Genomic DNA, 144179 nt, shown 5'->3' on the forward strand with positions numbered 1-144179 from the left:
GTCATTTACATAAATGATTTGGATGCGAGCATAAGAGGTACAGTTAGTAAGTTTGCAGATGACACCAAAATTGGAGGTGTAGTGGACAGCGAAGAGGGTTACCTCAGATTACATGAGGATCTGGACCAGATGGGCCAATGGGCTGAGAAGTGGCAGGTGGAGTTTAATTCAGATAAATGCGAGGTGCTGCATTTTGGGAAAGCAAATCTTAGCAGGACTTATACACTTAATGGTCAGGTGCTAGGGAGTGTTACTTAACAAAGAGACCTTGGAGTGCAGGTTCATAGCTCCTTGAAAGTGGAGTTGCAGGTAGATAGGATAGTGAAGAAGGCGTTTGGTATGCTTTCCTCTATTGGTCAGAGTATTGAGTACAGGAGTTGGGAGGTCATGTTGCGGACGTACAGGACATTGGTTAGGCCACTATTGGAATATTGCGTGCAATTCTGGTCTCCTTCCTATCAGAAAGATGTTGTGAAACTTGAAAGGGTTCAGAAAAGACTTACAAGGATGTTGCCAGGGTTAGAGGATATGAGCTACAGGGAGATGCTGAACAGGCGGGGGCTGTTTTCCCTGGAGCGTCGGAGGCTGAGGAGTGACCTTATAGAGGTTTACAAAATTATGAGGGGCATAGATTGGATAAATAGACAAAGTCTTTTCCCTGGGGTTGGGGAGTCCAGAACTAGAGGGCATAGGTTTAGGGTGAGAGGGGAAAGATATAAAAGAGACCTAAGGGGCAACTTTTTCACGCAGAGCATGGTACGTGTATGGAATGAGCTGCCAGAGGTTATGGTGGAGGCTGGTACAATTGCAACATAAATGAGGCATTTGGATGGGTATATGAATAGGAAGGGTTTGGAGGGATATGGGCCGGGTGCTGGCAGGTGGGACTAGATTGGGTTAGGATATCTGGTCGGCATGGACGGGTTGGACCAAAGGGTCTGATTCCATGCCAAACATCTCTATGACTGAGGTTGAGCTAATTGGATTGTAATTTTCCATCTTCTGCCCTACTGCCTTTTTAAACAGGGTGTTATATTAGCGATTTCCCAGTCCTCTGGGATCCTCCCTGATTGTAGAGATTCCTGAAAGATTACCACTAACGCTTCTACTATCTCTTCAGCTATCTCCCTTAGGACTCTGGGTTGTAGTCTATCAGATCCAGGTGATTCATTCACCTTCAGGCCATCCAGTTTTTCTAGCACCTTCTCCTTGGTGATGCCACCATACTCAGCTCTGCCCCCTCACTCACTTGAATTTTTAGGAAGTTACTCGTGTCTTCCACTGTGAAGACTGACACAAAGTAATTTTTAAGTTCCTTACACATTTCTTTGTTCCCTCCTATTATCTCTCTTGCGTCATTTTCCAGTGGCCCAATATCCATTTTTGCCTCTCTTTTGCCCTTTATATATCTAAAGAAACTCTTACAATCTTCCTTTATATTACTGACTAGCTTACTCTCATATTTAATCTTCTATCTCCTTATTTCTTTCTTTGTTGCCCTCTGTTGGCCTTTGTAAGCTTCCAAATTCTCTGATTTCCCACTATTCTTCACCACTTTAAATGCTTTCTCTTTTGCTTTAATGATTTCCCTGACTTCCTAGTCAGCCATGGTTGCCTCATCCTCCCTAGATCATGCTTCTTTTTCCTTGGGCTGAATCTCCTAAATTAATCTCAGAAATTCCTGCCATTGCTGTTTCACTATCTTTCCTGCTAGGCTCCTCTCCCAGTCAATTCTATCCAGTTCTTCCCTCATGCCTCTGTAGTTGCTTTCATTCAACTGAAATACAATTACCTCTGATTTTATCTTCTCCCTGTCAAATTGAAGCGTAAATTCAATCATGTTATGATCACTACTTTCTAAGGGTTCCTTCACCTTAAGCTTCCTTATCAAGTTTACTTCATTGCATAACACTAAATCCAGTATTTCCTGTTCACAGTATTCCCATCACAAGCTGCTCCAAATAGCAGCTCATAGTCATTCCACAATTCATTTTCTTGTAATGCATTACCAAACTGATTTCCCCAGTCCACCTGCATATTGAAATCCCCCATGATCAAGGTAACTTTGCCTTTCCTGCATATCTATTTTTCTCTCTTGGTGTATCTTGCACGCTAGCTCCTGACTACTGTTTGGAGGCCTATACATGACTCGACCTATGGTTCCTCAATTCTACCGACATAGATTCCACACTATCTGACCCTACTTTGTTTCTTACTATTGATTTAATTTCATTTCTCACTCCTCGGGCAACCCCATCTCCTCTGTCCACCTGCCTGACTTTTTGATAGAATGTATATCCTTGAATATTTTCACCTCCCAATCCTAATCCACGCAGCCACGCCTCCGTGATGCCCACCATGTTATACCTGACAATTTCGATCTGCGCCACAAACTCATTTGCCTTAGTCCTTATACTGTGTGCATTCAGATGTAACAAATTGAGTCCTGTATTAACTATCACTCTTCTCAAGGTTATTGATTTATCCAGTGTACTTGAAGTTTGATTGCTAACCCTTTCCAGATACTCTGTCCTATTTGTGTCTGGAGATTTTTATAACCTCTCCTCAGTTCTGCACTATTACCTCCTCTTTAAATTTGTGTTTTCTAATTTCCCCTACAACTAACCCTCCAGCACCACCACCATTTAGTTTAAAGCTCTGTCTACAGCCAGAGTTATGCGATTTGCTAGGACTTTGGTCCCAGTACAGATCAGATGAAGACTGTCTCATTGGAACAGGTCCCCAGTACTGGTGTCAATGTCCCATGAATTCGAACCTATTTTTCCCACATCAATCACTGAGCCACGCATTTATCTGCTTAATCTTATTGACCCTGTGCCAATTAGCTCATGGCTCAGGTCGTAATCCAGAAATTACCCTTTTGATTCTGCTTTTTAATTTAGCACTTAGCTGTTCATAATCCCTTAGCAGAACCGTGTCCTAGTTTTATCTACATCATTGATACCTACGTGGAGCACAACTACTGGATCTTTATCCTCCCACTCCAGGTTCCTCTGCAGCCCAGAGGTGATATCCCGAAGCCGAGCTCCAGACAGGTAACTCAACCTCGATCCTGGCCACAGAGTACAGTGTCTATGCCCCTAACTATACTATCCCCAATTACAAAGTTAAAAATCACACAGCACCAGGTTATAGTCCAACAGGTTTAACTGGAAGCACACTAGCTTTTGGAGCGTCGCTCCTTCATCAGGTGATAGTGGAGGGCTCAATCCTAACACACAGAATTTATAGAAAAAATTTACAGTGTGATGTAACTGAAATTATACATTGAAAAATTGATTGTTAAGCCTTTCATCTGTTAGAATACAGTGATAGTTTCACTTCTTTCATGTGTAAATCACAATTTTTTTTAAAAATTGCATTCTCGGGTTAGCTGTTAACAGCTAGATGTTAGCTAGGTGATAGCTAGACAATATGTTGAAGGTGTTAGCCCCCTGTATTCTCTGGCTATGCCATGATGTTTAGATTGATCCTAATCTAAAAAGTGAGATAACTGAGTTTTACATGAATTCATGCAGTTTTTGAGCTCAGAGTTCCGAAACTAGCTCCGAAAGCTAGTGTGCCTCCAATTAAACCTGTTGGACTATAACCTGGTGTTGTGTGATTTTTAACTTTGTACACCCCAGTCCAACACCAGCATCTCCAAATCATGACTACTATCGACACCACTAACCGCCGGCTTAAAGTGGAGAAGATCTCCAAGAAGATCACACATATCAACACAGACATCAAGTTTCTACAGGAATGCAGGCAACAGGAAAGATCCCAAAAGGATGACGGATCACGAACCCACTTAGGTCGACCTACAACACAGACTACGCAGAGAGACTTTGCCACCGCACCTCTCATAAACTCCTCAATCATCTCATGCACCAACTCTACAGCAGACGCCACAACCTTGATATTCAGATGGAGTCCACACTCTCAGCCTGCGCTCAAGGTATATCAGTACAATTACGTGACATTGCCAAACAGACAAGGAACAAAAAATTGGAGAAACTTGATATTCTCACCAGTCATAGCAAAGTTCACCATGGAACCACAGTAGACAACGTTATCACTGCAGGGAAGTCTATTATCAAGTTATCGGACCACACCCTTCGACCGGAAGAGATTGAAGTCCTGAGTAGGGTTCTTAGCTTCTGCCCCACCACCAAAATGGACCTTGGTTCTGGCAGCAAACACGGAGGAGTTCATCAGACGAATGAGACTCCGGGAATTCTTTCAAGGTGCCAGCAGTGACCCCAATGAGCCCACTGATGAACTGGAACAGTCATCACAGGGATCTGTAGAGGAGCGACCAAAGAAGGTGTCAACATGGACCCCACCGGAGGGCCACTGCCCTGGGCTTGACATGTATGCTCAAACCGTCAGGAAATATATCAATGCCAGATTCATCAGCCATACCCACAAGGTAGAGCAAAACATCACCCATTCACAGCGCAATGCCATCCAGGCTCTCAAAACCAATCACAACATTGTCATCAAACCAGCAGATAAAGGGGGAGCCATTGTCATTCAGAATAGAACAGATTACTGCAAGGAAGTGTACCAACAACTGAACAACCAGGAACACTACAGGCAACTACCAACTGATCCGACCAAAGAGCACACCAGTGAAATAAACACACTGATCAGAACTTTGGATCCAGTCCTTCAGAGTTCTCTATGTGCCCTCATCCCATGTGCTTCTCGTGTAGGCGACTTCTACTGCCTTCCAAAGGTACACAAAGCCAACACACCGGGGCATCCCATCGTGTCAGGCAATGGGACCCTGTGTGAGAATCTCTCCGACTATGTGGAAGGCATCTTGAAACCTATAGTACAGGGGATCTCCAGCTTCTGTCGCAACACTACGGGTTTCTTACAGAAACTCAGCACCGACGGACCAGTCAAACCGGGAACATTCCTCGTCACAATGGACGTTTCTGCACTCTCCACCAGCATCCCCCACAATGATGGCATCGCAGCAACAGCCTCAGTGCTCAACACCAACAACTGCCAATCTCCACACACCATCCTACAGCTCATCCGCTTTATCCTCGATCACAATGTCTTCACCTTTGACAACAAGTTCTTCATCCAAACACATGGAACGTGCCACAGCAAGGAACTGTAATGACCTCCTCAGGAGACAGACATGTCCTGCAAACAACAAGGTACCCTTTGTTGTTCAGTATTTCCCAGGAGCTGAAAAACCACTTTGCGACCTGCAACACATTTCACTGAGGGACCCCCCCATCCCATGTCTATTTACCCTATCCATGCCCCTCATGATTTTATAAACCTCCAATGCTCCAGGAAAAATAGCCCCAGTCTTTTCAGCCTCAGCCTACATCTCAAATCCTCTAATCCTGGCAACATCCTTGTAAATCTTTTATGAACCCTTTTAAGTTTCACAACAACTTTCCTATAGTAGGGAGACCAGAATTGCACGTGGTAACCTAAAAGTGGCCTAACCAATGTCCTGTATAGCCACAACATGCCTCCCACTTCCATGCTCAATGCTGTGCCCAATAAAGGGAAAGCATACCAAATGCCTTCTTCACTATCCTGTCTATCTGCAATTCCACTTTCAAGGAACTGTAAACCTGCGCTGAGAGATCTTTTTTGTTCAGCAACACTCCCCAGGGCCTTACCACTAAGTCTATAAATCCTGCCCTGATTTGCCTTTCCAAAATGTAGCACCTCACATTTATGTAAATTCAACTTCACCTGCTGCTCTTCAGTCCATTGACCCATCTGATCCACGTCCTGCCTGTGGAGAGAATATAGAGTTAATGTTTCTGGCTCAGCAACCCTGCCTTAGAACTGAATAATAGGCAGCCAGTGAGAGCAATGTGGCTGGGGTGGGAGAGTCCTTGGTTAGGGTGAAAAGAGGGACATGTCAGAGGCACTTGGTAGAAGTTGGCACATTAAGGTGAGAATGGAATGAAGTCCTTTCAGGAAGCAGGGTGGCACAGTGGTTAGCACTGCTGCCTCACAGCGCCAGAGACCCGGGTTGATTTCCTGCCTCAGGCGACTGACTGTGTGGAGTTTGCACATTCTCCCCATATCTGCGTGGGTTTCCTCTGGGTGCTCCGGTTTCCTCCCACAAGCCAAAAATGTGCAGGTTAGGTGAATTGGCCAGGCTAAATTTTCCCATAGCGTTAGGTGAAGGGGTAAATGTAGGGGAATGAGTCTGAGTGGGTTGCGCTTTGGCGGGTCGGTGTGGACTTGTTGGGCCGAAGGGCCTGTTTCCACACTGTGTAATCTAATCTACTCAAGGGTATGAGTCTTGCATGCTAAGTAAATGTGAGTCTCGGTAGATTTGTTATTGGACAGTGCTCTCTAGAATTAGAAACACTGCTGAAAATAGGTGCTCAGTGACTGGCACAGGCACAATGAAGTCTCCTTTTCCACGTTCAGACTGGAGGCCTGTGACCAGTGGAGTGCCACAAGGATCGGTGCTGGGTTCACTACTTTCCGTCATTTATATATAAATGATTTGGATGCGAGCTTGAGGTGTAGTTAGTAAGTTTGCTGATGATACCAAAATTGGAGGTGTAGTGGACAGCGAAGGTTACCTCAGATTACAACAGGATCTGGACCAGATGGGCCAATGGGCTGAGAAGTGGCAGATGGAGTTTAGAAAAATGCGAGGTGCTGCATTTTTGGAAAGCAAATCTTAGCAAGACTTATACACTTAATGGTAAGGTCCTAGGGAGTGTTGCTGGACAAAGAGACTTTGGAGTGCAGGTTCATAGCTCCTTGAAAGTGGAGTCGCAGGTAGATAGGATAGTGAAGAAGGCGTTTGGTATGCTTTCCTTTATTGGTCAGAGTATTGAGTACAGGAGTTGGGAGGTCATGTTGCGGCTGTACAGGACATTGGTTAGGCCACTGTTGGAATATTGTGTGCAATTCTGGTCTCCTTCCTATCAGAAAGATGTTGTGAAACTTGAAAGGGTTCAGAAAAGATTTACAAGGATGTTGCCAGGCTTGGGGGATTTGAGCTATAGAGAGAGGCTGAACTGGCTGGGGCTGTTTTCTCTGGAGCGTTGGAAGCTGAGGGGTGATCTTATAGAGGTTTATAAAATCATGAGGGGCATGGATAGGATAAAGAGTCGAAGTCTTTTCCCTGCGGTGGGGAGTCCAGAACTAGAGGGCATAGGTTTAGGGTGAGAGGAGAAAGATATAAGAGACCTAAGGGGCAACCTTTTCACGCAGAGGATGGTACGTCTATGGAAATGAGCTGCCAGAGGAAGTGGTGGAGGCTGATACAATCATAACATTTAAAAGGCATCTGGATGGGTATATGAATAGGAAGGGTTTGGAGGGATATTGACCGGGTGCTGGCAGGTGGGACTAGATTGGGTTGGGATATCTGGTCGGCATGGGCCAGTTGGACCGAAGGGTCTGTTTCCATGCAGTACATCTCTATGACTCTATGTTGTAGAACCTACAAGTAGAAGAGATAAGGTTATAGGCTACTGATGTAGTGAGTGGGAGGAAGACATTTTATTGACATAGCGAGTGGTAACAACATAGAACCTGTTGCCTGTAAGTGTGGCAGAAGCAGAATCAGTGACGTCAAAAGTGAATTAGATACACACTAAGAAAATAAAGTTATGAGGCCACTTTGATCAAATCAAAGCATTAATTAATTGGATTGCTGAAGAGATTCAACATGGAGTTTGTGAACCAAAGTTAACAGGACTCGAACAAAGGAATTAGTGCTCAAAGTGTGTTAATATGGACTTTGTAAGTTGAATTGTCCTCTTCAGTACTTTAAAAACTATCGAAGGGTTGGTTACCTTAGTTGGCCAGATAGAAAGTTTGTAATGCAGAGTGACACCAACAGCGCAGGTTCATTTCTCATGGTGACTGAGGCTACTACACAGGTCCCACTTTCTCAGGTTCACCTGTCTAATGAGACAGCAGCTTATGGTCCACTAGGATTATGGCAACTTTACCTTTTACCAAACTCTATGACCTAAATGCCTATGCGTTATAACTTTTAGATTTTAGCCTGTCTAAAGCTACAATATCTATCATGTCTTCTTGACTCCGTTACTTAATGCATTGCATTTGAAAACAATGGATGTATTTTGCTCGCTGAGCTGGAAGCTGATTGAATGAAAAAGCAGGAATTATCAGCAGTGCTTCACCCGGAGGCCCACTGAAGATGTTACCTAGTAGGGTGACGAAACATCTGGAAATTAACCTTCCAGCTCAGTGAGCAAACCTACATCCAGAACCTCAACCTGAGCTACAAATCTTCTCAAAACTCACTATTTGAAAACAATGTTCTGACATTATGTGGCTTTTCCCTCTTGATCACAATCAACACCGCCTGCCCAGTCATCCAGAAATCTCTACCTCATTATCCATTTTAATGTTGCAGCACATCTAGTTTGTTGCACCTTCTGTCCCACTTCACATATATCATACATATATCATCCTGTGACAAATACATTAAGCTGGTTTAATTTGAAGTGACATAACAAGTGAACTTAGTCACTCCTCCACAACACCGTGTAATACAATGGGACACTTGGAGAGATTTCATTGGCAGGATTGAAAGGTCATTCAGAGTTGATTTAGTATCCTTGCTCCTTTAGACTAAATTCAGACTATTTGTGGGAAGACAAAGTGGATCAATATTTGCCAGTGACGACATATGTTGTTAGAGTTTAACACAGTATTTATTTCAAATAAAATATTACAGGTTTGTAACTCCAATGAAACGTTTAGGGAGCAATCTGGAAGATCTTAGAAAAAAACAAAAGGGAACCGGCAGCAACTGGATTTATTTACGTGGCAAATTTCCTCTGTCGGACTGGTGCAGGTAATTGCATATTGATCTCCATAACAGGACGTTCCACCACCACAAGGCAACCATCAAACAGAAGTTCAACGTGCATTAGAGGCTGCAAAAAGAGAAGATAACGTTCAGGGGATCTGACCATATACAGAACACATCTAGAGTTGAATGCAAAACAATATACCCCAGAACAAAAAAAAACAAGATACAGGACAAATACCAATTCTTTGGCTTGTGTCTGTCTCAGAACAAACCTGTGTCTGGACCACGATTGTGTCTTAGTTTCAGAATAACCCTGGATGGTGTCTAGAATAGACCAAAGTTCCCAACACTCTCTTCCCTTTGTTCAGTGTGGAACATTGAGTCAGCAGGTGGTAAAGGGAAGACAAATGAAGACACTGTTCTCTAATTCCCCAACCTAAGTTATACTAAACTCCAGCTAATTAGAGGAGTAAATTACTAAAGATGCTGGAAATCACAGCAGATCACACAACATCCATGGAGAGAGCAAGCTAATGTTTCAAATCCAGATGACTCTTCATCAGAGTTCATCAACAGAAAGATTTAGTTTTGTGAAACCTCCAAAACAGGAAAGTTTGGTTAGAAATTTGAAAGTTATTATAACTGAGAAAGCTTGGACTTTCAGAATTTTTGTTTTGCACGGTCCATTAGTTGCATCAGACAGTCCCTTAAAGACTGATGTGCAACTGTGCAGTGAGTGGACAGGGAGCATGAGATATATAGTTGTCTTTCACAGAGGTTCGTACTTAAGGACTATTTCAACTTTTGATTTGCACTAATGATCTAAGCATATATATGGCATAAGTTCAAGATTTACAAAATAATACATTTCTCGGTCTTATGTCATGAACAACAGACTTTAGGAAGATTGCAGCTCAACACTATTTTATCAAAGGCAAGATTGGATGGACAATAAATACTGGCCCGGAAAGTAATACCATATACTCTGAAATTTTTTTTAAAATGACCCACGAAAGTTAAGAGTTGAGAAGTGATTTATTTTTAACAGGAATTAGAAGTTGCAATAGAAAATAAATGAAAATATAAACTCCAATTATGCTGTATGAGTCTCTCTCTATCCGGTGTCTTTCACAACCTCAGATCATCCTAGAATTCTTTGTAACTAATGAAATACTTTGAATTGTGATTTTGGAATCATGGCAGCCAATTTGGGCATAGCAAAAAATCCCACAAACTGTAATGTGATAATGACCAGATAATTTATTTTTATTGCATTGATTGAGAGATAATTATTGGCCAAGACGAGAGATAACTTAGGAGATGTACAGCACGGAAACAGACTTTGGTCCAAACTCGTCCATGCCGACCAGATATCCTAAACCTCATCTAGTCCCATTTGCCAGCACTTGGCCCGTATCCCTTTAAACCCTTCCTATTCATATACCCATCTAGATGCCTTTTAAATGTTGTAATTGTACAAGCCTCCACTACTTCGTCTGGTGGCTCATTCCCCACCCTCTGCGTGACAACATTGCCTCTTAGGTCTTTTTAAGTTTTCCCCCCTCTCACCCTAAACCTATGCCTACCAGTTTTGGATGCCCCCACCTCAGGAAAAATACTTCCTCTATTTATCCTATCCATGCCCCTCGTGATTTTATAAACCTCTATAAGGTCACCCCTCAGCTTCCAACGCTCCAGGGAAAACAGCTCCAGCCTGTTCAGCCTCTCCTTGTAGCTCAAATCCTCCAACCTTGGCAACATTCTTGAAAGGATTCAGAAAAGATTTACAAGTTTCATATAGGAGGGAGACCAGAATTGCATGCAGTATTCCAAAAGTAGCCTAACCAGTGTCCTGTACAGCTGCAACATGACTTCCCAACCCCAATACTCAATGCTCTGACCATTAAAGGAAAGCATACCGAACACCTTCTTCACTATCCTATCTACCTGTGACTCCACTTTCCAGGAACTATGAACCTCCACTCCAAGGTCTCTTTGTTCAGCAACACTCTCTAGGACCTTACCATTAAGTGTATTAGTCCTGCTAAAATTTGCTTTCCCAAAATGCAGCACCTCATATTTATGTGAATTAAATCCCACCTGCCACTTCTCAGCCCATTGGCCTTTCTGATCAAGATCGTGTTGTAATCTGAAGTAACCTTCTTCACTGTCCACTACAACTCTAATTTTGGTGTCATCTGCAAACTGACTGACTAAACCTCTTATGTTCACATCCAAATCATTTATATAAATGATGAAAAGCAGTGGCACTCCACTGGTCACAGGCCTCCAGTCTGAAAGGCAGCCCTCCACCATCACCCTCTGTCTTCTTCTTTCGAGTCAGTTCTCCCTGTATTCCATGAGATCTGACCTTGCTAACCAGTGTACCATAAGGAACCTTGATGAACGCCTTACTGATGTCCATATAGATTACATCCACCACTCTTGCCCTCGTCAATGTCTTTGTTACTTTTTCAAAACACTCAATCAAGTTTGTGAGACATGATTTCCCACGCACAAAGCCATGCTGACTATTTCTAATCAGTCCTTGCCTTTCCAAATATGTAAACCCTCAGGACTCCCTCCAACAACTTGCCCACCATGCACATCAGGTACACTCATCTATAGTTCACTGGCTTTTCCTTACCATCTTTCTTAAATAGTGGCACCAAGTTAGCCTACCTCCAGTCTTCCAGCACTTCACCTGTGACTATCAATGATACAAATACCTCAGCAAGGGACCCAATCACCTCTCTAGCTTCCCACAGAGTTCTAGGGGACACCTAATCAGACTCTGGGGATTTATTCGCTTTTATGCATTTATGACATCCAACACTTCCTCCTCTGTCATATGGACATTTTTCAAGACGTCGCCATCTATTTCTCTATTCTCATTCAAAATACTGACATTCATGTACTCATAAGAGGGTAGAGGAGACCTCTCCTTAACATGTCATTCAAAAGACAGCAGCACCCTGAGAACTCTACTGAAAAGTCAGCCGAGTCCTTTGTGCTTAAGTTCAGAAGAAAAAAATTGAACCCTTCAAAGGGGAGAGTGCTACTAATGTTTCAATTTTGAAAGGTATGAAAGAATTGAAAGACCTGAGGGTGAACACAAATATTTGAAGTTGGCAAGACAAGTTGATTTAAGAAAAAACGCATTCAGGATATTTACCAATGACTGACAAAGCAAGAAAATATTGTTTAAGTAAATGATGATAGAACTTTAACAATCAATAGCTAGTCCTCATCTGAAGTATTGTTCAGTTTTGGGCATCACATTCTGGGAAGAAAATCAAGACCATTGGCTGGATGCAAAGCGCCAGCAATGAGAGACTGCAGAATCTGGGATTGTTGTCCACAGATTAAAGGGTCTCAATGGCACAGACAGAGAACAAGAGCAGCTCACATCTGAAACATCAAATGGCTAGTTTCTGTGCAGGAATGTTGCCACGTCCCTTAGATTTTACCTTGAATTTCTTACAAATTTTGAATGCATGTTCCTCAGCTTTGCGGGCTTTTTCAGAGAGACGTTTCAGGATCGATTGGTTATGAAGATTTGATTGTTCATTTGGAAGACGCTGGCGGCGGGGGGGAAGAAAAAGATCACCAGAAGTTAATCTCAGAGAATCTCAAAGTATAACAGTAAATAAGCAAGGTGAGGAGAAGGGGGAAAGTGTGGGCAGGGAATGGGTGGTCAGGAGATTATATCCATGTATTCAAGAGCTGCAATCTGCTGGTTTGGACTGGGTAGGGCATTACTAGTAAGACTGGAGGCAGCGTATTCTGGCTAGGACACTTACCAACAACTGGTCAATGATACAGAACATGTATGTATCATGAAGGATAATCTGTGTGGTCAGTTTAGGGTTAAAGGTCACGTGTGTGACAGGCGTATCCCGTTCAAGCCAGTGTTGGTGCAATCCCTGTTGCTGCAATGCACGACTCCACTCAGTGTACTTTTTCTCACTGATGCTGAATTCAAAAATCTGAGAAAATAAAAATGTGGATCATCATAAATGGTAATTCAGACTCTTGGTCTATTGGCCCTTTGGTAGATCTATTCAATTATCATCAACACCTCTCAACTCTCTTTTCTGAGCTGTGTGAATCATTTCACTTAAATTATAATCTAGTTCCCTTCTGAAAGTCCTCACTGAATTTGCTTCTGCCACCTTTTCCATTTTAGGTAAGATAATGTTTCCTTAAGTCAACTCTGATTCTTTTGTGAATAATCTTAAACATGCACCCTCTGGATCCTTCTGCCACAAGTAAATTTCTCCTTATTCATGTTATTCAAAATGTTGGCTACTCCAAACGCATTTCCTCTTAGGACAATGACCCTGAAGAGTCTGTTTCTGTGCTGTACATTTTTATGACTCTATGACTAGTAAAAAGTGAGGTCTGCGGATGCTGGAGATCAGAGCTGAAAATGTGTTGCTGGTTAAAGCACAGCAGGTCAGGCAGCATCCAAGGAACAGGAAATTCGACATTTCGGGCCAGAGCCCTTCATCAGGGCTCTGGCTCGAAACGTCGAATTTCCTGTTCCTTGGTTGCTGCCTGACCTGCTGTGCTTTAACCAGCAACACATTTTCAGCTATGACTCTATGACCCCAGCTTTTCCAGTCTCTTCACATTAGCTTCCTCTAGCTCTGGTGTCATTCTGGAACTCCTTCCCTGGCACAGCATTCTGGGTTTACCTACACCATGTGGACTACAGCAGTTCCAGAAGGCAGTTCGTCATTACTTTTTCTGGAGCAACTAGGGATGGGCAAAAAGTATTGGCTCAACCAGTGACATTCTCATCTCATCAATTAATTTTTAAAAATTCAAATACATCTTCTCTGCATCCTCTCCAAAGATTTGACAACCTTCCTGATGTATAGTGTCCAATTTTGGGCACTATACTTCAGTTGAGGCTAAATGTTTTAAAGAACTTCATCAAATCTCCTTACACTTTTATTCAGAAAATCCAGGATTCCCATGTCTTTACCTTCAAACGTTCATGGCATTCTTCCAAAAGGTGGATGTCCAGAATTAGAACAATACATACAGTTAAGGTCTAATAAGCATTTTGAAAAGATTTAGCTAAACCCTTTACTTCTGTATCATGCCATTATTACTGGAGCTAATAATCCCATTGGCTTCTTTTAACCAGCCTTCCCAGCTTGTTCTACCACCTTAAGAGGCTGCTGTCCATCCACCAAGTCTTTTAAAGTTGCACATTATTGTATCACCACTCCTCATCCTTCTGCCCAAAATGCATCACTATAGTTTCCTGCAACCAATTTCATCTGCCACACATTTCCTGTCTTGACTGTCCACATCCTCCTGAAGTCTGTTACTTTACTCTTTTACTGTTTAAAACATTTCCGAGCTCAGAGTTGGAAATATTTTAAATTATACCCTTATAATCATGTCCTGGTCATTAATAGATATTAAGTGGAGCAATATCCTAATACTGAACCCTGAGGAACACTTTTCTTTCTGTTCCTTACCAAATGTTGCATCTACATAGTGCAGTTCCCCATCATCCTTTTAATTTGTGGACAGAATTTCCACAGAAATCAGAGTACAAAACATGATATCAAGGTCCACAGTTTGGATTATTTCACAGTGCTGACAATAAGGTGCAATGTTAAATACACTTGACTCCATTGGGTCATACCTGGTGATCTGTGTGGACAATGATCAGATTGTTGGTATGTGGATTAATGGCAATAGCAGTAGGGAGATGATTATAGACTGGAACTGTGCAGTGATTCTGGAAGGAAGAAGAATTCATCAGTGCAAAGAACCAAAGGCCTGACCAACAGACACCCCACTGTCCTCCCAGGCCAACATCAACTCTTCCTCCCCTTCCTGCTCCCATTTGATGCCACACCCTTTCCTCCCTCCAGACATAACTTCTTTTCAAATCCCATGTCAACAACTGATAGCCCTTGCCTGAATACCTCTGTATGCTAGCACCAACCTCAGCTTTAATCTCACTCAATCCAGACCCAGCATTACCCCAATACACTCACACCTCCAGACCCAGCAATGCTCTCACTCACCCAGAGTGGCATCACCCTTTATCACTAGCTCATAGCTTTTCTATCTATATCCCTTGATTTTCCATTGGTATCATCCCATTCCCATTGATAGCAGATGTCACCATCTGGGCCTTGACCTGTCTGACCTTTGTGGCTGGATTTCATCTCTATCATCTCAATAACTGAGCATGGATCACTGCCTGCCCCAGGCACTTACATTTATCTGAGGCCGCTGGTTCCTACCTTTAGTTGCTTCAAATTATAGATATTGATTTCACAGTCATAATTTGCAGCTGCCAGCCAGTTGCCATCAGCACTTGCTGCCAACAGGTAGACAGGTTCGAGGGAATCTACAATAAGCAAAAGAGATTCAAGAGCTGTTCAAGATAAAAAGCCCAATGATAGGTATAAATAATTAAAACACAAGTAAACCAAGAAGTCAGTTGAAGAAAGACAGGATCTCTTTAATGAACACAGTGATTCAGTGCACTGCACCACAATGAGTATTAGCACCCTCAGGAATTGCGTCCTAGTTACAGTCAGCAGCCTCAGGAACTACGTCCTAGTTAGTTAGCACCTTCAGGAAGTGAATCTCACCGAGATTCAGCAGCATCAAGAACTGTCTCCCACAGAGAGCCAGCATCTTGAGGAATCATATACCAGTCAGTCAGAGTCAGCACCTTTCAGGCCCCACTTGCTTCAAGAAGACCACCATGATCCCAGTACCATAGAAACCTCACGCAACGTGCCTCTAACCTCCATAATTATGAAGCACTTCGAGAAGTTAGTCATGGCTCATATCAACTCTAGTCTCCCAGCATGCCTTGATCCCTTGCAATTGGCCTACTGCACAACAGGTCCATGGCAGAAGCCATCTCCCTGGCCCTATACTCATCCCTGGAACATCTAGATAACAAGGACACAAATATCAGGTTTATACTTGTTGACTACAACTATCTTCAACATGTAATTCCAATCAAACTAATCTTCAAACTCTGAGGCCCAGGGCTCTACTCCTCCCTCTGCAATTGTATCCTTCAACAGACTGCAATCAGTGAGAATAGGCAATACTGCCTCCTCCACGACAATGCTTAACACCAGTGCCCCGCAAGGCTACTTACTCAGTCCCCTTACTACATTCCCTGCACATGTCTGAGTGTGGTCAATGTACAAGTTTGCCGTTGATACCACCGTTCTCAAACATGATGGGACAGAATACAGGAAAGAGACGGTGTGGTTGGTTGTGTGATGCAAAGATAATCTTTCTTTCAATATCAGCAAACTAAAGAGCTGGTCGTTGACTTCAGGAAATTGGAGGGCATGCCCATATCGATTTCAATGGGACTGAGCTGGAGACAGTCGCAAGCATTAAGCTCCTAAGAGTGACTAACTGTGTGTCCTCATCCACCAATGTTGATGCGATGATCAAGAAAGCACAACAGCACCTCTACCTTCCCAGGTGGATAAGGAAGTTTGGCATTTCATGAAGTCTCTTACCAACTTTAATCGACGCACCATAGGAAGCATGCTATCCAGGTGCCTCACAGCTTGGTAGGACAACTCCTCTGCCCAAGACAGTAGAAACTACAAAGCGTTGAGAACAGAGCCCAGTCCATCATACAAGCCAGTCTCCCATCCAATCGCTCCTTGGGAAGGCAGCCAACATAATCAAAGACCCCTCCCACCTTAGTTACAATCTCTTCCATTGGGTAAAAGATAAAAAAGCTTAAACACATGTACCGACAGATTCAAGAGCAGCTTCTTTCCCACGGTTATTAGACTTCTGAATGAACTGCTCAAATTTCAAATTTAATGTCGACCTCACACTTTCACCCATAACATTGAATTCCTCACTCTGTTCTATTACCATTATGCGTTCTGTATGGTATGATCTGTCTATACTACATGCAAAACAAAACTTTTCATGGTACCTAGGTACATGTGACAATAATAAATCAAATCAAATCTATTTCCCAGTGAATGTCAGCACCTTCAGGAATTCTCTGTCAATGGAAGTTGGGAACAATGCAGGAAAACCCTGACATTATTCTGTCCATTGGATGTAGAATCCTAATTACCATGGAATTACACACTAATTAATTGTACAGAAGGAACTATCTTGACATTGTGGTGAATGACTTAACAAAAAGTGGACAAGTTCCTATGACCAAGTTTAGAGATCACTATCTTTACATCTGAACACCAAGTTATTGACTGATTGCAATGATTGGTGGCATTTTGCAGAGGAAAACTCACCAGACTTAGGCGTAAGAATGTGTCCATGCTTGGAATTAAGCATCACCAGATCCACAACCTGGATATGACTATGATCTAAGGCAACAAACAGTTTGGTGGAATCGGCAGAGAACAGCAACTGATGAGCTGGCTGCTGCACCTTCAGAAATTGTGAAGCCTGCAGGAAGGGAAAGAGACAAAATGTGTTTAAAAAACATGTTAGCAACTGAAAATCATTCGTACACAGGCCAGCTGGATCACCCCATTTCACTCCTTCATCCTGATCTTGCTTTCACTTACACACATGCATGCACATATCATAAACACCCCAACCCCCATAACTAAAATCACAGGATGAAAACACACCTTCCACTACTAATCTCCAGTTTACAAACCCCTGGATAGCTGACCTACCGCATGAATTGTGACACTGTCATTTTCATACTGTACTTGATAGAGACGGACTCTGCAAATGTTTGAGAAAGCAATCCAGGTTCCACATGGAGACAGTGCACAGCACCGAATGTGATCACAACCCTATAAAAGAAAAATAACAAAACAAAATCACTCATTGGAGTAGAAATTCATTGGAGAATGAGTGACGATTATAGTGGCACATGGAAGATCCCGAGGAGAGTTGTGAGGGCAGATGCTGAAACGATGTTTTCCCCATGAAGGAATCTCGAGCTTGAGATACAGTTTCAAAAGATGGGGGTATCCCATTTAAGATGGAGATGATGTGGAATTTCTTCTGAGAAGGTCTTTAGTTTTGGAATGTTTTTTCAAAGAGCTGATGAGGTTGGTCATTGAATATATACAAGGCTGAATTAGATTTTTGATCTGCAAGAAAGTGGAGTTCAGGCAATAGGAGATCAGCCATGATCTTATTGAATGGTGAAGCAGATTTGTGGGGTTAAATGGCGAACTCTTGCTCCTAATTCACATGATCATCTGAACCCAGTGTATCGTGGCTGACTCACATAGTAGGCCCGGCGTACATAAATCACTTGTACAGTGAGGTCTTCTAGCTTCAATTTTAGGGGAGAAATCAGTCTCTTGTAATGTGAGCATGCTGTTTATTAAACAGGAACACAAAGGTGTACAGCCTTGAGGCTCATTCGACTGGACAAAGTTTAAAACTTCCACCGCTAATATCAACATCAAAAACCTTCAGTTCCTCCCACACACCTTGTTCTTTAATTGCAATAGTTTCTCTGGCTTTTTGCTGATTGGAAGGCTATCTCCAGGAATTCCTGCATACAGTGAGAAACAAAAAAAATCACATGAGATGAAATGAAAACAAGTTCACATCGACTGAAAATAAATATTTGCACCCAAGTCTGTACTAAAATCACATCTCATTTAGACAGATCCATGGGCGGCACGGTGGCACAGTGGTTAGCACTGCTGCCTCACAGCACCAGAGACCCGGGTTCAATTCCCACCTCAGGCAACTGTCTGTGTGGAGTTTGCACATTCTCCCCGTGTCTGCTCCGATTTCCTTCGGGTGCTCCAGTTTCCTCCCACAGTCCAAATATGTGCAGGTTAGGTGAATTGGCCTAGTGGTAGGTGAAGGGGTTAATGTAAGGGAATAGGTCTGGGTGGGTTGCTCTTTGGAGGGTCGGTGTAGACTTGTTGGGACGAAGGGCCTGTTTCCGCACTAAGTAATCTAAATCTAATCAGAACAGATAAACTAGTATCAAAATGGGCCAAGAGGCAAATGTATTTTTAATGGTGACATAAGCAAACTTCATGGCTTTAAGTGTATCGAAACTGCAAATTGTATGGGATATGTACTCTATTAATATTCATTTCTTTTTGTATCCAATTATAATTGTAGAAGCCATCAATAAAATAGTGCTCACAACACAATTGCGTTCAATGCAGAATTTGGAAGCAAAAAACATGAATCTACTAAAGTTTTAGACTTGGATAAGGCTGATTTTAATACACAGATTATTCACATCATTTACTTGGATAATGGCATTGTATCTCAGAGAACCAGGTATATAATGGTTGCTGGGTGGTTATTTTCAAAGTTGTCTTGGAATAAGAGTAGGTTTGATTCAGGGCTTTAAATACTGACTCAAAAACAGTTCAGTAGTTACAGCTAGAGTCAGACACAGGAAGACAGTGAAACAGTGAGTCAGAATCAGGCTCAATACAAGGTAAGTTCTGTTAGTGGTATGCTGAGAAGGCTATTTATTTGATGTACATGTGCTGAGAGAGATTTCCCAACAGCAACTGGCTGTATCTGTGAAGTGAGAATCCAAAAAAGTCCTGGGGGTCGGCGGTTGGTGCCACTGAGCAAGATCAGAGCTCAGGAAAAGAAAATAATCCAGGGACAGGACTAGCTTGGTGAAGCTAACTGTATGTGAAAAGCTGGAGTTGTGTCTGTCAATAAATGCCAGATTCTGCAGTTTTCAGAATTTAGGAAAGTACAGTCCAATAATTAAGACTAAGACTATTCTCTATAGAAAAGAATTGGTGACCATCATGGTTTTGACAAATGGAGAAGACAGGAGGGTCAACTGTTAGAGAACACAAGTATAAAGCAGTTGGTAAAAGAATGAGAACTGAAATGAAAAAAAAACTTGCGATTTTGTTTATGCTACCTTTAAGTGTGATGAAACCAGACTCAAAAGAAGTTTGAAAGGGAAGTGGATAGATTCTTGAAGGGACAAATTTATACGTTTATGGTTTTCTGGATATCATTTTGTTTAAAAAACTGACAACAACATGATTGGGTCAATGGACTCTTGTTTTATATATTCTACAATTCCAGTCATGCAAAAACTTTTCATAATTTTTTAAAGTAACTTAGATCCTCCCTCCGTAATACTGCACCAAGAGCAACACCCAGGGCATCAACAGAGCAATGCTGCACCCAAGGCATCCGCATGGTAACATTGTACTCAGGACATCAGTTAACATTATGCCAACTGTACCAGTGGCATTCAGCACTATTGCTGTTTTACTTCAGTTTACTATTGTGCAGTGTTGCATTTCCAATTCGTCAGTACACTGTTCTTTGTTAAGTGTCTGGACAGCAGGTAAAATTTGCATTGTTCCTGAAAGCTGTTTATTCACAGCACACTTTATAAAATATAATGGTTTACCTGAACTCCCTGGACTGCCCAATCGCCACAACTCGAGCTGGTCTGGGAACTGAAACAGGAGTAGATTTGCCTTCCGGCTGCAATAAACGAGGTTTCGCTGTGAAGAGATCAAAGGATTGATTTAAAGAGTTATTAAGACCATAAGAAATAGGAATGGAAGGCCATTTGGCCCATCGAATCCATTCTGCCATTCAATCATGGCTGATGGGCATTTCAACGCCACTTACCCGCACTCTCCCCATAATCTCTCAAGGAATTAAGGGATAAGAATTTATCAATCTCTGCCTTGAAGAAATTTAACGTCCCAGCCTCTGCTGTGCTCCAGGGCAAAGGATTCCACAGGCCCACCACTCTCTGGCTGAAGAAATGTCTCCTCATTTCCATTCTAAATTGACCCTCTCTAATTCTAAGGCTGTGCCCATGAGTCCTAGTCTTCCCGCCTGACGGAAACAACTTCCCAGCATCCACCCTTTCTAAGCCATGCATTATCTCGAAAATTTCTATTAGATCTTCCCTCAACATTCTAAACTCTTATGAATACAATCCCAGGATCCTCAGCCATTCATTGTATGTTAGGCCTAGTATTCCAGGGATCATCCGTGTGAATCTCCGCTGGACACGCTCCAGCGCCAGTATGTCCTTCCTGAGGTGTTGGGCCCAAAACTGGACACAGTATTCTAAATGGGGCCTAACTAGAGTTTTATGAAGTTTTAGTAGCACATCACTGCTTTTACATTCCAACCTTCTTGAGATAAATGACAACATTACATTTGCTTTCTTAACCACAGACTCAACCTGCAAGGCAAACTTTATAGAATCCTGTACTAGCACTCTCAGATCGCTTTGTACTTTGGTTTTATGAATTTTCTCACTGTTTATAAAATAGTCCATGCCTGTGTTCTTTTTCCCCAAAGTGCAAGACCTCACATTTGCTAATGTTGAATTTCATCAGCCATTTCTTGGACCATTCTCCTAAACCGTCTAAATCTTTCTGCAGCCTCTCCACCTCCTCAGAACTACCTGTGTGTCCGCCTAACTTCGTATCATCGGCAAACTTCACCAGAATGCCCCCAGTCCCTTTGTCCATATATAAAGTGAACAGCTGCGGCCAAAGCACTGAACCCTGCAGGACACCACTTATCACCACCTGCCATTCCGAAAAAGAACCTTTTATCCCAACTCTCTGCCTTCTATCAAACAGCCAATCCTCAATCCAAGCCAGTAGCTCACTTCAAACATCATGGTCCCTCACCTTACTCAGTAGCCTCCCATGAGGCACCTTGTCAAAGGCCTTTTGGAAATCTAGGTAGATAACATCCATTGGGTTTCCCTGGTCTAACCTCCTTGTTACCTCTTCAAAGAATTCTAACAGGTTTATCAGGCACAACCTCCCCTTACTAAATCCATGTTGACTTGTTCTAATTTGGCCCTGCACTTCCAAGAATTTAGAAACCTCATCCATAATGATGGATTCTAAAATTTTACCTAAAACCAAGGTTAGGCTAATCGGCCTATAATTTTCCATCTTTTGTCTTCATCCTTTCTTGAACAAGGGGGTTACAACAGCAATTTTGCTATCATCTGGGACTTTTCCCTGACCCCAGTGATTTTTGAAAGATTACAACCAATGACTCCGCTATTTCTTCAGCCACCTCCCTCAGAACTCTAAGATGTAGCCCAATTGGGCCACAGATTTATCAAATTTTCGACCTTTTAGCTTTTCAAGTACTTTCTCTTTTGTAATGGCTGCCATTACCCAACTCTACCCCTTGACTCTCCTTAATTATTGGGATATTACTCATGTCTTTCACTGTGAAGACTGACCTAAATAAGTTCTTCAGCTATTTCCTGATCTCCCATCACTAGCCTTCCTGCATCAATTTGGAGCGGCCCAATCTCTACTTTTGCCTCTTATGTTTCGTACGTATTGAAAGAAATTTTGCTTTGACTGATTTTACAAAGCACTGTCCACAAAATATCAGGTAACACTCACGCTATTATGGGGAGGTGACAGCCTAGTGGTATTTGTTGGAGTATTAGTCCACAGATCCTGATGATGATCTGGGGATCAGGGTTTGAATTCTGCCATGGCAGATGGTGGAATCTGAATTCATTAAAAGTCTGGAATTAGGATCTAATAATGACAATGACACCATTGTCAATTGTTGGAAAACCCGATCACTAATGTCCTTTAGACAAGGAAACTGCCATGCTTACCGACTGTGACTCCAGACTGACAGCAATGTGGGATTGAGACTTAATTGTCCTGGATAATTGGGGATGGGTAATAAATGGTGGTCTGGCCAGTTATACCAACATCCTTTGAAGGAATAAAAGAAAAAAAATTCTGCTTTTTGTTCCCCAATTCTTCTGAAGGTTGTATTCTAACTGGAGTTGTGGCTGACCTCCTACAATCTTAAACTCAAGTTGAGTGATAATGGCACAGTTGGAGACATTAAATTCATCAACTCAATATCAGCTTTGCACAGCAAGCCAGTCTCATTCTCCCACTCAATCCCTGCAGTCTCACAGATTTATTTCCTTTAAGTGCCCATCCAGCTTCCTTTCGATATCATTGAACCTCTCCCCATCCACCAATTCCATAGGCAGTGCCTAATAAGCAGCAAGTTCCAGTAAGTTACTGGTTGCTGCTTAAAGAAGGTAATTTTTCAATTGTCCCTTCATCTCTTGTTCAAGACCGTAAATCTGTGTTCCCTGATTCTTGCACCCTCAGCCAACAGGAAAGTTCAACTTCTTTCTACCTTTTCCAAGCCTGTCATAATCTTGTACAATTTCAGTAAATCCACTTTCGATGCCCTATGCTCCAAAACAAATACAAATATAGATCTATTAGCAATAGGCAGCATGATTTTGTGCAGGGAAGGTTGTATCTCACAAATTTAATTGAGTTTTTTGAGGAAGTAACAAAGATGACTGGTGAGGGCATGGTGGTTAATGTCTATAAGAATTTTAGCAAGGCCTTTAACATAGCAGACTGATACAAAACGTGAACTCACATGGAATCTGCAGCTAACTGGCTTATCATAGAAGACAGAGTGTAGTGGTAACGGTATGGTTTTAATAACTGGAGATCTGTGACCAATGGTGCTCTTCAGGGATTAATGCTGCTGTAATATGTATATATGACCTAGGGGAGAGTGTGGGAGGCCTAATCAGTAAGTGCAGATGACAAAGATTGGGAAGCTGTGGACAGTGAGGAGGATAGCCAGAGGATACAGCAGAATATGGATAGGCAGGAGGCTTGGGCAGAAAATAGGAGATGGTGTTTAATTTGGACAAATGAGAGGTGATGCATTTTGGAAAATCTAATGCTGGTGGGAAGTATACAGGAAATGGCTGAACTCTTAGAAGCATCAATTTACAGAGAGGCCTAGGTGTGCAGGTCCACAATTCCCCGAGATATGAAAAGCAAGTTTTTCTATACAGAGGGTAGTAAGAGTCTAGAATGCACTGCCAGAGGAGTTAATGTAGGCAGATATGGTAATTACGTTTAAGAGGCATTTTGACAGGCAGGAATGAATAGGCAGGAAAGAATAGGCAGGAAATAGAAGGATACAGACTGTGTAGAGTCAAAACGTTTTTAGTTTAGAAAGGTATGCTATTAGCTTTCTTCACTGCCTGCTGTACCTGCATGCTTGCTTTCATTGACTGATGTACAAGAACACCCAAATCTCATTGAACTGCCCCTTTACCCGACTTGATTCCATTTAGGTAGTAATCTGCCTTCCTGTTCTTGCCACCAAAGTGGATAATCACACATTTATCCACATGAAACTGCATCTGCCATGCATCTGTCCATTCACCTAGCCTGTCCAGGTCACCCTGTATTCTCCTAACATCCTCCTCATATTTCGCCCTGCCATCCAGCTTTGTGTCAACAGCAAATTTGCTAATATTACTTTTAATACCTTCATCTATATAATTAATGTACATTGTAAAAAGCAGCAATCCCTGCGGCACACCACTGGTCACCGCCTGCCATTCCAAGAGGGAGCCATTTATCACTACTCTTTGTTTCCTGTCAGCCAACTAATCTTCAATCCATGTCAGTACTTTTGCCCCTAATACCATGTGCCCTAATTTTGCTCATTAACCTCCTATGTGGGACTTTATCAAAGGCTTTCTGAAAGTCCAGGTATTCTACATCCACTGGATCTCCCTTGTCCATCTTCAGAGTTACATCCTCAAAAAAATTCCAGAAGATTAGTCAAGCATGATTTCCCCTTCGTAAATCCATGCTGACTCTGACTCTGTTACTGCTATCCAGATGTGTCGTAATTTTGTCCTTTATAATTGACTCCAGCATTTTTCCTACCACTGAGTTCAGACTAACTGGTCTATAATTCTCTGTTTTTTCTCTCCCTCCTTTCTTAAAATGTGGGACAACATTAGCCACCCTCCAATCCGCTGGAACTGATCCTGAATCTATCGAACATTGGAAAATGATCACCAATATATCCATGATTTCTAGAGCCACCTCCTTCAGTACCCTGGGATGTAGACCATCAGGCCCTGGGGACTTATCAGCCTTCAGGCTTAACAGTCTCTCCAACACCATTTCCTGCCTAATATAAATTCCCCTCAGTTCAGGTCCTTCAGCCACTATTACATCAGGGAGATTGCTTGTGTCTTCCCCAGTGAACACAGATCTAAAGTACCAATTCAACTCTTCTGCCATTTCTTTGCTCCCCGTAATAAATTCACCCGTTTCTGTCTTCAAGGGCCCAATTTTAGTCTTAACCATCTTTTTTCTTTACACATACCTAAAAAGCCTTTACTATCCTCCTTTATATTTTTGGCCAGTTTACCTTCGTACCTTATTTTTTTCTTTGCGTATTTCCTTTTTAGTTACCCTCTGTTGTTCTTTAAAAGCTTCCCAGTACTCTGATTTCCCACTCATCTTTGCTATATTATACTTTTTCCCTTTTGTCTTTATACGGTCCTCAACTTCCCTCATCAGCCATGGCCACTCCTGCCTCCCTTAGGATCTTTCTTCCTTTTTGGAATGAACTGATCCTGCATCTTCTGCATTATACCCAGAAATACCTGCCATTGTTCCTTCACTGCCATCCCTGCTAGGGTATTGCACCATTGAACTTTGGCTCCCTCATAGCTCCATAAGTTCCCCTTATTCAACTGAAATATTGTCACTTCTGATTCTACCCTCTCCATTTCAAACTGCAGATTAAAGCTTATTGTATTGTGGTCACTACCTCCTAATGGCTCCTTTACTTCGAGGTCCCTGATCAAATCCGGTTCATTGCACAACATCAGATCCAGAATTGCCTTCTCCCTGGTAGGCTTCAGTACAAGCTGTTCTAAGAATCCATCTCGGAGGCACTCCACAAACTCCCTTTCTTGGGGTCCAGTACATCCTGATTCTCCCAGTCTACCTGCATGTTGAAATCCCCCATAACAACTGTAGTAATATCTTTGCAACAGGCCAATTTCAGCTCCTTATTCAGCTTACATACTACATCCAGGCTACTGTTTGGGGGCCTGTAGATAACTCCCATTAGGGTCTCTCTACCCTTAGAATTTCTCAGCTCTATCCAAACTGACTCTACATTCCCCAATTCTAGGTTCCCCCGTGCAAGGGACTGAATATCATCCCTTACCAACAGGGCCACCCCACCCCCTCTGCCAGTCAGTGTGTCCTTACGATAGCACGTATAGCCTTGATTATTCATTTCCCAAGCCCTGTCCACCTGAAGCCACGTCTCAATTATCTCCACAACATTGTAACTGCCAATTTCTAAATGAGCCTCAAGCTCATCCACCTTATTTCTAATGCTTCGTGCATTTATACATAATATTTTAAATTTGTTACTCTCCTCACCCTTCCTATCAATTCCTATTTCACCTGACCTTACAGCATGATCCTTCTTTGAGTTTTCTGCTCCATTGATTCCGTTGTCTTTCTTGACTTCTCTTGTTCTAACTTTCCCTTTAACTTCCTTCTTAAACTTCCAGTCTGTCTCCCCCCCCCCGCTATTTAGTTTAAACGCAGCTGTGTTGCAGTGGCAAACCTACCTGCCAGAATGCTGGTCCCTAACCTATTAAGGTGCAAACCGTCCCTCTCATATAATTTATCCTTCCCGCAAAACATACCCCCGTGATCCAAGAATTTAAATCCTTGCTTCCTGCACCAGTTCCCCAGCTACACATTCAAGTCCATTATCTCCCTGTTCCTGTCCTCTCCAGCCCGAGGAACTGGAAGCAAACCGGCGATAACCACCTTGAATGTTCTGCTTTTCAGCCTTCTTCAGAGTTCTCCGAAGTCCCGCTGTAGAATGTCCCTCCTCTTCTTCCCGACAGTATTTGTGCCGACATGCACCACATCATCTAGCTCTTCACTTTCGCCCTTGAAGATTTCCTGCACTCTGTCTGCGATGTCCTTAATCCTGGCACCAGGAAGGCAACACACCATCCTCAAATCCCACCTGTTGCCACAGAAACCCGGTTCAGTCCCTCTCACTATGGAGCCCCCTATTATCACAGCTCTGTGTGATGTCTGACTCCTCGGCTCTGCCTCCACGCCAATTTCTGATTGGCAGACCTGACCGCCTCTCAGACTGGCAGTGACGTCTCTCTTTACAGTTTCCAAGAGATTAAACCTGTTCCTGACAGGTACTTCTCTCGGGGTCTCTTGCATTTGTCTCATCTCTGCCTTCCTCATCGTCTTCTCCCTTCTACTCTCTTCTGGTATGGTTGGTGTAATAACCTCGCTGAAGGTCCTGTCCAGAAAGATCTCGTTTGCTCGGATGAGCCTGAGGTCATCTAGTTCTTTCTTCAGTGCTGTAATATGCTCTGTCAGAAGCTGAACGTGTACCCCCTTTCCACAGTTATACGAGCCAGCTACACCAGAGTCCCTAACCTCTCACTTCATGCACGCAGTACACTGAATCAGCTTGGCAGTCATGTCTTCACCCTCTTCAATTGTGGCGTAATCACTTCTCTCAACTTCTTCCTATCGCTTTATCAAAATATATCACTTTACACTTAAGAGTCCTAGAGATGTACAGCATGGAAAAAGACCCAATAGTCCAATGCATCCATGCTGACCGGATATCCCAACCCAATCTAGTCCCACCTGCCCAGCACCCGGCCCATATCCCTCCAAACCCTTCCTATTCATATACCCATCCAGATGCCTCTTAAATGATGCAATTGTACCAGCCTCCACCATTTCCTCTGGCAGCTCATCCCATAAACATACCACCCTCTGTGTGAAAAGGTTGCCCCTTATGCCTCTTTTATATCTTTCCCCTCTCATCCTAAACCTATGCCCTCTAGTTCTGGATTCCCTGAACCCAGGGAAAGGACTTTGTCTACTTACCCTAAATTCCAAATGATACTTGTCTGTCTATTCTAATGCTAAGTCCAATTGCAATCAATTGCTATTATCCTCACTGTCAGCCATATTTCCAAGTTTATCATCAAATTTTGAAATTTTACCTTGTTTTAAAAAATTGCTGGAAAAGCTCAGCAGGTCAAGGGAGGTTAGTCAAGCATCTGTGGAGAGAAATCAGAGTTAACATTTCAGGTTGAGTGTCCCTTTCTCAGAACCTCATTTGACCTGTTGAGCATTTCCAACAATTTCTATTTTTATCTCTGATTTACAGTTTTCTTGGTTTTTAGTTCGGGTTGTCATTGGGCACACAATGACTCATTTGTGCATACTGGAAGCTACACATGTTCACTCATTCTTTGTAGGAGACAAGAATTTATTCATATCTTGCTGCTTTTTGCCCTTCTGCAATGGTTACAGTGATGTCAATCCCTGTTGCATTTTGCATACCAATACTCTATAATCAGAGGAAACCTACCTGTTTAAGTTTAATCATTGTGGGGTGGCACAGTGGCACCGTGGTTAGCACTGCTGCCTCACAGCACCCAGGTTCGATTCCAGCCTCAGGCAAGTGTGTGTGTGAAGTTTGCACATTTTCCTCGTGTCTGTGTGGGTTTCCTCTGGGTGCTCCAGTTTCCTCCCACAATCCAAAGATGTGCAGGTTAGGTGAAATGGCTATGCTAAATTGCCCATTGTATTCAGGGATGTGTCGGTTAGGTGCATGAGTCAGGGGTAAATGTAGGAGAATGGGTCTGGGTGGGATATTCTTCGGAGGGCCGGTGTGGACTTACCCGGCCAAAGAGCCTGTTTACACACAGTAGGGACTCTAATTAATCAGCGAACCAAGATTGACAGTTAACAGTTCTCACTAATTTGCCATGATAATCAACAGTCTTCTTGTGTATATAAATTCCTTTCCTAAATCTGGTTATCGCATATCAGTCCTGATTAGTGCAAGATGAAAACATACATATCAAAAAGCAGTGAAATCCAGCAGTGATCCTTGAGAACATACTGTTTCCCATCCTCCAGTCTGACAAACAATCCTTTACCACAGTTCACTGTTTAGTTTGAAGCCAATTTTGTATCTAAGTGGATATTGACTCTCCTCAATTTTGTTAAATGTTACTTTTACAAAGACTTTCTAAAACTTAATTTAGACAACATTCACTGCACTACCTTCATCAACCTGTTACTTCAAGAAAAATAAATTAAGGTTAGTCAAGCATAGTCCAGCTTTTACAAATCTATACTGCTTAAAGTAACTCAAACTACTCCAAGCACCTGTTCTTCTACCCTCTGAATGTTTATAAAACCTTATGCACCATTTATGCACTGCTAATTATAAACTGACCAGCCTGTATCTGTTAGCAATAATAAAGGCTCATAACTACAGTTTCCCAATCCCCACCTGCAAACATTTGCAGACTATGACTGCCTTTATTCATGAGCTCCACAGTCCAGAGTACAAATCGGTTTTCCATTTCTTAGTCAATGGGATGGAGTAATTGGGTGCAGATAGAAACAGCCCACAGCACCTGCAGTAAACACTTACATGTGGGAAGAGGATTTTGCGGAGAGCAGCTTCATATGACTTGGTTTCCACACGGTCCATCAGGGGACGAATGACAAGCTGGGCATCCAAACCTTACCCAGAAAAGGAGGAAAGGAGTTGAGATAAAAATTCCACTGCGTAGCTCATCTAACAGACAAGATTTTATCCACTCACCACCCGAGATAAGCGCAGACTTGGTATGAATGACAGCCCTCACATCATGGGAATGATGTTTAAAAGTCTTCGTACGAACCCATTGAGTATCAACAGCTCCTGACTTTACTGCAATCAGCTGAAATTGGACAACAGTTCCCTCAGAGGTTCCAGCAACAATGCTGTCTTCAGTCTGCAGAAAGCAAAATCTCCATCAGTAGAGTGTAGAACACAGCTTGCCTTTGATAAAGTCCCACATAGGAGGTTAGTGAGCAAAGTTAGGGCGCATGGTATTGGGGGCAAAGTACTGACTTGGATTGAAAATTGGTTGGCTGATAGGAAACAAAGATTTGTCAGAATCATTGGTGACCTTTAAGCGGCAATTGGATAGGTACATGGATAGGTGCTTAAGCTAGGACAAATGTTTGGCACAACATCGTGGGCCGAAGGGCCTGTTCTGTGCTGTATTGGTCTATGTTCTAAAGAGTAGTGAAAAATGGCTCCCTTTCGGAATGGCAGGCGGCGACCAGTGGGGTACTGCAGGGTTCGGTGCCGGGACCGCAGCTTTTTACCATATATATTAATGATATGGAAAATGGTATTAATAATAACATTAGAAAATTTGCTGATGATACTAAGCTGGGTGGCAGGGTGAAATGTGAGGAGGATGTTAGGAGATTACAGGATGACCTGGACAGGTTAGGAGAGTGGACAGATGCATGGCAGATGCAGTTTAATGTGGATAAATGTATGGTTATCCACTTTGGTGGCAAGAACAGTAAGGCAGATTACTACCTAAATGGAATCAATTTAGATAAAGGGGCAGTACAAAGAGATCTGGGTGTTCTTGTACACCAGTCAATGAAGGCAAGCATGCAGGTACAGCAGGTAGTGAAGAAGGCTAATAGCATGCTGGCCTTCATAACAAGAGGGATTGAGTATAGAAGCAAAGAAGTTCTTCTGCAGCTGTACAGGGCCCTGGTGAGACCACACCTGGAGTACTGTGTGCAGTTCTGGTCTCCAAATTTGAGGAAAGACATTCTGGCTATTGAGGGAGTGCAGCATAGGTTCATGAGGTCAATTCCTGGAATGGTGGGACTATCGTATGTTGAAAGATTGGAGCAACTGGGCATGTATATCCTTGATATTAGAGAACTGAGAGGGGATCTGATTGAGACGTATAAGATTATTAAAGGACTGGACACTCTGGAGGCAGGAAACATGTTTCCGCTGATGGGTGAGTCCCGAACCAGAGGACACAGCTTAAAAATAAGGGGTAGGCCATTTAGAACAGAGATGAGGAGAAACTTCTTCACCCAGAGAGTGGTGGCTGTGTGGAATGCTCTGCCCCAGAAGGCAGTGGAGGCCCAGTCTCTGGATTCGTTTAAGAAAGAGTTGGATAGAGCTCTCGAGGATAGTGGAATCAAGGGTTATGGCGATAAGGCAGGAACCTAATACTGACTGAGGATGATCAGCCATGATCATAATGAATGGTGGTGCAGGTTCGAAGGGCAGAATGGCCTACTCCTGCACCTATTGTCTATTGTCTATAATGTGATGGTGAACAGATGTTAAAAATGAATCAGCTGCCACTCGAACAGCAACAGAGACTGACAATTCAAAGATCTACTCTCACCTGGTTCACTGAAAGTGTTAGCACGTCACATTTAGTGACCGGATGTGTTTTCAGCAGAGTTCCTGTCTGCCAGTCCCAGAACTGTACTTTCCCTGCTGAATCTGCACTCACGATGGAGTAATTGCTGAGAAAACAGAGACTCCATACCACACATTCTCGCCTGTGTGAAACTACTTCACCACGATCAACAAAAATATGACGTGTGCAGTGACCTGGAGAGATAAGGAATAATTAACTGGCATGAGTTGAGAAATCAGGAGGAAGCAAGATTCATGTAAATGCCATAGTCTGAAGCACAGGCCCGGGCAAAAAAAGTACCGCAGAAACACTGGGCAAACACAAAAACAGAGCGATCTAACACTTTAAAAAAAACTATTTAGCTTGGCTCTCAGTGAAGCAGAGTTGGTTTGAGTGTACCTCAACTTTTGAGTTTCAACAGGAGACAGGAGCCGCCAAAAAGAAGAAACAAAAGAGGAGGAGGGAAGGAAGAGGGAAGGAGGTAGCAATGTGATTCAGAGCCCTATCAATAAGATGCACTGCTGTAATTCACCCAGCATTTCTTAAACCTATGACCATTACAGCTGAGAAGGAGATGTACAGCAGCATAGAGTCAGATGTACAGCACGGAAACAGACCTTTCGGTTCAACCTGTCCATGCTGACGAGATATCCCAACCTAATCCAGTCCTATTTACCAGCACCCAGACCATATCCCTCCAAACCCTTCCTATTCATATACTCATCCAGATGCCTTCTAAATGTTTCAATCGTACCAGCCTCCACACTTCCTCTAGCAGCTCATTCCATACACATATCACTCTCTGCATGACAACGTTGGCCTAGGTTCTCTTTTATATCTTTCTCCTCTCACCCTAAACCTATGCCCTCTAAGTTTTGGACTCCCCCAGCCCAGAGAAAAGACTTCCTCTATTTATCCTATCCCTGCTCCTCATGATTTTATAAACCTCTAGAAGGTCACCCCTCAACCTTTGAGGCTACAGACAAAACCGGCCCAGCCTATTCAGCCTCTCCCTATAGCTCAAATGTTCCAACCCTGATAACATCCTTGTAAATCTTTTCTGAGCTCTTTCAAGTTTCACAACATCTTTCCAATAGGAGACCAGAATTGCACACAATATTCCAAAAGTGTAGATTACAGTAGTGCTGGAAAAGCACAGTAGGTCAGGCAGCATTCGAGGAGCAGGGAAAATCGACATTTTGGGCAAAAGCCCTTCATCAGGAATTCCTGATGAAGGGCTTTTGCTTTGCCCGAAGTGTCGATGTTCCTGCTCCTCGGATGCTGCCTGACCTGCTGTGCTTTTCCAGCACCACTCTCATCTAGACTCTGGTTTCCAGCATCTGCAGTAGTCACTTTTGCCTATATTCCAACAGTGGCCTAACCTGCGTCCTTTATAGCCACAACATGACCTCCCGACTCCTATACTCAATGCTCTGACCAATAAAGAAGAACATATCAAATGCCTTCTTCACTATCCTATCTACCTATGACTCCACTTTCAAGGAGCTATGAACCCGCACTCCAAGGTCTCTTTGTTCAACACTCCCCAGGACCTTACCATTAAGTATATAGCTCCTGTTCTGATTTGCTTTCCCAAAATGCAGCACCTCACATTTATCTAAATTAAACTCCACCTGCCACACCTCAGCCCATTTGATCAAGATCCCATTATAATCTGAGGTAACCTTTTTCGATATCCACTACACCTCCAATTTTGGTGTCATCTGCAAACTTACTAACTATACCTCTTATGTTCACATCCAAATCATTTATATAAATGACGAAAATAGTAGGACCCAGCACCGATCCTTGTGGCACTCCACTAGTCACAGGCCTCCAGTCTGAAAAACAACCCTTCACCACCACCCTCTGTCTTCTACCTCTGAGCCAGTTCTGTATCCAAATGGCTAGTTCTCCCTGTATTCCATGAGATCTAACCTTGCTAACCAGTCTCCCATGGGGAACGTTGTCGAACGCATTATTAAGTCCGTATAGATCACATCCACTGCTCTACCCTCATCAATCCTCTTTGTTACTTTTTCAAAAAATTTAATCATGTTCGTGAGACATGATTTCCCACGCACAAAGCCATGTTGACTATCCCTAATCAGTCCTTGCCTTTCTAAATGCATATATGTCTTGTCCTTCAGGATTACCACCAACAACTTTCCCACCACTTTTCCTTACCACCTTTTTTAAATAATGGTACCATGTTAGCCAAGCTCTAGTCTTCTCGCACCTCATCTGTGACTATTGATGATACAAGTATCTCAGGAAAAGGCTCAGCAATCACTTCCCTAGCTTCCCACAGAGGTCTAGGGTACACCTGATCAGGTCCTAGGGATTTATCCACCGTTAAGCATTTCAAGACATCCAGCACTTCCTCCTCTGTAATATGGACATTTTTCAAGATGTCACCATTTATTTCCCCACATTCTATATCTTCCATGTCCTTCTCCACAGTAAATACTGATGCAAAATACTCATTTAGTTTCTCCCCCATCTCCTCCGTCTCCACACAAAAGCTACCTTGCCGATCTTTGAGGGTCCCTATTTGCTCCCTACTTACCCTTTTGTCCTTAATGTATTTGTAAAAACCCTTTTTGCCCTCCTGATTTCCCTCCTAAGTAAACTCTTACTGCCTTATACTCTAAGGATTCTCTGAATCTCTCCTGTCTATACTGGACATACACTCTCTTCTTTTTCTTAACCAAACCCTCAATTTTTTTAGTCATCTAGCATTCCATATACCAGCCTTTCCTTTCACCCTAACAGGAATATATTGTCTCTGCACTCTCGTTATCTCATTTCTGAAGGCTTCCCATTTTCCAGCCATCTGCCCCCAATCAGCTTTTGAATGTTCTTGCCTAATACCGTCAAAATTAGCCATCCTCCAATTTAGAACTTCAACTGTTAGATCTGCTCCATCCGTTTCCATCGCTATTTTAAAACTAATTGAATTATGTTCACTGGCCCCACTGACTCCACCACTGACACCCCAGTCACCTGCCCTGCCTTATTTCCCAAGAGTAGGTCAAGTTTTGCACCTTCTCTAGTAGGTATGTACACATACTGACTCAATGTTTTCTTATATATGCTTAACAAATTCCTCTCCATCTAAACCTTTAACACTTTGGCAATCCCAGCCAACGTTTGGAAAGTTAAAATCCCCAACCATGACCACCCTATCCTTCTTACAGATAACCGAGATCTCCTTACAAATTTGTTTCTCAATTTCCTGCTGACTATTAAGGCATCTATAATACAATTCCAATAAAGTGATCTTTCCTTTCTTATTTCTCAGTTCCACCCAAATAATGTCCCAGGATGTACTTCCAGGAATATCCTCCCTGAGTACGGCTGTAATGCTATTACTTATCAAAAACACTACTCCCCCTCCTCTCTTGCCTCCCTTTCCATCCTTCCTATAGCATTTGTATCCTGGAACATTAAGCTGCCAGTCCTGTCCAACCCTGAGCCACATTTTGTAATTGCTATGATATTCCAGTCCAACGTTCCTAACCTTGCCCTGCGTTCATCTGCGTTCCCTGTTTGGCCTCTTGCATTGAATAAATGCAGTTTAATTTATCATCAGTCTTACCTTGTTCTCTACCTTGTCCCTGCCTGCCCTGACTGTTTGGCTCACTTCTTTTCTCAACTGTACCAGTCTTAGACTGATCTCTTTCCTCACTGTCTCCCTGGGTCTCGGTTCCCTCCCCCCGCCCCACCTTACTATTTTAAATACTCCCGAGCAGCTCTCACAAATCTGCCTGCCAGTACGTCAGCCCCCTTCCAATTTAGGTGCAAACTAACCCTATTGTGCATGCCACTTCTACCCAAGAAGAGATTCCAATGATCCAAAAATGTGAATCCTTCTCCAATAGACCAGCTCCTCAGCCACACATTCATCCACTCTATCTTTCCATTCCTACCCTCACTAGCTCGTAGCACCAGGAATAGTCCAGATATTACTACCCTTGAAGACCTCCTTTTTAAATTCCTGTCTGACATTCTATATTGTATCTTCAGAATCTCATCGCTTTCCCTTCCTAGGTCATTGGTACCAATGTGGACAATGACTTCCTGCTGGTCCTGTTCCCTTTTGAGAACATTCTGCACCCTCTGAGACATCCTTGATCCTGGCACCAGGGAAGCAACACACCATTCTGATTTTTCACTGCTAGCCACAGAAACATCTGTCTGTGTCTCCAACTAGAGAGTCCCCGAACACAATCGATCGTGTGGAATCCGATGTACCCCTCATTACATTAGAGCCTGTCTTGATACCAGAAACTTGGCTGATCGTGCTATATTTCCTTGAAAGTCCATCACCCGCTACATTTTCTAAAACAGCGTACTTGTTTGAAATGGGGATAGCCACAGAAGACTCCTGTACTGCCTACCTATCTCTCCTAGCTTTCTTGGAATTAGCCCATCTACCTAACTGTATGTGCAGCTTTTCTCCCTTTCTATAATTGCCATCCATCACACCTCTGGCTCATGTAAATTCCTCATTGCCTCTAATGTCTTTACAACCAATCCATTTGATCTGACATGATTCACAACCAATGACATTTATTGCAGATATAATCCTCAGTAACCCATACACTCCCTCAAAACTCCCACATCCGACAAGAAGACATATCACTCTACTCAAGGCCATTTTGCTCCTTCCAATCTACAGACCCAGAAAATAACACCGTCGTATTGCTCTACAAAACACTGCTCCAAGCTAACTTAGTACTTATGGCTTATATTGTTAAAATTTGATCAAGAGACAGATTCCAATAAAAACATATCAAGAAAGAACCCATTCTACTCACTATTGTGGATTTACAGCAAGCTTATACTTAAAACTGCTCACTTATCTATTTCTGTGCTGTGACCTCTCCCAAACAGGTTCCTCCAAGATCAGTTCTGAATTTCGCTGTTTGTGAATTTTTCCAAGACACACTACGATGTCCAGTGATACATGCATTCAAACAGCAAATGCAGCAACTGCACAGATTGACTGCTGTGTCAGTTAGCTGTGTAGGTTTCTTTCTCTCTCTCCTTTACAGACTATGTGCTCACTGCCCTTGTCTGTCTTTCTCCCTTTTAAAAGTGCCACTGTTTTGACTTTGGGAACACCACCACTGCCAAGTCACAAACAATCCCAATTTGGATATATACATTATCTTTTCACTCACCACTCATGGGAAAGCTTGAAAGGTTGTTCCAGCGGAAACAACATTTGGCTTTTAAATCATGCAGTGAGGTAAAGGGAAAGGGTAATATTTCTGACTGAGCAGCCCACAAGTGTCTGAAACTCAAGAATTTTCTTGCTTCTTCTACATAATAAGATATGCTGTGGGCAGCACGGTGGCGCAGTGGTTAGCACTGCTGCCTCACAGCGCCTGAGACCCAGGTTCAATTCCTGACTCAGGCGACTGACTGTGTGGAGTTTGCACGTTCTCCCCGTGTCTGAGTGGGTTTCCTCCGGGTGCTCCGGTTTCCTCCCACAGTCCAAAGATGTGCGGGTTAGGTGAATTGGCCATGCTAAATTGCCCGTAGTGTTAGGTAAGGGGTAAATGTAGGGGTATGGGTGGGTTGCGCTTCGGCGGGTCGGTGTGGACTTGTTGGGCTGAAGGGCCTGTTTCCACACTGTAAGTAATCTAAACTAATCTAATCTAATCTATTCTAATCTAATGTCACTGTCAACATTTTATACAAGTTTGAAAAGTCTCAAACCATTTTAGGATGCAGACAGTTACTTGCCTGGAACAAGGATCAGTTCCCCTGTGAGGATGTTAGATGTTGGATATTGGAAGGATCATTGTGGCTTTGGAAAAGTTGTCTATTCAAGTGATTTTGGACAATTTTAAGACAGCATTATGAGACACATTTGTGCGCATTTTAAAAAGTGGGACAAAAAAAAACTGCAGATGCTGAAATCCAAAGTCCTTCTTCAGGACTGAAGGGTTACACCCAAAATGTCGACTTCCCCACCTCCTGGTGCTGCTTGGCTTGCTGTGTTCTTCAGACTCCTGCCTGTCTACTTTTAAAAAGTGAGGGCATTTGTGGTAACTTGCTGACATTGCCAAAATTGACCTTCAACAACACTTGTATGTGTAATGACTAAACTAGGAACATAGAACATAGAACATAGAAGGATACAGCGCAGTACAGGCCCTTCGGCCCTCGATGTTGCGCCGACCGAATCCTACCTAATCTATACTAGCCCAATAACTTCCAAATGCCTATCCAATGCCCGCTTAAATGACCATAAAGAAGGAGAGTTCACCACTGATACGGGCAGGGCATTCCATGAACTCACAACCCGCTGTGTGAAGAATCTACCCCTAACATCTGTAAATCTACCCCTAACATCTGTGGAACATGATACTATTCCACACACATCATCATCTGTATAACTATGTAAAATTCCAATCAGACCAAAATGTCCAATTTGCATGACTGACTGCTATTCAGGACTAAAACAATTCAAACCATAACCGTGAGTAATAGTGAGTGTCAAGTGTTATATGCAAGAGATAACAACTCTCAGCTCTCGAACAAAACACCATCGAATTAATAAAGGTGCTGCTGCAGGACTCTTAGCTAATATTCCAGACAGCAAAATTCACAGAGAGAACATTCCTACATGAGAATCCGACAGAGACAGGTGTTCCTGATGCATGAATTCGAACGAGGCAGCATTCCTGAAAGAAGATCAGTGGAGAGGGCATGGAGTATTCCTGAAGACATATCCTAGTTGCAATTTTAAGAGACTAAATTCCACTTTTTTGTTATATAAGGACTTTATTTTATTGGAACAGCATACAATTAGGATTTTCTTTTATTGGGAACTAGTTAGGGAATTGTTCGCGATTCTGTTAATTTGTTCACTGTTGGAGTTTAGGTGTGCTTTAGATCTCTAAAAATTACCACCCAGGTTGATAGGGTTGAGGAAGTGGGAAGACTGCAGAAGGCCTTGGACATACTAGGTGAGTGGGCATAGTCGTGGCAGATAGAATACAGTTTGGCAGTATAAAGTTACATGTTTTGGTAGAAAGAATACAGGAGTAGACTATTTTCTAAATAGGGAAAACCTTCAGAATTCTGAAGCACAAAGAGACTTGGGAGGCCAAGTTCAGGACCTCCTTAAGATTAACATACAATTTCAGTTTGTGTGTGCATGTTAGCTTTTATTGGTAGAGGGACTGAGTTTCAGAGCCACGAGGTCATATTGCAGCTGTACAAAACTCTGGTGCAACCACACTTGGAGTATTGTGTACAGTTCTGGTCACCGCTTTATAGGAAGGATGTGGAAGTTTTGGAAAGGGTTCAGAGGAGATTTACTAGAATGTTGCCTGGCATTGGCCGGGGCTGGGGGAGGTCTTATGAGGAAAGGCTGAGGCACTTGAGGCTGTTTTCATTCAAGAGAAGAAAGTTGAGAGGTGACTTAATTGAGACATATAAGATAATCAGAGGGTTAGATAAGCTGGACAGTGAGAGCCTTTTTCCTCGGATGGTGATGGCTAGCACGAGTGGACATAGCTTTAAATTGAGGAGTGACAGATATAGGAGAGATGTTAGAGGTCGTTTCATTACTCAGAATGTAGTAGGTATGTGGAACACTCTGCCTGCAACAGTAGTAGACTCACCAACTTTAAGGGCATTTAAATTGTCATTGGATAACATATGGACGAACATGGAATAGTGCAGGATAGATGAGCTTCAAAGGTCCTGTACTATGCTGTAATTTTCAATGTTTTGGTTCATTAATATGTAAATTCCAGAACTTCTTTTAAGTCACATTCTCGAGATAATTTAAGGTTTTATATTTTTAAAAAAAAGTGGCATCTTTGCTCAGATAATGCATTAAAGGTGGGAGGTTAGAGTCTGTCTGTATCCCATGAGAACAGCCTAAACCAGGAACTTGGGTTCATGTCGCACGACAGGTGACCTCACTACACACTCTCACACACACACACACACACACACACACACACACACACACACACACACACACACACACACACACACACTCTCACAGCTTATACTCCATCACACACAAACTGAAATTGTATGTTAATCTTAAGGAAGTCCTGAACTTGGCCTCCCAAGTCTCTTTGTGCTTCAGAATTCTGAAGGTTTTCCCTATTTAGAAAATAGTCTACTCCTGTATTCTTTCTACCAAAACATGTAACTTTATACTTGCCAAACTGTATTCTATCTGCCACGACTTTGCCCACTCACCTAGTATGTCCAAGGCCTTCTGCAGTCTTCCCACTTCCTCAACAATACCTGCCCCTCCACCTTTAGGTCATCTGCAAACGTGGCAACAATGCTACATTCCTTCGTCCAGACCATGATTATAGAACGTGAATAGGTGTGGTATATTGTCAGGGGGCCAGATTTTTCTGAAATTAGATCTGACGAATGCCTATATGCAACCTGAATTAGCAGATAGGTCAACATCTTTTTGACTATTAATATCTACATGGATATTCAATTTCATAAGGTGCTTTCTGGTCCTTCTCCAACTCTTGGAATACTCCAATGGGTGATGAACTGAACGTTTTAAAGCAAGGAGTAGTGTATTATCTGGATTTCCTTTATTCCTACACAGAATGTAGTATCCCTGGCAAGGCTGGTTTGTTGTCCATCCCCAGTTGCCCTTGAATTGAGTGACTCTCTAGACCATTAGAGTGCAGTTAAGAGTCCACCAATTGCTATGGGTCTGGAGTCACATTTAGGCAGACCAGATAAGACTGGTAGATTTCTTTCTGTAAAAGAACATTTATGAACCAGAGAAATTTTCATGACAATCACGAGTAGACTAGCTTTCATAGAACCCCTACAGTGTGGAAACGAGCCCTTCGGCTCAACAAGTCCACACTGACCCTCCAAAGACCCATTCTCCATTACTCTACATTTACCCCTGACTAACATACCTAACCTACACATCCCTGAGCACTGTGGTCAATTTCCCATGGCTAATTCACCTAACATGCACACCTTTGGACTGTGGGAGGAACCAGAGCACCCAGACAAAATCCATGCAGACTTGGGGAGAATGTGCAAACTCCACACAGTCATCCGAGGCTGGAATCAAACACGGCGCTGTGAGGCAGCAGTGCTAACCACTGAGCCACCCAAAAACCGCTTTATTCATACAGATTTTATTGAATTTGAATTTCACAATCTGCCATGGTGAGATTCAGACCTATGTTCCCCAGAGTATTAGCCTCGGCCTCTATATAATTATTTCAGCTCCAAATAGAGACACAAATAGATGGACTGAAGAAGGTACTCCAGCATTTCGAAAAGTGTAGAGTTTGTGTGAAATAATTTAAATCTGCTGCCAGATCTGAGTTTTGCCAGTTATTTTGGTTTTTTAACACCTCTTTTGATCTAGACAGTAGTAATTAAAAAGAAAAAAGAAGAAAAATAAAGTAACCATTTTTGTGATTACATAAACATTTGCATTTGTATGTGCAGAAGTGGAGCTTGATTTTCTGGCCATCCTCACACCAGGGTGGTAACAGTTTAGATTAGATTAGATTAGATTCCCTACAGTGTGGAAACAGGCCCTTGGTCCATCAAGTCCACACCGACCCTCCGAACAGTAACTCACCCGAGTCATTTCCCTCTGACTAATGCACCTAACACGATGGGCAATTTAGCATGCCCAATTTATCTGTCCTGCAGGTTTTTGGACTATAGGAGGAAACCGGAGCACCTGGAGGAAACCCATGCAGATATGGGGAGAATGTGCAAACTCCACACAGACAGTCACCTGAGGCTGGAATCAAACCTGTGCACCGTGCCACCTACTTAGTCAATTAGCTAATAAATAAATGAAAAATAAGAAATGTATACTAGTTGCACGAATTTTGAATATTTGCGTAACATATTAGTTAAGAAGAAAGCAATAGCACCCTCTTGTTATTATTTGTATATTCAAAGTTTGTGAGAAGATTTGTAGCTCGGGTGCTCGTTGTTGTGGTTCTGTTCGCCGAGCTGGGAATTTGTGTTGCAAACGTTTCATCCCCTGTCTAGGTCACATTCTCAGTGCTTGGGAGCTTCCTGTGAAGCGCTTCTGTGATCTTTCCTCCGGCATTTGTAGTGGTTTGAATCTGCCGCTTCCAGTTGTCGATTCTAGCTGTCCGCTGCAGTGGCCAGATATTGGGTCCAGATCGATGTGCTCATTGATTGAATCTGGGGATGAGTGCCATGCTTCTAGGAATTCCCTGGTTGTTCTCTGTTTGGCTTGTCCTATAATAGTAGTGTTGTCCCAGTCGAATTCATGTTGCTTGACATCTGTGTGTGTGGCTACTAAGGATAGCTAGGCATGTCATTTCATGACTGGTTGGTGTTCATGGATGCGGATCGTTAGCGCTCTTCCTGTTTGTCCTATGTAGTGTTTTGTGCAGTCCTTGCATGGGATTTTGTACACTACATTGGTTTTGCTCATGCTGGGTATTGGGTAAGGGAAAGACAATGGAACGAGGACATGCCACAACCCAAAGGACCAGCCACACTACCATACATCAAGAGCATTTCCGAACTGACAGCCAGACTGCTGCGGCCACTAGGACTCATAACAGCACGCAAACCAACAGCCACTCTCAGACAACAATTCACTAGAACGAAGGACCCGATACCCAGCATGAGCAAAACCAATGTAGTGTACAAAATCCTATGCAAGGACTGCACAAAACACTACATAGGACAAACAGGAAGACAGCTAACGATCCGCATCCATGAACACCAACTAGCCATGAAACAACATGACCAGCTATCCTTAGTAGCCACATACGCAGATGACAAGCAACATGAATTCGACTGGGACAACACTACTATTATAGGACAAGCCAAACAGAGAACAGCCAGGGAATTCCTAGAAGTATGGCACTCATCCACAGATTCAATCAATAAGCACATCGACCTGGACCCAATATACCGGCCACTGCAACGGACAGCTGGAACTGACAACCGGAAGCGGCAGAGACAAACCACTATAAATGCCGGAGGAAACATCACAGAAGCGCTTCACAGGAGGCTCCCAAGCACTGAGGATGTCACCTAGGCAGGGGACGAAACATCTGCAACACAAATTCTCAGCTCGGCAAACAGAATCACAACATTATTGGTCTATATTGTGTAAGCTAGTTTGTTCTGTGTGACTTGGCATGTACTGCATTCCATATCTCAAAACTTACCAGACTTCACATCTAGAACTCGGATAACATCCAGTGACCCTGTTGCAATCATTGTACCTGACTTATGCCAAGCCAAAGAAAGTACACGACCTGCCAGACAGAGAAGGAAAGAGACGTCCATTAAACTTTATTACTGCTAACTCATCAAATCTTATGCTACATAGACAAACTGTTACACTCTGAAAAATGCCAGCTCTTTCAATAAATTACTTCCCTGTGCTTTCCCATAGCCCTGCAATGCTTAAGTAATAGAGGTCAAAAGCACTGATCAGCTCATCCAACTAGTGCACCTATATCCTACTCACCATTTACCAGCCCACCAACCTTTGCATTCAGCTCAAACTTACTGATCAATACTCCTACATTCAAGTCTAAATCATTTACATAAACCATAAACAAGGGCCTCACTGATTTCTGCAAAATCCCTCAGGGCACAGGCTGCCAGTCATAAACGCAGCTCTCAATCATCACTCTGTGCTTCCTGCCATTCAGCCAATTCTGGGTTCAATTTGCCAAAATTCCTTGGATCCCATGGACTCTTACCTTTGTTATTTGTCTCACAGTCAAGATCTTATCGAAAGCCTTGCCGAAACCTAAGTAGACTACATCAAAAGCATTGCCTGCATCTACACACCTGATTACCTCCTCAAAAAATTCAATCGTTGATCAAACATGACCTCCACATTACAAATCCTTGCTGATTGTTCTTAATTCATCCCTGCCTCTCAAAGAGCAGAATAATGCTGTCCCTCACAATTGCTTCCAATCGTTGACTCACCAATAAGTTTAGACTAATGGCCTACAGCTTTCTGATGGCCTCTAGTTTATCCCTTGCTCACTTCTTGAACATTGGCATCACATTGGCTTTCCTCCAAATCACCTGGCACCTCTCCTGTAGCCAGAGAGGGACTGAAAATTATTGCCAGGACACACTTTATTTTACTCAACAATCTGAGATACGCTTTCTCTAGCTCTGAAGATTGATCTACATTTAAGCCTGTCAGACTATCTTCTCTGGGGGAAAGTGAGGACTGAAGATGCTTGGGATCAGAGTTGAGAAGCTTGGTGCTGGAAAAACACAGCCAGTCAGGCAGCATCCAAGGGGCAGGAGAGTCAATGTTTCAAACATAAGCTCTTCATCAGGAAATATGAAGAGGTTATGTTCAAAATGTCGAATCTCCTGCCCCTCGGATGCTGCCTGACTGGCTGTGCTTTTCGAGCATCACACTCTTTGAGACTATCTTCCCTTTTGATGCTAATTTCTTTAAGTAGGAGAATGAGGTTAAGAAAGATACCAGGCATGATCGAATGGTGGAGCAGGCATAATGGGCCAAATGGTCTAATTATACTCCTATAATCTTATGGTCTTACTCTTTCTACCTGATTTCTATATGTATATTGTCCCTCTAATGAGTGAACACTGACACAATATATTCATTTGGAACCCCATCTGTGTCCTCTGGTTCCATGAGTAAATTACCACTGTGATCTTTAATGAGCCCTACTCTCTCCCTTATTATCCTTTTACTCAATTTTTTGCTTCTTTATCCATAGTACTTTACTTTCTCAGAAACCAATTAATTGCCTAAATACAATTTCCCTTTCACAAAACCATGTTGATCCTGTGTGGTTATCTTGAAATTTTTTGAAATACTTGCTATGTGATTTTTACTAATAATTTTTAACATTTTCATTGTGTTAAGCTAACTCCCCTATAGTTTCCTGCAATAGGGGTTACTGTTTTCCCCATTCTCCTGCTTTCTCTCCTTAACCTTTGATCCCGTTAGTAATCAAGAACCCAACTATCTCTATCTTAAAAACAGTGAATAAGTTGGCCCCCACGGCCTTCTGCAGTCACGAGCTCTGCAGATTCACCATCCTCTGTTGAAGAAATTCCTCCTTATTGCTTTTGAAAAGTTGAGTTACATTGGAATTTTTCAGTCTAAAAGAACCACCCCTATATCTAGGGATTTTTGGAAAGTTGAAAACAAAAGCATCAACTATCTCACTAGTAACTTCTTTTAAGAACCTAGGATGAAGTCCGTTAAAACACAGGAACTAGTTGGAGTTATGGGCTGACAATCTGATGATTGTAATTTTATTTGGTCCTCCCTCCTTCCATTTTCCAACCTACTGCTAATTGTGGGGTGCTACTTGTATCCTCTGTATCGAAAAAATTCTGATTTATTCATACCAAGGTTCTCTACTTCTGCAAGTACTATAAACTTACATTGTACAGGTGTCAGATCTCACGGTGGGAGAGCACTTTGGTGAAAGTGATCACAACTGCCTCACATTTAGCCTAGCCTTGGAGAGTGAAAGGAGCAGTTACCGAGGGAAGATATTTAATTGGGGAAAAGGAAATTATGACGCTATCAGACAGGAGTTGGGAAGTACAGACTGGGAGCAATTGTTCTACAGAAAGTCTCCACGTGTCTGCTGTGCCCTAGTTAAAGGAGCAGTTGTTGCAAGTGATGCACAAATTTGTTCCTCTGAGACAGGTAAGAAGGGGTAAGATTAAGGAACCGTGGATGACGAGAACAGAGGAGCTTCTCATCAAAAGGAAGAAGGCAGCTTATATAAGGTGGAGGACGCAATGATCAAGCACAGCTTTAGAGGATTACAGGCTTGCTAGAAAGGAGCTCAGAAATGGACTGAGAGGAGCCAGGAGGGGGCACGAAAAAAGGCTTGGCAAGAAGGACTAGGTAGAGCCCAAAGGCATTTTACTCATACGTGAGGAATAAGAGAATGATCAGCGAGAAGGTAGGGCCGATCAGGGATAGCGGAGTGAACTTGTGCGTGGAGAATGAGCAGATAGGGGAAGCACTAAATGAGTTTTTTGCTTCGGTTTTCCCCAAGGAAAGGGAATTTGCTGTAAAAAAAAACTTAGAGGAGCTGGGAAACAGTCTTGACCAAATCCAGATTGAGGAAGTTGATGTGCTAGAAATTTTGGAAAACATTAAGACTGATAAGTCCCCAGGGCCAGACCAGATTTATCCTAGGCTGCTACAGGGAGCGAGAAAGGGGGTTTCTAAGCCAATGACAAGGATATTTGCCTCCTCACTCTCCACAGGAGATGTACCGGAGGATTGGAAGGAGGCAAATGTTGTTCCTCTTTTCAAGAAGGGGAGTAGGGAAATCCCTGGCAATTACAGACCAGTCAGTCTCACGTCTGTGGTCAGCAAAGTTTTGGAAAGAATTCTGAGGGATAAGATTTATGACTATTTGGAAAAGCATAGCATGATTAAAGGCAGTCAGCATGGCTTTGTGAGGGGCAGATCATGCCTCACAAATCTTATCGAATTCTTTGAGGAGGTGACAAGACAGGTCGGCGACTGTCAAGCAGTGGATATGGTGTATATGGACTTCAGCAAGGCACTTGATAGGGTTCCCCATGGAAGGCTCATTCATAAAGTCAGGACGTATGGGATACAGGGAGATTTAGCTGTCTGGATTCAGAATTGGCTGGCTGACAGAAGGCAGACAGTGCTTGTAGATGGAAAGTATTCTGCCTGGAGGACAGTGTTGAGTGGGTCCCGCAAGGCTCTGTTCTTGGGCCTCTGCTCTTTGTAGTTTTTATAAATGACCTGGATGAGGAGGTTGAGGGGTGGGTTAGTAAATTTGCAGGTGACACAAAGGTTGGAGGTGTCGTCGATAGTATAGAGGGCTACTGCAGGCTGCAGTGCGACATAGACAGGATGCAGAGCTGGGCTGAGAAGTGGCAGATGGAATTCAACCTGGATAAATGCGAAGTGATGCATTTTGGAAGGTCTAACTCGAATGCTGAATATAGGATTAAAGACAGGATTCTTGGCAGTGTGCAGGAAGAGGGATCTGGGTGTACATCGATCCCTCAAAGTTCCCACCCCAGTGGATAGGGTTGTTATGAAAGCATATGGTGTTTTGGCTTTCATTAACAGGGGAATCGAGTTTAAGAGCCACGAGGTTTTGCTACAGCTCTACAAGTCCCTGGTGAGACCACACTTGGAATATTGTGTCCAGTTCTGGTCGCCCTACTATAGGAAAGATACAGAGGCTTTGGAGAGGGTGCAAAGGTTTACCAGGATGCTGCCTGGACTGGAGGGCTTGCCTTATGAAGAGAGGTTGAATAAGCTCGGACTTTTCTCTCTGGAAAGAAGGAGGAAGAGAGGAGACCTGATCGAGGTATCCAAGGTAATGAGAGGCATAGATAGAGTCAATAGCCAGAGGCTTTTCCCCAGGGCAGGACTGACTGGTATGAGAAGTCATAGTTTGAAGATATTAGAAGGAAGGTATAAAGAGACGTCAGAGGTAGGTTCTTTATGCAGAGAGTTGTGAATACATGGAATGTGTTGCCAGCGGTGGTGGTGGAAGCGAAGTCATTGGGGACATTTAAGCGACTGCTGGACATGCACATGGACAGCAGTGAATTGAGGGGTGCGTAGGTTAAGTTACTATATTTTACATTAGGATTAAACCTCGGCACAACATCGTGGGCCAAAGGGCCTGTTCTGTGCTGTACTTTTCTATGTTCTATATTATCTTGCATCCAAAATGCATTAATTGGGTCCTCCCTACATTAAAATTAATTTGCAATGTGACTACTCTTTTCATTAGTCTGTTCATGGTTATTCTTTTGATTCATTCACAGCATGAAACTTAGCGAACTTGATGTGTTGTTATAATAATCTAGTTGTTTCACCATTGTTATTATTGATAGAAGCTTTCTATTCCAGATTCCTGACTTTAAATTTCACAGCTGCCCTAGTGGGTTTCAAACTTCTGTCTCCAGGTGATGAGATCAGGATTCTGGATTAATAACATAACTGCAAGATATTGTTGGAAGAGAGACATGCTGATGAAGCTTTTTGTCTTGCATTTATTCAGGACGGTATCACAAGCACCAAATCTCAAATGTACTAAAATATCTACTGATCATTCAGAGTTGACTTGCTTATTTGTAACTTAACCAAAAGGTTTGGCTAACTGTTTCCTGGTGCATTCTCCATAGCAACAACTTGACCAGAGTCCACTTACCAACCAATTAGCACCTACATTTGTCATGCAGTTTAATTTGTTTTTCTCCTTGAGATTTGGTATTTTTGTCGTTCTGTCCTGTTAAATGCTAGACAAAAGCCTTTGACAGTATGTCTTTTTTTCAACCATATACAACTTCTGTACTACTAAATACGTATACTCCAAAATTCATGTACTTTTCTCAGGCGTGTGACTTACTGCTATTGACTATTGTTGCAAAGTTGGGTAGAGTAATTGTAGCTTGGAAGACAGCAAGTTCAAATTTGTTTTTTGTAAAATTGTGAAGTTGTGAAAATATTGTGTGATTCCTTTAAACACTGGTGTTTTATCAGTGCTTAAAATGGATGTCTGTGCACAGCAGCTCAAGTTTGCCGGTGGACAGAGAGCCCGAAATTAAACTTTTATATCGCAAGGCCAAGCAGTTTTTAGTCAAGGCAACAAGTTTTCGGTTTAGCCAATCAATTTGAATCAGGCCCTTAGATATCAAAAACCTACCAACTTTAAATCTGATGATTTTGGCAACCTAGGACCACTCCGATTGTAAAAATATGAATAGGTCATCAAGGGTACAAAAGAAGGGGGCAGTTGAAAAATTGGCAGAGCTAACTGCCATCCTGCCAGAGTTAACAGCTCTCAAGAGAGAACTTATCCCTCATAGTCATTTACCTATTACAGAAAGTACCATCCAAATAAGAATGGTACCAATGACGAAGAAACAGTAGAGAAGATATTCCTGACAGAAGAGACAGAAGGCAGCACAGAAAAATTCATAAGACATATTACCTGGCTGTAATTTCCAAAAACTAAATTCTATTTTTTTGGTATATGAGTGGGATTTATATTTATTGGAACAACATGTTTTATTCGGGAATAGGTAATAGTAAGAAGGGATTTATTTGGTTTGTTAATAGTTTAGTTAATTTGCTCACTGTTAGAGAGTTAGATAAATACGTTGTCACTTGTGTCAAGGATTTAGATTAGATTAGATTACTTACAGTTATTTTGTTTAACCACTAAAAGTTGCTGAACAGTGGGTTACACTGCTTTTCACACATTATAGGGAGAGGTGTTCCTCTCTGGATGTTTTGGTTTTAGTTCTCAGATGGGTGGATGAGGGGTCAATCTCCATTTTATAACATATGAATACTAACATGTGACATTGAGACAGGGTGGTTAGCACCTGACCCTCTGGCCAATTGTGCTATTAGGTTTAGGATCACTGATATCACAAAAGAGGAGACTCATTGCTTCAAACCTTTTTGACGATCTAGATTTCTCTCAAACTGAAGTTTTTCTGGAAGAATTTCAAATAATTTGACTGAGCCATCTTCACATCCAACCTACAGGTAACAGAGACATGTAGCCATTAATGATCTATGTACATACTACTGGAGCAGAATCACATTTAGATTTGGCAATTAAATAAAAATAAAACCTTTCAGTTCATAAATTCACAGTGGATAAAAGCTTTGAAGTGAAAGAAAAAAAGATATTTTGCAGACAGTCGCTTGAAATCAGATTTTCAAAGAAACACTCTTGGAAATGAAATAAATTTTCCTCATATTCTTTGAATCCGGCCTTCTCACCATCATAAAGTCAGGTGTGGGAATATTCGTTCATGATTGTACAATGTTCAACATCAACACCTCCGGCATTGAAGCAGTTCATGGCCATACCCAGTAAAGCCTGAGCTTGGGCTCACAAGTGGGAAATAACATTAGTACCACATAACAATGACCACATCTAAAAAGAGAAGATCTAACTAATGCCCTTGATATTAAATGGCATTTCCATCACTGAATCCCCCACCATTAATATCCTGAGGACTACCACTGATCTGAACCTGAACTGGACCAGCCATGTAAATCATCTCCTGATTCCATAAATTCTGCCTTACAGAGCTGAAAGTAACACCAGTGGAACACAGTCCACTTGTCTCGATGAGTGCAACAATACTCTAAGAAACTCAACATGAACCAGTACAAAGTAGCCTGCTTGACTGGCATCTCATCTAAAATGTTCAACATATTCCTCCACCATCACGTATCGTAGTAGTTGTGAATACGATCTACAAACTGCACTGCAACTACTCACCAAAACTCTTAAGACAGCAACTTCCAAACCCACAACCAAGAACAGACCTTTCTAGAAAGGCTCAGCAGGGCTAGCAGCATTGAAACCAGAGTTAAAAAATGTGATGCTTGAAAAACACAGCAGGCCAGGCAGCATCCGAGGAGCAGGAGAATCAACGTTTCGGGCATAAGCCCTTCTTCAGGAATGAGGAATGTGTCCCAGCATCTGCAGTCCTCACTTTCTCCTAGCATCGAAACCAGAGTTAACGTTTTGGATCTGGTGACCCTTTCTCAGAACTGCTGAGCTTTTCCCGAAATTTCTGTTCTGATTGACAGCACCCACAGTTCTTTCGGTTTTTATTCTTCCAAATTCACAACTTCTACCAGTTAGAAGAACAAGAGAACACTTAAACACACAAGTTTTATATGACCAGAATCGGCCCCAGCTGGACTTTATGAAACATGAGAAAAAACTTCAAAAACCATGGACACAAGAACTGCGACAAAAAGCCTATTCTCAGTACATATATAGGGTGGTCCCTAGTTTGTCAACATGTTCTGTTCTTGAGTCTGTCATAGAGATGTTCAGCATGGAAACAGACCTTTCTGGTCCAACTTGTCCATGCCGACCAGATATCCCAACCCAATCTAGTTCTATCTGCTAGCACCCAGCGCATATCCCTCCAAACCCCTCCTATTCATATACCCATCCAGATGCCTCCTAATGTTGCAATTGTACTAGCCTCCATCATTTCCTCTGGCAGCTCATTCCACACACACACCACCCTCTACATGGAAAAAGTTGCCCTTTAGGTCCCTTTTATCTTTTTCCCCTCACTCTAAACCTATGCCCTCTGGTTCTGGACACTGCCACCCCAGGGAAAATACCTTGTTTATTTACCCTATCCATGTCCCTCATGATTTTATAAACCTCTATAAGGTCACCCCTCAGCTTCTGACGCTACAGGGAAAACAGTCCCGGCTTGTTCAGCTTCTCCCTATATCTCAAATCTTCCAACCCTGGCAACATACTTGTAAATCTTTCTAAACATACTTGAACTCTTTCAAGTTTCACGACATCTTTCCAATAGGAAGGAGACCAGAATTGCACGCAATATTCCAATAATGGCCTAACCAATGTCCTGTAAAGTTGCAACATGACCTCCCAACTCCTGTACTCAATATTCTGACCAATAAAGGAAAGCACACCAAACGCCTTCTTCACTATCCTATCTACTCCACTTTTAAGGAACTATGAACATGCACTCCAAGGTCTCTTTGTTCAGCAACACTCCCCAGGACCTTACCATTAAATGTACAAGTCCTGCTAAGATTTGTTTTCCCAAAGTGCACCACTTTGCATTTATCGGAATTAAACTCCATCTGCCACTCTTCAGCCCACTGGCTTATTTGGTCAACCTGAGGTAACCTCCTTTGCTGTCCACTACACTTCCAATTTTGGTGTCATCTGAGATCCAACCTTGCTAACCAGTCTCCCGTGGGGAACCTTGTGGAATGCCTTACTGGAGTCCATATAGATCACATCTACCGCTCTGCCCTCATCAATCCTCTTTGTTACTTGCTTAAAAAACTCAATCAAGCTTGAGAGACATGATTTTCCCATGCACAGAGCAATGTTGACTATCCCTAATCAGTCCCTGCCTTTCCAAATACATGTACATCCTGTCCCTCAGGATTCCCTCCAACAACTTGCCCACCACTGACATCAGGCTCACTGGTCTCTAGTTCTTTGGCTTGTCCTTACCAACATTCTTAAATCGTGGCACCATGTTAGTCAACCTCCAGTCTCCGGTACCTCAGCTGAAACTACTGATGATACAAATATCTCAGCAAGAGGTCCAGCAATCTCTTCCCTAGCTTCCCATAGAGTTCTAGGTTACACTCGATATGGTCCTGGGGATTTATCCACTTTTATGCGCTTCAAGACATCCAGCACTTCCTCCTCTGTAATATGGACATTTTTCAAGATGTCACCATCTATTTCCCCACACTCTATATCTTCCATGTCCTTTTCCACAGTAAATACTGATGCAAAATACTTGTTTAGTATCTCCCCCACTTCATGCGGCTCCACAAAAAAAATGCTTTGCTGATCTCTGAAGGGCCCTATTCTCTCCCTAGTTACCCTTCTGTCTTCAATGTATTTGTAAAAACCCTTTAGATTCTCCTTAATTCTATTTACCAAAGCTATCTCATGTCCCCTTTTTGCCCTCCTGATTTCCCTCTTAAGTATACTCTTAATGCCTTTATACACTTGATCAATCCTGTCTATACCTGAAATATACTTCCTTCTTTTTCTTAACCAAACCCTCAATTTCTTTCGTCATCCAGCATTCCTCACACTTACCAGCCTTTCCTTTCAGCCTAACAGGAATATACTGTCTCTGGATTCTCGTTATCTCATTTCTGAAGGCATCCCATTTTCCAGCCGTCCCTTTACCTGCGAACATCTGCCCCCAATCGGCTTTTGAAAGTTCTTTCCTAATACCGTCAAAATTAGCCTTTCTGCAATTTAGAACTTCAACCTTTAGATTGGGTCTGGCTTTTTCCATCACTAGTAGATACATCCACGTACTGAATCAGAAAGCTTTCTTGTACATGCTTAGCAACTTCCTCTCCATCTAAACCTTTAACACGATGGCAGTCCCACTCTACATTTGGAAATTTAAAATTCCCAACCATAATTACCCTATTATTCTTACAGATAACACATCTCCTTACAAATTTGTTTCTCAATTTCCACTAACTATTAGGGGGTTTATAATACAATCCCAATAAGGTGATCATCCCTTTCTTATTTCTCAGTTCTACCCAAATAATTTCCCTGGATGCATTTCCAGGAATATCCTCCCTGAGTACAACTGTAATGCATCTCTTATCAAAAACACTACTCTCCTTCCTCTCTTGCCTCCCTTTCTGTTGTTCCTGTAGCATATGTATCCTGGAACATTAAGCTGCCAGTCCTGTCCATCCCTGAGCCACATTTTTGTAATTGCTATGGTATCCCAGTCCAACTTGGGATATCAGAGCAATTGCCCTGAGTTCATCTGCCTTCCCTGTTAGACCTCTTGCATTGAAATAAACACAGTTTAATTTATCAGTGTTACCTTGTTCTCTGCTTTGTCCGTGCCTACCCGGACGGTATGGCTCACTTCTTTTCTCAACTGTACCAGTCTCAGATTGACCTCTTTCCTCACTATCTCCCTGGGTCCCACCACCTTACTATTTTAAATCCTCCCGAGCAGCTCTCACAAATCTCACTGCCAGTATATCAGCCTCCTTCCAATTTAGGTGCAATCCAACCTTCTTGTACAGGTCACTTCTACCCCAAATGAGATTCCAATGATCCAAAAATGTGAATTCTTCTCCCATACACCAGTTCCTCAAGGCATGCATTAATCTGCTCTATCATAAGACCATAAGACACAGGAGTGGAAGTAAGGCCAATATCCTCCTATTCCTACCCTCAAATGGCTCATAGCACTGGGAATAATCCAGATATTACTACTCTCGAGGACCTCCTTTTTTAAATTCCAGCCTCTCTGTATTCTCCCTTCAGAATCTGAACCTTTTCCCTTCCTATCTCGTTGGTTCCAATGTGTACAATGATCTCTTGATGGGCCCTCTCCTCCTTGAGAACATTTTACACCCTGTCTGAGGCATCTTTAATCCTGGCACCAGGGTAGCAACACACTATTCTGATTTTTCACTCCTGGCCACAGAAACATCTGTCTGTGCCTCGGAAATCTGATGTACCCCTCATTGCATTAGAGCCAGTCTCAATACCAGAAACTTGGCTGTTCGTGCTACATTTCCCTGAGAATCCATCACTCCCTACACTTTCCAAAACAGCATACTTGTTTGAAATGGGGATAGCCAGATCCAAGATGGCGGCAACCCAGCAAGTCTGAGTCTACAGTGCTCCTCCCAAGACTTGGGCAAAGTGGGTCACCCACCCCCACCACACTCACCAAATCATCTAAAATAGCTTTTATTTAATGTAATTAGTTGTTTAGTATTAAATTTAAATAATCTAATCTTTAGGAAAAATGTCTAAAGGGAAGAGAGCCCACAGCTCTCAGCAAGCAGGAACCCCTCCCCCACCCTCTCCAGCTGCAGCTGAGGCGTCCACAGCTGCCCCGGGGGACTTACCTACAGTAACAAGCCTTGGAGAAATGATCTCCAAACTGGATGTGAAAATCGACGCCTTTATCGAAGAATCCTGAAATCGATGGGACTCACTCTCGGCCGCACTGCAGAAGCACGACCGAGACATCAAGGAAATCGAGCGCCGAGTCGGAGGGGCGGAGCTAAAGGCCGCAACCTCCGAAAATACAGCGCAATCGGCCGCGGATCAGGTCCGGACTCTCGAACAGCGAGTCCAGACCTTGGAGAATCATATTGATGACCTCGATAATCGAGGTCGCCAAAAAAATATTCGTTTGCTGGGCCTTCCAGAATGGGAAGAGAAAGGCCAGCTTACAGCATTCCTCGAACAGTGGCTGCCACAATGTTTAAATCTGGAGGCTGGATCAGGCCAGGTATGGGTAGAATGGGCCTACTGGGTCACAATATGCGGGTCCAGCTCGAACCAGCGCCCCCGCCCTGGTCCTGTTCCGGCTGCAGAGCTATAGGGAAAGGCAGATACTCCTAGATGCCTCTAGAAATCTTGGAAAAGATCCCCAAGCCATGATCTATAAAAGTTCCAAGATCATGTTATTCCAGGACTTTTCCCTGGCTCTGGTTCGAAAGAGGAAGGTGTTCAATGAGGCGAAGAAGTGTTTAAGGGACTTAAATATTCAGTACTCCTTACGCTACCCAGCGACGCTATGTTTTAACCATGAAGGATCCGTGTATAATTTCGGATCTCTAGAAAAGGCTAAGGAATGTTTGGACTCTCTTAGATAAATCGTAAGAGACAATGGATGTTGGTTTGCCTTTCCCCCACTCCGGTTTATATCCCCCCCTTTTTTCTTTCTTTTTCTTACCTTACTGTTTAATATTATCTTGGGGGCGGGGGGGAAGAGGGAATTATTTATTTGCTCTCTATTTAACGATTTTCTCCCACCCTTAGGGTTGTTTTATTTTATTATTATATGTATGTACGTGTGTATGTATATATATGTGTGTATGCATGTATACTTTTGTCTCTAGGAGCGGGGTTATTTTCCCTTGCTATTTTATATTATTATATTTAATTATTATTTGTTGAAGTTGTAATTTTATAGTTATATATGTTTATACATGGTATTAATATTACCAAATATACCCAGGTGTGGGTGGGTGGGGGGGGGGGGTAGGGTGCTCTCTGTTAACTCTAGCTCTGTATTATATCTGAATTCTCCTCATCCTATTAAGGAGCGCCTGGGTCAAGGGTGGGGCACTGGTTGGGAGAGGATACGATGGACCGTTGGAAAAGAAGTGATACTCCCTGGGAACAAGGGGGATAATCTCCATTTAAATTTTTTTTTATTATTTAGAAATAATTTTGTTTTATTATACTGTTGTGAGAGTATTAGAGAACCTTTATTTTTGTGAATTTTATATGCCCTATGCTCGGGATGTTTTGGATAGGGTTTCCCCTTCCAAGGGGTCTCGGATTTACCCGGATGATTATGGTTGATCAGTCGGTTAAGTGGTGCACCTGGAATGTCAAATAGGAAGAGACTATTTTCTGTTCTCTCCTTCTGTACAAGGAAAAATATTTTGGTGAACTGGGTGGCTGAAGGCCCCCCTGGATATTCAAATTGGCACAGATTAATGATGGAATGTACTCCCCTTGACTTCCTTATAAATATGGTGCACCGAAAGACCAAATTATTTTATAAAATATGGCAGCCCTTTTATACAGATATTTTGGCTATCCTAACAAGGGCTTTTATTTAATTGAGATTATGAACATGGCTGGTCCGGGGCCCCTTGGGAGGGGAATCCCGCACGAATACGGGTTTTGTTATATATGATGTTAACACATTCCAAGCATGTATTTCACTATCCAACTTCTATGTTAACTGTTGGGGTTTTTTTCTCTCTCCCCCACATTTTTTTTCTCTCACTTTCTCTTATTTGAAAAATGTAAGTGACTCAATTATACACTCTGGCTAATTGTAGGTTAGATTAGTAGTGAATTGAGTTTTGTTTTTTTTTCCTCTCAGTATTTTTCTTTTGTTAAATTTTGGTTATTGTATATTTAAGATTTATTTGTATATCAATGTTTGTACTTGAGAGTTATATTTATTTTTGTAAATTTGTTAAAACTTGTTAAATTTCTAATAAAAATATCTATATAAAGAAAAAGAAATGGGGATAACCACAGAAGACTCCTGCACTACCTGCCTACCACTCTTACAGTCACATAGATGGGTTAAATCTAGGAAAGGTATCTGCAACTATTCTCCCTTCGTATAACTACCATCAATCACACTCTCTTGTAAATTCCTCATTGCCTCTAATTGTCTCTCCAATCATTCCATTCGAGCTGACAGGATTTGCAACCAATGATATTTATTGCAGATACAATCCTCAGTAACACGTAAACTCTGCCTAAACTCCCACATCCGACAAGAAGAACATAGCACTCTCCTACAGGTTATTTTTGCTTCTTCCAATCTGCAGACCCAGAAAATAGCCCCGTCTTATTCCTCTGCAAAACACTGTTCCAGGCTAATTTAACACTTACTTTAATATCTCTATCTTTCTCTCTCTCACTGACCTTACCATGTGCTGCCTTTGTCTGTTCCTCTCCCTGTTGAGAATGCCATTGTTTTGACTTTTGTTTTCTCCAAAGTTCCAAAACAATGCAACAGCGTATACAACAGTAATTGCTGCTCCTGGAATTTGAGGAAATCACCTTCAACACCAAAGATACCTCAAACAAAGGACCAGAAATTTTTCCCATCCTCCATCTCTGTATTTACTGTGTAGCATGTGATTTCATTTAAGAGTTATTACAATAGTAATTAACTTTCCAAATTGTCAGCAAATGAAATTTTTCAAAAAAATTCATTTATGGGGTGTGGGCTTCTCTGTACAGGCTAGCATTACTATCCATACTTAAGAGAGAGATAGGACAACAAGGGAGGGGTGAGGGGAGAAAAGAGAGAGGGGTTGTGGAGAAGGGTAGACAGAGGGGCAGGGAGGAGAGAAGCTAGCTCTGGTGGAGGAGAGAAGAGAAAGAGGAGGGCTGAGGGGATGGAGGGAGAGAAAAGAGAGAGAGGTGGGGGGGAAGAGTTGGGAGAAGACGAGTCAGAGAGACAGCGGTGGGGGAAGAGAGAAAGAGGGGCAAGGATGGGGGTGGGGAGAGATTGGGGGTGGGAAGTAGAGAGGGAGGCTTGGTGAGGGGTGAGAAGGCGGCTGGGTGGGGTGAGAAGACACAGAGGGGCCGGGTTGAGGACATGAGAGAACGGGGCTGGGGGAAAGAAAGAGAGAGGGGCTGATGGAGGGAGCCCGGGGAAGGAGAGTGACAGAGATGATCCAGGTAATTGTAGACCAGTGAGCCTTACATCTGTTGTAGGAAATGTTTTGGAAAGGATTATAAGTGGTAAGATTTATAATCATCTCGCAAGCAACCATGTGATTACAGATAGTCAACATGGTTTCATCAAGGGCAGGTCATCTTTCACAAGCCTCATTCAGTTTTTTGAGAAGGTGACTAAGCATGTGGATAAGGGTAGGGCAGTTGGCGTGGTGTATATGGACTTCAGTAAAGACTTTGATAAGGCTTCACATGGTAGGCTGTTTGGAGAAAACGGTGATTTAGCAGTTTGGATTAGAAATTGGTGATCTGTATGAAGGCAGCAATTGGTGGTTGATGGAAAATATTCAACCTGGAGTCCAGTTACTTGTGGTGTGACACAAGGATCTGTTTTGGGACCACTGCTATTTGTCATTTTTATAAATGATTTGGACACAGGCATAGGTGGATGCGTTTGTAAGTTTGCAGATGACGCGAAAGTCGGTGGAGTAGTGCACAGAGTGGAAGAATGTTGCAGGTAGCAGGGGGACTTGGATAAACTGCAGAATTGGGCTGAGAGGTGGTAAATGGAGTTCAATGCAGATAAATGAGAGGTGAGTAACAGGAAGGCAGAGTACTGGGTCAATGGAAAGATTCTTGATAGTGTGAATGTGCAGAGGGATCTTGGAGTCCACATACATAGATCCCTGAAAGTTACCACCCAGGTTGATAGTGCTGTTAAGGCGGCATATGGTGTGTAAGTTTTATTGGTAGAGGGATTGAGTTCTGGAGCTGTAATGTCATGCTGCAAATATACAAAACGCTAGTGCGGGCGCACTTGGAATATTGTGTATAGTTCTGGTCGGCCCATTACAGGAAGGATGTGGAAACATTGGAAAAGGTGCAGAGGAGATTTACCAGGATGTTGCCTGATCTGGAGGGAAGGTCTTATGGGAAAAGGCTGAGAGAGTTGAACCTGTTCTCATTGGAGAGAAGGCAGCTAAGAGGGGATTTGATAGAGACATACAAGGTGATCAGAGGATTAGATAGGGTAGACAGTGAGAGTTGTTTTCTTAGGATGATGAGGGGGAATAGCTACAAATTGAAGGGTGATAGATTTAAGACAGATATTGGGGGTGGGGTGGGGTGGGGTGGAGAAGGGCCAGGAGTGGCAGGACAAAGAGAATGGCCTTGGGGAGCGGGGGTGGGGTGGCCCAATGGAAGACAGGAGTCAGGGGCAGAGAGGGAGGGGCTGGGGAGAATGTGGGAACAAGCCAAGGGGGACTTGGTGGGCGGAGACAAGAGAGAAGTGGGGTGGGGGGAACAGAGAGGCCAGGGTTGTGGGCAGGACATACAAGAGAAAGAGAGGGGCTGGGAGGTGGAGAGGAAAGAAGAGAAGAGAGAGAGCAGAGCTGAGGGGAGGGGGCAGGGAGAAGAGAAAAGGACTGTGTGTGCGTGGGGGGAAGCAGAGAGACAGACAGGCAGACAGACAGAAGAGATGGGGGGGTGGGAGGATAGGGAGAGAGGAGAGAGAGATGGAAAGTGGGTGGGGGGGAGCTTGGTGAGTGGAGAGAAGAGAGAAGTGGGGGTGGAAAAGAGAGAGGGGCCATGGTGGGGGGGTGGGGGTAAAAAGAGAGAAAGGGGCTGGGTGGGGTTGGGGACAAGAGAGTTTGTGGCCAGGTTTTGCCAGGGGAAGATGGGAGACAGACAGAGGGATGAAGGACAGAGAGCGTGTGGCAGGGGCTAGGAGTGGGAATACAAAAAAGACGTTGGGGTGGGAGACAAAGTGTGACAGAGAGAAAGAAAGAAAGAAAGAGAGACACAGAGAGAGAGAGAGAGAGACAGACAGACAGACAGAGAGTCAAAGAGAGAGACCGAGAGAGATAGAAGAGAAGAGAGAGACATAGAGAGAGATCCACACAGAGACACACACACACAAAGAGAGAGACAGAGAGGGAAAGAAAGAAGGGAAGAAAGGAAAGAAAGGAAAGAAAGGAAAGAAAGGAGAGAAAGGAGAGAAAGGAGACACAGAGAGAGAGACAGACAGACAGACAGAGAGTCAAAGAGAGAGAGATACACAGAGAGAGATCCACACAGAGACACACACACACACAAAGAGAGAGAGAGAGAGAGACCCACACATAGAGAGAGAGAGAGAGAGAGAGAGAGAGAGAGACCAGAGAGAGAGAGAGAGAGAGAGAGAGAGAGAGAGAGAGAGAGAAAGAAAGAGAGAGAGAGAGAGAGAGAGAGAGAGAGAGAGAGAGAGGGGGGACTGGCAGGGGTGGAGGGTGCGGAAGCAGTGAGAGACAGAGATGAAAATGTGGACTGCAGATACTAGAGATTAGAGTCGAGAGTGTGGTGCTGGAAAAGCACAGCAGGTCAGGCCACATCCAAGGTGCAGGAAAATCAATGTTTTGGGAAAAAGCCCTTTGTCAGGAATGAGGCTTTTGGGTCAGGGGGCTGGGGATAAGGTAGCTAAGAATGTAATAGGTAGATGAATATGGGAGAGAAGGTGATAGGTTGGAGAGGAGGATGGAGCGGATAGACGGGAAAGATGATGGACAGGGCAAGAGGGTGGTGCCGAGCTGGAGGCTTGGGACTGGGATAAGGTGGGGGAGGGGTATTCCACATTAATTCCATGTAGTTTTGCACTTCCTGCGATGGCAGGGGAAGGTGCCAGGAGTGGGGCAAGGGCTGGTGGGGAAGCGTGGATCTGACAAGTGAGCCATGGAGGGAATGGTCTCTCTGAAATGCTGATAGGGGTGGGGAGGGAAATATATCCCTAGTGGTGCAGTCTGTTTGTAGATGACAGACGTGGAGGAGAGTGAGGCAATGTGTACGGAGGTTGCGTGGCATAAGTTGAGGATGGAAGTGGGGTGGGATTCTGTCCTTCTTATATTGGGAGGGGTGGGGTTCAAGGGCAGAGGTGCAGGAAGTGGAGGAGATGTGCTGGAGGGCCTTGTCGACTACGTGAGGGGGGAAATTGCCATCTTGGAAGGAGGCAGCTATCTGGCCTGTTACCTGCCCTTCACCTCTTCATTTCTAACTGTCGCCATGATGTATACTGCCTCAACCTGTCCACTACCGCAACGCCCCACCCCCACTCAAACCTCCCACCCTCGCAACGTTCAGCCCTGGGGATTGTTGTTGGACAGACAAACATGAAGATTCAGGTTCATCGTTCCTTCAAAGTGGCGTGGCAGGTGGAAAGGGTAGTAAAGGAAGCATTTGGTAGGCTGCCTTCATTGGCCAGAGCGTTGACTACTGAAGTTGAGACATCATTTTGCAGCTGTACAAGACATTGGTGAGGCCACTTTTAGAGTATTACACACAATCCTGATCTCCCTGCTATATGAAAAATGTTATTAAACCAGGAAGGGGAGAGACAAAAATTACAAGGACATTTCTGGGACTGGAGGGTTTGAGTTATAAGGATGCTGGAACTTTCTTCCCTGGCACTCCAGAGGCTAAGTGGTGACTTTACAGAGGTTTATAAAATTTTGAGGGACATAGATAAGCTGAATAGTCAGTGTCTTTTTTCCAGGGGTAGGAGAGTCCAAAACCAGAGGGCAGAGGTTTAAGGTGAGAGGGAAAAGATTTACAAGGGACCTGAGGTGCAACTTTTTCACAGAGGATGGTGTATGTATTGAACAAGCTGCCAGAGGAAGTGGGGGAAGCGGGTACAATTACAACATTTAAATGACATTTGAACATAAATAGGAAAGACTCAGAGGGACATAAGCCAAATTCGGGCAAATGGAACTAGTTCAATTTAGGATACCTGGTTGGCATGGATGAATTGGACCGGAGGATCGGTTCCTATGACTCTAGGTGGCGCACAGAAGGCTTTGAAGTAAAAACCCACAGAGTTAAGGTACTGGCACAGATAGAGCATTGGCTGACTGGCAGGAGACAGAGTAGGGATAAAGGGATCTTTCTCAGAATAGCAGCTGGTGACTAGTGGAGTTCTACAGAGATCAATATTGGGACCACAACCGTTCACATTATACATTAGTAATGTGGACAGAGGAACTCAGGCTATTGTTGGTAATTTGCAGATAACATAAAGATAGGTGGAGGGACACAGGTAGTGTTGAGGAAGCAGGGTGTTTGCAGAATAACTTGGCAAGTGGGCAAAGAAGTGACAGATTGAATACAGTGGTAAAGCGTGAGGTAATACATTCTGGTACGAAGAATAGAGACACAGACTATTTTCTAAATGGGAAGAGGCTGTGGAAATCTGAAGCATAAAGGGGCGTGGGAGTCCTTATCCAGAATTCTCAAAGTTAAAATGCAGTTTCGGTTAGCCATTAGGAAGGCAAATGTAATGTTGGCATTCATTTCAAAAGGGCTGGAAAACAGGAACAGAAACGTACAGCTAAGACTACAAAAGGCTTTGGTCAGACCACATTTAGAATATTGTGATCAGTTTTGGGCCCAGTATCTAAGGAAAGATGAGCTGGTGGTGGAGGGGGCCAGGAAAATGTTTATAAGAATGATCCTAGGAATGAAGAGCTTGTCATTTCAGGAGCGATTCAGGATTCTGGGTCTGTACTCAGAGTCACAGATGTACAGAACAGAAACAGACCTTTCGGTCCAACTCATCCACGTACTTCAGCTATCCTCAAGTAACCTGCGGGTAGTTCTCCTATAACGCCATAGTTGTGCACCCACAAGACATGTTATAGAAAATCATGCAATAGAAAAAATGGGGCCTATGGGAAAAACAGGGTTAGAACCTCCAATAACACGAGTATGGTACTGTATAGTGCAACGCATCAGATTTTCATCTGATAACTTCCGATTGGCATCTACACCTGCTGGCTACATTATATTCCAGCCAGTCTTCGAATCCCATCGAATGGTAACACCGCACAAGTCAGATCCCAGAGTGAAACCTGCCTAGATTGATCATGGACTGAATCTTAATTTCTTTTGCTATATGTCAGTTTTGTCAAGTTTTCAGAGGGTTTCACAGCATGATGCGCGGGGACAGCTATCATCTTATTTTACAAATCCACCTGATTTATTACCCAGCCCATCCTTTGGTGCCCCTCTCACATATTCTAGCACCATCATACATAGAACATAGAACATAGAAAAGTACAGCACAGAACAGTCCCTTCAGCCCACGATGTTGTGCCAAGGATTATTCCTAATCTAAAATAAAATAACCTAACCTATGCACCCCTCAATTCACTGCTGTCCATGTGCATGTCTAGTAGTCGCTTAAATGTCCCCAATGACTCTGCTTCCACCACCATCACTGGCAACGCATTGCATGCATTCACAACTCTCTGCATAATGAACCTACCTCTGACATCTCTTCTATACGTCCCTCCTAATATCTTCTAAATATGATCTGTCGTGTCAGTCAATCCTGCTCTGGGGAAAAGTCTCTGGCTATTAACTCTATCCATGCCTCTCATTACCTTGGATACCTCGATAAGGTCACCTCTCTTCCTCCTTCTCTCCAGACAGGAAAGTCTGAGCTTAGTCAACCTCTCTTCATAAGGCAAGCTCTCCAGTCCAGGCAGCGTCCTGGTAAATCTTCTTTGCACCCTCTCCAAAGCCTTTGTATCTTTCCTATAGTAGGTGACCAGAACAGGACACAATATTCCAAGTGTGGTCTCATCAGGGCCTTGTAGAGCTGTAGTAAAACCTCGTAGCTCTTAAACTGATCCCCCTGTTAATGAAAGCCAAAACATCATATACTTTCTTAACAACCCTATCCACTTGGGTGGCAACTTTGAGGGATTCATGTACTTGCACACCCAGATCCCTTTGTTCCTGCACACTGCCAAGAATCCTGTCTTTAATCCTATATTCAGCATTCGAGTTCGACCTTCCAAAATGCATCACTTCGCATTTATCCAGGTTGAATTCCATCTGCCATTTCTCAGCCCAGCTCTGCATCCTGTCTATGTCGTGCTGCAGCCTGCAGTAGCCCTCGATTCGATCAACGACACTCCAACCTCTGTGTCATCTGCAAATTTACTAACCCACCCCTCAACCTCCTCATCCAAGTCATTTATAAAAACTACAAAGAGCAGAGGCCCAAAAACAGATCCCTGCAGGACACCACAAACCTCCAGCCAGAATACTTTCCATCTACAACCACTCTCTGCCTTCTGTCAGCCAACCAATTTTGAATCCAGACAGCCAAATCTCCATGTATCCCATACGTCCTGACTTGATGAATGAGCCTACCATGGGGAACCTTATCAAATGCCTTGCTGAAGTTCATATACACCGCATCCACTGCTCAACCTTCGTCAACCTGTCTTGCAACCTCCTCAAAAGAGCTAAATATAATTTGTGAGGCCTGGCCTGCCCCTCACAAAGCCATGCTGACTGCCTTTAATCACGCTATGTTTTTCCAAATACTCATAAAGCCTATCCCTCAGAATTCTTTCCAAAACCTTGCTGACCACAGCTGTAAGACTGCCTGGTCTGTAATTGCCAGGGATTTCCCTATTCCCCTTCTTGAAAAGAGGAGCAACATTTGCCTCCCGCCAATCCTCCGGTATGACTCCTGTGAAGAGTGAGGAAGCAAAGTATACCATATGCCACTTCCAAAACAACTCCTCACTTCCTGGATATCCCAGAATTGACCAACATCCATCGGTGCAGCACCATCTTTAAAAAGATATTGTGCACCCAGACAAGAGCTGTCAATCCGGAGCTGCCCCAAACTGTTCCTGACATTGGTCCTGGTTGTTGCAGTCATGGAAAATTGATGTCCCTCTTTGTGGGCAGGGGACATGGAGATGCAGCTGATGGGGATAGGGTGGTGCAAAGGCAGGATATCCTTTTCTTCCAGGCCAGAGGACACCATTTTACTGGAGGCATGCCAACCTGGACTAGGATTACCGTTCAGGCCAGTGCAGTCTCAGCTATCTAAAGGTATGCATAGAATGTAAGAAAATCAATTACCTTCTTCACTCTGCCAGTGAAAGTGCCACTATTTTTGTTGAAACCTCGCACTTACTCTATCTCTGCTACTGTACCCATGATTTCCTGCAAGATCTTCCCCACTCACTCTCATCCTCGCTAACATCTGACCCTGACTAACCCTGAATCTCTCTGCACAGCTTACTCTCACTCTCAGGATATCTCCACACATGCATCAAAACTAACAGTGTGCCATTCTTCTTTCTCTTCCTCACCCACCATGTGCAGTTTCCTGACTCTGACCATTCTGAGCAGCTGACTGACCATGTCCAAGCCTCTGTACTGGTATTTTTTCTGTAATTAGTAACTACAGCGATTAGTCACTGAAACAGAGTTACATGAGCCTGTAGATATTCTTTAATATTTAAACATACTTTTCAAACAAGAGAGAAAAAACTCTCAATACAAACAACAAAGCAAAATTTCAAAATGCTCCTCAACACTGTCCTTTTACGGTTAGTCAATTCCAGTGAAATTTCACCCTTATTTCAACTCTAAGCTTTTAAATTAATGGATTGCTCCCAGCCTCTTGTCCTCAGGTTGTAAAGACATTTTCACGGTGCTTTTTCAAGTCCATGAGCATAAACATTTCACAATACCTTTCATGAAACTCTTCACAAGAAGGTGAATGAGAGGACTGACCCCCATGATGCTGAGGCAGAGTCCAGTTCTCCACACACAACACCTAGTGCTGGGGATGAGAACTGCGTAACAGCAAATGGGAGCTCACTTTATAAAACAAAACGGTTGGCTAATCACAAACTGCATTGCAGACAACATTCCTCCAAAAGCCTTAAAATTATTCCCCCTCGTGGTAGACATTTCCATTATGGGAAAAACATTTCTGGTTATCCACTCTATCTACGCCTCTCAACATCTTGTACAACTCTATCAAGTCACCTCTCATCCTTCTTCACTCCATTGGGAAAAGCCCTAGCTCTCTCAACCTTTCTTCATAAGATATGCCCCCTGGTCCATCCTAGTAAATCTCCTCTGCACCCTCTCTAGAGCTTCCACATCTTTCCAATAATAAGGCAACCAGAAATGAACACAATATTCCAAGTGTGGTCTAACCAGGAGTCTATAGAGCTGCAGTGTAACCTCGCAGCTCTTAAATTCAATCATCCTGTTAATGAAAGCTGACATACCATATGCATTCCTTACAACCCTATCAACTTGGGTGGCAACTTTGAGGGATGTATGGACATGGACCCCAAGATCTCTCTGTTCATCCATTCTGTCAAGAATCCTGCCTTAAATGCCATATTCTGCAATCAAATTCGACCTTCCAAAGTGAATGACTTCACACTTTTCCAGGTTGAACTTCATCTGCCTCTTCTCAACCCAGTTCTGCATCCTGTCAATGTCCTGTTGCAACCCACAACAGCCCTCCACACTATCCACAACTCCACCAACCTTCATGTAATCAGCAAACTTAATAACACCCCCTTCCACTTCCTCATTCAAGCCATTTATAAAAATCACAAAAAGCAGAGGTCCCAGAACCAATCTGTGCAACCACCACCCTTTATCTTCTATGGGCCAGCCAATTCTGTATCCAAGCAACCAGATTTTGCTTATCCAATACCTCCTTACTTTGAATGAGCCTGCCATGGGAAACCTTATCAAATACGTTGCTAAGTCAATGTACACAACATCCGCTGCTTTACCTTCATCAATGTCACAACCTCAAAGAATTCAATAAAGGTTTGTGAGGCATGACCAGCCCCTCACAAAGCCGGGCTGACTATCTCCAATCAAGCTATGGAGGGTTGGATGTAGGTTTACTCGCTGAGCTGGAAGGTTTGGTTTCTGATGTTTCATCACCATACTGGGTAACATCATCAGTTAGCCTCCCGATGTGTTTAGGATTCCTTGGGTTGGTGACGCCATTTCCTGTGGTGATGTCATTTCTTATTCTTTTTCTCAAGAAGTGGTAAATGGGATTCAAGTCAATGTGTTGTTGATAGCATTCCAACTGGAACTCTACCCTTCTAGAAATTTCCGCACGTCTCTGGCTTGTCCTAGGATGTTGTCCCAGCTGAAGTGGTGTTCTTCCTCATCTGTTTGTAAAGATGCTAGTAAGAGAGGGTCATGTCTTTTTGAGGCTAGTTGATGTTCAAGGTTTCTGGTGGCTAGTTTTCTGTCTGTTTGTCCAACGTAGTGTTTGTTACAGTTCTTGCAAGGTATTTTGTAAATAACATTAGTTTTGCTTGTTGCCTGTAGAGTGTCCTTCAAGTTCATTAGATGATGTTTTACTGTGTTGGTGGGTTTGTGCGCTATGATGTCAAGAGGTCAGAGTAGTCTGGCAGTCATTTCTGAGATGTCTTTGATGTAGGGGAGAGTGGCTAGGATCTCTGGATGTGTTTTGTCTGCTTGATTGGGTTTGGTGCTGAGAAATCGGCAGACTGTGTTCATTGGGTACCTGTTATTTTTGAATACGCTGTATAAGTGATTTTACTCTGCGCTGCATAGTTCCTCTGTGCTGTAGTGTGTGGTGGCTTGTTGAAATAATTTTCTAATGCAGCTTCGTTGTGGATGTTGGGATGATTGCTTCTATAGTTCAGTATTTGGTCCATATGTGTTGTTTCCCTGTAGGCATTAGCGGGTTTTGAGAAGATTTGTAGCTCAGGTTGAGGTTTTGGATGTAGGTTTATTCACTAAGCTGGAAGGCTCATTTCCAGATGTTTCATCACCCTACTAGGCAACATTTTCAGTGGGCCTCAGGTGAAGCATTGCTGAAAATTCCCGCTTTCTATTTATATGTTTGGGTTGGTGATGTCATTTCCTGTGGTGATATCATTCCTGGTTCCTTTTCTCAGGGGTTGGTAGATGGAGTCTAACTCGATGTGTTTTTTGATAGAGTTCCCGTTGGAATGCTATGTTTCTAGGAATTCTTGTGCATGTTTTTAGAACATAGAACATAGAACATAGAAAAATACAGCGCAGTACAGGCCCTTCGGCCCTCGATGTTGCGCCGATCCAAGCCCACCTAACCTACACTAGCCCACTTTCCTCCATATGCCTATCCAATGTCCGTTTAAATGCCCATAAAGAGGGAGACTCCCCCACTGTTACTGGCAGGGCATTCCATGAACTCACGACTCGCTGACTAAAGAATCTACCCCTAACATCAGTCCTATACCTACCACCCCTTAATTTAAAGCTATGCCCCCTTGTTATATCTGACTCCATACGTGGAAAAAAGTTCTCATGGTCAACCCTATCTAAACCCCTAATCATCTTGTACACCTCTATCAAGTCACCCCTAAACCTTCTTTTCTCCAATGAAAACAGCCCCAAGTGCCTCAGCCTTTCCTCATACGATCTTCCTACCATACTAGGCAACATCCTGGTAAACCTCCTCTGCACCCATTCGAGTGCCTCCACATCCTTCCTATAGTATGGCAACCAAAACCGCACACAATACTCCAGATGCGGCCGCACCAGAGTCTTATACAACTGCAACATGACCTCAGGACTCCAGAACTCAATTCCTCTACCAATAAAAGCCAGTACACCATATGCCTTCTTCACAGCACTATTTACCTGGGTGGCAACTTTCAGAGATCTGTGTACATGGACACCAAGATCCCTCTGCTCATCCACACTACCAAGTATCCGACCATTAGCCCAGTACTCCATCTTCTTGTTACTCTTACCAAAGTGAATCACTTCACACTTACCTACATTGAACTCCATTTGCCACCTTTCTGCCCAGCTCTGCAGCTTATCTATATCCCGCTGTAACCTGCCACATCCTTCCTCATTGTCAACAACTTCACTGACTTTCGTATCATCCGCAAACTTGCTCACCCAACCTTCTAGCCCCTCCTCCAGGTCATTTATAAAAATGACAAACAGCAATGGTCCCAAAACAGATCCTTGTGGAACACCGCTGGTAACTGCACTCCAAGATGAACCTTTACCATCAACTACTACCCTCTGTCTTCTTCCAGCCAGCCAATTCCTGATCCAAACCTCCAACTCACCCTCAATGCCATACCTCCGTATTTTTTGCAGTAGCCTACCATGGGGAACCTTATCAAACGCCTTACTAAAATCCATATACACCACATCTACCGCTTTACCCTCGTCCACCTCCTTAGTCACCTTCTCAAAGAATTCAATAAGGTTTGTGAGGCACGACCTGCCCTTCACAAAACCATGCTGACTATCCTTGATCACATCATTCCTATCCAGATGTTCATAAATCCTATCCTTTACAATTCTCTCTTAGACTTTGCCCACAACAGAGGTAAGACTCACCGGCCTATAGTTTCTAGAGTTATCCCTACTCCCCTTCTTGAACAAGGAAACCACATTTGCTATCCTCCAGTCTTCTGGCACTATTCCTGCAGACAACGAGAACATAAATACCAAGGCCAATGGCTTTGCAATCTCCTCCCTTGCTTCTGTTTGGCTTGTCCTAGGATGAATGTGTTGTCCCAGTCGAAATGGTGTCCTTGCTCATCCATATGTGAGGACATTTGTTTGAGAGGGTCATGTCTTTTTGTGGCTAGTTGGTGTTCATGTATCCTGGTGGCTAAGTTTTCTGCCTGTTTGTCCAACATAGTGTTTGTTACAGTCCTTGCACAGTATTTTGTAAATGATATTAGGTTTGCATACAGATAACAAGCAAAGAAACCCAAGCATATAAATAGAAAGCAGGGATTTTCAGCAGTGCTTTGCCTGAGGCCCATTGAAGATGTAGACACTGGTTTGAAGTTCCCCATCAGCTGTTCGTTCTACTGCAACATCTAGGAATGGCAATTTGTTGTTTTCCCTCCTCTTTAGTGAATTTTATGATGATGTTACCTAGTATGGTAACAAAACATCTGAAACCAAACCTTGCGGCTCAGCGAGCAAACCTACATCCAGAACCTCAACCTGAGCTACAAATCTTCTCAAAACTCACAAATTATGATTTTTCAAATATTCATAAATCATGTCTCTCAGAATCCTCTCCAATACTTTGTCACCATTGACATAAGACTAACTGATCTGTAATTCCCAGGATTATCCCTATTCCATTTGCCACCCTCCTAATCATCTGGCACTATTCCATTGGACAGTGGGGAAGCAAAGATCATTGCCAAAAGTGCAGCAATTTCTTCCCTCACTTCCTGCAGAACCTAGGGCATATGCCATCTGCAGTATATCCTCCTTAACATCAACCTGTTTTAGCATATCAGTGTGTCTCGTGCTGTCCTCAGAAACGTTAAGGTCCCTCTCAATAGTGATTACTGAAGCAAAGTATTAATTAAGGACCTCCCCTACTTCCTCTGACCCCAGGCAGAAGTTTCCTCTATTCTCCATGATTGTCCTTACCCTCACTCTGGCCATCCTCTTGTTCCTCACATACGTGCAGAATGTCTTGGGGTTTTCCTTAATCCTCCCTGCCAAGGCTTTTTCATGCCCCCTTCTAGCTCTCCTAAGTCCATTGTTCATAGTCATAGAGTCAGCACTGAAACAGACCTTTCGGTCCAACTCGTCCAGGCCGACCAGATATGCCAAACCAACCTAGTCCCACCTGCCAGCACCTGGCCCATATCCCTCCAAACCCTTCCTTTTCATATACTCATCCAGATGCCTCTTAAATGTTGCAATTGTATCAGCCTCCACCACTTCCTCTGGCAGCTCATTCCATTCACATACCACCCTCTGCGTGAAAACATTGCCTCTTAGGTCTCTTTTATATCTTTCAGCTCTCTCCATAAACCTATGCCCTCTAGTTCTGGATTCTCCCATCCCAGGGAAAAGACTGTCTATTTATCCTATCCATGCCCCTCATGATTTTATAAACCTCTATAAAGGTCACCCCTCAGCCTCCAATGCTCCAGGGAAGACAGCCCCAGCCTATTTAACCTCTTCCTATAGCTCAAATCTTCTAACCTTGGCAACATCCTTGTAAATTTTTTCTGAACTCTTTCAAGTTTCACAACATTTTTCTGATAGGAAGGAGACCAGAATTGCACACAATATTCCAACAGTGGCCTAACCAATGTCCTGTACAGCCACAACATGACCTCCCAACTCCTGTACTCAATACTCTGACCAAGAAAGGAAAGCATACCAAACGTCGTCTTCACTATCCTTTCTACCTGCGACTCCACTTTCAAGGAGCTATGAACCTGCACTCCAAGGTCTCTTTGTTCAGCAACACTCCCTAGGACCTTACCATTAAGTGTACAAGTCCTGATAAGATTTGTTTTCCCAAAATGCAGCACCTCTCCTTCCTGGCTACCTTGTAACCCTCTAAAGTCCTGTCTGATCACTGGCCTCCTCAACCTTAAGTAAACTTCCTTCTTTCACTTGACTAGATGTTCCACATCCTTTGCCACCCAAGGTTCTTTCAAACTACCATCTTTTCTTTGCCTCCGTGGGATAAACCTGTCCAAGCACTGTCAGCAGGTGTTCCCTCAACAACCTCAATATTTCTGTTATACATTACCCCCAAGAACATCTGTTTGCAATTTTGGCCCACCAGTTCCTGCCTAATCACATTATAATTCCCGCTTCTTCAAATTAATAACTTTTCCATACCATCTGCTCCTATCCCTCTCCATGAGAAGGTCAGGTAGTTGTGATCACTATCTCCAAAATGCTCTCTGGAGAGATCTGACACCTGGCTTGGTTTGTTGCCAAGCACCAAATCCAACACGGCCTCCCCTCTAGTCAGCCTATCTACATATTGAGTCAGGAACCTTACCTGGACACACCTAACAAAAACCTGGCAACATCTTTGTAAATCTTTTCTGAACCCTTTCAAGTTTAACAATATCTTTCCGATAAATGGGAGACCAGAATTGAAAGCAGTATTCCAAAAGTGGCCTAATCAATGACCTGCAAAATGACCTTCCAACCTCTATACTGCTCAATAAATGCAAGCCTACCAAACACCTGCTCTTCTACCCTGTCTACCTGTGACTCCACTTAAACGAATCTATAAACCTGCACTCCAAGATCTCTTAGTGCGGCAACACTCTCCAGAACCTTACCATTAAGTGCATAAGCCATGCCCATAGTTCCTCTGTTTGATGGGGTTTAGAAAGATGAGGAGTATCTTATTGAAACTTACAGGGTACTGAGAAGCCTGAAGAGTGTGGACATGGAGAAGATACTTCCACTAGGAGAGAGTAGAACACAGAGGCATGGCCTCAGGGTGGACGGATGACCCTTTAGAACTGAGATGAAGCGGAATTACTTCAGCCAGTGAGTGATTATTCTGTAGAATTATTTGCTGCAGAAGGCTGAGGAGGCCAAGTCATTGAATGTTCTTGAGAGAGATAAATAGGTTCTTGATTAGTAAAGGGATCAAGGGTTACAGATAGAGGGCAGAGAATAGGGTTGAGAAACACATCAGCCATGATCGAAAGTTGGAGCAGATTCATTGGGAATGGCCTAATTCTTATGGTCTTATAACCTGACTTGTGAATCTGCAGAAGGACCAATTGTATGGAGGGTTGTAACTTATCAGGCAAGTCCGAGGTGGGCTAGTGCCAAGCGATTATAGTAACCCAAGTGTAACTACCAAATCCACGGAACACAACTGAGTGAGGCTTAGGCAGAAGTCTGAAGTTTTTCAAACTTGCCATTTTTCAGTAAAAGCTATTTTCTAATTGTTTGTAGAGTATGCTTGTTTGGGTAGGAGCCAAGGCAAAATTTTGCAGGGATTTAAATCAGACAAATCAATCAAAATGTAGAATAATTTAGTCCAGCTTAAAAGTTTTGGTTCAAGATACCAGCAAGTTTTATTTTAATTAATAAATTTGCAGGTGAGACAAGTCCTATGTCTGTGAATTTGTTCTTGGACCTGAGGATTTTATAAAGAATTATTGTTGGGGGATGTGGTGGAATGGGAACTGCGTACAGTCCCCCTTGAATCCATATACTGTCCAGGCTTGAACTATACCACTTTTCTTTCAATATCATTGGATCAAAATTCTATAATTCTCTTCATAACAACAGTGTGGATATATCATTTATACATGAACGGCAGAATTTTGAGAATGGGGCCATCTTCTCCATGGCAAACAGGGATGGGCAAAATAAATGCTGACTGCCTACATCCTACTAATTAATTTGAAAATTACCCATACTCTTAGGACAGGTACAGCACTGGAGTACAGGGTTAAGCTTCCTCTACACTATCCCCCATCAACACTCCCAACACAGGTACAGAAAAGGTTTTCTACACACTGTTAAGATCTCTTCAATTTTGCCAAAGGAACATTTTTATCATCACGACTCCCAGAGGACTCCCTGCCAATTTTTAAATATTTTGTTCTGAACATGACTACGCTGTACTAACCGCCAGATAAGTCTCCTCACAGTTACAGCTCATGCACCAAAGAGGACCTCCAAAAGCATCCAGCCTGAACTTCGGACATAGTCTCTGTAAGTCAAACTCAATGATTTCTCCATTCAATCCAATACTCAGAAGTCGATTATCACCAATCCAGCTGATTGCTTCGATGGACCGATTGTCATTTCCTGCAATCACCTACAAAGAGAAAAGGTTCCAATTAATTAACAGCATCTTGTGTCAGTATCCCTCAGCGTATCTAGGGTCTGTTGTGTGAATCACACGACAGGACATCAGTATATTTTCTGTATTCGTACATGAGTGTGGGGTAATGTGGCAGGGTTGGGGGTAATGTGGCAGGGTTGGGGGTAATGTGGCAGGGTTGGGGGTAATGTGGCAGGGTTCGGGGGTAATGAGCCGGTGTTGTGTGGGGGGAGGAGGCACCTTTTCCTGGCTATGGTTCCAGCTGAAGCGGAAGATTTCCAGGCTCCCGTCCTGCCGAGCCAGGGCCAGGCGCTCCCCGCTCCCGGACTGGGCCAGAGCGCGGATCCCGCTCGGAACGTAGTTAAAGAAGCGGACCCGATGGAGCACGAACTCGCCCATCCTACAGTCAGACAGGAGATTGCGGCGTCTTTCAGCTGTTGTTTTAATGGAGGGGTGATGGGTTTAAAAGCCGGTCTCCTCGCGGTCCACATGCGTTCACCCCTCACCCGGAAATAAATCCTAAGGCGGAAATGGTGTAGAGGTGGCTGTGTGGCGGGAAGATGGTTCAAATCGTAGTGCACGCGAGCCCCCGGTAACGGCCGCGGCTCTTCCTTCTTACCCCCCCTCCTTCACCTCTTCCCCCCACTTCTTTCCCCCCTCCCCCCCTTCTTTCCCCCCTCCCCCCCTTCTTTCCCCCCTCCCCTTCTTTCCCCTTTCCCCCCTCCCCCCCCTTCTTTCCCCCCTCCCCCTTCTTCCCCCCTCCCCCCCTTCTTTCCCCCCTCCCCCCCTTCTTTACCCCCTCCCCCCCTTCTTTACCCCCTCCCCCCCTTCTTTCCCCCCTCCCCTTCTTTCCCCTTCCCCCCCTCCCCCCCCTCCCCCCCCCCCCCCTTCTTCCCCACCTCCCCCTTCTTCCCCCCCTTCTTTCCCCCCCTTCTTTCCCCCCCTCCCCCCTTCTTTCCCCCCCTCCCCCCCTTCTTTCCCCCCCTTCTTTCCCCCCCTCCCCCCCTTCTTTCCCCCCTCCCCCCCTTCTTTCCCCCTCCCCCCCTTCTTTCCCCCCCTTCTTCCCCCCCTCCCCCCTTCCTTTCCCCCCTCCCCCCCTTCTTTCCCCCCTCCCCCCTTCTTTCCCCCCTCCCCCCCTTCTTTCCCCCCTCCCCCCCCTTCTTTCCCCCCTCCCCCCCTTCTTTCCCCCCTCCCCCCCTTCTTTCCCCCCTCCCCCCCTTCTTTCCCCCCTCCCCCCCTTCTTTCCCCCCTCCCCCCCTTCTTTCCCCCCTCCCCCCCTTCTTTCCCCCCTCCCCCCCTTCTTTCCCCCCTCCCCCCCTTCTTTCCCCCCTCCCCCCCTTCTTTCCCCCCTCCCCCCCTTCTTTCCCCCCTCCCCCCCTTCTTTCCCCCCTCCCCCCCTTCTTTCCCCCCTCCCCCCCTTCTTTCCCCCCTCCCCCCCTTCTTTCCCCCCTCCCCCCCTTCTTTCCCCCCTCCCCCCCTTCTTTCCCCCCTCCCCCCCTTCTTTCCCCCCTCCCCCCCTTCTTTCCCCCCTCCCCCCCTTCTTTCCCCCCTCCCCCCCTTCTTTCCCCCTCCCCCCCTTCTTTCCCCCTCCCCCCCTTCTTTCCCCCCTCCCCCCCTTCTTTCCCCCCTCCCCCCTCCTTTCCCCTTTCTCCCCCCCTTTCTTCCCCCCCTCCCCCCCTTCTTCCCCCCCTCCCCCCCTTCTTCCCCCCCTTCTTTCCCCCCTCCCCCCTTCTTTCCCCCCTCCCCCCCTTCTTTCCCCCCTCCCCCCCTTCTTTCCCCCCTCCCCCCCTTCTTTCCCCCCTCCCCCCCTTCTTTCCCCCTCCCGTCCCCCCCTCCCCCCTTCTGTCCCCTCCCCCCTTCTGTCCCCTCCCCCCTTCTGTCCCCTCCCCCCCTTCTTTCCCCCCTCCCCCTTCTTTCCCCCCTCCCCCTTCTTTCCCCCCTCCCCCCCTCCCCCTCCTTTCCCCCCTCCCCCTCCTTTCCCCCCCTCCCCCTCCTTTCCCCCCCTCCCCCTCCTTTCCCCCCCTCCCCCCCCCCCCCCCCTTTCCCCCCCTCCCCCTCCTTTCCCCCCCTCCCCCTCCTTTCCCCCCCTCCCCCTCCTTTCCCCCCCTCCCCCCTTCTTTCCCCCCTCCCCCCTTCTTTCCCCCCTCCCCCCTTCTTTCCCCCCTCCCCCCCTTCTTTCCCCCCTCCCCCCCTTCTTTCCCCCCTCCCCCCCTTCTTTCCCCCCTCCCCCCCTTCTTTCCCCCCTCCCCCCCTTCTTTCCCCCCTCCCCCCCTTCTTTCCCCCCTCCCCCCCTTCTTTCCCCCCTCCCCCCCCCCCCCTCCCCCCTTCTTTCCCCCCTCCCCCTTCTTTCCCCCCTCCCCCTTCTTTCCCCCCTCCCCCTTCTTTCCCCCCTCCCCCTTCTTTCCCCCCTCCCCCTTCTTTCCCCCCTCCCCCTTCTTTCCCCCCTCCCCCTTCTTTCCCCCTCCCCCTTCTTTCCCCCCTCCCCCCCTCCCCCTCCCCCCCTCCCCCTCCTTTCCCCCCCTCCCCCTCCTTTCCCCCCCTCCCCCCTTCTTTCCCCCCTCCCCCCTTCTTTCCCCCCTCCCCCCTTCTTTCCCCCCTCCCCCCTTCTTTCCCCCCTCCCCCCCTTCTTTCCCCCCTCCCCCCTTCTTTCCCCCCTCCCCCCTTCTTTCCCCCCTCCCCCCTTCTTTCCCCTTTCCCCTCTCCTTTCCCCCCCCTTCCCCCCCCTCCCCCTCTTCCCCCCCTTCCCCCCCTCCCCCCTCTTCCCCCCCTTCTCTCTCTCTCTTCCCCCCCCCCCCTTCTCTCTCTCTCTTCCCCCCCTTCTCTCTCTCTCTTCCCCCCCTTCTCTCTCTCTCGTCCCCCCATTCTCTCTCTCTTCCCCCCATTCTCTCTCTCTCTTCCCCCCCATTCTCTCTCTCTTCCCCCCCTTCTCTCTCTTTCCCCCCCCTCTCTCTCTCTCCTTCCCCCCCCTCTCTCTCTCTCTTCCCCCCCCCTCTCTCTCTCTCTCTCTTCCCCCCCCCCCCTCTCTCTCTCTCTCTCTTTCCCCCCCCCTCTCTCTCTCTCTCTTCCCCCCCCCCTCTCTCTCTCTCTTCCCCCCCCCCTCTCTCTCTCTCTCTCTCCCCCCCCCCTCTCTCTCTCTCTCTCCCCCCCCCCCCTCTCTCTCTCTCTCTCTCTCCCCCCCCCCCTCTCTCTCTCTCTCTTCCCCCCCCTCTCTCTCTCTCTCTCTCTTCCCCCCCCTCTCTCTCTCTCTCTCTTCCCCCCCTCTCTCTCTCTCTCTCTCTTCCCCCCCCTCTCTCTCTCTCTCTCTTCCCCCCCCTCTCTCTCTCTCTCTCTTCCCCCCCCCCTCTCTCTCTCTCTCTCTTCCCCCCCCCCTCTCTCTCTCTCTCTTCCTCGACCCTCCCTCTCTCTCTCTCTCTCTCTCTCATCCCCCTCTCTCTCTCTTCTATCCTGACCTCCCCATCTCTTTGATTTGAATTATTACTGTCATGTGTACCTTGATTTGTGTGCAGTATAGACAGATCATACCATACCGAGTGGATTAGGGTAATAGAGCAGCGTGAGGAGTACAGTGTTATGGCTGCACATAAGGTGCATAAAGTGTTAAGTCAACATTAAAACTTGAGTCGTTCATTCAGAAATCTAATAACAGTGGGCAAGAAGCTGTTCTTGAATCTGTTGGTACATGTTTCTAAGCTTTTGTGTCTTTTTTAGTTACAAAGGATTATAACCAGGGTGGGAGGGGTCTATGATGATGTTGGCTGCCTTTCCAAAGGAGCAAGAAGTATAGATTGAGTCGATGGATGGAAGGTTAACTTGCATGATGGACTGAGCTGCATTCTCAACTCTAAGTTTATACGGTACTGGGCTGAGCGGTTGCTGTACCAAGTCGTGATGCATCCAGATAGAATACTTTCTATAGTGCATCTATAAACAATGGTAAGAGTCTTCATGGATATGCCAAATTTTGGAGAAAATAGAGTCGTTGTTGTGCTTTCTTGATGAGGGTGGACAAGGAAAGATTGTTGGTGATTGCCACTGCTGGGAACTTATTCTCCGAACCATCTCCACATCAGCAGCATTGGTGTAGATAGGGATGTGCTCTCCACATTGCTTCTTGAAGCTAGTGACGAGCTCGGTCATTTTGTTGACATTGAGAGAGAGAGATCGTTATCTTTACACTGTGCCACCAAGCAATCTATCTCTTTCCTGTATTTTGTCCTGTCCTTTTTTGACATCCAGCCTGCAACAGTTGAATCGTTAGCAGACTTGTACATGGAGTTAGAATGAAATTTAGCCACACAGGTGAGAGTGTGTAGGGAGTATGGTAAGGGGCTGAGTATGCAGCCTTGTTGGGCACGAATGTTGAGGATTATTGTGGAGGAGCTATTGTTGCGTATTCTCACTGATGTGTATGGGTGAGGACATCAAGGATCAAGTTGCAGAAGGCAGAGCAGACTTGGGTCTTAGAGTTTGGAAAATAGTTTGGTTGGAATTATGGTGTTAAAGGTGGAGCTGTAGTCAATAAATAGGAGACTGATGAAGGTATCCTTTGTTATTCAGATATTCCAGAGATGCATTTAGGACCAAGGGAGATGGAATCTGCTGTGGACCTATTGTGGTAGTAGGTGAATTGCAAGGTATCATGCTGAGATGTTAGAGTTGATATGAGCCGTGACTAATCTCTTAAAGCACTTCATAATTATAGAGGTCAGAATTCCCACCAGTCATTGAGGCATGCTGCATGAGTTTTCTTTGACACCAGAATGATGGTGCTCGCCTTGAAGCAGGTGGGACTTCAGACCTTCATAAGGAGATGTTAAGAATGTCAACGAATACTCCTACCAGCTGGTACACACAGCATCTGAGTTCATGGCCAGGAACTCCATCTGGGACTGTTACTTTCCATGGGCTCACTCTCAAGAAGGCTGATCTGATGTCTGCAGTGGTCATTGAGAGAACAGGAGCATCCAAGGCTGTCAGAGCAGGTGTCACTATTTCACTGATCTTCTGTTCAAAACAAGCTTAAAATGCATTGAGTGCATCAAGACTATTTTTGTCCACTGTTCTGTTCTGCTTTGATTTGTAGTCTGTGATGTCCTGTAGGCCTTACCACAAATGGTAATTTCCACACGGTTAATAGATTGGGTCTCTAGATTAGTCCAGTATTGCCTCTTACCACCTCCAGAAGGCTGTTAGAGATGTTATCTGGATTTTCTGTAAAGGTCAGGACTGTCTGACTTGAACATCTCACCTAGACTTCAGTAAGCAATGAATCTCCAGCTTCATCCATGGATTCTGGTTGGGGAACATTCGGGTTAACTTCTATGGCACGTAGTCTTCTACACATTTGCTAATGAAGAGCCAGAATGATTTAGGCTGGCTGCTGAACGTGGATCAGTCCACTGACTCCAAGCAGTCCCGTAGAAGCTCTTTTGTTGCCTCGGACCAGCACTGTGCTATTTTCTGTACTGGGTAGCACATCTGAGTTTTTGCTTGTAAACCAGGAGGACAAACACAACGTTGCGACCTGATTTTCCAAAGGGAGTCTTTCTTCCCTTCCTCATCCCCCACTCCCCCAATCCATCTGTCCTTCCCTCCCTGCCTCATTCCTCCTTCTTCATTCCTTCCCTGTCCCCCACCTCATTCCCCCCACTGTTTTCCCTCATTTCCCCTCTCTCTCATTCCTCCCACCCACCCACCCTTCATTTCCTCACCCCCACTCCCCATCTCTCTCACCCTGCTCCCTCTCGCTGTCTCACCCCGTTCCTCACCCTCACTCTCACTCTCCATGCTCCCTCCCCTCTCTCCACCCTCCAATCCAGCTTCTCAATCTTTGACTCTTTGTTACATTTGTCAGCCCCTTCGTTCCAACATTCTTTAGCTCCCACTCCCTCTCTCTCAGCCACCACCCAAACTTTTCACATTTCATTTTGCTTTCAGTCTTGATGATGGTGGTGGTTCTGCTCCTGAGTGGCTGTTGCTGGAGCTTCAGGGAGAAATCGAATCCCGGAACCGCAGTGGCCTAGCTGGGAATCTGATGGGAGAACTGCACTTCAGCAAGGAGGTGAGGGTGGAAAGCCACATTGCCAAATCCCCCTCCCCAAAAACCCAATTCTCTATCATCCTTTCCAAGTCAAGACGCGATATGGAGAATGCAGCATGAAATATGTCCCTAGATCTGTGAAGACGATAGTTGAGAACATATCAGATTTTTCTGGGAGCATATTGAGGAAAGGGAGTTCATTAGACTCCTTCATTACTCACTTCCCTTTTCTACAAGCTACATATAATCTGAGACTGGTACAGTTGAGAACAGAAGTGAGTCAAACAGTCAGGGCCGGCAGGGACAAGGTAGGACTAATAAATTAAACTGCATTTATTTCAATGTAAGGGGCCTAACTTAAGGGAAGGCAGATGAACTCAAGGTGTGGTTAGGAACATGGGACTAGGATATCATAGCAATTACAGAACTATGGCTCAGGGATAGGCAGGACTGGCAGCTTAATGTTCCAGGATACAAATGCTACAGGAAGGATAGAAAGGGAGGCAAGAGAGGAGGGGGAGTGGCCTTTTTGATAAGGGATAGCATTACAGCTGTGCTGAGGGAGGATATTCCCAGAAATGCATCCAGGGAAGTTATTTGGATGGAACTGAGAAATAAGAAAGGGATGATCACCTTATTGGGATTGTATTATAGACCCCCTAATAGTCAGAGGGAAATTGAGAAACAAACTTGTAAGGAGATCTCAGCTATCTGTAAGAATAATAGGGTAGTTTTTTTTAGATTAGATTTACAGTGTGGAAACAGGCCCTTCGGCCCAACAAGTCCACACCGACCCGCCGAAGCGAAACCCACCCATACCCCAACATTTACCCCTTACCTAACACTACGGGCAATTTAGCATGGCCAATTCACCTGACCCGCACATCTTTGGACTGTGGGAGGAAACCGGAGCACCCGGAGGAAACCCACGCTGACACGGGGAGAACGTGCAAACTCCACACAGTCAGTCAGTCGCCTGAGTCGGGAATTGAACCCGGGTCTTCAGGCGCTGTGAGGCAGCAGTGCTAACCACTGTGCCACCGTGCCGCCCACAGTTATGGTAGGGGATTTTAAGTTTCCAACATTGACTGGGATTGCCAGAGTGTTAAAGGATTAGATGGAGAGGGATTTCTTAAGTGCGTTGAAGACAATTTTCTGATTCAGTATGTGGATGTACCTACTAGAGAAGGTGCAAAACTTGACCTGCTCTTGGGAAATAAGGCAGGGCAGGTTACTGAGGTGTCAGTGGGGGAGCACTTTGGGGCCAGCGACCATAATTCTATTCGTTTTAAAATAATGATGGAAAAGGATAGACCAGATCTAAAAGTTGAAGTTCCAAATTGGAGAAAGGCCAACTTTGATGTTATTAGGCAAGAACTTTGGAAAGCTGATTGAAGGTAGATGTTCACACAGGTAAAGGGACAGCTGGAAAATGGGAAGCTTTCAGAAATGAGATACCAAGAATCCAGAGACAGTATATTTCTGTCAGGGTGAAAGGAAAGGCTGGTAGGTATAGGGAATGCTGGATGACTAAAGAAATTGAGGGTTTTGTTAAGAAAAAGAAAGAAGCATGTGTCAGGTATAGACAGGAAAGATTGAGTGAATCCTTAGAGTATAAAGGCAGTAGGAGTATACTTAAGAGGGAAATCATGAGGGCACAAAGGGGACATGAGATAGCTTTGGCAAATAGAATTAAGGAGAATCCAAAGGGCTTTTACAAATATATTAAGGACAAAAGGGTAACTAGGGAGAGAATAGAGCCCTCAAAGATCAGCAAGGCGGCCTTTGTGTGGAGCCGCAGAAAATGGGGGGGATACTAAATGAATATTTTGCATCAGTATTTACTGTGGAAAAGGATATGGAAGATATAGACTGTAGGAAATAGATGGTGACATCTTGCAAAATGTTCAGGATACAGAGGAGGAAGTGCTGGATGTCTTGAAACGGCTAAAGGTGGATAAATGAGCGGCACAGTGGTTAGCACTGCTGCCTCACAGCGCCTGAGACCCGGGTTCAATTCCCGACTCGGGCGACTGTCTGTGTGGAGTTTGCACGTTCTCCCCGTGTCTGCGTGGGTTTCCTCCGGGTGCTCCGGTTTCCTCCCACAGTTCAAAGATGTGCAGGCCAGGTGAATTGGCCATGCTAAATTGCCCATAGTGTTAGGTAAGGGGTAAATGTAGGGGTATGGGTGGGTTGCGCTTCAGCGGGCGGGACTTGTTGGGCCGAAGGGCCTGTTTCCACACTGTAAGTAATCGAATCTATTCTAAATCCCCAGGACCTGATCAGGTGTACCTGAGAACTCTGTGGGAAGCTAGAGAAGTGATTGCTGGACATCTTGCTGAGATATTTGTATCATCGATAGTCATAGGTGAGGTGCCGGAAGACTGGAGGTTGGCAAATGTGGTGCCACTGTTTAAGAAGGGTGGTAAAATCAAACCAGGGAACTATAGACTGGTGAGCCTGACCTCGGTAGTGGGCAAGTTATTGGAGGGAATCCTGAGGGACAGGGTGTACATGCCTTTGGAAAGGCAAGGGCTGATTCAGGATAGTCAACATGGCTTTGTGTGTGGGAAATCATGTCTCTCAAACATGATTGATTTTTTTTTTGAAGTAAGAAAGAGGATTGATGAGGGCAGAGCGGTAGATGTGATCTATATGGACTTCAGTAAGGCGTTCGACAAGGTTCCCCATGGGAGACTGATTAGCAAGGTTAGATCTCATGGAATACAGGGAGAACTAGCCATTTGGATACAGAACTGGCTCAAAGGTAGAAGACAGAGGGTGGTGATGGAGGGTTGTTTTTCAGACTGGAGGCCTGTGACCAGTGGAGTGCCACAAGGATCAGTGCTGGGTCCTCTACTTTTTGTCATTTACATAAAAAATGATTTGGATGCGAGCATAAGAGGTACAGTTAGTAAGTTTGCAGTTGACACCAAAATTGGTGGTGTAGTGGACAGTGAAGAGGGTTACCTCCAATTACACCAGGCTCTGGACCAGATGGGCCAATGGGCTGAGAATTGACAGATGGAGGGGCATTTTGGGAAAGCAAATCTTAGCAGGACTTATACACTTAACAGTAAGGTCCTAAGGAGTGTTGCTGATCAGAGAGACCTTGGAATGCAGATTTATAGCTCCTTGAAAGTGGAGTCGCAGGTGGATATGATAGTGAAGAAGGCATTTGGTATGCTTTCCTTTCTTGGTCAGAGTATTGAGTACAGGAGTTGAGAGGTCATGTTGCGGCTGTACAGGACATTGGTTAGGCCACTGTTAGAATATTGCGTGCAATTCTGGTCTCTTTCCTATTGGTAAGATGTTGTGAAACTTGGAGTTCAGAGAAGATTTACAAGGATGTTGCCAGGGTTGGGGGATTTGAGCTATAGGGAGAGGCTGAACAGGCTGGGGCTGTTTTCCCTGGAGTGTCGGAGGCTGACGGATGACCTTATAGAGGTTTACAAAATTATGAGGGGCATGGATAGGATAAATAGACACAATCTTTTCCCTGGGGTTGAGGAGTCCAGAACTAGAGGGCATAGGTTTAGGGTGAGAGGGGAAAGATATAAAAGAGACCTAAGGGGCAACTTTTTCACGCAGAGGGTGGTACGTGTCTGGAATGAGGTGCCAGAGGCAGTGGTGGAGGCTGGTACGATTGCGACATTTAAGAGGCATTTGGATGGGTATATGAATAGGAAGGGTTTGGAGGGATATGGGCCAGGTGCTGGCAGGTGGGACTAGATTGGGTTGGGATATCTGGTCGGCATGGACGGGTTGGACCAAAGGGTCTGTTTCCATGTTGTTCATCTCCATGACTCTAGATATAGTCATAATATGCTCTCTGCAGGCAAAGGAACAGCGAACGAAACAAACTAGTAGCAGGGGGAGAACCTGAGCTTTTCGCTACAGCAGAGCAAGAGCGGTAACTATCAACTTCAAAAGCCAATTCCAAATCCCAAGTGAAAGCAAACCTAAAACCTAGGTCTATGTGAGCCTGACTTCACCCACTCATGCTGCATTTTTCTAATAAAAGAAAACGGAGTTCAAAACTGTTCACCCATGGCTTCTGAAGCAGACATTCCAGCACCACTGTGGCAACGCCTCCCTGCAAAAGAAACAGCACAGAACACATCTCTCTTAAAGACACAGTAACATCACAAAAGTAACTAATTTCCATCTACTGCAATTTTGCTCACCCATTCAATATGTCAATATTGCTTTGTCACCAATGGATAGTATTCTGCAAATCCCAAACTGAGCCAGTGTGGCTCCGACCACATTGAAGAAGCTGTTCACCATCCAGGACAAAGCAGTCCATTTAATATTACTCCCTCCATCAACTTCACCACTTAATCCCTCCACCACTGAAACACAGTAACGGAGTGGATCCCATCTGCAAGACACACTGCAGCAATTTACTGAGACTCCTTCAACAGTACCTTCTAAATTCATGACCTCTACCATATAGAACACCACTATGTGCAAGTTCTCCAGGCCACACTATTGTGATTTGGAATTATGTCATCATTCCTTCACTGAGATTGAGTTAAAGTCTTGGACCTCCCTTCCTAACAACCTGCTCACCACCACTTTTCCAAAGGCCATTAGGAATTGAAACATGGGGTTAATCCTGCTCTTATTTTCTGTCGGCCCCTTCAAAAGTGCTTTGTCATTTATTTTGATCATGGCTGATCATCAAACTCAATACCCTAATCCTACCCTCTCCCCACATCCTTTGATCCCTTTAGCCACAACACCTATATCTACTTCTTGAAAACACTTGTTTTGGCTTCAACTACTTTCTGTGGTGGTAAATTCCACAGGCTCACCATTCTGGTGAAGAAATTTCTCCTAATTTTCTTCCTAAAATATTTTGTAATCTCTGGTTCTGCACAATTCCACCATCAGGGACATCCTCCTGCATCTAACCTATCTAGCCCTGTTAGTATTTTATAGGTTTCCATGAAATGCCCTCTCATTCTTTCAATCTCCAGTGAATACAAGCCTAATCAATTGAACCTCTCCTTCTACATCAGTTCTGCTACCCCAGGAATCAATTTGATAAAACTTTGTTGCACCCGCTCTATGGCAAGAACATCCTTCATCAGCTACCAAAACTGTACACAATACTTTGTGTATGACTACCAATGCCCTGTATAATTGAAACAAGACATCCCTTGGTCCTGTACCTTGCCAGGAATCCATAGTCTTATGAACAAATGACAAAACAAAGCAGTGCCATACCTGACTATGTTTGGCGCTTGCCTAGGATATTCCTGTTTGTTGTTTCAATCTTTACTATGGAGCTTTAGCTACCTGTATTTGATATTGCGGATTAATAAATTGTCTTATTCTGCTGTTTTCTGAGCTGAGTAATCTCTGGTGCATTTATTTCCTTCTTTCCCATTCCCAGGGAGTGCCAATACTTATAGTTGGCCATCACATCCTTTACGGTAAAGTCACCCGCCTGGAAAGACCATTTGTAGTGCTCGTGAAGCAGACTGGTGCGAGAGCAGGAGCTGAAAGACCAATGGAAACTGAAGTAGCTGAACAAGAAGTGAGTGAAGAAAGCATTTTATGCGACTACCTAGTCACAGCAATCATCAAGAAAAAGATCATTTTCAAAACCCGTCCAAAGCCCATAATCACTAATGTGCCTAAAAAGCTGTAGTCGGAGCATGTTCATTGATGCTGTTTGGCAGGACTCTTCCTCAGTGGCAGATCTTCATATTGTGAGGTGACTGAATACTGGATATCAAATTATGTTGCTCACGTTTGTGACTTTCACAGAATTCTTGTGGCATTTTGTTATGAGACTTTATCTTGAAATAGGTCCTTAAGAGATGAATCTGTGTTTAATGCAGAATCAAATGCAAACTTTGTTAATATTTTTATTATATAAATGATTACTTCCTGTTTTAGTTTTACTTTCTCATTGTTAATACAGCAAACATTTTATTGACCGGCACCTTTTGGGACCAAGAGTTTATCAGTTGATCAACTATTCTAGTTGATCAAGAGGTCCACATAATTAATGTAAAAACACTCACTAAGTAATAGAAATGTAATGCAGCAGGTATAAACATTGCTGTTATACTTTATTTACAGCATAATTAATTTAGATAATGTAAACAAAATTTACAAGCAGAGAGCCATCTCACTCACATCCTTCAACTGACTATTCAGAAATTGTGGTGATTTCAATAAACTTCTGGTATTTCAGGGATATAATTTTTATGGTTTGTCAAGAGTGCCAGCTCATTAGGTGCTGGTTAAAGCAAAGTTTGCTGTCTGTTCATAGGAAACGTGAAGCTGCTTTTTTGGTGATTTAAGGACCTGCAAGGAGAGGAAATATTTTTAAGGATATAGCAAATGAAAATATATAACCTGTGTTGCCTTGGGTCATAACATTTAGCATGAGTTTCACACTGGAACCTGTGCTGGGTAGTTCACTTACCCCAACTTCTAGTCCTGGAGAAGGGTTGACCTCTAAAATGTTGACTACTTCACCTTCTTGATGCTGCCTGGCTTGCTGTATTCTCCCAGTCCCCTGTTTGTCTACTACTGACATCATTGATGCCAACCTTCAGACTACTTTCTCTCAACTTGGTGTCTTGAATTGACGGTGCATTGGATGCAGCAAACGTTGTGGTCACCCTGGTAACACTGAAACCTTTTGCTCCAGAACAAGCTGTGGCCCTTAGCTAAGCTGCTTTCAGCATAGCTGCAACACTGCCATCTACCCAACAATGTTGAATTTACAGTATGGTCTTGGGTGACAATACAAAATAGTATTTGTGCCTTGTGATCTTCAAAAAAAGTGATCCTATGCTAGGGAGTCGCTGACATGGTGGTAATGTCACTGAATCAGTAATCCAAAAGTCTCGGCTAATGCGTTGGAAACATGGATTGAAATCCTATCATGGCAGCAATCAATTGATTTAATTCAATTCAAATCATTTTATAAAACAGGAATTGAAAACTAATCTCTGAAATGGTAATCATGACAATTCTTGTAGATTGCTGTAAAAACCCAGTTAGTTCATTTAGGGATTCAAATCTGCTATCCTTATTTGGTCTGACCTACATGTGTGACTCTAGACCCATGGCCTTATGATTGGCCCTACCTACCCCCTGAAGTAGCCTTCCTAGCATTGGCCATAATGCATGAAAGCATTAAAAATGTTTGACTGGTTGACGGTTAATTGACTTACCCTCAGTAGCACATGGCACTGGAAGTAAGAATGAGGGTTATGGCAAATGGATGCTTGGCTAAAGAAGTGGTACAGGGGGCAGGGACTCAGAATATTTGATCAGTGGAATCTTTACTGAGGTAGAGGTGATCTGTTGAAGAGGGATGGGTTGCATGTGAACTGGAGGGGGACCAATATCCTGGCAGGCAGGTTTGCTAGTGCTACAAGGGAAGGCCTTAAACTAGATTGGCAGAGGGGTGAGATCCTCAATAGCAGAGATGCAAGTACAAGGCTGGAGGTGATTCAGAAATAACAGGAGGCAAATCAGGCTGGAACATGACAGGGAGCAAGGAATGCCTGTTGGATTAAATTGTATCTCTCTCAATGCAAGAGGGCTGACAGGGCTTGGATAGGTACATGAGACTGGACATTATAGCCATTACAGAAACATGACTAAGAGAGGGGCAGGTCTGACAACTTAATGTGCCAGGGTACAGATGTTTTAGGCAGTAGAGAAATGGAGGAAAGAGGGGACAGGGAGTTGCATTGTTGATTAAGGAGAGAATCACAGCAGTAGTCAGAGATAGAACATAGAAAAATACAGCGCAGTACAGGCCCTTCGGCCCTCGATGTTGCGCCGATCCAAGCCCACCTAACCTACACTAGCCCACTTTCCTCCATATGCCTATCCAATGCCTGTTTAAATGCCCATAAAGAGGGAGAGTCCACCACTGTTACTGGCAGGACATTCCATGAACTCACGACTCGCTGAGTAAAGAATCTACCCCTAAAATCTGTCCTATACCTACCACCCCTTAATTTAAAACTATGCCCCCTCGTAATAGCTGACTCCATACGTGGAGAAAGGGTTAACCATGAGAACCTATCTAAACCTCTAATCATCTTGTACTCCTCTATCAAGTCACACCTAAACCTTCTTTTCTCCAATGAAAACAGCCCCAAGTGCCTCAGCCTTTCCTCATACGATCTTCCTACCATACCAGGCAACATGCTCGTAAACCTCCTCTGCACCCGACCAAAACTGCGCACAATACTCCAGATGCGGCCGCACCAGAGTCTTCTACAACTGCAACGTGACCTTGGGACTCCGGAACTCAATTCCTCTACCAATAAAAGCTAGTACACCATATGCCTTCTTCACAGCACTGTTTACCTGGGTGGCAACTTTCAGAGATCTGTGTACATGGACACCAAGATCCCTCTGCTCATCCACACTACCAAGTATCCAACCATTATCCCAGTACCCCATCTTCTTGTTACTCTTACCAAAGTGAATCACTTCACACTTACCTACATTGAACTCCATTTGCCACCTTTCTGCCCTGCTCTGCAGCTTATCTAAATCCCGCTGTAACCTGCCACATCCTCCCATACTGTCAACACCACCGACTTCGTATCATCCGCAAACTTGCTCACCCAACCTTCTAGCCCCTCCTCCAGGTCATTTATAAAAATGACAAACAGCAATGGTCCCAAAACAGATCCTTGTGGAACACCGCTGGTAACTGCACTCCAAGATGAACCTTTACCATCAACTACTACCCTCTGTCTTCTTCCAGCCAGCCAATTCCTGATCCAAACCTCCAACTCACCCTCAATGCCATACCTCCATATTTTTTGCAGTAGCCTACCATGGGCAACCTTATCAAACGCCTTGCTAAAATCCATATACACCACATCTACCGCTTTACCCTCGTCCACCTCCTTAGTCACCTTCTCAAAGAATTCAATAAGGTTTGTGAGGCACGACCTGCCCTTCACAAAACCATGCTGACTATCCTTGATCACATTATTCCTATCCAGATGTTCATAAATCCTATCCCTTACAATTCTCTCTAAGACTTTGCCCACAACAGAAGTAAGACTCACCGGCCTATAGTTACTAGGGTTATCCCTACTCCCCTTCTTGAACAAGGGAACCATATTTGCTATCCTCCAGTGTTCTGGCACTATTCCTGTAGACAACGAGTACATAAAAATCAAGGCCAATGGCTCTGCAATCTCCTCCCTTGCTTCCCAGAAAATCCTAGGATAAATGCCATCAGGCCCAGGGGACTTATCTATATTCACCCTTTCCAGAATTTCCAAACATCTTCCCTACATACCTCAAAGCCATCCAGTCTAATTAATTGTGACTCAATATTCACATCAGCAACAATATCCTGTTCCTAAGTGAATACTGACGAAAAGTATTCGTTCAGTGTCTCTCCAATTTCTTCAGCCTCCACACGCAACTTCCCACTACTATCCTTGACTGGATCTATTCCTACCCTAGTCATTCTTTTATTCCAGATGTGAGTAGAGCAACGAAATAAGGGGACAGTGACTTTGTTGTGGTTGTACTATCAGTTGTGGTTCTGTTCGCCGAGCTGGGAATTTGTGGTGCAGATGTTTCGTTCCCTGTCTAGTTGACATTCTCAGTGCTTGGGAGCACTGTGATGTTTCCTCCAGCATTTAGTGATTTGTATCTGGGGTATAAAACCAAAAAAAAATTAAACAGTTGAGGGAGAACTGCCAAAAGACCAACAGGTGTAGGCTGCTAGTAAGAACTCTTTGAGAGGTACCTGTCTGGTGGAGGAATTTGCACAGAGAAAAGAAAACATCTACACCGATGTGGAGAGCAAATCTACAGAGGAAGATGCAATGACAAGTTTTGACAGCTGGCTGGTTTTGAAATTTGAATATTTTGTAAATCCTAAACAGGATTTTTATCGGGCCAGTATTGTAGAAGGGAAAGGAGTTGTAAATAGTTGTTAGTTAATTATTGACTGTTAGACTTTAAAAAATAACGTTGTTAATTTTTACTTTAAAAAACTACTTTTGGGATAGTTCTTAGCCTCTTGAATTTTCACAGATTACCGCACGGGGTAATTCTTCTCAGTGATGCTGGTTTAAATTAGCGTGGGGTTTTCCCCGTTGTAATAGTTCGGGGACTCATCTGGATTTGAACAGTTTGGGTCTCGGATTCGTGATTTGAACTGGTATAGACAGATTTGAATAAATTTGGGGGTAAGAAAAATCCTAGCAGATTCAAAGACTTGCAGGTTAGTGTCCTAGACCTTTAAATAAAATGTAGGTGTGACAATTTGTTTAATTTCGGTGACTTGAGGTTGGTTAAATTGAAAGCAAGAGAAATGGCTCTTAAAATTGCTGAAGAGGTTCTGAGATTTGAAGATGATTCTCAAATTTGCCAAGACAGTTTAGAAAGAAAGAATTAAACAGTCATTTTGATAGATGGGTGTGTGCAATAAAAATAGATAGGACCTTTTCGCATCAGAGAGCGGCGGGAGCTGGACAGAAGTGAAGGCAGAGCACAAAGCCGGCCGGGAAGGTAAGTGATTGTTATTTGAGTGGGTGTGTTTTAGACCCCAGGTCCTCTAAAGTAGGGCCTCCCTCCCTTCCTCCTCTAACCTAAATTAAAAGTCCACAGACTTGCCCCAAAAAGAGGATCCAAGGAGTTCCTGTGGATTGAACAGTGAGGCTTTAGCTCAGGAGTCTTTGACAAGGAGGTTGAGTGAAGTGATTACGCCACAGTTGAAGAGGGTGAAGACATGACTGCCAAGCTGGTTCAGGGTTCTACGTGCTTGATGTGGGAGGTCAACGACTCTGGTGTGTCTGGCTCTTATAAGTGTGGAAAGTGTGTGCACATTCAGCTACTGACAGAGCATATTGCAGTGCTGATGAAAGAACTCGCGGACCTTAGGCTCATCTGAGAGAACGAGATCTTTCTGGACAAGACCTTCAGCGAGGTTATTATACCAATCGTAGCAGAAGAGAGCAGACGATGAGGAAGGCAGAGAGGAGACAGGTGCAAGAGACCCCGGGGGAACTACCTGTCAGGAACAAGTTGAATCTTTTGGAAACAGTAGAGACAGATGATACTGCCAGTCTGTAAATCAAACGTTGGCGTGGAGACAGAGTGGAAGAGTCGGACATCGCACAGAGCCGTGGTAATCGGGGACTCCATAGTGAGAGGAACTGACCAGGGTTTTTGTGGCAGCAGACGGAGCTTAAGGATGGTGTGTTGCCTTCCTGGTGTCAGGGTTAAAGATATCACAGACAAAGTGCAGGAAATCCTCAAGGACAAAGGTGAAGAGCCAGATGTGGTGGTACATGTCGGCACAAATGATGTCGGGAAGAAGAGGAGGAACATACTACAGCAGGACTTCGGAGAACTAGGAAGAAGGCTGAAAAGCAGGACGTCCAAGGTGGTTATCTCCGCTTTGCTTCTAGTTCCACGGGCTGGAGAGACCAGGAACAGGGAGGTAATCGACTTGAATGTGTGGCTGGGGAACTGGTTCAGGAAGCAAGGATTTAATTTCTTGGATCAGTGGGGTATGTTTTGTGGTAAGCATAAATTCTACAAGAGAGACGGTTTGCACCTTAATAGGTTAGGGACCAGCATTCTGGCAGGCAGGTTTGCTACTGCAACACAGCTACGTTTAAACTAAGTAGTGGAGGGAGGGAACAAACTGGATGTTTAAAGAAGGAAATTGAAGGGAAAGTTAGAACAAGGGAAGTCAAGAAAGACAACTGTATCAATGAGGCAGAAAACTCAGAAAGGGATCATGCTGTAAGGTTGAGTGAAACAGGAGTTAATGTGAAGGGTGAGGGCAGTAACAAATTAAAAATATTATACACGAATGCACGAAGCATTAGAAATAAGATGGATGAGCTGGAGGCTCTTTTGCAAATTGGCAGATACGATATTGTGGGGATAACTGAGACGTGGCTTCAAGTGGACAGGGTCTGGGAAATGAATATTCAAGGCTTCACGTGCTATCGTAAGGACAGACTGATGGGCAGAGGGGGTGGGGTGGCCATGTGGGTAAGGGATGATATTCCGTCCCTTGCGTGGGGGGACCTAGAATCAGGGGATGTAGAGTCAGTGTGGATAGAGCTGAGAAATACTAAGGGTAAAAAGACCCTCTCGGGAGTTATCTACAGGCCCCCAAACAGTAGTCTGGATGTTGGATGTAAGTTAAATCAGGAGCTGAAATTGGCCTGTCGCAAAGATGTTACTCCAGTTGTTATGGGAGATTTCAACATACAGGTAGACTGGGAGAATCAGGATGGTATTGGACCTCAAGAAAGAGACTTTGTGCAGTGCCTCAGAGATGGATTCTTAGAACAGCTGGTGCTGGAGCCGACCAGGGAGAAGGCAATTCTGGATCTGGTATTGTGCAATGAACCAGAATTGGTCAGGGACCTCGAAGTGAAGGAGCCATGGGGAAGTAGTGACCATAATACAATAAGCTTCAATCTGCAATTTGAAAGGGAGAGGGTACAATTGGTAGTGACAATATTTCTGTTGAATAAAGGGAGCTATGGAGCTATGAGGGAGGAGCTGGCCAAAGTTCAATGGTGTAATACCCTAGCAGGGATGACAGTGGAGGAACAATGGTGGATATTTCTGTGTATAATGCAGAAGTTACAGGATCAGTTCGTTCCAAAAAGGAAGAAAGATCCTAGGAGGAGGCAGGGGTGACCGTGGCTGATGAGGGAAGTTAAGAAACATAGAAAGTTAAAAGAGAAAAAGTATAACATAGCAAAGGTAAGTAGGAAAACGGAGGACTGGGAAGCATTTTAAAGAACAACAGAGGATTACTAAGAAGGAAATACACAGAGAAAATATGAGGTACGAAGGTAAACTGGCCAATAATATAAAGGAGGATAGTAAAGCTTGTTTTAGGTATGTGAAAGGCAAAAAAATTGTTAAGACTAAAATTGGGCCCTTGAAGACAGAAACAGGGGAATATATTACGGGGAACAAAGAAATGGCAGAAGAATTGAATTGGTACTTCAGATCTGTGGTCACTGGGGAAGACACAAGCAATCTCCCTGAGGTAACAGTGGCTGAAGGACCTGAACTGAAGGGAACTTATATTTGCCAGGAATTCGTGTTGGAGAGACTGTTAGGTCTGAAGGTTGATAAGTCCCAGGGGCCTGATGGTGTACATCCCAGGATACTGAAGGAGGTGGCTCGAGAAATCCTGGATGCATTGGTGATTATTTTCTGGAGTTCGATAGATTTGGGAGCAGTTCCTGCGGATTGGAGGGTGGCTAATGTTGCACCACTTTTTAAGAAAGGTGGGAGAGAGAAAGCAGGAAATTATAGACCAGTTAGTCTGACCTCAGTGGTGGGAAAGATGCTGGAGTCTATTATAAAGGATGAAATTACAACATATCTGGATAGTAATAACAGGATAGGTCAGAGTCCTCATGGATTTATGAAGGGGAAATCACACTTGACTAATCTTCTGGAATTTTTTGAGGATGTAACTCTGAAGATGGACGAGGGAGATCCAGTGGATGTAGTGTACCTGGACTTTCAGAAAGCTTTTGATAAAGTCCCACATAGGAGGTAAGTGAGCAAAATTAGGGCAGATGGTATTGGGGCAAAAGTACTAACTTGGATTTAAAGTTGGTTGGCTGATAGGAAACAAAGAGTAGTGATAAACGGCTCCATTTTAGAATGGCAGGCAGTGATCAGTGGGATACCGCAGGGATCAGTATTGGGACCGCAGCTTTTTACAATATATGTTAATGATATAGAAGATGGTATTAATAATAACATTAGCAAATTTGCTGATGATACTAAGCTGGGTGCAGGGTGAAATGTGAGGAGGATGTTAGGAGATTACAGGGTGACCTGGACAGGTTAGGTGAGTGGTCAGATACATGGCAGATGCAGTTTAATATGGATAAATATATGGTTATCCACTTTGGTGGCAAGAACAGGAAGGCAGATTACTACGTAAATGGAATCAATTTAGGTAAAGGGGCAGTACAGAGAGATCTGGGTATTCTTGTACAGCAGTCAATGAAGGTAAGCATGCAAGTACAGCAGGTAGTGAAGAAGGCTAATAGCATGCTGGCCTTCATAACAAGAGGAATTGAGTATAGAAGCAAAGAGGTTCTTCTGCAGCTGTACAGGGCCCTGGTGAGACCACACCTGGAGTGCTGTGTGCAGTTCTGGTCTCCAAATTTGAGGAAAGACATTCTGGCTATTCAGGGAATGCAGCATAGGTTCACGAGGTCAATTCCTGGAATGGCGGGATTACCTTACACTGAAAGACTGGAGTGATTGGGCTTGTATGCCCTTGAGTTTAGAAGACTGAGAGGGGATATGATTGAGACATATAAGATTATTAAAGGATTGGACACTCTGGAGGCAGGAAATATGTTTCTGCTGATGGGTGAGTGCCAAACCAGAGGACACAGCTTAAAAAATACGGGGTAGGCCATTTAGGACAGAGATGAGGAGAAACGTCTTCACCCAGTGAGTGGTGGGTGTGTGGAATGCTCTGCCCCAGAGGGCAGTGGAGGCCCAGTCTCTGGATTCATTTAAGAAAGGGTTGGATAGAGCTCTCAAGGATTGTGGAATCAAGATTTACGGAGGTAAGGCAGGAACAGGATATTGATTGAGGATGATCAGCCAAGATCATAATGAATGGTGGTGCAGGCTTGAAGGCAGAATGGCCTACTCCTGCACCTATTGTCTATTGTCTTTGAGGCTCTAAGAGAGATTATTCTGCTGGAGACGTTTAAAACTCACTTCCAGAGATGATAAGAATTTATGTGGAGGAACAGATAATTCAGCAAGTGAGATTGGCAGTGGAATTAGCAGATGAACACATATTGGTGTATAAGACAAGCGTCCGGCCAGGATTCCGTCCTGTGAGGGATAGAATTTGGGAGAAGGGGAGATCTGATACTATGAAACAAAGAGTAGAGAACACTGGTAAGAGTTTGTCACAGGTTAAAAAAGAAATGCAAGAGGGTGGAAGGGAGGTGAAAGGTCTCAGGTGTTTTCACTGTAATGGAGTGTGACATAGAAAATTATGGTGCCGATGGTTTCAGAAGGGGACTTGGACAAGGTGTTTTCACTACCAGAAAGTGGGACATGTAAAGTCACATTGCTGATCGTTAAAGAATGGCACTGTGGGAAAGGTTGTGGTTAAAGAAATGAAGCCAGTGGCATTAGTGAAGGTAATAAAGGAGACCCCAAGAAGAACTGAGGAGCTACAGGAGTGTGCATAACCTAGGCAGGGGCTGGATATGGAGTGAGATTGTAATCTCTACAAAGAATTTGCCTCTGTGGGTAAAGTGTACTCAGAAAGAACAGGGGGAGGACCAGAAGTTATCATTTTGAGAGATACAAGATTAACCAATCACTGATTGTAAGGGATGAGCGAAAATGCACTTTTTCTGATGTTACCCAAGAGTATGGTAATTTGTGGGATAGATGGACAGAAATTTAGCATTCCTCTATGTAAGATCAGATGGGAGTGCCAACTCTAGACTGGGAAAGTAATGGATGTAGGTTTGCTTGCTGAGCTGGAAGGTTTATTTCCAGATGTTTCGTCACCCTACTAGGTAACATCTTCAGTGGGCCTTAGGCAAAGCACTACTGATAGTTCCTGCTTTCTATTTATATGTTTGGGTTTCTTTGGATTGGTGATGTCATTTCCTGTGGTGATACCATTTCCTGTGAAGTCACTTCCTGTTCTTTTTCTCAGGGGTGTTAGATGGGGTCTAACGTGATGTGTTTGTTGATAGAGTTCTGGTTGGAATGCCATGCTTCTAAGAATTCTCATGCGTGTCTTTGTTTGGCTTGTCCTAGGATGGATATGTTGTCCCAGTCGAAATGGTGCTTAAAAATGTGTTGCTGGAAAAGCTCAGCAGGTCAGGCAGCATCAAAGAAACAGGAGAATAGACATTTCGGGCATAAGCCCTTCTTCAGGAATGTCCCGAAACGTCGTTTCTCCTGCTCCTTTGCTGCCTGACCTGCTGCGCTTTTCCAGCAACACATTTTTAAGTTCTGATCTCCAGCGTCTGCAGTCCTCACTTTCTCCCAGTCGAAATGGTGTCCTTCCTCATCCATATGTAAGGATACTAGTGAGAGGGGCTCATGTCCTTTTGTGGCTAGTTGGTGTTCATGTATCTTGATGGCTAATTTTCTGCCTGTGACCAATGTAGTGTTTGTTACAGTCCTTGCATGGTTTTTTGTAAATGACATTAGTTTTGCTTGTTGTCTATATGGGATCTTTCAAGTTCAAGCTGCTGTTTTAGTGTGTTGGTGGGTTTGTGGGCTACCATGATGCCAAGGGGTCTGAGTAGTCTGGCAGCCATTTCTGAGTAGTCTTTAATGATTTGAGCTACAAATCTTTGCAAAACTTGCTACTGGGGAAGTAACAGTGGGAGTGATTGACAGTGTGTCAGTTCCAGGAATTCAGTTTGTTCTTGGGACTAATTTTGCAGGATCCAAGGTGGGAGTGACACCCTGATTGTGGAGAAGCCCAAGAAATTCAGAAGAATTATCCTGGTATTTTCCCAGACTGTGTAGTAACCAGATTCCACTATCATACATCATAGCACAAAGCGAAAAGTAAAGAGAAAGATGAAAGGGTTGAGGTTCAGTTAATGGACACCCTGTTTGACGTAATGATGCAAGAAAACCCTGAACAGGCAGAGGGTCAGACACAAGTGTTAGTCCTGAAAGTCTAAGGTACTTGCAATAGCAAGACAAAACGATAAAAGATATATACGTGGATGTATGCTCCGAAAAGGAGGCAGAGAATATACTGGAGGGTTATTATGTAAAAGATAAAATCCTAAGATGGAAATTGAGACCATGACAGGTTAGTGCAGAAGAGAAATGGGCCAAAGTGCATCAGATTTTGTTGCCAGTAGCACACAGACAGGAGATGTTACGGTTAGCACATGAACTACCTGTAGGAGGTCACCTAGGGGTATGAAAGACTCAGGCTAAGGTTCAAAAACATTTTTATTGGCCTGGAATGTACAAGGATGTGGTGAACAGAGGGACCTTGAGTTCACATGCACGGTTCTTTCTCTCTGCAAATAGATTCACAGGTAGATGGCATTGAAGAAGTCTTTTGGCACAATGGCCTTCATCAGTCAGGACATTTGAGTATAAATTTGGGAAGTTATGTTGCAGTTATACAGGACATTAGCAAGGTGCACTTGGAGTATTGTGTTCAATTTTTGTCACCTTGCTATAGGAAGGATGTTATGAAACTAAAAAGTGTGTAGAAAAACTTTACAAAAATGTTGTCAGGACTCAGGGTTCTGAGGGAGAGGTTGGACAAGCTTGGATGTTTTTCTTTAGAACATAGGAGACTGAGGGGAGATCTTAAGAGGTGTACAAGATCATGAGAGGCATGGGTAGGGTGAATGCACTCTGTCTTTTTCCCAGGGTTGAGGAAACGAAGATGAGAGGGCATCAGTTTAAGGTTAGAGGGGGAAGAATAAAAGGGAACCAGAGGGCAACATTGGTACACAGATGGTGATATGCATATGGAATGATATGGAATGCAAAGGTTAGAAAAAACAGTTTTAACACAATTACAACCCAAACTCTGGGTCAGATACATGGACGACACCTTTGTAATCATTAAAAACACAGAAATAGAGAACACACACTGGATCATCAACGCCACACTCACAGGAATCCGATTCACGAGAGAGGAAGAAAAGGACAACCCATTCCTAGACGTGATGGTACAAAGAACACCGAACGGAGAATTCATGATGAAGGTATACAGGAAAGCCACACACACAGACCAAGTCCTGAACTATGAAAGCAACCACCCCAACACACACAAACAAAGTTGCATCAGGACATTATTCAAAAGGGCCACAACACACTGCAGCACACCTGAACTACAAAAAGAGGAAGAAGAGCACCTATACAAGGTATTCACCAAAAACGGATACCCGCGCAATTTCATCAACAGATGCCTTAAGGAAAGACAACGAAATGAGGACATGCCACAACACAAAGGACTGGCCACACTCCTATACATCAGGAGCATTTTTGAACTGACAGCCAGACTGCTGCGACCACTAGGACTCATAACAGCACACAAACCAACAGCCACTCTCAGACAACAACTCACCAGGACAAAGGACCCAATACCCAGCATGAGCAAAACCAACGTAGTGTACAAAATCCCATGCAAGGACTGCACAAAACACTACATAGGACAAACAGGCAGACAGCTAACAACCTGCATCCATGAACACCAACTAGCCACAAAACGACACGACCAGCTATCCCTAGTAGCCATACACTCAGATGACAAACAACACGGATTCGATTGGGACAACACCACTATTATAGGGCAGGCCAAACAGAGAACAGCCAGAGAATTCCTAGAGGCATGGCACTCATCCACAAATTCTATCAACAGACACATTGACCTAGACCCTATATACCGGCCACTGCAGCGGACAGCAACTGACAACCGGAAACGGCAGATTCAAACCAGTATAAATGCCGGAGGAATCAGCACCGAAGCTCCCAAGCACTGAAGATGTCACCTAGAAAGGGGACGAAACGTTTGCAACAAAAACTCCCAGCTCGGCGAACAGAACCACAACAACGAGCACCCGAGCTACAAATCTTCTCACAAACTTTGAATATGGAATGAGTTGGAATGAGTTGCTAGCGGAAGTGGTTGAGGTGTGTACATTAACAACATTTAAAAGGCATTTGGAAAAGTACTTGGATAGGAAAGTTTTAGAAGGATATGGGCCACGTGCAAGGATATGGGGTTAGTGTGGTTGGATATTATGGTTAGCATGGATCAGTTTGGGCCAAAGGGTCTGTTTCTGTGCTGTAAGACTCTGAGATGTGAGGCTAATTAGCTTGTATTGTGTACCTTTTTCCTCTCCCTTTTTGAGTTAGGGTGATACTTGGGTAGGCACTTGAAATGTCATAACTTGAAATGTCAAGTGCTGAAAAGTAGACAAAGTATAGATTTAGAGTGGTCTTTTATTGGTGTAGGCTTGATGGGCCATAGGACGACTTCTGTTCTGCATAACTCTTGACTACCTCATAAGCAGCTCTTAAGATCCTAAATTTCTGGGATTTGATCACACTCGAACAGGCTCTACAATGTAGACATTATAATGATGAAATTATCCAGTAAATTCTAGATGTTAGTGCTTTATCTTGACCCATAGATATTGCCTGATCTGCTGATTGTTCCAATGTTTTTGCTTCTTGTATCAGGTCAGACTTGATGATTGAATTGAATTGGACAAACCAACAATAAGATTCAAGTATTAAATCTTTATTTTGTTAAAAGTTAATATAAAACATAAGAATTTAAAACCCCAAAGCAACTGTAAAAAATAAACTGAGGTTTAGATTACAAACCAGGAATTACAATCACCGTTTCCCCAATGTGCATCTGAGTATAATTACTTTACAAGCATTATCATGGATTTTCACTGCAAATGTTGGACAGTGTTTTCAGTTAAAATCCATTCACCTGCAGTAAGTGATTCTGAGATGCTTTATGAAATACAGATTTTGGCAAATATTCATATAAAAATAAGTTACATTTTAGAAAAACAGAGCAATATTGTGAACAAGAGTAGTTTGTTTTCCCTGAAATGTAAGTGTTTCATGGCCTGTGGGAACCTCAGTAGAACCAGTAGAAAACGGCAACTATGATCTAATAATAGATTAGGAGATGTGCTAATGTTTGGCTGTGAATAGCACACCTATTTCATACTAATACACAATATTCACCCCTCCCTGAGGTGTCAGCACACCTTCATCCCACCAAACTGTGGTAACATTCACCCATATGCTGACTGTCTGTGTGGAGTTTATACATTCTCCCCATGTCTCCGGGTGCTCCGGTTTCCTCCCACAATCTAAAAGATGTGCAGGTCAGGTGAATTGGCCATGCCCGTAGTGTTAAGTGCATTAGTCGGGTAAATATAGGGTAGGGGAATGCGTCTGGGTGGGTTACTCTTTGGAAGGTTGGTGTGGACCTTTTGGGCTGAAGGGCCTGTTTCCAGACTGTAGGTAATCTAATCTAATCTAATCTTATAGTGTTCAGCTGTGGAAGTTGAGTAGTGCTGAGAAAGGACACATTTTGACTAAGCTTTTCATCTTACACTCAACAGGACAATTTACAAGAATACCAATTTAAGGGGAAAACTGACGTTTATACTGTGTATTAATATATGTTGCCTCATGTACACATGTACGCCTCACTGAACCTAGTTGACAATCCTGAAACAGTAGTCAACATAATTATTTTCACATTTGGGATTATTCAGCAAATGCAGTCCAGCTGCTGAATCACATTGAATGTTGGATATTGTGTTGTGAGTTTTGCAAACATGGGTCAGTTGGTTACAGTTAGTACCTTGCTTATTGTGAATACCTGAAGTGACGTGCTATTTGATATTGATATACTAGATTTTGGGATGTACATCTTACATACCAAAAAGACATAGAAACAGAAATTAGGTCATTCGACCTATTGAGTCTGCTCTGCCATTCAATCGTGGTTGATAGGTTTATCCCCATAAACTTTGATTCCCTTTGCAGTCAAGAACTTATCTATCGCTGTCTTAAATATACTCTAACCTGGCCTCCACAGCCTTCTGTGATCATGAATTCCATAGATTCATCACTTTCTGGCTAAAGACGGTTCTCCTTATTTCCGTTTTAAAGGGTCTTCCATTTACTCTAAGGCTGTGTCCTCAGGTCCTCATCTCTCCTGCCAATTAAAACATCTTCCCAACATCGACTCCACTCATCCTTCTAAACGCCATTGAGTAGCGCCCCAAAGTCCTCAAACATTCTTTATATGTTAAACCTTTAATTCTGGAGATCATTCTCGTGAACCTCTTCTGGACCCTCTCCAGGGCCATTACATCTTTCCTGAGGTATGGGCCTAAAATTGCTCACAGTACTCTAAATGTGGTCTGATCAGAGCTTTATAGACCTTCAGAAGTACATCACTACTTTTAGATTCTAGTCCCCTTGAGGTGAATGACAACATTGTATTTGCCTTCCTATCAACTCAACCTTCAAGTTTACCATAAGAAAAATCTAGGACTCCCAAGTGCCTTTGCACTACAGATTTCTGAATTTTCACCCTATTTAGTCCATGCCTGTGTGCTTTCTATCAAAGTGCATGATCTCATACTTTCTGAAATTGTATTTCATTTGCCCTTCTTTGCCCATTCTCCTAACCTGTTTAACCTTTCCACAACCTAACCTTTCCACAACCTCCCCACCTCCTCAATACTACCTGCCCCTCCACCTATCTTTGTATCATCTTAGACAGAATGCCCTCAGTTCATACATCCAGACCAGTGATGTATGAAGTGAAAAGTTGTGGTCCCAAAATCAACCCCTGTCAAACACCACTAGTCACTGGCTTGCATTCTGAGAAGGATCCTCAGACAGCCAATCTTCTATCCATGCTATTGCCTAGCCTTAAACACCCTGGGCCCTTATCTTACTCAGCAGCCTCCTTGGAGACACTTTGTCAAAGGCCTTCTGGAAGTCCAAATAGATAACATCTATTGGTTCTTCTTGGTCTAACCTCAAAAGAATTCTAACAGAATGTCAGGCATGACCTCCCCTTGATTAAACCATGCTGACTTTGCCCTATTTAAACATGGCATCACACTGGCCCTGAACTTGTTATAGCACATTACTCAATTGTGTGAAAGGCAGAGCATCTTTTTGACCTGACAGTAGTATCAATTTAGTGCTGAACACCACTCATGTTGCTACTATATAGTAACAGCATTAAACAGATAGCTTCAACTGTTGCTCAAATATTTGAGGTACCTTACCCTTTTTGGGTAATCTGAGGTAGACCGGGTAACTCTTCAGGACCAAAAGTGATGGCCTAGGAAGCTGTTGTGTTTTTAAAATATTCAGCAGAAAATGATCCAGTTAAGACAGGCATTAACTTTTAGCATGTCTTCTCATTTCAGCATTAAGTTTTAAAGGTGAACAAATGGCTCAGGTCCCATTGATAATTTGCCAATAAGGCCAATCTTATAGCACATTGTGAGTCCTATGTAAACTGTCTAGTGAAGATAGGTTTGCAAGGACGGTAGTAGAGAAGCCCTTGGCTGATTTCTCAGCAAGAATCTCATGGAAAGCTCATTTGACAGTTCCTCTAAAATGCCTCTGTCAATCACATTTCACTTGTCAATCACAGTTTGCTCTTATATAGTTTGATGAGTGGAAGATGAAAAGCTTTGACAAAATGTATCTTTTTTAAAACACTACTCAAGTCATAGAGTGATACAGCACGGAAATAGGTCCTCTGACCCAAATTAGTCCATGCTGATCATGGTGCTCACTCAGCTAGTGTCAGTTGTCTGCATTTGGTCCATATCCCTCGAAATCCTTTCCATCCCTGTACCAATTCAAATATTTTTCAAAAGTGGAGATGGTACACGGCTCAACCACTTTCTCTGGTAGCCCATTCCATATATGCACCACTTTCTACGAGAAGAAGTTGTCCCTCAGGTCCTTCTTAATTCTTTCCCCTCTCATCATAAGCCTGTGCTCTCTAGTTTTTCAATTCCCCATCCCTGGGAAAAAGACTATATGCAAGTCCTATACTATCAAACAACTACTTGCTGTGGAAATATTGCTCCGTGCAATTTTTAAAAACATTTACTGTTATTGTTTATTAAACAAGTAAAAATTACCAAATTGGAATTAAAATATTGCTCCTGGACTCATTACCTGTGGCTTTGACGTTATCAAAAGCCCTAGTAGGCGGCACACATGCAGGTAGTGCCATAGAGTGGGCAGTCCCTATGTGGCTTTGTAACAGCAGGGCCTGGGCTTCAGGCCTCCAAGAAGACCAGTTCACAATGCTCTTGCTTGTGGCCACATGGTTTGACTACGATACCCAAGTAGAGGCCAAGCAGCAGCAGCCAGTAACAGGCATATACAGTGGAGCCGATAATGAGGAAAGGCCATTCAGTGTCAGGCAATGCCTGCTGGCTCTCCCGGTAGATGGTGTAACCCAAACCCCCAGACAACACGGCAAACCAGACAGATACAGGCAGCAGACCCACAAGGTTAACAACAAGCTTGCGGCGGCCTGAGGTTCCCCAGCCAGGCCGGTTGATGGTAAGCAGGGCAAAGAGCTTCGCGGGCAGGAGACTGGTCATATACAACAGTGAGTAGAGGGACAGGAAGAGCATTTGTGCAGATCCCCTGAGCAGGCAAGCAAAACCGGCCTTCAGCACCCCCACCCCTTGCACAGCCAGCAAAAACAGCAGAATGTTCCACATCCGTCCTCTGTAGAAGAGGTGCAGCACAGTGCCTGTCAGGAAGAAGGGGAAGAAACCACTGACCACAGCCTCATATGTCATCCATGGGTGATGCTTATGGAAGCAGAGTGCACCATACAGCCACTCGCGAAAGTAAGATTTACTCCAGCGGGTCTGCTGGTTGAGCCAGCGAAGATAACGGCTTGGCGTCTCAGTCAGGCAGCGGGAGCGGGCTGTATACTTTGTCTTGAAGCCAAGGCCCAGTACTCGATTGGTGAGGTGTCGATCATCTCCAAAGCTGCACTTGGAGCCCAGAAACTGCTGGTTATACCAGTCATACAGGAAAAGCCGCAGCAGGGGGTTGCGATACATGCCCAATGGTCCACTTATGCACTGTACACAACCGAAGTAGGATTGACATGCACGCTCCACGTTAAAGGCCATCCAGTAACGGACACTGCTTAGGAAGGAGATCCATGAGTCATATAGGTTTAGGATCTGTAGACAGACAACGGAGACAAGGGTTATACTGCACTGGCTCACAAGCCCCAAGTTACAGCAAAGAGCACTGAAGGGATAACAGCTATTTGGGGATGGGAAGGTGTACAGTTTAATGGGGCAACACTGGTAGATGATGGCTAATAACAATAGATAAAGGCGAGAGACTGATTAATGGACACCAAGGAGGACACGTTTGAAAACTGGAGGGACTGGTTAATGGAGTATGAGGGGAAGATTAAGTAGATATTTTTAATCAATCTCTTCAGAGATGTTATTACTCATGTTTGGAGCAAATGGGACTTGAATCCAGGCCTTCGGAATCACAGGTAAAAACACTATCATCATGCCACAAGAGCCCTGGGAAGACCGAGTTTTAGGCAGCAAGTGCCCAGAAACAGTCAGAAGCCAGAGAAGTTATAATGGGGAGCAAAGAAATGGCAGAAAGATTGGACACATACTTTGGTTCAATCTTCACAAAAGAGGGAACAAATAATCCACCTGAAATGTTAGGGAATCAAGGCTCTAGTGAGAATGGAATTGAAGGAAATTAGTATTAGAAAAAAAACGTTGCTGGGGAAATTAATGGGATTAAAGGCTGACAGATCACCAAGGCCTAATAATTTACACCCCAGAGTACTAAAGGAAGTGGCCCTGGAAATATTGGATACATTTTGTACTCATCATCTAAAGTTCTATAGACTCTGGACAAATTCCTAGAGATTTGAGGATAGAAAATGCAACCTCACAATTTATAAAGGGATGGAAAACAGAGAATTACAGACCAGTTAGTCTAACATCAGCAGTGGGGAAAAATGTTACAGTTTACTTTGAGAGACATGGTAATGGAACATTTGGAAAGGCATTAGTATTAGAACATTGGACAAAGCCAGCATAGATTTATGAAAGGCAAATCATGCCTAACAAACTACTGAAGTTTTTTGAGGATATAACCAGAAAAATAGGAGAATTGGTGAATGTGTTGTATTTGGATTTTCATAAGGCTTTTGACAAAGTCCCGATAACAGGTTAGTAGGCAAAGTTAAAGCAAATGGGAGTAATATATTGTCATGGATTGAGAATTGGTTCATAGATGGGAAACAGAGAGATGAAATAAATGGGCCCTTTTCCAAGTGGTAGGCACTGACTGCTGGGATAAAGCAAGGCTCAGCGCTTGGACCCCAGCTATTTAAAATAATATATTAATTACCTGGAAGAGGGAACCAAATGCAACAGTTCCAAATTTGCTGATGACACAGAACTGGGTGGGCTTATAAGTTGTGAGGAAGAGGCGAGAAGACTTCAAGGTGATTTGTACAAGTTGAGTGTGTGGGCAAACACATGGTAGATGCAATATAATATAGCTAAATGTGAAGTTATAAACTTTAGTGTGAAAAACAGCATCGACTAGCATTATTTAAATGGAGATATATTGGGAAGTGTAGACATACAAAGGGATCTGGGTGTCCTTGTACACAAGTTAGTGAAAGGCAAATGGTATATTGGTCTTCACTCTAAGAGGATATGAGTTCAGAAGTAGGGATGTCTTACTGCAGCTATACAGGGCCTTGGTAAGACTACACCTGGAGTAATGTGTTTTGGTCTCTCTAAGAAAAGGAAATACTTGCCATAGAGGGAGTGAAGTGGAGGTTTACTAGGCTGATGCTGGGGATGGCAGAACTATGCTATGAGGAGAGATTGGTTCAATTGGGCCTGTACGTATTAACGTTTAGAAGGAGAGGAACTCTCACATTAGATTTATGAAGAATGTTTTCCTCATTGGGTAGTCTAGCATCACGAGGCACAGTGTAGGGATATGGGGTAGACCAGTTAGGACTGAGATGAGGAAGAACTTAACTCAAAGTGTAGAGAACCTGTGGAATTTTATACCATAGAAGTTGTGGAGGCCAAATCATATATTAAGATGCATTGGGGGTATGGGGAGAAAGCAGGAATATGGCATTGAGGTAGAGGATCAGTCCTTTTTCTTTTGATTGGTGCAGCAGGCTGAAAGAGCTAAATGATTACTCCTGCTCCTAGTTTCTAGGTTTCTAAGAGGCACAATTGGTATAATGGAGAAAATTAGAGGAGACATGTTAATGAGCACATAAGTAGAAGACTGATTATTAAGGCAAGGAAGGGAAGATACTGGTTAAAAGGAATAACTGGATGGAAAATGAATAATAGGGATAGCAGGGGAGACTGATAAATGGGCTAAAAACCACATTTCTTGCAAACATGAAACAAGGACAGAAAAGGCTTGATGTGCAGAAAGAAAGCACAACTTACTTTTACAGTCATTTTAAACTATAATAGGAGTTGTCATTTAAAAGATAAACACTAAAGTGGAGATGACGCCTTAATAGCACTTTCCTGGACTGGTCAATCCAGGGGACCCAGGTTCAAATTCCACCATGGCAATTTAGCAAATTATGCAATTGAAAGCTAGTTCAGTAATAGTGGCCAAGATATTATCACTGATTGTCATTAAGACCCTTTTTTTAACAAATAACTTTTAGGGAAGGAAATGTAGAATCCTTGCTTGACTGGGCTGCAGGTAATTCCAGACTCACAGCAACATGTTTGACTCTTCACTGCCATCTAAAAAGGCCTAGCAAGCCACTTGGTTACACAAAACCACTGCAGAAAATTCAAACCAGGTGGAGTGCAGTGGTTGAATGAGGTGACTCGCCACCAACACTTCTCAAGGGCAATTAAGGTTGCCTGCAATGGTATTATCCCATGACCGATTAAATTAAAAAAAAACTCAAAGGAGGAGATATTAACAGAATAACTGGAAGGTTGGTTTTAAAAGAAGAAAGTTAATCGAAGAGGTTTAAGGAGAGAATTTCTTGAATTTGACTTTCCTCTTACCATTAAATTGTGGCTCATTAAATGGATGTCAGACTGGGAATTAGACAATACAGAAGTGAGTGAAGTGGTATTGAATGTTAGTGTAATGTGGAAGTTGTCCTATTTGCAAAGAGGGACTGAGGATAAATCTATAGGAATTTCAGAAATATTGGTTTTGGAGTACTCCAACCAGGCCTATCATCAAAGTTTGTTTTCCTGCATGTAGGCCATTTCATCGGAGTAAAACCAAGTGAATAGGAGACAGTGCAGACTGCAGATGCTGGAGAGTCAGAGTTGATAAAGTGTGGCACTGGAAAACGCACAGCAGGTCAGGCTGCATCCGAGGAGCAAGAGAGTTGATGTTTTGGGCATAACTCAACTCTCTTGCTCCTCAGATGCTGCCTGACCTGATGTGCTTTTTCTAGCGCCACACTTTATCAACTAAAACAAAGTGAGTGCAATCTCACTGAGTTAGAGCACAGTTGAAATCTTAGGGAGTTTAGTGAGGCATGAGATAATGGGAGGGTTGGGTTGGAATTAATACAAATTTTAAAATACACAGGAAATGTTGACTGTCAATATCTCTCAATGTTGCTCGATGTAAGTAATTCCCAGTGAAGCGTGGAGTTAACTAGTCCCTCCCACCTGGGAAGCCAGCCAGATCTTCCACCAGTCCACCCCATCTGGGATGGTTTACAAAAACTCCAGCTTTCAGTCCAACTTCAGGGAGTTTGTTTCCAGCCTATTATAGAACTTTCTCACAGTCAGATAGAGGGAATTTACTCAAATTATCACAGTCAGAGACTAACAGGAATTTGTACTAACCTGCACATCCCCACCAACTGCCCCTACACTGGGGTCTCCATCCAGGACTCTCACCATCTCCGCAGTGCAGGCTGGATCCAATACTGTGTCTGAATCACACACCTAAGGAGAAATGCCAGATGGAAAGTCACTCATTTCCAACTTGTTCTGAGGGCTGAAATAATACCATGATGAGCATTAAGAAAAGATAATCACTTGAATAACCTACTGTGCCTTTCATCAGAACATTATGCTCTTTAAGTCACAATCATGATGAGGATGCTGGATTGGTACACTTCAGCCCCTCCACTATTTGGCTCCTGTCACTTTTCAGTTACCCCTGAGTTAGGTAGAGAGGGTATCAGCTGGTGTTCTTGCTCTATGTTAGCTTTCATTACAAGATAATTGCAGTATGAGTGTAAGAGAATCATCCTGCAGTTATATTAGGATTGTTGAGACCTCATTTGGTGTATTTTGTACAGTCTCTTTGCCTAATGAAGAATGTACTTGTTTTTGAGGGGATTGAACAATAGTTCAACAGACTGATTCTGGAAAAGATCACTGTTTTGGGTGAGGCCACTGAGCAAACTCTATTCTATGGAGTTTACGGCAGATGATCTCATTGTAATATATAACATTTTGAAAGAGCTTAACAGTAATGCTGAAAGGCTGCTTTTCCCAGCCGGTGAGTCTCAAGCTCATGTTAGTGGGCAGCATTTTCCCACCTTAGTTTTATTCTGAATGTCAGTTTTTTAAGTAAAGAGCACATTGGATGAAGAAGTTCCTCCTCAACTCAGTCCTAAATCTCCTCCCCTTTATTTTGAGGCTATGCCCCCCAATTCTAGCTTCACCTGCCAGTGGAAGCAACTTCCCTGCTTCTATCCTATCTATTCTCTTCATAATTTTATATTTTTCTCTAAGAGCCCCCCGTATTCTTCCACATTCCAGTGAATACAGTCATAGTCTACTCAATCTGTCCTCATTAGGCAACCTTCTCAATCCCAGAATCAACCTAATGAACCTCCTCTGCATTCCCTCCAGTGCCAGTACATCCTTTCTCAAGGAATCTTATCTTTGTGAGGTTGCAGCAAGACACAGTGACAACAAGAGTTTTCAAACATAGTACAGATAAAGTTTATTCTACTTTCAGCAAAGAAACAAATGTACATTCGTTTGACTGTTCATAGAATCCCTACAGTGTGGAAGCAGGCCCTTCGGCCCAACAAGTCCACACTGACCCTCTGAAGAATAACTCACCCAGATCCATTCCCTTACCCTATTATCCTGTACTTACCCCAAAAAATGCACATCCCTGAACACTATGGGCAATTTAGCATGGCCAAATCACCTAACCTACACATCTTTGGACTGTGGGAGGAAACCAGAGCACCTGGAGGAAAGCCTCGTAGACACAGGGAGAATGTGCAAACTCCACACAGGGGCTAACCAACGAGCCATCATGCCACCCCGTGCTTGTTGTGTCAGAGAGGCTTTGTTAGACATTACTTCAGATTTGTTTCAATATTCATTTGTGACTGTTTTTGAACTTGTTCACATTCTCTTTATTGAGTACAGCATTCCAAACAGGCATTACATGTTCAACACTGAGTTCTGGAGTAAGTATTAAAGACAGTGATTATTGATGTGATAATGTGGCAAGCCGTTTTCTTTAACCACTGCAGCCCATGTGCTGTTAACTGGATGGCATCCACAATGACTAAGGACATTTAGCCCATAAAAGTACTGGTATAGTCAACATGTAACTGAGTCCAGGATTCACCTAGCCATTCCCATGAATATGGGGGAGCTGTTGGCAGTAATTTTTATCCAATTTGGCATTGTGAGCATTGCCCCACCAGGCCACCAGATGTAACTTCTGACCAACATCTGCATTTTGGAAACGCCTGGATGACCCTGATGGAGTTCAGCCAGTATCTGGCAGTGACCTTTGCTCAGGACAATCACTCTTGCACCTCATAATACTATGCAGTCCTCTACTAAGATCTGGTCTCTCTGGGTCCAAAAATGTTTCAATTCTGGTTGTGGTGGCCCTTTAGTTTCCCTCATCACCACCAGCTGTTTCAGTTTTACCAGGACCATATTTTTCTGCACTAAAGTCTGATATTATCAGCTGTGACTGGAAGGGTCATAAAGATGTACAGCACGGAAACCTTAGGTCCAACTCTTCCATGCCGACGAGATATCCTAAATTAAGCTAGTCCCACCTGCCAGCACTTGGCCCATATCCCTCTACACCCTTCCTATTCATTTACCAATCCAGATGCCGAATCAATGTTGTAATTGTACCAGCCTCCACCACTTCCTCTGGCAGCTCATTCCATATGCACACCATCCTCTCTGAGAAAAAGTTGCCCCTTAGGTCCCTTTTAAATCTTTCCCCTCTCATCTTAACCTAAGCTCTCGAGTTCTGGACTTCCCCACCCCGGGGAAAAGACCTTCCCATCCATGCCCCTCATGATTTTATAAACATCTATGACATCACCCCTCAGCCTCCAACACTCCAGGGAAGATAGCCCTAGCCTATTCAGCCTCTCCCTATAGCTCAAATCCTCCAATCCTGGCAATATCCTTGTAAGTATTTTCTCAACCCTTTTAGGTTTCACAACATCCGTCCTATAGCAGGGAGACCAGAATTGCACACAATATTCCAAAAGTGGCCTAACCAATGTCCTGTACAGTCGAAACATAACCTTCTAATTCCTATACTCATTGCACTGACCAATAAAGGAAAGCATACCAAACGCCTTCTTCACTATCCTATCTACCTGCGACTCCACTTTCAAGGAGCTATGAACCTGCACTCCAAGGTCTCTTTATTCAGCAACACTCCCCAGGACCTTAGCAAAATGCAGCACATCACATTAATCTAAATTAAATTCCATCTGCCACTCCTTGGTCCATTAGCCCATTTGATCCAGGTACTGTTTTCCTTTGAGGTAACCTTCTTCACTGTCCACTACACATCCAATTTTGGTGTAAATTGAAAATTTACTAACCATACCTCCTATGCTCACATCCAAATCATTTACATAAATGATGAAAAGCAGTTGACCCAGCACCAACCCTTATGGCACACCATTGGTCACAGGACTCCAGTCTGAAAATCAACCCTCCAACACCACCCTTTGTCTTCTAGCTTTGACCCATCCCTGCATTCAAATGGCTAGTTCTTTCTGTGTTCCATGTTCCAACCTTGCTAACCAGTCTACCATGAGGAACGTTGTTGAACACCTTACTGAAGTCCATATAGATCACATCTACCGCTCTGCCCTCATCAATCCTCTTTGTTGCATCTTCAAAAAAACTTAATCAAGTTTGTGAGACATGATTTCCCACGCACAAAGCTATCTTGACTATCCCTAATCAGACTGGGTAGGAATACGTCCAGTCAAGGATAGTAGTGGGAAGTTGCGTGTGGAGGCTGAAGAAATTGGGGAGGTACTGAATGAATACGTTTTGGCAGTATTCACTCAGGAACAGGACATTGTTGCTGATGTGAATATTGAGTCACAATTAATTAGAATGGATGGCTTTGAGGTATGTAGGGAAGAAGTGTTGGAAATTCTGGAAAGGGTGAAAATAGATAAGTCCCCTTGGCCTGATGGCATTTATCCTAGGATTCTCTGGGAAGCAAGGGAGGAGATTGCGGAGCCATTGGCCTTGATTTTTATGTCCTCGTTGTCTACAGGAATAGTGCCAGAAGACTGGAGGATAGCAAATGTGGTTCCCTTGTTCAAGAAGGGGAGTAGGGATAACCCTAGTAACTATAGGCCAGTGAATCTCACCTCTGTTGTGGTCAAAGTCTTAGAGAGAATTGTAAGGGATAGGATTTATGAACATCTGGATAGGAATGATGTGATCAAGGACAGTCAGCATGGTTTTGTGAAGGGCAGATCGTGCCTCACAAACCTTATTGAATTCTTTGAGAAGGTGACTAAGGAGGTGGATGAGGGTAAAGTGGTAGATTTGGGTGTATATGGATTTTAGTAAGGCGTTTGATAAGGTTCCCCATGGTAGGCTACTGCAAAAAATATGGAGGTATGGCATTGAGGGGGAGTTGGAGGTTTGGATTAGGAATGGGCTGGCTGGAAGAAGACAGGTGGTAGTAGTTGATGGTAAAGGTTCATCTTGGAGTGCAGTTACTAGCGGTGTTCCGCAGGGATCTGTTTTAGGACCATTGCTGTTTGTCATTTTTATAAATGACCTGGAGGAGGGGCTAGAAGGTTGGGTGAGCAGGTTTGCGGATGATATGAAAGTCGGTGGAGTTGTTGACAGTGAAGAAGGATATGGCAGGTTACAGCGGGATATAGATAAGCTGCAGAGCAGGGCAGAAAGGTGGCAAATGGAGTTCAATGTAGCTAAGTGTGAAGTGATTCACTTTGGTAAGAGTAACAAGAAGATGGGGTACTTGGCTAATGGTCGGATACTTGATAGTGTGGATGAGCAGAGGGATCTTGGTGTCCATGTACACAGATCTCTGAAAGATGCCACCCAGGTAAATAGTGCTGTGAAGAAGGCATATGGCGTACTGGCTTTTATTGATAGAGGAATTGAGTTCCGGAGCCCTGAGGTCACGTTGCAGTTGTATAAGACTCTGGTGCGGCCGCATCTGGAGTATTGTGTGCAGTTTTGGTCGCCATACTATAGGAAGGATGTGGAGGCACTGGAACGGGTGCAGAGGAGGTTTATCAGGATGTTGCCTGGTATGGTAGGAAGATCGTATGAGGAAAGGCTGAGGCACTTGGGGCTGTTTTCATTGGAGAAAAGAAGGTTTAGGTGTGACTTGATAGAGGTGTACAAGATGATTAGAGGTTTAGACAGGGTTGACCATGAGAACCTTTTTCCACGTATGGAATTAGATATTATGAGGGGGCATTGCTTTAAATTAAGGGTTGGTAGGTATAGGACTGATGTTAGGGGTAGATTCTTTACTCAGCGAGTTGTGAGCTCATGGAATGCCCTGCCAGTAACAGTGGTGGACTGTTATGGGCATTTAAACGGGCATTGGATAGGCATATGGAGGATAGAGGGCTAGTGTAGGTTAGGTGGGCTTGGATCAGCGCAACATCGAGTGCCGAAGGGCCTGTACTGTGCTGTATTTTTCTACGTTCTATGTTCCATGTTCTCGACTTTGCTTTCCAAATACACGTAAATCCTGTCCCTCAGGATTCTCTCCAATAACCTGCTCACCACCGACGTCAGGCTCATCAGTCTATTGTTCCCTGGCTTTTCCTTACTACCTTTCTTAAATAGTGGCACAACGTTAGTCAACCTCCAGTATCTGGCTCTTCACCTGTGGCTATCAATTATATAAATATCTCAGCAAGGGGCCCAGCAGTCACTTCTCTGCTCCCATAGAGTTCAAGGGTACACCTGGTCAGGTTCTGGGTATTTATCCACCTTTAAGCGTTTTAAGCAATCCTGCACCTTCTCCTCTGTAATATGGACATTTTTCAAGATGTCGCAATTTATTTCCCCATGTTTTATATCTTCCATATCCTTATCCATAGTAGATACTGATGCAAAAAATTCATTTAGTATCTCTCCCCCAACTTGTGCTATTCCACACGTAGGCGACTTTGCTGATCTTTGCTGATCTATTCTCTCCCTAGTTACCCTTACGTCCTCAATGTGTTTATAAAATCCATTTGGATTCTCCTTCACACTATATGCCAAAGCTATCTCACTGTCCCCTTTTTGCCCTCCTGATTTCCCTTCTACTGCCTTTATAGTCTACTAAAGATTTATTTGATATGTGCTTCCATTCTCTTGACCAAAATCTCAATCTACCAACCTTGCCTTTCACCCTAACAGGAACATACTGTCTCTGGACTCTCATTATCTTATTTTTAAAGATTTCCCATTTTCCAGCTGTCCCTTTACCTTCAAACATCCGCACCAATCAAACTGTGAAAGTTCTTGCCTAATACTGTCAAAATTGGCCTTCCTCCAATTTATAACTTTTATATCCAGTCTATCCTTTTCCATCACTATTTTAAAATTAATAGAGTTATGAACGCTGGCCCCAAAGTGCTCCCTCACTGACACCTCAGTCACTTGCCTTGCCTTATTTCCAGAAAGTGGTCAAGTTTTGCACCTTCTCTAGTAGGTACATCCACATACTGAATCAGAAAATTTTCTTGTACACACTTAACAAATTCCTCTTCTACCCCAGAACAGATTGCAATGATCCAAAAATGTGAATCTCTCTCCCCTGTTCCAGTTCCTCAGCCATGCATTCATCTGCTCCATCCTCATATTCCTACCCTCACTAGATCATGGCACCAGCAGTAATCCAGATATTATTACCCTTGAGGACCTCCTTTCTAAATTGCTGCCTAATTTCCTATATTCTGTCCTCAGAAACTCATCCTTTTCTTGTCCTATGTCATTAGTTCCAATGTGTACAATGACCTCCTGCTGGTTCCTCTCCCCTTTGAGAATATTCTGCACCCTGTCTGAGATATCCTTGATCCTGGCACCAGGGAAGCAACACACTGTTCTGATTTCTCGCTGCCAGCCTCTGACTAGAGAGTCCCCTATCACAATCAATTGTTTGCAACCTGGCGCACCCTTATTACATTAGAGCCAGTCTTGGTACCAGAAACTTGGCTATCTGTGCTACATTCTCTTGAGTCTCCATCACGTCCTACATTTTCCAGAACAGCATATATTGTTTGAGATACCATAGGAGACTCCTGTACGATCTCCCCTCTCTCCTATCTTTCCTAGAGGTAATCCATCTACCTGACTGTATCTGTGGCTTTTCTCCCTTCCTACAACTGCCATCTGTCACACCATCTTGCTCCTGTAAATTCTTCATTGTCTCTAACTGCCTTAGAGTCCTACAGCATGGAGGCAGGCCCTTTGTCTCAAACTGGTCCATGCCAAACAAAATGTTCATCAACACTAACCTCATTTCCCTGCACTTGGCCCAAATCCTTAAACCTAATCACCTGATGAAGGAGCGTCGCTCCGAAAGCTAGTGTGCTTCCAATTAAACCTGTTGGACTATAACCTGGTGTTGTGTGATTTTTAACTTTGTACACCCCAGTCCAACACCGGCATCTCCAAATCATTTCCTATCTGTGTACTTGTCCAATACCTTCTAAATGTTATTAATGTACCCACCTCAACCACTTCTTCTGGCAACTCATTCCATATGTGTACCACCCTTCAAGAAAAAAAGTTGCCCCTCAGGTTCCCTCTTATTCTTTTCCCTCTAACCTTAAACTAATGCCCTTTAATCCTCGATTCCCCAACTCTGGGAAAAAGAATTAGTGCATTCACCCTACCCATGCCTCTCATGATCTTATACTCTTCTATAAGAACGTAGGACATAGAATAATACAGCACAGAACAGGCCCTTCAGCCCTCGATGTTGTGCCAACCCGTGAACTAATCTAAGCCCATCCCCCTAATTATCCCATCATCATCCATGTGCTTATCCAAGGATTGTTTCAATCTCCCTAATGTGGCTGAGTTAACTACATTAACTACATGGCAGGCAGGGCATTCCATGCCCTTAACACTCTTTGGGTGAAGAGCCTGCTTCTGACATCTGTCTTAAATCTATCACCCCTCAATTTGTAGCTATGCCCCTCGTACAAGCTGACATCATCCAAGGAAAATGACTCTCACTGAATACCCTATCTAATCCTCTGATCACCTTGTATGTCTCTATCAAATCCCCTCTTAGCTGCCTTCTCTCCAATGAGAACAGACCCAACTCTCTCAGCCTTTCCTCACAAGACCTTCCCTCCAGATCAGGCAACATCCTGGTAAATCTCCTCTGCACCTTTTCCAATGCTTCCAGATCCTTCCTGTAATGGGGCGACCAGAACTGCACATAATACTCCAAGTGAGGCTGCTCTAGCGTTTTGTGTAGTTGCAGCATGATATTGCGGCTCTGGAACTCAAACCCTTTACCAATGAAACCTAACACATCGTATGCCTTCTTAACAACACTATCAACCTGGGTGGCAACTTTCAGGGGTCTATGTACATGGACACCAAGATCCCTCAGCACATCCACACTACCAAGAATCTTTCCATTGATCCAGTATTCCGCTTTCCTGATATTCTTCTCAAAGTGACTCACCTCACATTTATCTGCATTGAACTCCATTTGCCACCTCTTAGCCCAATTCTGCTGTTTATTCAAGTTCACCTGCAACCTGCAAAATTCTTCCACACTGTCCATTATTCCACCAACTTTAGTGTCATCTACAAACTGACTAACCCACCTATGCCTGCATCGAAGTCATTTATAAAAATGACAAACAACAGTGGTCTCAAAACAGATCCTTGTGGCACACCACTAGTTCAAAGTTTGTGCGAAGATTTGTAGCTCGGGTGCTTGTTGTAGTGGTTCTGTTCGCCGAGCTGGAAGTTTTTGTTGCAAACGTTTCGTCCCCTGGCTAGGAGACATCATCAGTGCTGTGGAGCCTCCTGCGAAGCGCTTCTTTGATGTTTCTTCCAGCATTTATAGTGGTCTGTCCTTGCCGCTTCTGGGTGTCAGTTTCAGCTGTCCGCTGTAGTGATTGGTATATTGGGTCCAGGTCGATGTGTCTGTTGATGGAATTTGTGGATGAATGCCATGCCTCTAGGAATTCCCTGGCTCTTCTCTGTCTGGCTTGCCCTATGATAGTAGTGTTTTCCCAGTCGAATTCATGTTGCTTGTTGTCTGAGTGTGTGGCTACTAGGGATAGCTGGTCGTGTCGTTTCGTGGCTAGTTGGTGTTCATGTATGCGGATTGTTAGCTGTCTTCCTGTTTGTCCTATATAGTGTTTTGTGCTGTCCTTGCATGGTATTTTATAAACTACATTAGTTTTGCTCATGTTGGGTATTGGCTCCTTTGTTCTAGTAAGTTGTTGTCTGAGCGTGGCTGTTGGTTTGTGTGCCGTTATGAGTCCTAGGGGTCGCAGTAGTCTGGCTGTCAGTTCTGAAACGCTCCTGATGTATGGTAGTGTGGCTAGTCCTTTTGGTTGTGGCATGTCCTCGTTCCGTGGTCTATCTCTTAGGCATCTGTTGATAAAGTTGCGCGGGTATCCGTTTTTGGCGAATACCTTGTATAGGTGTTCCTCTTCCTCTTTTCGCAGTTCTGGTGTACTGCAGTGTGTTGTAGCTCTTTTGAATAGTGTCCTGATGCAGCTTCGTTTGTGTGTGTTGGGGTGGTTACTTTCATAGTTTAGGACTTGGTCTGTGTGTGTTGTTTTCCTGTGTACCCTTGTGGTGAATTCTCCGTTTGGTGTTCTCTGTACTATCACGCCTAGGAATGGGAGTTGGCTATCCTTTTCTACTTCTCTTGTGAATCGGATGCCTGTGAGTGTGGCGTTGATGATCCGATGTGTTTTTTCCCTAGTAGCCACACACTCAGACAACAAGCAACATGAATTCGACTGGGAAAACACTACTATCATAGGGCAAGCCAGACAGAGAACAGCCAGGGAATTCCTAGAGGCATGGCATTCATCCACAAATTCCATCAACAGACACATCGACCTGGACCCAATATACCAATCTCTACAGCGGACAGCTGAAACTGACACCCGGAAGCGGCAAGGACAGACCACTATAAATGCCGGAAGAAACATCAAAGAAGCGCTTCGCAGGAGGCTCCACAGCACTGATGATGTCTCCTAGCCAGGGGACGAAGCGTTTGCAACAAAAACTTCCAGCTCGGCGAACAGAACCACTACACACCACTAGTAATCGGACTCCAAGCTGAATATTTTCCATTAACCACCACTTGTTGCCTTCTTACAGAAAACCAGTTTCTAATCCAAAATCTAAATCACGCTCAATCCCAGGTCTCTGCATTTTCTCCAACAGCGTTCCATGTGGAACCTTATCAAAGGCTTTACTGAAGTCCATGTGCATCACGTCAACTGCCCTAACCTCATCCGCTTGCTTGGTCATCTTCTCAAAAACCTCAATGAGGTTTGTGAGACACGACGTGCCCTTGAGAAAACCGTGTTGACTATCTGCACTCAAGTTGTTGCTTGCTAGATGATTATAAATCCTATCTCTTATAATCCTTTCCAAAACATTTCCTGCAACAGATATAAGACTCACTGGTCTATAACTACCTAGGTCATCTCTACTGCCCTTCTTGAACAAGGGCACAATATCTGCAATCTTCCAGTCTTTTGGTACTAAACCTGTAGGCAATGATGACTCAAAGATCAAAGCAAAAGATTCCAACACCTCCTCCCTAGCTTCCCAGAGAATTCTCAGATAAATCCCATCCAGACCAGGGGCCTTGCCTACTTTCATTCCTTCTAGTATTGATAACACCTCCTTATTAACCTCAATCCTTTCTAGTCTAATATCCCGTATCTCATCCCTCTCCTCGACAATATTCTCCTTTTCCTGAGTGAAAGCAGATAAGAAATATTCATTTAGCACCTCTCTGATCTCTACAGTGTCCAAACACAACTTCCCACTTCTGTTTTGACTGGCCCTATTCCTAACCTAATTATCCTTTTATTCCTCACATACCTCTCGAAAGCTTTAGGGTTCTCCTTTATTCTATTTGCTAAAGACTGCTCATGTCCTCTCTTTGCTCTTCTTAACTCTCACTTTAAATCTTTCCTAGCTGATCTGTAACTCTCCCTCGCCTCATCTGAACCATTTCGCCTCAATGCCACATAAGCCTCCCTCTTCTGCTTAACAAGAGATGCAATTTCTGTAGTGAACCACGGTTCCCTTACCTTAACACTTCCTCACTGCCTGACAGGGATATGCCTATCAAAGACACGCAATATTTGTTCCTTAAACCAGGTCTGCATTTTGCTACCCCATTCTATGCCTCCCAAGTCTTGCCTAATTGCATTATAATTGCCCTTCCACCATCTATGACTCTTGCCTTGAGGCATGTACCTATCCCTTTCCATCACTAAATTAAACGAAACCTAATTATGGTCACTCTCTCCAAAGTGCTCACCTACCACTAAATCAGATACCTGGCCTGGTTCATTACCAAGTGCTAATCCAGTGTGGCCTCTCCTCTTGTTGGCCCTTTGACAAAATGTTAGGAAACCCTCGTGTACACATTGGACAAAAACTGGTTCATCCGACATACTAGAGTTATATTTTGGGGAAGTTAAAGTCCCCCATAATGACCACCCTGTTCCTTTCACTCCTGACCAGAATCGTTTTGCCGATCCTCTCCTCCACATCCCTGGGACTTTGCAGAGGCCTATAAAATACTCCCAGCAGTGTGACCTCTCTTCTCCTGTTTCTAACCTCAACCGATACCACCTCAGTAGATGAGTCCTCATCAAAAGTTCTTTCAGTCACCGTTATACTGTCCTTGACTAACAAAGCTCCACTTACCCCTCTTTTACCGCCTTCCTTGACCTTAATGAAAGATCTAAACCCTGGAACCTGCAATATCTATTGCTGACCCTGCTCTATCCATGTCTCCGAAATGGTCACAATATTGACATCCCAGGTACCTATCCATGCTGCAAGTTCACCTATCTTATTCCGGATAATCCTGGCATTGAAGTAGACACACTTCAAACCAGCTTCTGTCTACCAGCGCACTTCTGTGACTGTGAAATCCTGTCTATATCCTCCCTACGCTCATCCTCCAGTGTACTGGAACTACAACACAGGTTCCCATCCCCCTGCAGGCTTACAGTAGGACAAAAGGTTGGCACAACACCAAGGGCCAAAGGGCATGTACTGTACTGTACTACTTTATGTTCTATGTTGTAGCTCTGTAGAACTTTAGAATATTGTGTACAGTTCTGGATGTCACACTACCAGAACAATGTAAAGGCTTTGGAAAGGGTGTGGAAAAGGTTTGCCAAAATGTGGCTTGGTTTGGACGGTAGGAGCTATAAGGAGAGATTGGAGAAACTTGATTCATTTTCACTTGAACATTGGAGGTTGCGGGGCAACCTGATTGAGATACAAAACTATGACAGGCATGGACAGAATGGATAGTCAGAGTCTTTTTCCCAGGGTAGAAATATCAGTTACTAGAGGGCATAAGTTAAAAGTAAAAATGAGAGAATGTACAAGAGATGTGTCAGGTAACCCTTTTACACAGAGGGTGTAAATGCCTGGACTGCACTGCCAGAGGAGGTGGTGGAAGCAATGCTTAAGAGGCATCTTGATTGATACATGTGTCGACTGTGAATAGAGGGATACAGATCATGCAGAGGCAAGGGGATTTTAGTTTGAAAGGCGTCATACAGTGGTGCAGGTCTTTTTAAGTCCAATTTCCCTTTTGTAAATCCATGCTGGCTCTCTCTAATCCTGCCACTGTTTTCTAAATAGCCCCCACCCCACTCCGGCCTATCACCCTCACCTTGACCTCCTTCCACCTATCCCACCTCCATCGCCCCTCCCCCTAGTCCCTCCTCCCTACCTTTTATCTTAGCCTGCTTGGCTCTCTCTCTCTTATTCCTGATGAAGGGCTTATGCTCGAAACGTCGAATTCTCTATTCCTGAGATGCTGCCTGGCCTGCTGTGCTTTGACCAGCAACACATTTGCAACTGTTTTCTAAATGCTTAGCTTTACTTAATTATTTTCAAATCATCTGTAGTATTTTACCAACTCACGACAAGAGGGTGATCAATCTACAATTCCTGATTTCTCTCTGTCTCTCTTTTTAAATAGAGAGTCATAGAGTCATACAGCATGGGAATAGACCCTTTGGTCCAATCCGTCCATGCTGACCATCATTCCAGACTAAACTAGTCCCACCTGCCTGTGCTTAGTCCATATCTCTCCAAACATTTCTTAATCGTGTCATTATCTAAATGTTTTTTAAACTTTGTAACTGTACCCACACCCCCGACTTCCTCCAGAAGTTCATTCTGCACATGAACTCTCTGTATATAAAAATTGCCTTTTTAAATGTTTCATCTCTTACTGTAAAAATATGCCCCCTAGTTTTGGACTCCCCCACCCTATGGAATACACCCTTGCTATTCATCTTATCTATGTCCCTCATGATTTTATAAAGTCTCTATAAGGTCACCCCTCAGTCTCCTACACTCCAGTGAAAAAAGTCCCAGCCTATCTTTATAACTTAAACCTTGCATTCCTGGCAACATCCTTGTAAACCTTTTCTTAACCCTCTCCAATTTAATAATATTCTTCCTATAGCAGGATGACCAGAACAATATAGAGTACTCCAGAAGGGGCCTCGCCAACATCCTGTACAACCTCAACATGACATCCCAACCTCAACATGACATCCCAACCCCTATAATTGTCTATTGTCTATAATCAAAGTCTGAGTAATGAAGGCAAGCGTGCTGAATGTTTTCTTAGCAACTCTGTTTATATGAGATGCAAATTTCAAAGAATTATTTACTTGAACTTTAGGTCTCTCTGTTCTACAACATTAGCCAAAGCTCTACCATTAATTGTCTTTGTCCTGCCCTTGCTTGCTTTACCAAAACGCAATAGCTCCCATTTATCCAAATTAAACTCCATCTGCTACTCCTCAGTCTATTAACCCAATTGATCAAGATCTCTTTGAAACCTTCTTCCCTGTTAACTATACCACCAACTTTGATGTCATCTGCAAACTTACTAACCGTGTCTCCTAAATTCTCATCCGAATTGCTTATATCAATGAACTCATTGAATGTTCTTGTGCATCACTCACCTAGAGAAGTGGGAAGTAAATCAAACTAATTTGTGCCTTGACTTTGGTAGATAGTTTTTTGGGGAGTCAGCAGGTGAATCACTTGCTGCAGAATGGGTTGAAGCAGGACGGTGAGTTGGCATGTGATTGACACATTGGTAACCTTCAGCAGTTACAATCAAGTGAATGACAGAAAAGAGGGCAGGGTGAGATGAATGTGCAAGGAGGATGAATGAGAACTGTCTGTGTCATCAGTTTCCAGGAGTTTCTCTTGAAACTGAGAGCCTCTGATAGGATGATCTCAGGTTGCTGTTTCTCCATTTAAATTATGAACTCTTGACATTACAAGATGTCTATGGTTTAAACTGTCTCCTTTAACCTTAGATCAGCCAAAGAATTCGGAAAGCATCCCAGCACACAGACACACCTGTGTGACCTGGCTACTATAGGAAAGAAACTCAAACAGAATTGAAGTAACATGTAACAATATTCTCATCTTGTTTCAGCACTTTAAAGGAAAGGGGCACCTGCCTTATGAGGCACAGAGAGAGAAAGCAACTGCTGTTGTATAGGGTCCAAAGCAGCTACTGCTGTGAAGAAACAATACTTGTAAGAATTGTTTTTATTCAAAAGGGAACAGAATGGAAGGGATGTTTGGAGATTTAAGGAAGGAGTTGCCTGAAGTGAATCTTAGTGGTGGATGTTTGATTCACTCAGCTTGAGTCTTCCAGATCAATGTTCTTGGGACACCGGAAGTTGGACTCAAGCAAGACAAGGGGTGGTGAGTCTGCTTGAGAGCAGGGACTAACATTAGACATGTCCTTGTAATGTTGTTTGAGAAATTATTTTTTAAAAAAGTTATTGGTCTCTGTGAGGATCATGGAACCATCCAGGTTGTGTGTTATTTTCATGCTGTTTTGACATCTTCCTGTGCATATGCCACTCGTGATTTGATGAGCTGTAGATATAATAGGGAAGCCCCATATAGCACTAGTGGAATACTATTGTCCTGACAAGGCTTTTTAAAAATGCTCAGTAACAAGGTCAATTCGCCTTTCATTGCTAGGAAAGTTGCGGGGCATGTATGCATACCACCCCCAAGAAAAGTGGGAAGAAGTGAGAACAATTCAGTATTCCTGTCCAATGTCATTTTTTTCTAATTTTCACAGACTACTCTAAGCATTCCAAAACTGCTTCCAAGGGCTTGGTAACAATACCATCAGTCTCAGGGTCGGGGTTATCAATTTAGATCTGTCATGAGGAGAAATTTCATCATTTAGAGAAATCTTTAACATTCTGTATCCCAGATTCTGAACCTGGAACTCTCTCCCTAATGACATTTTGGATGTACCTACACCAAATGGACTGCAATGGTTCAAGAAGACTAATCACCACCACCTTCTCTAAGGCAACTAGGGATGGGCAATAAATACTGGCCCAGACAACATGTCCACATCCCATGAGTGAAGTAAAAAAAAATGAGTTGTAGATATTCCGTTATTGAGTGCATTTTAAACTAAAAATAATAGATAATTTAACTGATTTGTTATGACATACCTTTGAAGCAGGTGGGATTTGATTTCCTAGCTTAAAGTTAGGGAGACTACCTCTATGCCACAAGAGCTTCCAAAAGACTGTGATTAAGAAATTGAGAAATTAACAGTAATTAAGAAATTAATGGTATCAATTTTGACAGAATGCTGCAATGAGAAGGTATCCATTCCAGAATGTTAAAGGTAGTGTTCAGGAACATTGCAGATGTTCTAATTGTGACCTCCCAAAATCCTCCTGCTTTGGGAACTGCGTTAGATTTTAAATTTCACCTGTCATTCCACTGTTTACGACATTTGAGGAAGGAAAACCAGAAATTGTTGGAAGTCAACAACAGCAACACATAACAGCGCTAGAGAAATTCCATCAATTCCCAAAGAAATTTGCTTCAACTATATTTAAGGGAAGAGCATAACTTCAAGCCTGCTGCCAATATGTCAACCCCACCTGTATATAATCCACGGAATCCCCAAGTGCGGCGAATGCTGTGTACATCACCTCTCGCTTCCCTCCCCACTTCTGCATGATGCAAGAGAATTTAGACTGAGTAACGATTTCCTCCACCCTCCTCTTGCCCTCACTGAAGGTAATGTAAGTTTCTCCAGTTCCCTTCTCGTGGTAATTACTCTTCCAGACATAGGAGCCAGTGTTCTCCAAACCCATGAGCTCATTGAATATCTCCATCATGTAAATGTCCTCCTCGCTGTTGCCATCAATGACCATCACCACCTTGAGATTGGGATATGCAATCCGCTTCACTGATGTCAGACATTTTTTGAGATAATCTGGGTCCTCCTGGTAAGCGGCAATACAAAGAGCAACTGATTTGGTAAATTTGAGGGGTCGATTCTCCTTCCTCATCCTCCTATGTTCCAAGAAGGCAAAGAGACTCTGAATGAAAAGATGTAGAGCGAGGATGGCTCCATACAGCCCGAAAGACAGGTGGTAATTCTCGGTGTAGCCAAACTGATATCCCTTCACATAGGTGCAGGTAATGGCCCCCAATACTGACAAAGCAAACAAGGTGCTTGCTATGATTCGGAGGGTGGTACACAGTCTCTCACAGGACATGTCTGTAACAGAAAAAACAATTAGCAAAGACAAAGTTAGCCAGGGAATATCCAGCCTTAGTGTGGAGTAGTCAGGGTCATAGATGTAAATAAAGTTTATAACACTGATTCACATCATTTGATCTACTTAGGCCTGCTGCACTCAAATATCCTCCCAGCCTTAATGCATCAACACTATTCATTTCAACCTCACCATGTGATATGAACTTGCACATTCTCACAAAAGTCTGGATAAAAATGGTTTTCCTCAATTCCCTATTTGATTCCTTGATGGTTATCTTTTATCGATAATTTCTCATTATGCTTTTGGTCACAAGTCTAGTCTATTAAAATCTTCCATCATTTTAAATCTCTCTAAAGGATCTTTAAAATAGATGCGACTGTAAAATATTAGCTTAAAAATACTTTCCCTGCTTCTCCAAATTGATTTTCTACCTCCATCCCACATAAAGAAATGCAAACAGACTGTTCCCAGCCTTAGTCCTTTCACATCTGTCCTAAAAAAGCTATTTCTCCGAAGGCTAATAGTATTCACACTCATCACCAACCCCAACCTTGGCTATCGCCTCCCTTTTGGCCCCTCACCACCTACATCCACCTCAAGACACCGGTAAATCTTGGTGGAGAAACCATAGTTTCAAAATTTGCAGATGGTACAAAACTCAGAAACATTGTGAACTTCGAGGGTGATAATGTAGAACTTTAAAAGGACATACAGAGGAACCTCAATTATCCAAATGTCGATTATCCAAATTTTGGATTATCCGAACAAGATTGCAAGGTCCTGATGCTTGGCTAAACTGTGTTATCCATCGTTCTATTATCCAAACATTTGGTTATCCAAACAAAATACTATCCGCTGTGTCATTCGGATAATCAAGGTTCCTCTGTATACTGGTTGGTGGAATGGGCAGCAGATGAAATTTAATGCATGGTGGTGGGAAGTTGTGCATGGAGTCAGAGGAGATAGGGGAAGTGCTAAAAGAATACTTTTCGTTGGTATTCACACTAGAAAAAGACAATGTGGTTGAGAACAATACTGAGATATAGGCTACTAGACAAGATGGGATTGAGGTACATAAGGAGGAGGTGTAAAGTGGAAAGTGTGAAAATAGATAAGTCCCCTGGGCTGGATGGGATTTATCCTAGGATTCTCTGGGAAGCCAGGGAGGAGATTGCAGAGCCTTTGGCTTTGATCTTTATTTCGTCATTGTCTACAGGAATAGTGTCAGAAGACTGAAGGATAGCAAATGTTGTTTCCTTGTTCAAGAAGGAGAGACAATTCTGGAAATTATAGACCTGTGAGCCTTACTTTGGTTGTGGAAAGGGTTATAAGAGATAGGATTTATAATCATCTAGAAAGGAATAAGTTGATTAGGGATAGTCAACACGGTTTTAGAACATAGAAAAATACAGCGCAGTACAGGCCCTTCGGCCCTCGACGTTGCGCTGACCGAAGCCTACCTAACCTACACTAGCCCAATAACCTTTGTGAATGGTAGGTTGTGCCTCACAAACCTTATGGAGTTATTTAAGAAGGTGATCAAACAGGTGGATGAGGGTAGAGCAGTTGATGTGATGTATATGGATTTCAGTAAGGTGTTTGATAAGGTTCACCACGGTAGGCTATTGCCAAAAATATGGAGGCATGGGATTGAGGGTGATTTCGCGGTTTGGACCAGAAATTGGATTGCTGAAAGGAGACAGAGGGTAGTGGTTGATGGGAAGTGTTCATTCTGAAGTTCAGTTATTAGGGGGGGTGCCACAATGATCTGTTTTGGGTCCACTGTTGTTTGTCATTTATATAAATGACCTGGATGAGGGCATAGAAGGACAGGTTAATAAATTAGCAGACTAATTTACTAATAAGGTCGGTAGAGTTGTGGATAGTGACGAAGAATGTTGTAGGTTACAAAGAGACATAGATAAGCTGTAGAGCTGGGCTGAGAGGTAGCAAATGGAGTTTAATGTGGAAAAGTGTGAGGTGATTCACTTTGGAAGGAGTAACAGGAATGCAGAGCACTACACTAATGGTAAGATTCTTGGTAGTGTAGATGAGCAGAGAGATCTTGGTGTCCAGTTATAAAGATCCCTGAAAGTTACCATCCAAGTTGATAGGGTTGTTAAGAAGGCATATGGGGTATTAGCGTTTATTGGTAGAGGGATTGAGTTTTGGAACCGTGAGATTATGCTGCAGATGTACAAAACTCTGGTGCGGAGTATTATATACAGTTCTGGTCACCACATTATAGGAGGGATGTGGAAGCTTTGGAAAGGGTTCAGAGGAGATTTACTAGGATGTTGTCTGGTATGGAAGGAAGGTCTTACCAGGAAAGGCTGAGGGACTTGAGGCTGTTTTTGTTAGAGAGAGGAAGCTTGAGAGGTGACTTAATTGAGACATATAAGATAATCAGAGGGTTAGATAGGGTGGATAGTGAGAGCCTTATTCCCTTGATGGTGATGACTAGCATTAGAGGACGTAGCTTTAAATTGAGGGGTGATCGCTATAGGACAGATGTCAGAGGTAATTTTTTTAATCAGACAGTAGTAGGGGCGCTGAACACACTTCCTGCAACAGTAGTAGAACATAGAACATAGAAAAGTACAGCACAGAACAGGCTCTTTAGCCCACGACGTATGTATCGAGGATTATTCCTAATCTAAAATAAAATTAACCTAATCTGTGCACCCCTCAACTCACTGCTGCCCATGTGCATGTCCAGCAGTTGATTAAATGTGCCTAATGACTTCGCTTCCACCACCACCACTGGCAACACATTCCATGTATTCACAACTGTGTAAAGAACCTACCTCCGATGTCTCCTCGATTCCCTCCTCCTAATATCTTAAAACTACGACCCCTCGTACCAATCAATCTTGACCTGGGGAAAGGTCTCTGGCTATTGACTCTATCCATTCCTCTCATTACCTTGGATACCTCAATCAAGTCACCTCTCTTCCTCCAACTCTCCAGAGAGAAAAGTCCAAGTTTAGGCAACTTCTTTTCGTAAGACAAGCTCTCCAGTCCAGGGAGCATCCTGGTAAACTTTCTTTGCACCTTCCCTAAAGTCTCTGTATCTTTCCTATAATAGGGAGACCATAACTGAACACAATATTCCAAGTGTGGTCTCACCAGGGACTTGTAGAGCTGCAGCAAACTCTTGCTGCTCTTAAACTCTATCCCCCTGTTAATGAAAGCCAAAACACCACATGCTTTTGTAACAACCCTACCCAACTTTGAGGGATCTATGCACTTGAACATCAAGATCCCTTTGTTCCTCCACAAGAATCCTGTCTTTAATCCTATGTGCAGCATTCAGGTTCGACCTTCAAAAATGCATCACTTCGCATTTATCCAGGTTGAACTCCATTTGCCATTTCTCAGCCCAGCTCTGCATCCTGTTGATGTCGCGCTGCAGCCTGCAATAGCCTTCGATTCTATCAACGGCACCTCCAACCTAATCCATCCCTTAACCTCCTCATCCAAGTCATTTATAAAAACTACAAAGAGCAGAGGCCCAAGAACAGAGCCCTGCAGGACTCCACTCACCTCAAGACAGAATACTTTCCATCTACAAATACTCTCTGCCTTCTGTCAGCCAACCAATTCTGAATCCAGACAACCAAATCTCCCTGTATCCCATACCTCCTGACTTTATGAATGAGCCTACCATGGGGAACCCTATCAAATGCCTTGCTGAAGTCCATATATACCACATCCACTGCTCGACCTTCGTCAACTTGTCTCATCACCTCTTCAAAGAACTCGATAAGATTTGTGAGGCATGACCTGCCCCTCACACAGCCATGCTGACTGCCTTTAATCACTTTATGCTTTTCCAAATATTCATAAATCCTATCCCTCAGAATTCTTTCCAAAACTTTGCTGATCCTCTATGACTCTAAGACTGACTGGTCTGTAATTGCCAGGGATTTCCCTACTCCCCTTCTTGAAAAAAGGAACTGCATTCACCTCCCTCCAATCTTCCGGTACGACTCCGGTGGAGAGTGAGGAAACAAAGATCTTCACCAGCAGCTTAGCAACCTCCTTTCTCGCTTCCCGGAGCAGCCTAGGATAAATCTGGTCTGGCCTGGGGGACTTATCAATCTTAATGTTTGCCAAAATTTCCTGCACATCAACTTCATCAATCTGGATCTGTTCAAGCCTGTTTCCCAGCTCCTCAAAGTTCTCATCCACAGCAAGGTCCCTTTTCCTCAGTGAAAACCGAAACAAAAAACTCATTTAGGGCTTCCCCTACCTGTTCAGACTCCATGCCCAAGTTCCCCACACTATCCCTGACCGGCCCTACCTTCTCCCTGATCATTCTCTTATTCCTCATGTATGAGTAAAATGCCTTTGGGCTCTCCCTAATCCTTCCTGCCAAGCCTTTATCGTGGGCCCTCCTGGCTCTCCTCAGTCCATTTCTGAGCTCCTTTCTAGCAAACCTGTAATCCTCTAAAACTGTGCTAGATCCTTGCTTCCTCCACCTTACATAAGCTGCCTTCTTCCTTTTGACGAGAAGCTCCTCTGTTCTGGTCATCCAAGGTTCCTTAGTCTCACCCCTTCTTACCTGTCTCAGAGGAACAAATTTGTGCATCACTCGCAACAATTGCTCCTTAAATAGTTAATGTCTGTTGTGTCCTTTCTGTGGAACAATTGCTCCCACTCTGTGCTTCCCAACTCCTGTCTGATAGCATCATAATTTCCTTTTCCCCATTAAATATCTTCCCTCGGTAACTGCTCCTTTCCCTCTCCAAGGCTATAGTAAATGTGAGGCAGTTGTGGTCACTGTCACCAAAGTGTTCTCCTATCGCACGATCTGATACCTGTCGTGGCTCATTATCGATCACCAAATCCAAAATGGCCTCTCCCCTTGTCGGTCTGTCTACACACTGAGTAAGGAAACCCTCCTGAACACACCTGACAAAAATGGCTCCATCCAAACCATCTGCACTGAGGAGGTTCCAGTCAATATTTGGAAAATTGAAATCACCCATAACAACCCTGCTACATCTGCATTTGTCCAAAATCTGCTGGCTTGTGTTTTCTTCAATCTCCATACTGCTATTAGGAGGTCTGTAAAAAACTCCCCGTGTGGTGGCTGCTTCCTTGCTGTTCCTAACTTCCACCCGTACTGACTCAGTAGACAAACCTTCCTCCACAATCTTCGTTTCTGTAGCTGTGATGCACTCTCTGATTAGCAATGTTACACCCCCTCCTCTTTTTCCAAGCTCCCTTTTAAATGTTATAACCCTGGAACATCTAGCAACCATTCCTGTCCCTGTGAAACCCACGTCTCCGTTATGGTCACAACATCATAGTTCCAAGTACTGATATAAGTTCATCACTCTTATTTCTGAAACTCCTTGCGTTAACGCAGACACACTTTAACTGATTCCTTTGTTTCATCGCGTGAAAAACCTTCCCGCCAACTTTGAGGACATTTAAATAGTCACTGGACGAGAATGGAATAGTGTGGGTTAGATGGGCTTCAGGTTGGTTTCACAGGTTGCTGCAACATCGAGGGCCAAAGGACCTGTACTGCGCTGGAATGTTCTATGTTCTCATGTATAGAGGTGTGAAATTATTCATTTTAGTAGGAAAAGCATGGAGAAGTGGTTCAAAATAATGCAAAAGATAGCATCCTTAGCCTTATCATTATGGGCATAGAATATAAAAGCAAGGAAGTTATGTTAAACCTCTTTAAAACACTGGCTTCAACTAGATTATCGCATCTGGTTCAGGACACTCCACTTAGTCCACGAGGAAAGTTGTGAGAGAAGGTACAGAAAAGATTCATGAGAATTGTTCCAAGAATGAAGAACTTCAGTTACATAGAATGATTGAAGAATGATAGGATTGATTTTCTTGGAGAAGGTTGAGAGGAGATTTGATAGAGGTGTTCAGATTCTTGAGGAATCTGGTGTGTGCAGAAAGAGAAACTGTTCCTATTGGTGGAAGGATCAAGAAAATGGAATGGTGTGTAGAAATAGAGAGAGCAAAAAATTCAGAAGTAGAGGGTGTAAAGAATAGGAAGAAAGAGCTTGCAGAAATAGAGTAACAGTTATTAAAGAGATTGAATAGACTCGTTTTTCTCAGAGCAGAAGAAATTGAGAAGGGACATAATTGAGATGTACAAAATTATGAGGGATATTGATGGGGTAAAGGAAGAATCTTTTCTCCTTGATGGAGGGATCAATAACTAGGGGCACAGATTTAAGGGAAGGGGCAGGAGATTTACAGATATGAGGAAAACCTTTTTCACCTAAAGGATGGTGAGAACATGGAACCCACTACCTGTAAGGATGGTAGAGGTAGGAACTCTCGTAACATATAAGAAGTATTTAAATGTGCGCTCATGATGCCAAGGCAGTCAAGGCTATGGACTAACTGCTCAAAAATGAGATTTAAAATTTTTTTGGTTGTTTTTGATCAACGAAAATGTCATAGATCAAAGGGCCATTTCTGTGTTGCAGATCTTTATGATTCTATTCCTGCCCTCAAATCTTTCCATTACAGCTCCCAATCTTACCATGCCAACTCCCAGATTCTTTAGCATGTACACTTTTGCTCTATCACTCAATTTATTCCATCATACTCTCTTTCTATTGTGCTTCTTCTCTCTCTCTCTTTATCCCAGCAGTTGGTTTCTCTACTGCTGCCTTTCTATTATTGTGTTATCTTCTAGTTCTCTTCTCTCCTACTCCACATGCACACACAATTTCTGTGAACACTCCATTTCACTTTTAACATTTTTAATGGTTTTTTAAACATTCTACTTCAACATTTCTCTCTCTCTCTATACTCCTGTAAGGAAATGGTGTAGTGGCGATGTCATTGGTCTAGTAATCTTGACCTGAGTGATGCGCTGAAATTCTACCCCTGGCAGATGTTCAAATTTTAATTCATTTAGAAAGGTCTGGAATTAAGATCTACCCAAACAAAGACCATTGTCTTAAAAATCCATCTGATCCATTAATGTCCTATAGGGAAGTAAATCTGCCATCTTTACACAGTTTGACCTACATGTGACGCCAAATCCAGAGCAATATCTCTGACTCTAAACAGCCTTCTGAATCACTTCCCACAGGCCACTCAGACCAAGGGGTGTATTTTAAAGGGTACTTGGGTATTGCTGGCCAGCTACCATTTATTTCCTGTCCCTAGTTGCCCTTGACAAGTTGGAGTGAGCTGCCTTTTTGAACCATTGCAGTCAATGTAGGTAGATCCACAATGTGCTCAGGAAGGGAATTCTAGGATTTTGAACCAGCAACAGTGAAGGATCAGCAACATATTTCCAATTCAGGATGGTGAGTGGTTTGGAAGGGAACTTGAAGGTGATGGTATTCCCATGTATCTGCTGCTCTTGTCCTGGTAGATGGAAGTGATCATGGGTTTGGAAGGTGCTATGTAAAGAGCCTTAGTGAATTTCTTTAATGCAACTTACAGATTTATAGATTCATTCAGCTTGGATCAGGCCCTTTGAGTCTGCACTGATGTAACTACCACTAAAGATGGACTAATCCCAATTTCCTGTACTTGTTCCATGTCCTCGAATGTTATGATATTTGATGTGCTTGCCCAAACATTTTTTAAAGCTTGTAAGGTTTCTGAACTCCACTACCTTCCCAGGCTATGCATTCCGGATTCTCACCACCTGCTGGTGAAAAGGCTTTTTTGTCACATGCTGTCTGAATTTTCTGCCCCTTACCCTAAAACTATGCACTTTCATGATTGACCCCTCAACCAAGGGGAGCAACTGCACTCTATTCATCCTGTCCGTATCCCTCATAACCTTATACACCTCAATCATGTCCACCGTCAGTCTCTCTGCTCTAGAGAAATAATCCAAGCCTACCATAGTCGGTCGAATCTCAGATGGCAACGATGACTTCCAGACAGGAGGTGGAAGACCTGGAAAAATGGAGCACTGAGAACAGTCTAGTTCTCAATGTCAGCAAAACCATAGAACTCAGTATTGACTTTCGCAGAATGTTACTAATGCCCCCCTGCACATTAACAGCACAGAGGTGGATCGAGTGGAGAGTGTCAAACTCCTGGGAGTGGTCATCCACAACAAGCTTTCTGAGACTTTTCATGTGGACGCACTGGTTACAAAGGCCCAACTACAGCTCTTCTTCCTCAGGCAGCTGAGAAAATTTGGCATGATGGTGAGTACCTTTGCCAACTTTTATAGGTGTGCCATCGAGAGCATTCTGTCTGGATGTATCACTAGCTGGTATGGCAACTGTACCATTCAAGATCAGAGATGGTTACAGAGAGTGGGGAACTCAGCCTGGACAATCACAAAGGCCAACCTCCCGTCTATAGAATCCATCTACCAGGCCCGCTGTCAAGGAAAGGCTGTCAGCAGTCTCAAAGATCCATCCCACCGTGGTAATGTTTTTCTACAACCTCTACCATCGGGGAGAAGGTACAGAAGCCTGAACACACGCACCAGCCGGTTTCGCAACAGTTTCTACCCTACTGTTGGCACAGTTACCTACCCAAACTAGGTAACATCGTCAATGAGAGTCTCTGGTGAAGTGCTGGTGGTATGTCCTGTCTCTCTATTTATAGATCTTGGTTTCTTAAGATAGTTGATGTCATTTCTGGGTTTTTTTCAAAGCAAGGTTATTAGGGTCTAAATCTATGTGTTCATTGATGGAGTTCTGGTTAGAATGCCATACCTCTAAGAATTCTCATGTGTGTCTTTGTTTGATTTGTCCTAAGATCAATGTGTTGTTCCAGTAAAAGTGGTATCCTTAGTTGTCTATATGTATGGAAATTTGTGATAGTCGGTCATGTCTTTTGGTGGCTAGTTGGTGTTCGCGTATCCTGGTGGCAAGTTTCCTGCTAGTTTGTCTGATATAGTCTATTTTATAGTTCTTGCACGGTATCCTGTAAATGACGTTAGATTTGCTGGTAGTATCTACTGGATCCTTTAGTCTCATTATTTGCTGTTTAAGTGCGTTGGTAGATTTGTGGGCTACCATGATGCCAAGGGGTCTGAGTAGTCTGGAAGTCATTTCTGCTAGGTTTATGATGTAAGGTAATGTGGCTACAGTTTTTGGTTGCATTGTGTCTGCTTGTTTGGGTTTGTTTCTGAGGAATCAGCAGATTGTGTTTATTGGGTACCCGTTTTTCCTGAAAAACTTGTATAGATGGGTGGCACGGTGGCACAGTGGTTAGCACTGCTGCCTCACAGCGCCTGAGACCCGGGTTCAATTCCCGCCTCAGGCGACTGAGTGTGTGGAGTTTGCATGTTCTCCCCGTGTCTGCGTGGGTTTCCTCCGGGTGCTCCGGTTTCCTCCCACAGTCCAAAGATGTGCAGGACAGGTGAATTGGCCATGCTAAATTTCCCAGAGTGTTAGGTAAGGGGTGAATGTAGGGGTATGGGTGGGTCGCGCTTTGGCGGGTCAGTGTGGACTTGTTGGGCCGAAGGGCCTGTTTCCACACTGTAAGTAATCTAATCTAATCATCAAAAGTAATCTAATCTAATCATGAAAGATATTTTTCTTCTGCTTTTTGTGATTCCTAGGTGCTGCAATGTGACGTAGCTTGTTGAAATAACATCTTGATGCAGATCTGTTTGTGGGTGTAGAGATTATTACTTCTGAAGTTAAATTGCTTCTGTGTTTGTTGTTTTTCTGTACTCACTGGTTTGAAGCTCTCCATTAGCTGTACGTTCAACATCATATCTAGAAATGAGAGTCTTTTGTCATTCTCCTCTTTTGTGAATTTTATGCCTGTCAGGATGTTGTTGATGGGGTTGTATGTTTCCTCTAATTTGTTCCGTTTTGTGATGACAAAGGTGTCATCCACGTAGTGGATCCAGAGTTTGGGTTGGATCGATGGGAGAGCAGCTTGTTCAAGTCTCTGCATTACTGCTTCTGCTATGAGCCCTGATATTGGTGATCTCATAGGTGTCCCATTGACTTGTTTGGAGGTTTTGTTATTGAATGTTAAGTGGGCGGTGAGGCAAAGGTCCACTAGCTTGAGGATGTTGTCTTTGCTGATGAAGCTAGTGCTGTCTGGTGTTTGTGGTCCTGGTTTTCCTAGTAGTGCAATCAGTGTTTCTTTGGCCAGGTCTCCTAATGTCAAAGGAGACTATTATTTGATCCTTTTCTATCTTATAATTTGGGCTGAAAATGTGTTGCTGGTTAAAGCGCAGCAGGTCAGGCTTTTGCCCGAAACGTCAAATTTCCTGTTCCTTGGATGCTGTCTGACCTGCTGCGCTTTAACCAGCAATACATTTTCAGCTCTGATCTCCAGACCTCACTTTTTACTATCTTATAATTTGATTAGATTCCCTACAGTGTGGAAAGAAGCCCTTCGGTCCAACCAGTCCACACCAACCCTCCGGACAGTAACCCACCCAGACCCATTTCCCCTCTGACTAATGTACCTAACACTATGGGCAATTTAGCATGGCCAATTCACCTGACCTGCACATCTTTGTGTTTGTGGGAGGAAACCAGAGCACCAGGAGGAAGCCCACATAGAGAAGGGGAGAATGTGCAAACTCCACACAGACAGTCACCCGAGGCTGGAATTGAACCTGGGACCCTCGTGCTGTGAGGCAGCAGAGCTAACCACTGTGCCATGGTGTCTTCGATGGTGTTCAGGAATTATTGGGTGGAGGGAATGCAGTGGCAGGAATCTTCAATTAGGTGTTTTAGTTTTTGGTGTTGTTCCTTGGCTAGTCTGTAACTTGGTGTACCAGGTAGAGAGACTTTAGGCATTTTAAGTCACACAGCACCTCCTCTGTAGTATGGATATTTTTCAATATGTCATTATTTATTTCCCCATATTCTGTACCTTCCATACCTTCTCCACAGTAAGCACTGATGCAAAATATTTGTTTAGTATCTCCCAAATCTCCTGCAGTTCCACACAAGGTCACTTTGCTGATCTTTAAGGGGCCCTATTCTCTCCCTGGTTACCCTTTTGTCCTTGATGTATATATAAAACTGTTTGGATTCTCCGTAACCCTGTTTGCCAAAGCTACCTCATGTCCCCTTTATGCCCTCCTGATTTCCCTCCAAAATATAGTCATACTGCCTTTAAAATCTTCTAAGGATTCACTCGATCTCTGCTGTCTATACCTGACATGTGCTTCCTTCTTTTTCTTGACCAAAACCTCAGTTTCTGTTGTCACCCAGCATTCCCTACACCTACCAGCATTACCCTTCACCCTAACAGCAACATACTGTCCCTGGACTCCCATTTTCCAGCCATCCCTTTACCTGCAAACATCCACCCCCAATCAACTTTTGAAAGTTCTTATTGAATACAATCAAAATTGGCCTTCCTCCAATTTAGAATTTTCACTTTTAGATCCAGTCTATCCTTTTCCATCATAATTTTAAAACTAATAGAGTTAGGGTTGCTGGCCACAAAGTGCTTCCCGACTGATACTTCTGAGTAACACACCCTTGGTCACCTGCAGAAACTTATTATTCATATTCCACTCGCATCATTTGTATGATCTTTTGATCTCTCTCTGACCATAAATTCTGTGTGCTTCCCTCTCACTTCACCTGATGAAGGGGCTACACTCCAAAAGCTTGTGATTTCAAATAAACCTTGGACTATAACCTGATGTCATTTGACTTCTGACATTGTCCACTCCAGTCCAATACCTGTACCTCCATACCATTATTTCCCAAGAGTAGGTCAAGTTTTGCACCTTCTCTAGTAGGTACATCCACACACTAAATCAAAACATTTTCTTGTACACACTTGTACACACTCCCACCATTCAAGCCTTTAACACTATGGCAATCCCAGTCTATGGAAAAAGTGAGGATTGCAGATGCTGGAGATCAGGGCTTAAAAATGTATTGCTGGAAAAGCGCAGCAGGTCAGGCAGCAACAAAGGAGAAGGAGAATCGACGTTTCGGGCATAAGCCCTTCTTCAGGAATGAGGAGGGTGTGCCAAACAGGCTAAGATATAAGGTAGGGAGGAGGGACGTGGGGGAGGGGTGCTGGGAATACGATAGGTGGAAGGAGGTAAGGTGAGGGTGATAGGCCGGAGTGGGGGTGGGGGCGGAGAGGTCAGGAAGAAGATTACAGGTCAAGAGGGCGGTGCTGAGTCTGAGAGTTGGGACTGAGAAATGGTGGGGGGAGGGGAAATGAGCAAGCTGGAGAAATCTGCATTCATCCCTTGTGGTTGGAGGGTTCCTAGGCGGAAGATGAGGCGCTCTTCCTCCAGGCCTCTCACTTGGAACTCGTGGCCCCCAGTAATTGAGTCCCCCACTCTGGGAAAAGCTTCTTGCTATCCACCCTATCTATACCGCTCATGATTTTGTAGACCTCAATCAGGTCCCCCCCAACGTTCATCTTTCTAATGAAAATAATCCTAATCTACTCAACCTCTCTTCATAGCTAGCACCCTCCATACCAAGCAACATACTGGTGAACCTCCTCTGCATCTTCTCCAAAGCATCCACATCCTTTTGGTAATGTGGCAACCAGAACTGCATGCAGTATTCCAAATGTGTCCAAGCCAAAATCTTATACAACTGCAACATGACTGGTCAACTCTTGTACTCAATACCTCGTCTGATGAAGGAAAGCATGCCATACACCTTCTTGACCACTCTACTGACCTGCGTTGCCACCTTCAGGGTACAATGGACCTGAACACCCAACACTCTCTGTACATCAATCTTCCCCAGGGCCTTTCCATTTATCGTATAGTTTGCTCTGGGATTGGATCTTCCAAAATGCATCACCTCGCATTTGCCTGGATTGAACTCCATCTGCCATTTCTCTGCCCAAATCTCCAATCTATCTATATTCTGCTGTATTCTCTGACAGTCCCCTTCACTATCTGCTCCTCCACCAATCATAGTGTTGCCTGCAAACTTGCTAATTAGACCACTTACACCTTCCTCCAGATCATTTACGTATATCACAAACAACAATGGTCCCAGCAATGATTCCTGTGGAACACCACTGGTCACAATTCTCCATTTTAGAAAGCTCCTTTCCACTACAATGCTCTGTCTCCTGCTGCCCAGCCAGTTCTCTATCCATCTAGCTTGTACACCCTACATCCCATGCAACTCCACTTTCTCCATCAGCCTACCAGGAGGAACCTTATTAAACGACTTACTGAAGTCCATGGGTATAACATCTACCGCCTTTCTCTCATCAATCAACTTTGTCATTTCCTCAAAAGAATTCTATTAAGTTGGTGAGACATGACTTCCCTGTGCAAAACCATGCTGCCTATACTTATGCGCCCATTTTCTTCCAAATGGGAATATATCCTATACCTCAGTATCTTCTCCTGTAGCTTCCCTACTACTGATGTCAGGCTCACTGGTCTATAATTCCCTGGACTATCCCTGCTACCCTTCTTAAATAAGGTGATAATTCCTTTCTTATTTCTCAGTTCAACCTAAATCTTCCCTGGATTTATTCCCAGGAATATCATCCCTATGTACAGCTGTAATATTATCCCGAATCAAAAACGCCACTCTCCCCTTTTTTGCCTCCCTTTCTATCCTTCCTACAGCATTGTACCATGGTACAATTTGCTAGTCCTGTCCATCCCTGAGCCATGTTTCTGTAATTGCTATGATCTCCCAGTCGCATGTTTCCAACCATGCCCTGAGTTCATCTGCCTTCCCTATTCGGCCTCTTGAAATAAATGCAGTTTAATTTATCAGTTCTACCTTGTTCTCTGCTTTGTGCCTGTGTGCCCTGACTGTTTGACTTGCTTGTTTTCCTAAGTGTACCAGTCTCAGACTGATCTCTTTTCTCATTATTTCCCTGGGTTCCAACCCCCTCCACCACCTTACTTGTTTAAATCCTCCTGAGCAGCTTGAGAAAACTTCCCTGCTAGTATATTAGTCCCATTCCAATTCATATGCAATCCAGGTCACTTCTACTCCAGAAGAGATTCCAAAGATCCAAAAATGAGAATCCTTCTCCCCTGCACCAGTTCCTCAGTCATGCGTACAGCAGCTCTATCCTCCTATTATTTTCCTCACTAGTTAATGGCACCAGTAGTAATCCAGATTTTACTACTCTCAAGGACCTCCCTTTTAAATTCCTCCCTAATGTTCTATATTTCTCCTCAGAGTCTCGTCCTTTTCTCTTCCTTTGTCATTAGTTCCAATGTGTACAACGAACTCCTGCTGGTCCCTCTCCCCTTTGAGAATATTCTGCACACTCTCTGAGATATCCTTGATCCTGGCACCAGGGAGGCAATACACCATTCTGATTTCTCACTGATAGCTGCAGAAACATCTGTGCCTCTGACAAGATAGTCCCCTATCGTAATTGATCGCTTCGAGCCTGACATACCCTTCATTACATTAGAGCCAGTCTTGGTACCAGAAACCTGGCTGTCTGTGCTATATTCCCCTGAGAGTCCCCCATGACACCCTACATTTTCCAGAAGAGCATACTGTTTGAGATGGGGACAGCCACAGGAGACTCTTGCATTACTTGCCTCCCTGTCCTACCTTTCCTGGCGGTAACCCACCTACCTGACTGTATCAGTGGTTCTTCTCCTGTCCTACAGCTGCAATCCATCACATCCCCCGAGCTCCTGTAAATTCTTCATTGCCTTTAACTGTCACTCCAACCAATCCATACGATGCAATCGGATTTGCAACCAAACACACCTCCTGCACCCATAATCATCAGTAACATGGCAACTCTCCTTCATCTCCAACATCTGACAGGAAGAACACTTTACTAAACACCATCTTTGCACCCGAACTATCCACAGACCCAAGAAATAGCAGTCTTACTGCTCTAAATACACTGCGGCAGGCTAACTTAGTAACTATGTTTTACATTTTTAAAGTTTAATCAAGAAATAAATCTCAGTAAAACATATAATCAAAAAGACCCCATTCTACTCCCTGTTGCAGCTTTACAAAATAAACAATAAGATTACACTTAAAAAGGCACTTAGCTGCTCCCCTGCTGTGAGCTGTCCCACACACAGGTTTCTCCATGGTCAGCTGTGAATGTCGCTATTTGTTAATTTTTCTTAGATGAACGCTGATGACCAGAGATACTTGAAATAAACAGTAGCTGTGCAGATTCACTGCTGGTCAGACAGCAGTGTAGGTTTCTTTCTCCATTTGAATCACTTCCCGTGTGGTCTCTGCCATTGCCTGTGTCCATCTTCCTTTTTAAACTGCCATTGTTTTGATCATTTTTTCCCAAATTTCCAAAACAATGCAACAGCTTATAAAACAATAATTATTGTTCTTAGAATTTGAGGAAATTAGCTCCAACACTGGGAATACCTCAAAGAAGGAGCAGCTCTTTTATAGCCATATCTTTTTTCCTGTCCTCCCTTGCTGCCTTAATTATCCAATTTACACACTTTACAGACGTCAACAATCTGTGAATAATTGCCCCAGATCCCTTTGTTCCTCTAAACTATCCCCTCACATTTTCACCTATATCCTTTATGCATATAACAAACAATAAGAGTCCCGATATTGAATCTTGTGGTATACTGGCCTCCGGTCACTCAAACAGCAGCCTACCACTACCCTCTGTGTTCTATGACAAAGCTAGTTTCTGATCCATCTCGCCAAGTTTCCTTCAGTTCTGTGTGCTTGAACCTTCTCAATCAGTCTCCTATAAGGGACCTTGCCAAAAAGTTCTATCTTCTAAAAGCTTTGCTAAACCCACATAAATTACATCAACTGAACTTCCCTCATGCACACACTTGATCACATTTTCAAAACATGTACCAAATTTGTAAGGCATGACCTCCCTCTGACAAAGCCATGCTGACTATCCCAAATTAATGTGTACCTTTCCATGTGGATATTAATTTGCTTCTTCAGAATTTTCTACAATAACTTCCCTACCACTGACACAAGAATCATCAGTCTACAATTTCCTGGTTCATTTCCACCAACCTCTTAAAAGGTGGAACCACATTAACCATTCTCAGATCCTCTGGCACTTCCCCCACGGCCAAAAATGAATTAAAATTTTATGTCAGAATCCTTACAACTTCCTGCCCCACCTCCCACAGCAGCCTGGGATACAGTTCATCTGAGCCAGGAGATTTGTCCGTTTTTAAGCTTGTCAGAGCCTCCAATACTTCCTCATTTCCTACATGAAACTGTGCAAGTTCCCACAGTCTCTTTTCCTGAATTCTGTACCTATGTTCTCCTTTTCCAGAGTGAAGACTGAAGAGAAGTATTCATTTAACGCTCTTCCAATACCCTGTGGCCTCATCCACAGGTTGCCCCTTGGTCCCTAATGGCCTTATTCTTTCCTTGGTTAACCTCTTCCCTTTAATGTATTTACAAAGTATTTTAGCATTCTCCATAATCCTGTTCACAAGTCCATTTACAAGCCCCTTTATTTACCTTCTAATTGCTTTCTTAAGTTACCTCTTCTACTTCCTGTGGCACCATAGCTGAATTGCTCTGTTTGGACATGCTAGAAGCCTTTTCTTCTTCCTTATCCAGTCCTGAATTGTCCTAGAAATCCAGGGTTCTCTGAACTTATTGCTCCTACAGTTCCCTCTACAGGGTACTCTCTCCAGCTCCTCTTTGAATGCTGCTCCTACCCCGCATTGCTGCACTGTACAGTTACATGGCAGGAGCTGTTCCCAGCCTACTTTGGCCAGATCCTGCTTTATTGTAATAAAATCTGCCTTCCCCCAATTCCAAAGCTGTATTTTGCAGGCCATCTTCTTCCTTGTCCAGAACAAATTTGAACCATACCGTGTTGTAGCAGCTGTTGCCTAAATGTCCCCCCACTGCCACATTGAATACTTGTCCAGCTTCTTTACCCGCACTGCACCATCCCTTGTTGGGCCTTGTATTGATTCAAAAAAATTCTCCTGGGTATATTAAAAAAATCCATCCTGTCTAAAACCTTAACACTATGACTATCCCCTAGTAGAATTACCCAATTAGCATTGCATACCTCTGCCAACACCCTACATTTTTGCTCCTCTATTTTCTGTTGATTCTTTGGGGACCTATCATACACTCACCATAAAGTAGCTGCCCTCTTAATATTCCTAAGTTCTATCTTCAAAGCCTCATTTGAGAATCCTTCCAAGATATCATCTCTCCATATTGCAGTAATCGACTCCTTAATTAACAATGCTACACAATGACCTTTTTTTATACCCTCCTCTGTCTCGCCTAAAGATCCTACATCCCAGAATGTTAAGTTGCCAATTCTTTTTGATAGTACACATTGCTGCTCCTAAATATCGATGGTGCAGGAAGTGGATGTTTGTGAATGTGGTGCCAATCAGGGAAGTTGTTTTGTTCTGAATGGTATTAAGGTTCTTGAGTGTTATTGGAGCTGCACCCACCCAGAAAAATGGAGAATATTCCATCACACTCCTAACTTGTGTCTTGTAGATGGTGGACAGGTTTTGGGGAGTCAGGCAGTGAGTCACTCATTGCAGTATTCCTAGTCTCTGACTACTCTTGTAACCATTGTTTATGTGATGAGTTCAGTTAACTTTCTGATCAACAGTAACCAACCATTTGTTCATAGCAGGGGATTCAGTGATGGTAACACCATTGAGGTCAAGGGGTAATGGTTAGATTGTATCTTACTGGAGATGATGTTTGCTTGGCTGTTGTGTAGCACAAATGTTATTTGGAATAGTGGATGGGCAATAAATGCTGGCCCAGTCAGATGCCCACATCCCATGAACGAATAAAAAAAGTTGGAAATTCACTTTTTCCATCGTTTTCAGCAGACATATTATTTCTACACTCACCATTTGCACTTTCTTTCTCTGTTTTTCTGCTCCCCCGCTCTTTCTACTCAAAAACACACTATTTCTGAATTCCCTCCCTAATCTCACTCACTAATCCATCACTCATGTTTTCTATTTCTCTATTTCGCTCACTCTTTCTATTCTAACATCTATTTTCTCGATTTTCACATGACCTCTCTATTTCTGCACTGAAAATGTGTTGCTGGAAAAGCGCAGCAGGTCAGGCAGCATCCAAGGAACAGGAAATTCGACGTTTCGGGCATAAGCCCTTCATCAGGAATGAGGAGAGTGTGCCAAGCAAGCTAAGATAAAAGGTAGGGAGGAGGGACTTGGGGGAGGGGCGATGGAGATGTGATAGGTGGAAGGAGGTCAAGGTGAGGGTGATAGGCCGGAGTTTACTCATTTCCCCTCCCCCCACCTTGTCTCAGTCGAATCCCTCAAACTCAGCACCGCCCTCCTAACCTGCAATCTTCTTCCTGACCTCTCCGCCCCCACCCACCCCCACTCCGGCCTATCACCCTCACCTTGACCTCCTTCCACCTATCACATCTCCATCACCCCTCCCCCAAGTCCCTCCTCCCTACCTTTTATCTTAGCCTGCTGGACACACTTTCCTCATTCCTGATGAAGGGCTTATGCCCAAAACGTCGATTCTCCTGCTCCTTGGATGCTGCCTGACCTGCTGCGCTTTTCCAGCAACACATTTTCAGCTCTGATCTCCAGCATCTGCAGTCCCCACTTTCTCCTCTCTATTTCTGCACTCAATCTCACTATTTCTGTACCTTTTCTGTCATTTTTTTCACTCTTTCTCAATTCTAGCACACTTTTTCAACACATTCCCTTTGCATTTCAGGACTTCCTCTCTGTTTCTGTGCACTCTCTCTCACACACTTTACTGACCCCCTTTCTTTTTCTGCTCTCACCCTGTATTTCAATTCTCACTTTCTTTATTTCTGCAATCCCTTTAATTCTGTGACCTCCCCCCACCAACCACCCCTCATTTCAGGACACGGATTCTCTCTGTTCCTGTACTCCCTCTCATGTGGACATACAAACAAGGCACAGGAGGAGGCCACTCAGCCTTTTTGAGTCTGTCAAGCCATTCAATAAGGTAACGGCTGATCTGATTTAACCTCGGCTCCACAAGATTCCCACACTCTCTGTTTCAGCATTTGCTGTCTCTATTTCTGCCTTTATATTTTCTATTACTGTACGCTTTCTTTTCCTACACTCCCTCTATTCGAATACAGAATCTCTCTCCATTACTGCTATCTCTCTATTTCTGCATTCTGTCTATTTCTACAGTCTTTCCCCAGTGATTAAGGTTCTAGCTACAAGATTGGGGACCTAAGAGTAGACCATTCAGCCCCTAAAATCTGCTCTGCCATTCTAGACTATCCACCTCCTGGCCATATTCCAGCATTATTTTGATATCCTTTGAAGTTATTTATGATGAGAAATGTATTAATTTCTAGCTTAAACTTCCCCAATAACTGAATTTCCAAGACCCTTTAGAACTCTAGAAAATTACAGAGTGAAGACATTCTTCCTTATTTGAATCCTAAATATCTTGCCTTTGAATCTGAAATTGTGTCCCGATTCTGGACCACGCCATCAGCAGAAACATCCCACTGCATCTGCCTTGTCTAGCCTTTTAAGAATGTTGTACGTTTCTCTGAGATCACCTCTCGTTTTTCTAAATTCCAGACAATAGAAGCTCAGTTTCCTCATCTCTCTCACAATCCCTTCATGCCTCGGGTTAGGATGGAGAAGGTGAGGAGGTGACTTTCATTGGAGCTATGGAGGTTAAAGGGCGATTTGACCGAGGGGTATAGGATTTTGACAGGTTCGGCAAGTGATACAAGGAATTGTGAGGAACTTTTTGATACAGTCAGTGGCAATGCCTTGGAACTCGCTGCTGGAGATTGGGACATGGATTTCCCAAAGAAATACCCGTCCAGAGCCTCCGAGAACTGACGGACTGACTGGGTTATTGTGGCGGGGACAGCATGGACTCAAGGGGTTGAACAGGCTCCTTCAGTGAGTCCCTTTTAATGAGTCTCCCTCTGCCTCTGTATTCCTGCCCAAACGGCGATCCTGTTTCTGTGATGGGCTGCCCCGGGAGGGGGTTGGGGTCTGGTTGTCCCTCTCACCCCCAGGGCAGTGCCTCGGGACAAAGCCGGAGTCGCCTCCGGGGGTGGGGAAGCTGCACCCGGGGGTCGGTCTCCCTTCCTCAGTCACCGTCAGCTACACCGTGCCCTCTACCTGCAGCCCCGGGGCAACTCCCGCCCGGTTCCCGGGGGAGAGGAGAGCTCCGTCCCGCTGTCCGCACTCACCTTCTCCCGCAGCAGCGCCCGGCTCCTACAGCAGAGACCACGGAGGATCCACCCGCTCGCACCGTCCTCCCTCCCTCCCTCCCCGGCAAAGGTAAAGGGGGGGGGGGGGGTAAGAGGGAGGGGTGGGGGCCGGGGAAGCAGAAAGAGAAAGGCAGTGAGGGTGGGGCTGAGAGGGAGCCGGGGAGAGAGAGGCACAGGGTGGGGTTGCAGAGGTGTATAAAGAAACAGACAAATGACAGAAAGATGCAAATGTTTGAGAAAGGGAAATGTGGGATGTGACAGAACACGGGAAGGGGAGAGATGGAGAGAGGGGAGAGAGGGGAGAAGCCAAGGGCAGGGCTCAGAAATCAAACAGGAACCAGTTACCGTTTGAGGAAAGCGTTTTCTCAGTGGAAGCGGAGCCTCTGCTGAAAGACCGATGCAGTATTCCCTCCACACGGCACTAAGCCACCTCCAAATTAATAGCTTCAGATTCAAACAGCTGCGGAATACTGTACGACAGCGGGATTAATCTGGCATTGAAAAAAGAGAATGAGACAGAGGAATTAGTTTATGGGAGACCGTAAAATCATAAAACATTGGAGCCGAAGTTGGCTATTCAGCCCATCGAGTCTGCCCCACATTTCAGAGAGGCGACTCTCTCTGTGTGGAGTTTGCAGATTCTCCCAGTGTCTCCGGTTTCCTCCCACGGTCCAAAAATGTGCAGGTTAGGTGAATTGGCCATGAGAAATTGCCCGTAGTGTTAGGTGAAGGGGTAAATGTAGGGGAATGGGTCTGGGTGGGTTGCGCTTCGGAGGGTTGGTGTGGACTTGTTGGGCCGAAGGGCCTGTTTCCACACTGTAAGTAATCTAATCTAATTGTGGTTGATCAGATAATCCTCAATTTCACTCTCCTGCATTTCCCCCATAATCCTTGTATTCCTTACTTATTAAAAGCGTCTCTCAGCCTCGAATATTTTTCGGTAACAATAAAGAGATGATAATGACAGTGCAGAGAGAGATTATAGAGAGATTAGGAGCTGTGAATGACCAAGGCTGAAGCCAGTGCTATGTGAGCAATGAATGCAATAGACCAAATTGAAAGAGATACAAGTGAAACGTTGCTTAATCTGAAATGAGTGTTTGGGGCCTTGGATGGTGAGCAATGGAAGAGGTAAAGGGGCAGGTGTTGCACCTTCTGCACTTACATGGGAAGGTACAGTGTGTGATGGGAGAGGTGCCGGGTGTGACGGGAGAGGTGCCAGGTGTGATAGGAGAGGTGTTAGGTGTGATGGGAAGGTACCGTGTGTGATGGGAGAGGTGCCGGGTGTGATGGGAGAGGTGTTAGGTGTGATGGGAGAGGTATTAGGTGTGATGGAAGAGGTGTTAGGTGTGATGGGAAGGTGCCGTGTGTGATGGGAGAGGTATTAGATGTGATGGGAAGTTGCTGTGTGTGATGGAAGAGGTATTAGGTGTGATGGGAAGGTGCCGTGTGTGATGGGAAGGTGCCGTGTGTGAGGATTATTCTTTTCATCAGTATTCACTCAGGAACAGGACACTGTTGCTGATGTGAATATGGAGTCACAAATGATTAGAATGGATGGCCTGGAAATATGCAGGGAAGAGGTTCTGGGGATATTGGAGAGGATGAAAATAGATAAGTCTCCTGGGCCTGATGGCATTTACCCTAGGATCCTATGGGAAGCTAGGGAGGAGATAGCAGAGCCATTGGCCTGGATTTTTATGTCGTCATTGTCAACGGGAATAGTACCAGAGGACTGGAGGATAGCGAATGTGGTCCCCTTGTTCAAGAAAGGGAGTAGGGATAGCCCTAGTAACTATAGGCCAGTGAGTCTGACTTCAGTGGTGGGCAAAGTCTTAGAGAGAATGGTAAGGGATAAGATTTATGAACATCTGGATAGGAATAACGTGATCAAGGATAGCCAGCATGGTTTTGTGAAGGGCAGGTCGTGCCTCACAAACCTTATTGAGTTCTTTGAGAAGGTGACTAAGGAAGTGGACGAGGGTAAAGCAGTAGATGTTGTGTATATGGATTTTAGTAAGGCGTTCGATAAGGTTCCCCATGGTAGGCTAATGCTAAAACTACGGAGGTATGGCATTGAGGATACATTAGAGGTTTGGATTAGGAATTGGCTGGCTGGAAGGAGACAGAGGGTAGTAGTTGATGGACTATGTTCATC

The 144179-nt window shown here is 43.9% G+C and overlaps 3 protein-coding genes across 3 annotated transcripts; 1 reads left to right on the top strand and 2 right to left on the bottom strand.

Annotated features, from left to right (window-relative positions):
• Positions 1–8683: 8683 nt before the first annotated feature.
• utp4 (UTP4 small subunit processome component) lies at positions 8684–72679 on the bottom strand. Its single transcript, XM_060837530.1, has 16 exons — positions 72408–72679; positions 71970–72161; positions 48411–48495; positions 42140–42229; positions 30912–31123; positions 29297–29468; positions 29123–29214; positions 20196–20292; positions 18265–18329; positions 17491–17613; positions 17098–17254; positions 15085–15191; positions 14475–14570; positions 12610–12795; positions 12277–12387; positions 8684–8930 (listed from the first exon to the last, which is right to left on the bottom strand). The coding sequence occupies exons 1-16, from the start codon at positions 72564–72566 to the stop codon at positions 8814–8816; spliced, it is 2061 nt and encodes a 686-aa protein (XP_060693513.1). The 5' UTR covers positions 72567–72679; the 3' UTR covers positions 8684–8813.
• A 2-nt stretch (positions 72680–72681) lies between these two features.
• chtf8 (CTF8, chromosome transmission fidelity factor 8 homolog (S. cerevisiae)) lies at positions 72682–84369 on the top strand. The gene is made up of 3 exons (XM_060837531.1): positions 72682–72759; positions 78105–78228; positions 83612–84369. Exons 1-3 carry the CDS (start codon positions 72728–72730, stop codon positions 83867–83869), a joined length of 414 nt encoding a protein of 137 aa, XP_060693514.1. The 5' UTR covers positions 72682–72727; the 3' UTR covers positions 83870–84369.
• Positions 84370–100895: 16526 nt separating this feature from the next.
• On the bottom strand, positions 100896–142057 carry has3 (hyaluronan synthase 3). The gene is made up of 4 exons (XM_060837532.1): positions 142001–142057; positions 121292–121917; positions 105678–105779; positions 100896–101999 (listed from the first exon to the last, which is right to left on the bottom strand). Exons 2-4 carry the CDS (start codon positions 121913–121915, stop codon positions 101070–101072), a joined length of 1656 nt encoding a protein of 551 aa, XP_060693515.1. The 5' UTR covers positions 121916–121917; positions 142001–142057; the 3' UTR covers positions 100896–101069.
• Positions 142058–144179: the final 2122 nt, after the last annotated feature.

This window comes from Hemiscyllium ocellatum, chromosome 17 (genome assembly GCF_020745735.1).
Source record: "Hemiscyllium ocellatum isolate sHemOce1 chromosome 17, sHemOce1.pat.X.cur, whole genome shotgun sequence".
Taxonomy (NCBI): domain Eukaryota; kingdom Metazoa; phylum Chordata; class Chondrichthyes; order Orectolobiformes; family Hemiscylliidae; genus Hemiscyllium; species Hemiscyllium ocellatum.

Excerpts from the sequence above, each read along its gene's own strand:
- utp4 (XM_060837530.1), bottom strand. The coding sequence starts at position 72,566 with ATGGGCGAGTTCGTGCTCCATCGGGTCCGCTTCTTTAACTACGTTCCG. Across the intron at positions 17,255-17,490 it reads ACAGTGTCACAATTCATGCG|GCTTCACAATTTCTGAAGGT; the intron begins GTAGGTCAGCTA and ends CCCTTCCTGCAG. Across the intron at positions 8,931-12,276 it reads AAATTTGTAAGAAATTCAAG|CCTCTAATGCACGTTGAACT; the intron begins GTAAAATCTAAG and ends CTCTTTTTGCAG.
- chtf8 (XM_060837531.1), top strand. The coding sequence starts at position 72,728 with ATGGTTCAAATCGTAGTGCACGCGAGCCCCCG. Across the intron at positions 72,760-78,104 it reads GTAGTGCACGCGAGCCCCCG|TCTTGATGATGGTGGTGGTT; the intron begins GTAACGGCCGCG and ends TTTTGCTTTCAG. Across the intron at positions 78,229-83,611 it reads AACTGCACTTCAGCAAGGAG|GGAGTGCCAATACTTATAGT; the intron begins GTGAGGGTGGAA and ends TCCCATTCCCAG.
- has3 (XM_060837532.1), bottom strand. The coding sequence starts at position 121,915 with ATGTCCTGTGAGAGACTGTGTACCACCCTCCGAATCATAGCAAGCACC. Across the intron at positions 105,780-121,291 it reads ATTCCGTGGATTATATACAG|GTGTGTGATTCAGACACAGT; the intron begins GTGGGGTTGACA and ends ATTTCTCCTTAG. Across the intron at positions 102,000-105,677 it reads CAGTTGGTGGGGATGTGCAG|ATCCTAAACCTATATGACTC; the intron begins GTTAGTACAAAT and ends GTCTGTCTACAG.